The sequence below is a fragment of the Urocitellus parryii genome, chromosome 7, assembly GCF_045843805.1.
Source record: "Urocitellus parryii isolate mUroPar1 chromosome 7, mUroPar1.hap1, whole genome shotgun sequence".
Classification (NCBI taxonomy): Eukaryota; Metazoa; Chordata; class Mammalia; order Rodentia; family Sciuridae; genus Urocitellus; species Urocitellus parryii.
In genome coordinates, this window is record NC_135537.1 from 182,687,701 (window position 1) to 182,809,611 (window position 121,911).

The window sequence follows — 121,911 nt, forward strand, 5'->3', positions numbered from 1 at the left end:
GTGGCCTGGGCACGGTGCTCAGTTGGTGGACTCAGAGAGGCAGACACCAGGTGCAGGAGGAGACCCAGGGGGCACCCACAGCGGCTGTCTGGGCCCTTGGGTCTTGGTATTACATATGGCACCCAGGACTCTCTGGAGGCCGAAAAGACCCAGAATCAATCCATGGAAGAGGGGAGTCGCAAGGCCAGGCACGAGGGGCTGCCTGCCCTGGGGCCAGATCGAATGGAGAGCTCCTGAGGGTGGGGGGCATCCAGCTGCTTCCTGACCTAAGGAACCTGCCCAGAAGCCCACAATGGGAGGCAACCCACTGTGCCCAAGGTCCCGGGTCCCTAGGGGACAGTCCTGCCCAGCTGGCTTCCGGATGTGTGGCTCAGGAATGCTTCCGTCAGCTCCCACAGTAGCAGTCAGGCCTAGAGGACAAGGCCACTGAGGGGTCTTTCTCTGCTGCTTTTAAAGGCAGCCCGTGACAGTCATCTCCTGCCTGCCGTAGGCCAGGGCTGCTGGTCCCTGCTACCCAGGTTCATCTCATCTCTGGTCCCTCCAAAGGAAGGGGCTTTGGGCCTACCCCCCAGCCATGCCGTAACCATCCCCATCAAGCTCCAGAAGTACTTAAAAATGTAAATTTAACAAACTGCATTTCTAAAATCACAAGTAGGGGTCATTTTATATATTTTACTGTGTAACAGCCATTAATGAAGTTTGGTCCCTGCCGCCACAATGGCCCAGAGACTGAAGTTCGACTCCTGCCCTCCGTGCGGGCCTGGCATGACACAAGTATCGATAAATCCACCGGCAGGGTGAGGCCCAGCCAGCGGACCACTACAGGGCAGGGCAGGTCCTGAGGCTCCCAGGTGGAGCTGCTTCTGGTGCTAACGGGTCAGAGGATCCTGGGGACTCCTGGACACGAAGAGGCCCCTCCAGGCCTCCCGCTGGGGGGAGGAAAGGGAGTGGCCGAGACCTGCTGGCCTCCCCTTCCTGACCAAGCACCATGCAGGTAGGATAGAAATGTGGGCCTGAGCTCCCTGCAACCCCCAACACACTCACACTCACACACACACACACACACGTGCCCCGTCTGATACCCAGGAGGCCCAGGCCAGCTACACTGCCAGAGTGGCTGGCCAGCCTGGCTTCCCAGAGCACTTTCAGGGCACGATCACTTTTTTGGGCTCCTTGTCCCACTGGGGCAAGTTCCCGTGTGGCTGCTGGGCTGTGCTGAGAGCTGGCTGCAGAGCAGTCCCGTGGCTGGGGCTCACAGGCACTGGAGGAGGAGGCTGCCCACCCTGCCCGGCCAGGAGAAGGCCAAGAGAGCCAGTCCCTCCTTCCAAAAGATAGATGTGCTGGCATCCTCAGGGGGTGCACCAACCAGAAAGGGGAGCTCCTTAAGTCTGTGGTTAGCGCTAGGGCTGCTGACTTCCCTCCACTGAAGAGGGGCCAGTGGCTGTCCCCCACTCGAACCCACTGCCCAGCCCTCCAGTGGGGCAGGCAGCAGCACTGCTGAACTGGGGAGCTGTGTGCAGAGGCCAGCAGTGGCCCAGGGAGGGGTCCAGCAGAGAGGGAACAAAAGCCGGCCAGAGTCCTCTCAGGCCCCCTCCTCCACTTGCCCCATGCCAAGATGCTTAATCTCCAACTGCCTCTGGGCTAGTGCTGACCCCCAAGCAAACAGGGGCAGGCCTCCCCGGGAGGGGACCTCCCTTCCAAACACTGAGCAGGGGTGGAGTGCTGGGGAAGGGCCTTAAAGAGGGCCCTGGTGAAGGGTCACCTGGAGTGGGCTTGGGGCAGGGCACTCTGACCCCAGCCCCTGGTGATGCTGGAAGACACCACCAACTTCCCTCCATCTCCCGGGTTGGTTCAGAGTCGTGACCCAGAGTGACCAGGGCCAGGCTCCACGGGCAAAGTGGGCCTCGGAATCCCAAGGTGGGTTCTGAGGGCCAAGGAGGAGGCTGGGTCCAGCAGGGGAGGAGGGCCCACTGCAGCCCGAGGGCAGAGTCCCTGGAGAAAGCAGGGGAGAGGGCTTCCTCCTGAAATCCGCTGGGCTATTGTTACACTTTTCTGAGGCCAGGGAATGTTTCCAGGAGACGGTGACAACCAAAAAAATAATAATAACGCCCCTCCCCCAGCAGCAGGAATTCTGGAAAAAACAGCTGCTGCCGTTATCCGCCCGCGGAAAAAACAAGGTCAGGCGCTGCGAAGATTTAATTTAAGGCGCTCCCCCGCAGCCCGCGGGCCACGCACGGCCTGCTCGTGTCCTCCCTGCGCGGGACTCCGGGCTGTCCCTGCGGCTGTGGAGGGCCAGGGACACCAGGCCTGGCTCCCAGCGTCGTAGCAGGGGTCTCAGGCCTGGTCTGAGGGCTAGGGGCAGGGGTCAACTCCGCCCATGCTGCTTTCCACCCTCCGCTTCTGGGGGGACAAAATCAGTCCTCAATAAAGGACGCCAAAATGGGAGGGGGCGCGGCGGTCTGAGGAATAGGGCCGACCTTAATCAGAAGTGATGGCTGAGTGGGCCGTGGGCGCTGCGGGCCAGACCCGGGCGGGGCCACTCAGACCCTGGTCCTTGTCAGGCCGAGGCTTGAGAGGGCGGGCTCCGGGCGCTCAGAAACGGGGTGGCTGGGCCTGGGAAGTTCCTTGCGCCAACGCCCACTCCCCAAGGGCCGCGCAGGGCAGTCCTGACCGGCTCGGGCGCGGCACTGGGTGGGTGCTGGGAGTCCGGTAGTTGCTGCGGGCGGGGATGCAGCTATTTTGCACCACGCCGAGCCAGAGCCAGAGACGCCCGGTGAGAGCGCGCCTCCTTGTCCCTGTGCGCCGACGAGGGGAACCCCTGCGGTCGCCGGAGTGGACAGAGACCCGGGGCTAGCGCCAACGTTCCGGGCGATGCACAGTGCGGGCTCGGAAGCCGTTCCGCGTGCTCGAGGCCGGTCAGGCCTCCCAGCCCCCGCCCGCCTGGGCTCCAGTGTCCCTGGGAGCCGTGGACTAACACCAGTAGTTCTTGGCATTTCCCAAACTGGGGGATTGGGGGCTAGCAGGAAGGACGGAGACGGGAAGGAGACGGGGTCGAACCCGTTGTTTTTTATTTTAAAATTACATATTTTATGTCACAATCGCTTTTCGTTAAGACCACAAACATCCAATTTGGCTTGGCGTAATAAAATCAGCCGGGGCTCCCTTAAACCGAGCCATTGCGGAGAATTAAGTTGTGAAATCTAATCTATTATATCCATAAAGGAGAATGCTTTCATTGTAAATTCAGGTTATAAAGAAACTATACCTGGGCCGCCAGCCTCCCTTTCGGATTTGCTACTTGAAGGCTTATCAAATTACTTCAAAATGTTGGGCTACCCTCTCCATATCTCATGGCAACAAAAATTAAATGTGGCAACATTTCTTTTAATAGTAAGAAAGGTCAGAAACAACTGCCACAACAAGATATAATTAAAAAAAAAAGGCACCCCACCTCTAATCTACGGTGGGAAGAGCCCTACTGTTTTCCCAATTAATTCCAGTTTTAAAAAATCTGAACTTCGCAAGACTTCAAGCTCTCCCCGGCTGCACGCGGGGAGGTATCTGGGTGCAGTCGCGCGTGGATCGCACGTGGGCTGAGCAATCTCGGACACCTAGGCAGGGACCCGCACCGAGCTGCGGCAGAGCCCGGGGCGCCGCACACCTGCGGGGCCAGGCGCCTGGAAGTCCGCTCCCCGCCCTGGCGCGCCGCAGTGTCCAGGCCAGACAAAGGAGTCGCCAGCCAGGGGTTAATCTGCCCCTCACCCTTCTCCCAACTCCCCACCTCCTCACGTACTTTGAAACGGGAGAAACTGGCACCCTAATATTTATTTGGTTTTACAAACAGGGTGGAGACGTTTGCTGTCCTGCTTTGGATGGGGGTGGGCCCCTGGGCCACTTGCTGTCCAGGCCTCCCGCTCTCCTTCCCATACCTTCGTCCGTTTCTGAGAATTAAGTAACTCGGGGCTTGGGCCTGGGGGCGTCCCGGGCTGGCCAAAAGTCGGGGTCACCACGGGCTCTCCGCCCTCGCTCCGGAAGAGGGGTGTCTGGGGGCCGGCAGGAGGAGATCGATAAGTTTCTGAGTTCCCAGGGAACTGGAAGACTCGGCTTTGTCAGGCCTGCGAAAAAGATTTACGAGGCGGCAGCGGAGTGTCGGCCGGCTTCGCGCAGACCGCGGGCGCACCCCGTCTAATCTTTGATTTCCATCTAATTATTTTTTTCCTGCCACCTCCAACTCAGTATCCGGAGAGGCGAACAAAGGGAGGATGGGGGATGGGGCCTCCAGGCAGCGCCGAGGGGTCGGTCTGCGGACCCCGCAACGCCCAGGCGCGCGCCCCGTGCCGCCGGGGAGGGCGAGGTATGAGGGGTGACCGGACTGGGGCGGGAATCCTGGGGAAGCCCGTTCCGCCACTGGGTGAGCGCCACGACCCTTCAGTGGGGCTCGGAGCCCAAGCGGCCAGCAGCGCACGGGCAGGGCTTCCAGGGAGGGGTCCCGTAGGTGCCCTTGCGCGAGAGAAGGAAAAAAATCATTTCCCCGAACACTGCCATTGACCAGGCTGGGGCGGTGAGGGCGGCCAGGCCCCAGGCAGAGGGAGACCGTGTTTCTTTTCTTGCAGCGCGGAAACAGATCCGCCCAAGCGGGTAACAGAAGAAAACTTGCATTTTTCACTTTGGGGGAAAAAAATTCCAAAATGTAAAATTATTTTATTGGTCACCATCAATAAGTCAACTAAAAATAGGGATAATTAGAGTGTGGGGAAATCGGGAACCATAAATCTGAGGACCTTTCCACTGGAGCAGGGACCCTTTATAGCTTGTGGGGTTTTGAGAGAAATGAGGTCTAGGGCTTTGGTGGACGCGGGTCTGCGCCCCGAGTGCCACGCAGGGCCTGGAAGAGACACAGCGGTTTTCGCCTGTAGCCCTTGTCCTCGGAGGGTGGCCATAGAAACCATGTGCTATGCCCCGAAGAGGGGACTTTGCGAAGCCCGGGCCCTTCTCTCCTCAGCCCAGAAACCACTACTTGGAAGGAACGGGTGAAGGGTCCCTGCCGCTAGGGCCAAGCACAGGGCCCACCCCGACTCCGGGAGGAGGCATCACCTTCTTTTCCACCCACCTTGGAAAAGATATCAGGGTGTGCACGGGGACTCCAGAAAAAAGGGACTTTAATACCGTGCTCCATTCGCTGGGGGGCTTGGCAACCCACAGCCCATCCGGCCCCCTCCGCCCGGCCTTTTGTTCTAATCTATTGGGGGAGGGGAGGACACAACCACCCCCCTACACACAACCATCAAATCCCTTAATTTTCAATCTTCTGCAAAACAGCCAAAGACACATTTCACTGCATGGGGGTTTTTAATCCCACCAGTTGGAAGCCAATTTTCCAATTTCCCACATAGCTTCTGAAATAGCCTTCTAACAAAATCACTCCAAGAAAACATCATCTAAAGTCCAATTAATCAGGTAAGGAAATTGGGGAAGGTTCTCCCTCAGTTGAGTCTAATTTTTTGAGGGGGAGAAAGAGTAAGTGAATTCTTTTATTTTTAGTAGTGGGGATTGAACCCAGGGCCTCGGTGCTCCACCGCTCCACCACTGAGGTACATCCCCCACCTTTCTCTTTTTAAGACAGGGTTTCGCTGCGTTGTCGAGGCCGACATCGACTTTCCATCCTCCGTCCTCGGCCTCCCGAGTAGCTGGAATTTCAGACGTGCGCCACCAGGCCGGGCTGAATTCTCTTAATTAAGAAACCCGAAATAAAAGCGGCCCTTTTCCTTCAACGCTCCCCAATCTTCCCCTTTGTTGTAAAAACCCCGTTCCTAAGAACGTGGGCGGGGAGAAGTGCAGGTCCACATTCAGAAGAGTTCTACCCCTGAAACTACTCTCCAAGGGTTTCTTTTGTTTGAAGTGGGCATGGGGGAGGGGAAGGAGCCTGCTGCAGGCCGGCCACCCGCCGCCTGACCAAAAAAAAAAAAAAAAAAAAAAAGAACCCAAAGCCCAAGGACCTCGCCTAACTCTGAGAGTCGTGCAGGCCAGGAGAGGCTCCTTCCAGGACAAGGGGAGCTGCCCGCCCTATAGGAGCCAAGGTTGAGTCTCACCCATCTCGAGCTTCCCCCGTTCCCCACCCCCCAAATTCCCAGAGCGTCCCAGTTCTAGAATCCGGATTTCCAGGGGGTGGGGTATGGGACGACTGCGGAAACAAAGCCTGGTACTCCCCGCTCAGAGGCCGAGGCAGGACACATGGTGTCCTTGGCCAATTAAAAGGGATTGGGAAAAAGAGGACACGCATTCCCAAAGGGGCCCAGCTCCGAACCTCAGGTGAGGGTGGAGGCGCGCGGCGGTGGAAGCTCCAGGAAGGCGTCCCGCCGCCTTCTCTGCACCCAGCGAAAGACGCGTTTGCAGCGAAGGCTCTTACACATCAGCCGGGGTTTTATTCGTTCCCTCCCGGAGCGCGCTCTGGGCGCGCGAGAAACAAGGAAAGCGCACATACCTGGAGGCACTCCGAGGGCGGCCTCGCGGGCCCTCCGCTAGTGAGGGGGCCCCCAGAAGCCACTCCCCGCCAGGCTGGCCGCCCCATGGCCTGTCCCTCCCTCCCCGGCGACGCACTCCCGCCGAGCCAACTCTCCAGGAGCAAGGGGAGCCAGAGATCCGGCCAGCCGTGGCCGGCGCGGCACCCATTCCTAGAGCCCGGGAAGCCACCTCTTGTTCCGCGATCCGTGTAGGGGATCCCCGCGGCCCAGCGTGTCCGGAGGGCGCTCCGAGGCTCGGGAGCGGTGCTTCCAGGAGCGGGGCTGCGGTTCCGGCTGCAGGTCCGAGCTCGGGCGCGGCCTTGTGCGTCCGGGCTCCAGAGTTCCGGACGGTTAGGCTGCGGAGACCGACGCGAAGCCCTCGGGGAAGATGAGGCGGCGGCAGCGGCCGTGGCCCGGGCAGAAGCCCCGGGGCGGGAGGGGTGCAGGGCGGAGGGGCGGGCGCGCGGGCAGGATTCCCGCGCCCCGCGGCCGCCGCCCTCCGGGGGCGTCGGGCCCCACCCACGTGGGGGCCCCGCCCCTGCAACCCCGCCTCCGCGAGAGCAGCCCGCCCCCGCCCGAATCTCTCCGGCGCCCTCGCGCCGCAGTCTGCGCGGGCCCGCGCTCGGACCCCGCCCAATCACCTCCCTCCTCGGTCGCTCCCTTTGTCTGGGCCGCTGGCGCGGGCCAATAGGATCGTGCGGGAGCGCAGTCTGTGAGCAGTTTGGCCAATGGGAGGGATCGAAGGCGTGGCGATGGGCGGTGCTGCGGCTGCCACCCTCGGTCCCGCGAGCACTGCTGGACCCTGGTGCAGAAGCCCTGGTGGCTGTGCACCTCTGAGCGAGTGTGGGAATGTGGCCGCAGCGGGCTTCTGCGTTTCTGAATACCCCTTCACTATCAGAAGGCGCTCCAGAACCAGGAGGGACGTGGGAGGGGATGACGTCGCAGCTGCGGGAGCGGGACGGCGTCTTGAACAGGGTCAGACCAGAGGCTTAAGAGGGCTTGGTTTAGAACAGCCTACTGTGCCCGCGGCGCACCCTGCGGCGCCCATGGCTTTGAGGATGTGCAAAGGGAAATGCAGGAGATGCCACCTCCGCCTGGGAGGGAAGGAGGGTGCCCGGCGTTCTGATTACAGAGCACCCGGGAGTCTGGGGGCCGAGGGTTTTAGAGGTTCTCAGGTCCTGAGCCTTACAAGGGGCCCTGGAATTGGTGACTGCTACCTCAGGTTCTCCTGAGCAGCGACCCCAACCCTCTGAGCTTGGAAGGAAATGTCAGGAATCGGAGCCATTACCCAGGGACTCAGACCCAAGTGGACCACAGCCAGGCTGCGCGGCCTGCTGCTCTGTCCTCCCTGCAGCAGCACAGACCCTGGACAAGGGGATGAAGGTAGGGCCTCACCAGTACCCTCGCCCATCCCTGGGAGGCAGCGTGGGTGGAGATAAACCCCCAAGACTGAGTTGTGACTTCTCTAACAGAAACCTGCATAAGCAGTCTCTCCTGTTTCCAGACAGAGGGCTTTGGTCATTGCCTGTCCTGTGCATCTTCTGGAAAGTAGCAGACACACTTTTAGTTCCATGAGAAGGAGAATCCACAACCTGTGGGTGTCCAGTGGTCCCAGGCCTCAGGAAAGGTGTTTTTTCAATCTTTTTCCTTGGTTGCTAGCACTGATTATTCCAGCATCCTGCAAACTTTAGCCCCAACAAAGTCATAAACCAAGACAGAAATGGAAGCAGGGCCAGCTGGTTGGTTCAGATTGACACTACTGGGTGCAGACATTGTGAGGGGCCTCCCCTGTGGGGCCTGATGCCTGTGTCCTGGGTGAGCTGAATCCTGGAGACAGGCTGGTGACAAACATCCCAAGACCTGCAGCCCTGGACCTGAGAATTCTCAAGTCCCCTGCACTGTTGACATTAAAGTCACCAGTTCCCTGTCAAAGTCACTAGACAGTCCCTGGTGCCCCTCTAAGTCTCCACCTTAATGTTCCTCCATAAGGAGTTCCCAAGGTGAGCACCCAATCAGGCTCCAAAAGGCTGACAGCAGTCCAGAATGTAGCGAGTACCTGGCAGCAGCCACACCTGTCCCAGCCTGGTTGCAATCCACAGACCCCCATCAATATGGTCTTGAAGATGCAGCTCCGAGGGATTAAGCATACAAGGCCTGAGACTCGAATGCATTTAGAGACTGCAGAGGAACTGAATCAAGATAGTGTCTAGACAATTCTTAACAGTCTCCCCTCCCACCTTCAATCCCCGTAAATGACAGAAAAAATTTAAAATCCATTATAACTAGACAACAGAAGGGTGCCTGGGGAAATGGGTGGGGGCCTTGCTGTGGCCGGAGAGAGGAAACCACAGCCTTAGGACACAGGGAAGATTTCCAACAGGGATGGTAGCTGTGAGGGCACCCACAGCAGAGGGGCCCTGGGATGGCTGCTGGGTGATGGGCAGGGGTGTCTGAGGGGATTCAGCCTCACCCCTGGCTGTGCTCAGGAAGAGGCAGTGGACGGAGAAGAAACCTCACTGGCAAATACCTCCTGAAGAGCAGGGGTTCCCCTGTCCTCAAATACCGCACTGGTCACTCCAGCAGCCTACAGGGGCCGGCCACACACCTCAAGGCAACTGACCACTTGCTGATAGACACAGAGAACCTCATACAAAGAGGAGCACAAGCTAGAATCGCCGCCGGGGAGAAGCACCCAAACCTGCAGGCCAGACTGAGCTCCCAGCCTCCCACTGGCACCAGGTCCCTCCCTCCCCGGGGGGCTAGACCACACTTGCCAGATTACCTTGCAAAGACTGTGGCCATGTGGACAGTGCCCAACTGAGGAAACAGATCCGACTCTGTACTTGGCCCACACCCCTCCACAGCTGCTCCCTCCTAGGAGAGCCCAGGTGGCAACACCCAGGGCCACCCTGGAAGCCTCAGGAGGACAGCAAGACCACGATCAGCCAGCCCCGGGTGACCACAGCCACCAAGGCCAGATTGGAACCCAGCTACAGTTCTCAAAAGAAACCCATTTTCCTTCTGCTTAGGGTGTTATGCCAAGTTCTCTTACGTCTGGGCAATTAAACTTAGGTCCGCAGGGCACAGCAACGTCCTCTTCTCATCCCAATGACTCAGGAGGCTGAGTCAAGAGAATTTCAAGTTCTAGACCAGCCTCAGCAACTTAGCAAGACCCAACTCAAAAGGGCTGGGATGTTGTTGAGTGTTAGGGTGCTCCTGGGTTCAGTTCCCAGTACCAATAAGTGAATAAGTAAAATATCTGTCTTAGGTTAGATCTTTAGTCCCAGCTCTTTCTTTCTCTCTTTCACAGTCCTGGGCATTGAACCTAGGGGCACTCTAACACTGAGCTACACCCCAGAATCGTTCTCTTTTATTTTGAGACAGGGTCTTGCTAAGTTGCCCGGGCTGTCCTTGAACTTCAGATCCTCCTGCCTCAGCCTACCAAGTGGCTGGGATTACAGTTGTGCAACACTGTGCCTGACTCTTGCTCACAGTTCCTGAATTTTACGTCCACCTCCCTCCTGTGGCCTTTGGGAAGGCAGCGTTGGGCTTGGCAGAGTGGCTGGCTCTGGCCAGTGTGCTCCTACCCATTGTGAAGTGGGGGCAAAGGTTTGGAATTTGCTGTCCAATTTGGCCTTGTTCTCTTGAATGCCTGGAGTCCACCATGAGAAGACTGCACCCATGGAGGAATGGAGAACAGACCAGATGCTAATTAATAGGAAGCTATTTGTTATCAGTAAAAGAGTAGAGTCCAGAGCAGATCTTAGCCTACCCTGTGTCCAGTAGCCAGGGTCCACACTGGCTTGGCGAAGCTCGGCCAGCCCGTAGGCCTTTGGGTGTGAGAATCAGCTTTGTTGTTTTAAGCCACTTTGTGTAGTGCACTAAACAGCACTGTGGTGACAGCTGACTAAGATGCCAGCCCTGATACAGAAGTCGGCATGCAGGGCCCAGGGCCACCCTAGGCTATGTGCATTGACGTAGCCGTTGAGTTGAGGATGATGGAGCAAGCCAGGCGAGGGGTGGGAAAGAGCCAGAATGTGGGTGTGGTGGGCTGACCCTTGCAGCCTTGCCAGAGTGTCATGAGAAAGACAAGTACCCCAGGGGTGTGCACCCAGGTGGGAAGAGCCACTGTTTCTACCTCAAACAGAAAGAGAAGAGTTAGTTATTGCTTTGAGTCCTTTCACAATGGCAGCCCAGCCAAATAAGAGGGCTCAGCCTGTGGCAGGGCTCAGAGTAAGGATCAGCTTGCAGAGGAGGGGAGTAGATTGTTGGACACATCGTGGGCAGTCCTTTGGACCAGGGGACAGGCATCTGGACCCAAGGAGAGGCTTCACATGTCCTAGCAGTGCCAGGCTTTGGGCTGGGTTTTCTCCCTGTGAGACCCTTTTCGCATGGTGTAAGAAGCGTGGCCAGAGGGCAGACGGACAGACACCTAGCTGTCCACCCGGAGCTGCTGCCCCTTCTCATGGGGCCCTGGCTGCATTACATTCCCGGGGTCCTTTACGGTAAGTGTGGCGTAAGTGCTGGTTCCAGACACACTTGAGCTCCTGGGAGGCTTTGTGGCTCCCCCACCCCACGATGCCAGCAGGGACAATCACTCACAGAAGCCACACTGAGGGTGGCCACGCATCGACAGCTCTGGGACCCTGGGTGGCTGTGGGGAGCATCCTTCCTCCCACCCAGTGGGATGCTGCTGTTGCCCCTGAACTCCCACATTTCCAAACACACCACTGATATCTTAGGAGAAAAGAAGATTGTTCTGAAAAAATCAAGGACCTGGGACCAGAGGTGTAGTTCAGCTGTACAGTATGTGTTCAGCATGCATAAGGCCCTGGGTTCAACCCCAAGGCCCAAAGAGAAAAAATCGAAAATAAGAAGACAGAATAAAAGAATAAGGGGAAGTGAATGCCCACATGATTTTTTGTTTTCTTCCTTACGATTTTATGAGTCATTCAAAATTTTTTGAGAATACAATAGACATTTAAAAACACAGCAAAATCATGTTTGTGTGAGAAAATTGAAACAACTTAATAAGAAACTCTCCAGGGGCTGAGGTTGTGGCTCAGTGGCAGAACACTTGCCTCTCACATGTGAGGCCCTGGGTTCGATCCTCAGCACCACATGAAAATAAATACACAAAATAAAGATAATGTGTCCATGAAAAATGAAAAAAAAAAAAGAAACTTTCCAAAAGTCAGCTGGATCTCGCTTGCTCTTCTTTTTTCTGTGTGTGTGTGTGTGTGTGTGTGTGTGTGTGTGTGTGGCTGCAGATCATACGCAGAGCCTCATGCACGCTAGGCCAGGGAGAAAGACAAAAGTTCCCCGTGGGGGAAACAGGTACCTTCAGAGGAAGACAGGAAGAGCCCAGCCTGAGGGCTGCCACCTGGAATTCCAAAGCAGTGGAGGGGCCCCTTCAGGGCTCTGAGGGACACTTCCCGAAGCCTGTAATTCTGTGCCAGGCTCGTAGCCATTCAGTGATGAAGAAAAACAAACACTGTTCTTGGTTGTGCCAAGTATGCAGGGAGTTTATCTCCAACAAATACCAGCTCGAGTAATTGCTTGATCAGGTACTTCAGCAAAAAATAGATACATAAGTAAACCCAAGAGGGAGACAAGGGCCACGCGGGCTGGCGAGACGTTTTCATCAGAAGATACACGCTCAGCAGTCGGAGAGGTGGACCCAGATGGCCCCAGCATGGGCAGCCGTGGGGAGCAGGGAAATGAAGCTCCGAGGGTCCGTGTCTCATCCACGGGATTGCACAGGTCTGAATTACCTCTAGACAGGGGTACGAAGAGGTGAATTCAAGATGATGCTAAACAAATGTTTCTGAACTCAGAATTGAACTCAGAGACAACCAACCACTGAGCTACATCCCCAGCCCTATTTTGTATTTTATTTAGAGACAGGGTCTTGCTGGGTTGCTTAGGGCCTCACTAAGTTGCTGAGGTTGGCTTTGAACTCACTCACAATCCTCCTGCCTGCGCCTCCGTGCACCACCATGACTGGCGACACTAAAAATCTCAACTGTAAGGCCTGGGTGGGGCTCAGCAGTAGAGGGCTTGCTTAGCATGCATGAAGCCCTGGTTCCAGCCCCACGAAATTAATTAATTAATTAATTAACTCACCACTAGATAAATAGAGTGTGATGTAAGCCTTCAACCACAGGTAACAGGCCACCTGATGTATCTAATGAAAGCAGGGAACAGGGACAGCAAGAAAACATGCGATAGACCCCAGAGCTGGACTGCAGGGGATGTCTCAGGCACTGGTAATCACAATACGTGCTAATGGGTTAGTCCTGCCTTCAGAGACACACACTGGGCACGGGTGAGAAGTCAGCACTTTCTTTTTTTTAAAGAGAGAGAGAGAAGCTTTTTTGTAAATGGACACAACACCATGCCTTTATTTTTATGTGGTGCTGAGAATCGAACCCAGGTCCCGCGTGGGCTAGGCGAGGGCTCTACCGCTGAGCCACAATCCCAGCCCCGAAAAGTCAACATCTTGCTGGGTACAATTGCACACACCTGTAATCCCAGTGGCTCGGGAGGCTGAGGCAAGAGGATCACAAGTTCAAAGCCGGCCTCAGCAACTTATTGAGGCCCTGAGCAACATGGCAAGACCCTGTCTCTAAATAAAGTGTAAAAAGGGGTTGGGTGTGGCTCCTGGTTAAGTGTCTCTGGGTTCAATCTCTGGTACTTAAAAAAAATAAAAAATCAAAATCTGGAGATCTGCTGTTGATGACCGACTCCATCTGTTAGTTAACCTAACTCCAACTCCAGTTAGGTTAGTCCTAAACCCAAGTGCCTGCTCTAAGACCGGCACCCCTGACGTGGTCCCTGGAGAGACCCCCAGAGGTGCAGTTCATGGGCAGAGCTGGGCCAGGGGTTTCTGTGGACAGGGAGGGCCACATTGTTTTCACGGATCTCTCATTAAAAAACCGTCGTCTCCCTCTGGGATGGCTGAACAGGTGCTCATTTCCAAATCACCCTGCAATTGATGCAGGAACCTTGAGATACTCTGTCTGTCCATCAGCACTTCACATTTTTGGTAGTTATTCAGTGTGTGTCAATAAAGCACGTCACGTATCACTCAGCATTTTGTGATAGACTTAAACAGGTATGCAAAATACATACAAAAATCATACGGATTCTTTGGTGACTGTGTTTCAGTATGATGAGTTCCCCTTGTAATCCTGTATTTTATTCTATGTGTTTTTTAGAAGCTTTATTTTGTTTATTTAGATTTTATATGTGGTGCTAGGGATGGAACCCAGTGCCTCACACATTCTAGGCAAGCGCTCTGCCACTGAGCCACAACCCCAGCCCTTATTCTGTGTAATTAAAGACATTATTCTGAGAAGCTGTCCACAGACTCCACAAGGTGCCACCAGGGGTCCAGGCCAATCAGGGGTTGCTCTGCTCTGGCTGGCTGGCTGGACACGGATGCCAGGGACTGTGCTACCAGGCCCGGGGCAGGCTCCTCGTATCTGGGCCAGGATGGGGCACACTCCTCTTGCCCTGGATCCTTTGGGTCTGAGAGGGAAGCCTGCAGGGACCACCAGGTCCTCACCTGGCCCAAGGGCAGAGCTGATGCCCTTCTGTTCCCCAAAGCAAACCAAGAGGTGGAGGATCTGGAGCCTGGTGCCAACTCTGTCACGGCCCAGCACGGCCCACCCACCACTGCCATATTGCTGATGCCAGGTTGAGCAGTCTCTGCCACCCACATGCCCACCAGAAAGAAAGCACGCAGGAGCCCCAACACTGACAAGAGGTGGAGAGTGACCCCACACAGGTCCTGTTCCAGGGAAGAGACCCTGCCCAGCCTGTGGGAGCCCTGGGTTCCCGTCCCAGCCCAGGGGGCAGGACAGGAGAGAAAGAAAGACTAAAAGGCAGGGTAGGTACACTCTGATGTCCACAAGCCATGCTTCAGTAAAGAGCTGAACCAGCTGGGTGAGAGGCACCACCGTGATCCCAGCTGAGGTAGGAGGATGGCCAGAGAGAGGCCAGCCTTGACATTGGCAAGACCCTCTCCCCAAAATACAGTCGGGTGGGGAGCCCCTGGGTTAGGGTTGAACCAGAAGGAAGGAAGGAAGGGGTGGAGGGAGGGAAGGAGGGGTATAGTCCTAAGTCTCAAAATCTATGTCCTAGCCCAAAGGAAAGATTTGAAAATGTGGAATCTTAAGTAGGTTTATTGGAAAACAATAAATTAAAAAGAATACATTAAGCTCTTTTTGTGGGGGGCGGTACTGGAGATTGAACGCAGGGGCTTCTGCCACTGAGCTGCATCCCCGGTCATTTTCAGGGTCTCAGGGTCTCTGAGTTGCTGAGGAGCTCGAGGTCCTCCCGCCCAGCCTCCTGAGCCCTGATCGCAGGCGTGGCCCCTGAGCCTGGCTGGACGCGGAGCTGCCACCGGACAGAACCTGGCAGGTTGCTAGGGCTTCCGCGTCTGTCTTCATAAAGGGCCTGGGACACAGATTTCTTGTCCACTTTTGGTTTGTGGAAGAGCCCCACCCCCTCTGTTCTTTCAAGCAGTTTGTACAACATGGCACTACCCCTGAGAGTCTGCTAGACCCGCCCGACAACCAACTGGGCCCGGGGACATTTCCCGCTTCTTCTAGCGCCGATCTTAGTATCTATTCTCTAGGAAATCATCTGTATTTCCTTTCACTTCGTTCGTGATGTTTGGTCCGAGCTTCTTGTTATTTATCTACTATCCCCCCGTAGAGGGGACTGAACGCGGGGCTCTACCACTGAGCCACATCTCCAGACCATTCTTCATCTTTTACCCTGAGACAGGGTCTCACCAAGTGGCCCGGCTGGTCTGGAGCTTGCGATCCTCCCGCCCAGCCTCCTGGAACGTGGGGCTACAGCTTCTCCTGACTTACAGATGACCATCCTGCCTGTGCCTGCGTCGGCTCCTCGGCCAGCCTGGCCTGCTGTCACTGTCCCACCCCTCCTCCCCTGCTCAGGAGGGGACATCGCCCATCGGTGAGCTCTCTGCCGTACCCTCAACTGGCCCCACCCCATCTTGTAAGCAGAGTGTCCTCTGCTCCCGAGTAACTCCCACCTCCACCCCCAACAAGCGACCAAGGTGCTCCCTTGGCAGGGAGGCCCCTCCGGCTCCTCCGCGGTGACACATCTGGAAAGGTTCGGTTTTGTTCTGCCCCTAGTCCATTGCAGGCTCAGGCTCTTGTAGAATATAATAGAACGAATCACTAGAAAAGTGGAAGAAAACCCCGAAGACCTCCAAATGCAGGCCCTGGGTTTCCATCCTGAGATCAACAGGCGCTGCCGGAGACTCCTTCAGTCAGACGCTATGAAAACGGCAGTCTTCTTGACACTAAGGAGGTACCAGAAGTTCAGGGGGCTCTTGTGGGAGGCCAGAGGACACAGCTGGAGCTGCTCTGGATCTGTGGCCACCTGACTCTGCCACCCTCTCTTCTTGTTCTGCACTTGGGGCCTCCATCCCCTGGGTGACTCCTTGACTATTTCTGCTTTTTTTCTTTCTCTTTTCTTTTCCTTTTAGGTACCAGAGATGGAACTCAGGGGCACTCAACCACTGAGCCACATCCCCAGCCCTATTTTGTACTTTTTTTAGAGACAGAATTTCACTGAGTTGCTTAGTGCCTTGCTTTGGCTGAGGCTGGCTGTGAACACGTGATTCTCCTGCCTCAGCCTCCTGAGCCGCTGGGATGACAGGCGTGAGCCAGTGCACCCAGCTGCTTCTTTTCTTCACTGACTTGGCTCTCTCCTGTTCCCCTACCTTAGTCCCTCTTCTGTTGCTATAACAAAATACCCAAGGCTGAGTAATTTATAAAGAAAATGGTTTATTTTGCTCGAGGTTCTGGAGGCTGAGAAGTTCAAGAGCAGGCCATATTTTACCACATATTCATCACAGATTTTATGTCAAATATCTTTGCAAAGAAGTGGGGTGTGGACATTATGTGAAGCTTTTTGTTTGTTTTGTTTAACTGTGCTAGTAGTTATTTATTACTAAACTGTCTTTGATCCAAGATTAGGATGCCGGGGATACTCATAGATCTATCTATGTCAAGATCAAATAGTCCAAAGCCACGCACATCATTTCTTTGTGACAGTTCAGCAAACATTTTCCAGTCTGAAAAACAATAAGGTGAACACACTGGTTGCTGTCGATTGTGCATATAGTCAAAATACCGCTTGACAAAATTTACTACGGCTGCGTTACAAAGCACAGATTTTCAAATGCTAATCCTCCGCTGTGGGCTGCAGCCAAAGACTGCCCGGCTGTTTGGTTTCCTCATCCGAGGAGCAGTCCTCAGTGCCCTGCTGAGGTGTGCCCAAGGGCACCTTGGCCTCTGAACAGCCCTGCAGCACTGGGACGTGCAGGCTGGCCGCTGGCGGCTGGGCTCAGGCGCCTGCAGGAGTCCCAGGCAGGCCCAAGGCCTCTTTGCCTTTCCGGGCCTGAGGACCAGCACCGCACCCTGGAGGATGATGTGAGGAAAGATTTTAAAACAAATTTTGGATTCAAAAAACTGGGTGCACAGGGCTGGGGCCGGGGCTCAGCGGTCGCGCACTTGCCTGGCAGGTGTGCGGCGCTGGGTCGATTCTCAGCGCCGCCTGTGAATAAATTAAAAAAATAAAGGTCTATCAACAACTACAAAAATCCTGGGTGCAACGATTACGGGGAGAAGTACGGCCACATGGCCTCCAGGGCTTCCCGGCCGGTCGGAGGCTGCCTGTGGGGTGACTTTTCATGGAGCCACTGAGGCCTGGCCTCCCTCTGGAGTCGCCTCCTGGAGGCCCACCTCCATGGCTGGGGACCGAGTCCCAGCACGTGCACCTTCAGGGACATGCAGACCCCTCTCCCTCTCTCTTTGATGTCGGTAGTGGGTCCCCCAGGGGCCTCTGACAGGCCCTGCACCCCCTGCCCTCTCCACCTGTCTCTCTGGGTGACTGCCGTGGGGTGGGACCGCAGCCACGTCACTGGGCTGAGAACTTGCAGCCCCGTTGGCCCCTTCCTGGCCCTTTGGCCACCCCCACTTGGACATGCAGTGGTCCACAGGACTGCCAGGACTCCTGGAGTTAGCAGGGAAGCATCCGGTTTGGTTTGGGGGAGGGTCCAGCAGGAAGGAAGCAGGGTCACTCCTGGGATCGGGTGGCAGGAGCCCAAGGTCTGCAGGTGGCATCCTGGGAGGCAGTCCTTGCCCCACCACTAGTGCTGAGTCACTGAGCGGGTGGCTCAGCCGTCACTGTATTGTGCTGACACATTCTGTGGTCAGGAGCCTGGACGGGGCCCAGCAGGGACGTCTTTGCCCCATCTGCAGGAAGCCTCGGCCGCTGGCAAGGACTCGCGTGGCCTGGGGGCTGGCGTCTCCGGAAGCTCCTCCACCCACTTGTCTGACCCTGGTTATCAGCTTTTAGTTGGGACCCCAGCCACCAAAGCCAGCCCCGATGCGAGGGGAGGGGACACAGACCCACCCGTGGGAAGAGTGCCAGAGAATCTGTGAACACGTTTTATTTTCAAACTGCTGCTAGAGGGAAATGTCTTCCAAATTCCTTTCCCTTGGCCAGAATCCCAGGGGCGAGGGATTTCTGTCCCTGTGCAGGATTATCTCCAGGAAAACCCGTTTTAAACCCTGATTCCTGGCCAGGGCAAGCGGCCACTTCACGGGGGCCCAGGAGGCTCAGAGGGTATTTCCTTGAGTGAGTCACATGGGGTTCCTGGGGGACTGACTTTGAGCAACATCAGGAGAACCTTCCTTTTTCCCACCCCTGAGAGGGCCTCGGGGTGAGGTGGCCACGGCCCCCTCCACGCTGGGCCTCTGCTCACCTGCTTTGTTTCCAATACACAGAGCCTGCCTCATCCCGGGCGGGGTGGGCCCTGGCTGGCTGGGTGGGGCACAGGGCTCCCACTGGAGGAAAGACAGCCCTGGGGACTGAGGGAGATGCGCAGGGTGGCCATGGGTCCTCATCCCCTGGGCCTGGGGCCCTGGCCTCGATTCCTAGACCCACGAGCCTCATCTGGTCCCCTGCTGGCCTGTGGCAGCACAAGAGCCATGCCCAGCTTTGGCTTCTAGATTCCCCCAAGGCAGGGTGCAGGGTCAGGGTCATGCCCCAGGACCAGGGAGAAACGGCAAAGGCCAGGGCTGGAGGAGAGGCCTGCAGTTCTCCTGGGCCTCCATCTGCCAACCCACCTGGGGATTTGCTGAATGCAGTCCCGGTCCCGGACTTTCCAATTTAGAGACTCTTATCCTTTTACATTCACTTATAATTTTGAAGCGTGTGCCAATGCGTGCCATAAAGACAATGTGATTTAGCAATCACATGAAATCACACACACGGTGGATAGGTGCACAAGCTTGCCATGATTCTTTTTCTGTTAAGCTTTTTTATTTTAATTAATTAAGTATTATTATTATTTTGGTGCCAGAGATTGAACTCAGGGACACTCAACCCCTGAGCCACATTCCCCAGCCCTATTTTGTATTATTATTATTATTATTATTTTTTAGAGACAGGGTCTCACTGAGTTGCTTAGCGCTTTGCCATTGCTGAGGCTGGCTTTGAACACAGGATCCTCCTGCCTCAGCCTCCCCAGCCGCTGGGATCACAGGCGTGCACCACGCACCGGGCTCTGCTAAGCTTTTTGTTTTGAAGCGATCACACATTCACGTGCAGTCGTCAGAAGTGGGGTGGAGAGGCTCCACGTACCCTTCACCCGGCTTCCCCCAAAGGCGATCCTGAAATCTCTCAAGGCCATCCTCCCAGCAGTCGCTGATGTGGGCACAGCTGGGACGGGAGGTCCCCGCCACCTCAAGGACCCCTCTGTTGCCCCTCCCCCAGCCCTCCCCAGCCCCTGGTGACCCTTACTCTTTTCTCCGTATCTATGACTGTCGTCTGTGACCTTTGGGGACTGGCTTTTGGTCTTGGTGTCTTGAGATTCATCTAGATTCTCTCAGTTTCTCCTTCCTCCTCCCCCTCCTTTTTTTTTTTTTTTTAACTAAAGATTGATCCCAGGGACCCCAGGGGTGCTTGATGGCTTTATTGTTACATCCCCAGTCATTTTTATTTATTTATTTCTATTGAGACAAGATCTCACTGAGTTGCTGGGGCTCTCACCTCGTGGCTGAGGCTGGCCTCTAACTTGTGATCTTCCTCCTCAGCCTCCCGAGTTGCTGGGATGACAGGCATGTGCCACCACACCAGCTTCCTTCCTCTGGGCCACGCTGGCTCCTTCCTCTGGCCGAGCAGCCTCGAGCCGTGGAGGTCCCTCCACCGTCCACCCACAGAAGGCCGCCTGGGTCATTCCCCAGGTCCAGCTGTTGTGAAGCCGCCATGGACATTCTTGTTGGGGATTTTGTGTGAACTTCCCTTCTCTGGGATAAATTCCCAAGAATGTGATTGTGAGGTTGTTTGGTGGTTGTGCTTATTTTTGTAGGAAGCTGCTAAACTCTTTTCTGGAGAGATGGGATCAGGTTACCTACCTACCAGAAGTGCATGAATGGTCCGGTTTCTCCACATCCCCAAAGCAATGGGTTTTGCACCTATTTTTATGTTAGCCGTTCTGATCGGTGTGTGCTGACATGGTGCCGTGGTTTCCATTTCCACTTTTCTGACAACTGATGATGCTGAACATCCTCTCAAGTCTGATTTGCCATCTGTATAACCTCTCTAATGAAACGTTTGCTCGTGTCTTTGCTCATTTTCTAACCGAATTGCTTGCTTTTTTACCATGGAGGGGTTTTGGTCGTCGTAGATGGACACAATACCTTTATTTTATTCATTTATCTTTCTGTGGTGCTGAGGATGGAACCCAGGGCATCACACGTGTTAGACAAGCGCTCTACCGCTGAGCTACAGCCCAGCCCTATCCTGGAGCTTTAAGTTTTCCGTGTATCTCGGACCCTCGCCCCTGGTCTGGAGTGTGGTTCCTGGGTACCTTCTCCTAGTCTGTGGCTCATCTTTTCATGTTCTGATCCCGGTTTTGTTTTTAGCTTTACTCTTTTGTGTGACTTCCAACGTATGGGAAGTTTGCTGGAGCAGTGAAAGGAGCCTCTGCGCCCCACGTGCCACGCGGCACCACCTTGTCACCCTGTTTTCTGACCCACTTGAGAGCACGTTGCTGATAAGACGCCCATTGTGCCCTGAGACGGTGGGTTTCCTACAGCATGGACCAGATCCCACAGACTCGGCAGCAGGACCATCGACTCAGACCTTGCTGTCGTAGGACACCACCCTGTGCCACAGACCCGAGTTCTCCTGTGGGCCCAGAGCCCGGCCCGGCCCCTGTGTCCGTCTGTTTCCATGCTTCTCTCCCGTCCTATGACCTAGAATTCAAATCTTCGTTTGTGACTTTGTCCTTCAAATGTTTTGTTCCACACCGATTCCACAGTTGGGGTCAGTGGTTTGGAATCCAGGAGGAAGCCTGTTGAGCAGATGGGCAAACTGAGGTCAGCAGCGCCCAGCAAGCCCAGTTGGAATGCTTTTGCCACTTGGCTCAAGGTGACACCTGCCAGGTTCCTCCACGGTGCAGTTGATTAATTAGTATTTTCAACTTACTAATTACTAAGTAATAATTAGTGAGTGCTCTCAGAGCAGACTCTTGGAGGCCAAGTAAATAGCCTGTTTCCTCCGACCTTTCACCAGCAGTCGGAGCATCCGCTGTTGATTCCTCCCTGAATCAATTATTAATATGCCGGTTGCCAAATGGAAGTTTTCTGATCCCATTATTCCTTCCACATTTACGAGTCAGCTCTCCCCCATTCACGTATTCAATCATTTATCTTCATGGTGAATTATTTATGTCGTAAATAAAGATGGCCGTCCAGGATGGCACGGTGCTGCTCAGACCGTCCGTCCCAGGTCTGGCCAGAGGGAAGCCCTCTGTCTTCCTCCTTCCCGAAGACCCTGTCGTCTCTGTGGTTCTCGGGCACAACCAACGGGGCCAGGCTCTGAATGCAGGCGCTGCCCCAGCCCCGGGCTCGGGCTTTCCGGAAGGGCCCACGCTCCTGTGAGTGAAGGCTGGACCCAGGAGCCAGGACTGGGCTCTGGGCCGGCTGTGCGTCTCTGGACAGGAGCTGGACTCAAGGCCACATCCACTCTGAGGCTGTCACACCCACGCTGCAGCCTTCGCCCACGTAGTGGAGTTGACTCCAAACTCCTTTCCACCCTGGAGGCTCCTTTTCTAAAGGAGAAGCCTGCCCCCTCGTCCTGAGGTCACTTCCTGAGCGCTCAGCTCCAACACTTCCTGCCGACTGCCGCGACCCAAGAGCCCATGAGGCGGGTCCCTGGAGCAGGGAGGAGGTGGTATGACCTTCCTGGGGCCACTGTACCGATCGATGACCACAAACCTTGGGTTGAACCATGGACATGTATTTTTCCCGGCTCCGGAGACCAGGGCATGTGCAGGGTGGGCTGCTGGGGTCCAGGCTCTCTCCAGCTTCTGGGTGCTGGTGGTCCCTGTGGCCCTCAGCTGCAGACACAGGGCTCCATCTCTGCCTCCATCGTCCACAGCCCGTCTCTCCTCTGTGTGCAAACTGCTCTCCCCTGTCACTGACAGGGCAGGGGTTCTAACACTACCTGCGTGGCCCAGGTCAGTGGCCAGCATCACCACGGGCCAGCATCACCAGGCTGTCCTAGCCCACTCACACTCCAAACACCCTGTTTCCAAGTGAGGCCAAGTCGCAGCTGTGGGGCTGGCACTTCAATGCGTCTTGCAGGGGACATGTCTCACCCGGGCGGGTGGAGTCTGTGCGTAACAGGCCCCAGGCTTGCAGCTGTGGCTTCCTGGACACCAGGCTGGAGACTGAGTGCATAGGGAGGGAGGGGTCGGGACCCGGAGGGCAGAGCGGGCAGCCACAGGCAGAGGTGCTGGACGGAGTGCTGGCCACAGTGGCCCCAGAGGGCTCGGGGGATGAGCTCACCCCAGATGAGGCACTCAGCAGGACGGCAGGAGCCCTGCTCAGGGACATGTCTGCTCACTCCACAGTAGCCAGGGCCTCTCCAGAGTGTGCTGGCTGAGGGGTCAGCTGGGTGGGCCAGTCCAGGGCCGTCCTCAGTGTGAGAGCTCCGTGGCCTGAGCAGCAGCCGGGACCTCCCAGGCTCCTGCCCGTATGATGAGGAGCTGAACTGCAGCTCCAACCTCCACTGGTGCCCCACAGGCATCCCCTCCTGGGGACTGCTACTCAGGCTTCGCCAGGCATCAGGCCATTTAAAAACCCGTGCTGGAGCTGGCCTAGTGGCACATACCCTAGCTACTCAGTAGGCTGAGGAAGGAGGACCCAGTTCAAGCCAGCCTGGGCAACTGAGCGAGACCCTGTTTCAAAATAAAAATTGTAAGAGGCGCAGGGAGCTTGAGACGTGGTTCGGTGGTGGGATTCTTGTCCAGCACACTCAAGGGTCGGGTTCAACCCCCAGTGCTGCCAAAACAAGCCAGCAAAACCCACCTGTCCAGGGCGGAACGTGGAGGGGGCTCCTGGTCCCACACGCACAGGCCCTGTTTCAGACTCCCCAGGCTGCAGGTGGGCTTGCTAGGCACCGCCATTCCTGAAGAGCACGGGTTCCAGGACTCGCTCCCGCCAGGGGATGGCCGGCATCCTCATCAGGGTTTTGCAGCATCAGACTGAGCCCAGCATCTGGAATTCAAGAAGGTAATCAGATGATGCTGAGCTGCTCATGCAGACCGCTTCCCAGGAGCAACGTGGGGAAACAGAGACCCACAGAGACGTGGAGCCACGCACCAGGGTCTACACTGGACAGGCCTCAGCTTCTGCCCAGGTGTGGCTGCTGGGCCCTGGGGCTCAGGGAAAGGGCTGGAAAGGGCTAGTCCTCCCAGGCTGGAGCAGACATGCCACTCCCTGGCTCCCTCGTGGAGGCAGGAGCACAACTTCCCGCCCGCAGGTGCAGGAGCTTGGTGAATTTGTCAACACTTGAAAGGTCCTGGTTCCCGTGCTAACTTCCTGTTCCAGTTCAATTGCCAACATAACCACAGGCGGGTTAATTGCATGTCCATCAACATGCCCAGGGAGAGCACCGAGCCCACGCCCAACCCGGCCGAGCTCTCCGGCAGCTCCTCCAGGGCCAAGCTTGCCCCAGACTGCAGGAAGCCAGAAAGCAGAGGCCAAGCTGCGCTAGCCACACCCCTGGGGCCTGCCCGGTGCTCGGGGACCCCCATTCTCCTTCCTGTGAGCCGGCTTGCCTGCTGGGGAGTGTGGGAATGGGACCACCTTCTGGGAGGCATCCGGCAATATTCCTCCCCAAGTGAAGCGCTCCTAACCAGCACCCCAGCAGGTGCAGGGGTTTCTCACCAGGACGCCCAGATGCAGAGGAGGGGCACTCACAGGGACCACCTGTCCACCACACCTGCACTGGAATCTGTCCCTGCACCTGGAGCAGAGGAGCTGGACCAGGGAGAGATCGCTGAGCTCACGCAGCACCGCGAACTCAGGAGGAGTGAGGTGACAGTGCCCGAGTGGCATAAAGATCCTCAGGTCCCGAGTCAAAGGACAGGAGCCAGGCGCAGGCAGGCCGCGTGTGCTGCGCTGACCATGCCCAGCGCCCTCTCTGGCCTTCTGTGCTGATGTGTGTGTGCTTGGGGGCAGCAGGGTGCGGGAGCCAGTGCCGATGGCTTTTCACTTTAGAATCTGTCATATCTTTTGAATTCATCTTTCATTTGTTTGTTTTTGAGGTACTGGGGTGGAACCCAGGGAGGCTTTACCACAGAATTACACCCCCAACCCTTTGTATTTTGTTTTGAGACAGGGTGTATCTGCTTAGTTACTCGGCTGGCCTTGAATTTGGGGTCCTCCTGCCTCAGCCTCCTGAGCCACTGGGATTACAGGTGTGGGCGATGATGCTGGCACCTTTTAACTTTTTTTTTTTTAAGCTGTAGTTGGACACCATACTTTTATTTCTTTATAGGTGGTGCTGAGGATGGAACCCAGGGCCCCGCACATGCTAGGTGAGCACTTAACCACTGAGTCACAATCCCAGCCCCACTTTTTTAATATTTATTTTTTAATTATAGGAGGGCACAATGCCTTTATTTTATTTCTATGTGGTGCTGAGGATGGAACCCAGCACCTCGCACGTGCTAGGCAATGCTCTTTACTGAGCCCCAGCCCAGCCCACAACTTTGAGTATTGTATTACTTTCCCAGACCCCCCTATGACACGTGTCCACAAATTGGGTGACTTAAAACTATAAAAGTGTATTCTCTTATCATTCTGAAGCCCAGAAGTCCAGAATCGAGGTGCCACAGAACCCCCTTCCTCTGAGGCTCCTAGGGGCTCCTTCCTTGTCCTCCCAGCCTCCAGTGGCCCAAGCATTCCCCGGGGGTGGTGCATCTCTGGTCTCTGCCTACATCTTTTTTTTTTTTTTTTAGTTGTCAATGGACTTTATTTATTTATATGCAGTGCTGAGAATCGAACCCAGTGCCTCACACATGCCAGGCAAGTGCTCTGCCACGGAGCCCCAGCCCAGCCCTCTGCCTCCCCTTCAGGTAGTTTTCCTTTAGTGTGGGTGAGTCTCAAATAGCTTTTGTCTTTGTCTAATGAGGACGTTTGTCATTGGAGTTAGTGTCCGACCTAAATCCAGGATGACCTCACCTAGAAATGAGCCATAAATCAGACCCTGAGAGAGTCTGGGGATCTGCAGTCCAGCCCCCTGCTCTGCAACGGATCCCCGGACACCTGGGTGTCTGGACGCATGGACACCTGCCCTGACTCTCCAGGGCCCCTATCCTCAGGTCCAGGCCACTCTGGGGGACACACAGTGGGAGGGGGATGGAAATTACAAGAAGGAAGATTCCAGAAACCAGAATTAAAGCCCGGAGGTGTATATGACGCCTGACGACAGGTGCAGAGGGGGTGCGGCCTCTGCCAGGCTGAACCAGACTGGCACCCTGGGGCTCCCACCCACTTGAGCCACACTTTGCCAGATACATAGCTGCAGACCAGGGGGGCACAGTGCTGGAGGGCAGACTGCCCAGGGCTCTGCCCACAGCCATGGAGACTTGGAAGAGTGACCGCCGCTCCTTAGTGGCACAGTGCAGAGCTGGCCCAGGGCTGGTGAGAGGGCACAGCAGGACGGCCAGGGGGCTGCTTTTCAACAGATGCAGTTGGACCGATTTCATTCTGCACCTCAGCCTGGGAAGAAGCAGTGGGCCACCCTCCCAGCCCTCTGTGCTCCCGTCCCTGAGCCTGGAAGGCCAGGAGGACCAGCCGTGAACGCCCAGGCAGTGTGGAGACAGGTGGCGGGGGAGGGGGCCACACTGGAGAAGGGGTCAGGCCCACCGTCCATCAGGAGGCTGAGTGTGCTGGGCCAGCCTGCCTGGGGCTGAGGCTGGGATGGTGTGGGTGCAGGATGCTCAGGAGCCCACCAAGCTGCTGGTCCTTTCTGGGGCCATCTAGTGACACATTATGAATACATTCACTTGTTTAGCAGCACTGGGGGTTGCAGCCAGGGCCTCCCATGCGCTGGGTGAGCACCCTACCACTGAGTTGCAACCCTGGCCTGAGAAAACGCGTTTCTGAAAGTTGTATGACAAGCCAGCGGTTCTCGTTGGTCCACGGCAGTCAGAGAGCCCCCAACACACGCACCCAGGGGGAAAGTCCTGACTCAGAGGCCTAGGTAGACAGTCTCTCGTGGTTAGGTGAAGTGAAATGGACTGGAATTCAAATATGGCCCGTTATAATTTCTTGATTCGATTTCCCCATCTGACCATATAAAATTTTCAGAAAGAATATGGAAAAAATCAAAGGGAGACAGAGGGAGGAGTGAGACAGAGACCAAGGAACAGGAACAGGAGTGCTGGGAGGGGCAGGCCCGGAGGCCTGGCTGGACCTACTGGTCATCTAAGCTGGCCAGTCTGTGGTCATTTGCTGTGACAGCCGGGACACTGGCTGCACGGCTTGGCCGTGATTGCCAATGGAGGCTCATCATTGGGGAGAACGTGGGGGAAGATGTGTGCTCCTGGGACTGTATGGCCTGGCCGGGTCACAGGAATGAGACCTAGGACAAGGCCATCTCCTTCCAGTGCTAGAGGAGATCTCAGGGAGCTTGGATGGCCAGGAGGACCAGCCAGGAACACCTAGGCAATGGCCCATGGCAACGGGGCAGAGTCCGGCCAGCCTAGGTTAGGGCCTCCTGAGGGTCAGGAGGTTGGGCTAGCTGGCCTGGCAGGGAGTGGACCTTGGGGCTATAACCTGGTGCTCAGTGGCCACAGGCTGTGGTTGGAGAGGGGTCAGCCCTGTGCACTCAGAGTCACTCTGAAAGGGGGAGGGGTGGAGCAGACACCAGGGCCTGGGCAGGTCACCAGCATCCACCACAGCACCAGATCCGAGGGCCACTGGTGTGGCCTCCTCTGCTGGCCCTGGATGACTCTTCCTGGCAGAACCCTTCTTCTCCAGGCTTCCTGACACTACCCTGGCCCCCTGTTACAATTTCTTGGTTCGATTTCCCTATCTGGTATCCCCTCCTTGGCCCCTCCTGTCCGGTCCCCTCTAGACCCTTCAGTATGACCCCTCCCACACCACTGATTTCCATTCCCTTCTACGCCTCATCTCCCAAGGCCATGTCCAGGCAGGGAGGGCCTGCCTCACTCACTCCAGAACCAGCCAGCTGTCTGACAATCACCTCCTGCCGGCCAAGTCCAAGTCCCCCAGAAGCCTGCCTGGCACTCAACTTGGCGAAGAGCCCCGACCCTTGCAGGGGTGCAGGTCCCAGAGTGCAGGCAGTGTGGCTATGCTCCCTGTACCCCCACCCCCCCACGCACCCCTGCAGTCAGAACCCTATACCCACACCCCACCCCACACACCCCTGCAGTCAGAACCCTGTACCCCCGCCCCCCACACACACCCCTGCAGTCAGAACCCTGTACCCCCGCCCCGCCCCACGCACCCCTGCAGTCAGAACCCTGTACCCCCACCCCACACACCCCTGCAGTCAGAACCCTGTACCCACACCCCACCCCACACACCCCTGCAGTCAGAACCCTGTACCCACACCCCACGCCACACACCCCTGCAGTCAGAACCCTGTACCCACGCCCCACCCCACACACCCCTGCAGTCAGAACCCTGTACCCCCGCCCCGCCCCACACACCCCTGCAATCAGAACCCTGTACCCCCGCCCCGCCCCACGCACCCCTGCAGTCAGAACCCTGTACCCCGCCCCGCCCCACGCACCCCTGCAGTCAGAACCCTGTACCCCGCCCCGCCCCACGCACCCCTGCAGTCAGAACCCTGTACCCACACCCCACACACCCCTGCAGTCAGAACCCTGTACCCACACCCCACGCCACACACCCCTGCAGTCAGAACCCTGTACCCACGCCCCACCCCACGCACCCCTGCAGTCAGAACCCTGTACCCCCGCCCCACCCCACACACCCCTGCAGTCAGAACCCTGTACCCCCGCCCCGCCCCACACACCCCTGCAGTCAGAACCCTGTACCCCTGCCCCGCCCCACGCACCCCTGCAGTCAGAACCCTGTACCCTGCCCTGCCCCACGCACCCCTGCAGTCAGAACCCTGTACCCCCACCCCACACACCCCTGCAGTCAGAACCCTGTACCCACGCCCCGCCCCACGTACCCCTGCAGTCAGAACCCTGTACCCTCGCCCCGCCCCACGCACCCCTGCAGCCCTTGGAACCCTTACAATCCAACTCCAGCCCCTGCTCCCACTCTGCCCCCTCCCTGGCTGCAGCTCCATCTGCCTGCTGCTGGGCAGGACCCTCTGAGCTCTTCCAGTGCTGAGGCTCCTTCCTCTGGAGGCCTCCGATGGACCTCAGTGGACCTCAGTCGCAGAGCCTGAGCCCGCGGGACCTGCCCTGTAGCTTAGGGTCTGAAGGACCTGAAGGACCTCTGGCCCCACTGCTGGCCCTGCACTCTGAGACCTTCCCTGCTCCACCTCTCCCACCCCTGCAGGAGGCCCTGGCCACCTTCTGGCTGGAAGCCCTGGGCCCTGGCCCTGCAGGTTCCCCTGAAAGGAGCTACCTGCACGCCTGCTCCTCGTTCCCCTCTGCTCTGCTCAGTGTCACCCCGTTTCAAACAGCCCCACCCAGGTGGCCCTGGGCCATGCTGCCTAACTGACACCATCTGTCCCAGGCCCCACTAATGTGCAAGCTCAGTGTGGGGCTCCATGTGGTGTCCTTGCTCCACGCGCGCTCTCTGGGCCTGCAACGGCCCTGGGAGCCCATGTGGCAGCTGAGCCAGAGAGTCCTCAGTAAAGGGCTGCTGTGAGCTGGGGGCTGGCCAGATGTGTCCTTCCCTGAGAGCTGCCCCCGCCCTTATCCACAGCCCCTCAGGGTCTTTGAGGTGGGCCCTTGAAGCGCTGCAGTCAGGACAGGAAGCTGTACCCTGGGAGAGCAAGCAGTGGATACTGCCCAGGAGGGCCCCTGAAGCCCCACCTCAAGGGCCCCTCTGCTTAAACCCCTGGGTGGGCTTTGAGCGGCCAGCAAAGGCCCCAGTGACTGGCACAGGAACCGTCCAATAAGCCAAGGATGGGAGGGTGGGTTCGGAAAGCCAGCTGCCCCTCCCCCAACCCACTGATTTATAACAAAGGCCACAGCAGTGCAGCAGGAAGGGGGCAGGCCAGCTGGACCTGACAGGAAGGCTGACCCTTGATCCTGTCACAGTGTATACAAAAATTAATCAAAGTGCATCATACACCAAACGGTGAAAAATAAACCCCAGAGCTTCTAGAATAAAACAGGAGAATCTTCAAGACATTGTGGTCAGCAAAGATCTCTGATGTAGGATGCCAAGGTTACTAACCATAAAAGGAAAGACTCGACTTCATTAGGATCAAGAACTTGAAGCTGAGCGCAGTGGTGCACACCTATAATCCCAGCGACTCAGGGGGCTGAGGCAGGAGCTCACAAGTCCCAGGCCAGCCTGGGCGTCTCACAGGGCCCTGTCTCAAAAACGAGTGAGAGGGCTGGGGACAAGGCTCAGGGTGCAGCTCCTGCCTAGCATGCCTGAGGCCCTGGGTTCAGTCACCATCACTGCAAAACAATCCAACAGTGAAGATCAACAACTTGGAGCCAGGCCTCATGCTGCACACCTTGTGATCCCAGGGACAGGAGGCCAAGGCAGGGCTGCAATTTCCAGGCCAGGGGGGCAACTTAGGATGGGAGGCCTTGACTTAAGAATAAAAAGGGGGCGGGGCTATGGCTCAGCGGTAGAGCGCTGGCCTAGCACGTGTGAGGCCCTGGGTTTGAACCTCGGCACCACATAAACATAAATAAATAAAATACAGGTATTGTGTCCAACTACAGCTAAATATATATATATATATATGAAAAAAAAAAAAAGAAGAATAAAAAAGGCCACAGATGTAGCTCAGAGGCAGAACAATTCTGGGCTCAATTTCTAGGGAAAAAAGAAAGAAAGAAACGCCAACTTAGAGAAGCCTCCGAGTGAAATCTAAGCCCAAACAACGCGCCTCTCGACAGGGGTGTAGAGAGGTGACTAGCCAAGATCTGTGTCCGCAACGTGTCAAGAGCCCCAAAATCAACAAGAAAGACGCATCAACACAATTTTTAAAAGGGGTAACACATTTGGACAGGGACCTCCTGGACCCAAAGGGTGAAGAAATGACCCACAGTCAGATGAACACTGGTGGCCCCTAGCCATCGGGAACAAGCCTTAGGCCACAGGAGGCTTCCCACCCTCAGGAAGGCGGAGCTGAGGAAGACGGACAGTTCCAAGTGCCAGTGAGGAGCAGGGACCACGGGGCTCCCACACCCGCCGATGACCCAGCAGCTCCCCTTCCAGTGGAATGCACCCACAAGGGTTGATTTTGTGTCAACTTGACTGGGCCAGGGGATGCTGCGGTGTCTGCTCAAACCTAATTCTGGTGTTTTTGAGGGTGTTCTGGATGGGGTTAGGACCTGGCTGGTGACTGTGGACTGAGTGAAGCAGACACTCCTTCCCAACTGGGTGGGCCTCATCCAACCCATTGGAAAAAAGACCCAAATGGGAGGCAAATGCCGGTCTTCCTAAGAGTAGGAGGACTTCCTCCTCCTGACTGTTTGAACTGGAACACGCACTGCCCTCAGACTCAGACTGCACCATCAGCTTCGCGCCCAGGGCACGGCTTGGGACTTGACTGTGATCATGTGAACCAATTCCTTCTAAAGAATCTCTTGACATAGATGTAGATACAGGTGTGGGCCTATCCCTATTGGTTCTCTCTCTCTCTCTCTGCATGACCCTAAGACAATCTCCAAGACAAAGAAGGGCTTAAATTACCAAAAGGCATGAAAAAGAAGGAGAGTAACAGCTGTGTTTGTTATAGTCCCGCTTTGAGCTGAGGGACCACAGTGGGCACCATGCAGATGGATAGGCCTCACATCCCTGGGCCAGAGGACTTCCGGGTGGGAATGCAGAAAAGGCAGGAGTGGGGGGGTCAAGCCCCAAGAGCCTGCAGGAACCCCCTCTATACCTGATGGGTGGCTGCCCATGCTAGTGCCTAGCTCCTGGTGAGGACATCTTGGGTCCCTCACGTGCCCAGCGGTTGGTGTGCTTGTCCCACACAGCAGGGCACTGCCTCCTCTGTCCCACTGACCAGGTGTTGGCACTGCCCAGGGCAATGTGGGTTAGTGGGACCCACAGGTGGGAGCAGTGATCGAGGTGGTGGCATTGGGGGACACCACGGCTGAGCTCAGCCCAGGGCAGGCCCACAGCACTTGGCAGGCGTCAGACTCGGTGCTGGTCATCCTGAACCACCAACCACCGGGGGCCCTCTGAGGCATGCCCAAGCCCCATACTTCTTGGAGCTTATAGGCCTGGGGTTGGCTGGCCTGGTTCCTGTCCGTCAGCCCCTCTGCTTCATGCTGGGGAGTCCTTGCTGGGGATGGGGACTGCCATGGCTGATCCTGGCTCCCTCCTGTGTATGCTGGCCCCAGAGCTGTGCCTTCCCAAGTCATTTGCCAGGACACCTGTGCCTGCCATGCCTGGCTCTTCCTCTTGTCCATGGAGGGGTGCGGGGCTCCTGGGAGGGTGCCAGTGGCCCATGCCCCTGTTGGCTCCTTCTTCAATCATGTTGGGGAAACTTTCCTGCCCTCCCTGGGCCCTGAGGCTCCTAGGCTTGTACTGTCCACACTCTGGACTCCAGGCCCCCCACACCCAGTTATAGTGAGCTGGAGACCCCTGGAGCCCACCTCCTACCCACCTCTGCTAGAAGTCCTCCATGGCCCCAATCCTGGGGTAGTGACAGGGCAGACTCGGGGGTGGGTTTTCATCCCACTGCCCCTGATGTGGGGGGGCAGGAGTGCAACCTTGCCCTGAAGCTAGCAGAGACTGGTAGGCCTTAACTTACCCCCCACCGCAGACCAGCCACACCTCAGGGGCAGGGCTCTGAGTCTCTGGGGCATCCCTGTGAGCCTCTCCCAGCCTCTAGAGCGCTAGGGGAGCCCAGCCGCAGCCTGGGGGAACAGGCCCCGTAGGCCCTGCTCTTGCTGGTGCCCCGTGCCTTTGGCTTATCATGGCACATTCCTGAGTTGCTGGGCTGCCCTCCCCAGGGCCCATGGGCCTCTCCTGGGCAGCAATGCCAGCCCCTGGGGCACCTCCCTCTGGGTGTTCAGAAAACAGGAGGACTTCCAGGTGCCGCCTGCACTCCTGCATGCCCTGAGCTGGCGGCACCCATCTGGAGTCCCGCTGGCGATTCCCAGGGTGTGTGGGGAAAACTGAGGTACCCTTCTCAGCGATTGCTCGAGGGACCTCCAGGGCAGGAGTGGCCCTGGGGTTGGGTGACTGGACCTACTGTGCAGCAAGCCACTAAACTCTGCCCTGCAGACCTGTTCAGGGTGCTGCTCACGGTTGCTTTGTTTTTGATTACAAAATGAATACCATTCAAAAGGGAAATTTGAGAAATATATTTTATATATAGAATCACAAAGAAGAAGAGAAGACCCACCACTGTGCCACTGCCCGGGTGTACTTCTTGGACCGTGGGCTGAGGGGAGTGGGCAGGCCCAGAGGCTGCAGTCTGAGGAATGCCTTGGGCTCCCAGTGTCCTGGCCACCCCACTGCCACCCCCAACATCCACTTGGTACTGGGAAGACCCCACTGCCTCTGCAGACCCCACTGCTGCCAGCCAAGTCCTGGGGCCCACAGATGGCCCTTTCCTGTCCGCCCCTTCCTGCTCCCAGGGTCTGTGACCCACCCACACCCAACTGCTCTGGGGTTCCTGCAAGATCCTCCACTTAGTCTCACCTGCACCCAGCCCAGAGTCCCGGGTAGGTTGACAGATGGGGCCTCCTCCTCTGGAAGACCCCTGGGGAGTTGTCTCTGGACTTCTGTTGCCAGCAGCTAGGACTGGGTGGGAGCAGAACCTGTGTGGGAGGCCAGGTGCTGTCAGAATCACGCCTACCAGATCCTCTCACCCAGGCGTCCTCTCATTCCTCCAATGACTGCAGCCATTTTAATAGGGAAAAAGGGTTGAATGTATTTCAAACCTTGGGCCTGATGCCCCTCTGCATGCCCTCCGGCCACCGGCTTCCAGGTGCCAGGCACATGGCTGGGGAGAGTGAATCCAACACCCATTTAAGGGTTAACTTTGGCCAAATAGCCAAAAAACGCTTGCAGCTCTTGTTCTGAGGCCCGCTGATCCCCCAGTCCTGTCCCGTGGTCACCACGGGGTGTGGGTGCAGACAAAGCTGTGTTCATGGAAGCCCTGGGCCTGACAACAGTGGCACAAGGACCCCATTCTCTGCTGTCCCCAGCTGCGTCCCCTCCCCCAGTGGGCCTGACATCAGAGGCTCTGGGTCAGACATCCTGAGGAGGCCCACCCCACCCCACCCCCACCCCAGCCAGGCTCAGCTGCTGGGTGCCTAGACATTCACAAGGAGGCTGCCACGGGAGAGGGCAGGGCTGGGGGTGGGGGGACGGGGGGACGGGTCCTGCCTGAATGGGACCGGCAGCTGCCTCTGGTTCATCCTGCTTCATGGGAAGCTGCTGCAGTTTACAGCTGGTTTTTGAACCTAGAAGTGGAGGTTTGCATCCAGCCTGATGGAGGTGATTTCTTGGTCCCAGGGCAACCTGACCTTCCTGGCTCTCCCCACGAATCAGCAGTTCCTCGGAGCTGCAGAGTCAGACTGGCCTCACTGCACCTCATGGCAAGACTGAGAAACAGGCCAGCTGGCTGGGGCCTGCGGACCTGCTGCCCAGGAAGGACAGGGCCCAAACACCCCCTTCTGCAGGTGCTATAGGTGACCCACATTTCAAGGTGGAAGTCCCAACTCCAAAGGTTTGGGGAGCTGCTTGGACCCAAAGGCCAGTCAATCCGCATCTTGGTTTTTATAGAATAACTCAGGGCCCAAGTGTCTAGGCCCCAGGTGAGCAGACAAGCAAGCCATTCACCCCTCAGTGTGCTCATCTGTGAAATGGGCAACTCCACCAACCCAGGCTGCCTAGAGTCTGAGTGTCCGGGCAGAATCTGGCACACAGGCACCGCCAATGTCATATAGGCCAGAAAGGTGGAGGCAGGAGGGGCAGAAGCCTCACTCCAGGAGCCTCATCAGGCCCCAAGCTGGACTTTGTTCATGGCCTCTAGATGCCCTTGGGGCTCTGGGGATGACCTTTTCCCCAAGAGGTCCCCAGGGGCTCTCTCCATCCTCCCCTGAGAAGCACACCCTCCTGACCCCCACTTATCCAAGGCCCAGCGTTTAAGTGGGCTGTGTGCTCCAGCACAGTGTGTGTGACAAGACGTAACCCTGGGACATGGGGCAGGGGGGCGCAGAGACGGTTGGGTCAGGTTTTCCTGGAGCCCCGCGCCTGTGGTCCGGGATGCGCTATGCATGAGAGATACGCTTTGCGCCAGGCACCGCAGCTGCCCCTCACTCTCCGCCTCATGACCTTCCCAGAGGCGCGGACAAAGGCGGGCTGAGCAGGCGGCGCCTTTAAGGACGCAGCGCGGCAGGTTCGGTGCCAGGAGGCGCCGGGCGCGTCGCGGGGGAGCCGTGCAGCCGGCAGGCGGAGGGGACCGGGAGCTCGCAGCCACCCCAGGCACACCCGAGTCACTTGCCATCTTTTCCCACATGGGGGCTGGGCAGCCGGGGTCCTCCCCTCCCCACCCCCACCCCCCGCTTGGTGGGGGCGCTCCCGGAACTGGGGAGGGGAACAGGGGCTGCCGCGTGCCTGGGCCTGGGGTCCTGAGTCGGTGCATCGCCGCTACCAGGTCCCGAGATTCCTCTCGAAATGCGTTCGCGGAGGGGTGGGGGCCCCTCGACGAGGGTGGCGGCCACCACCCCACTGCGGGCCGGCCGGGAGCGCGGATCTGGGGGAAGGCGCTTCTGGCGCGGGTGCCAGACTCGCGCGGACCACTCTTCCTCCCCCCGGCCCTAGCCCCCTCCCCAAAAAGCGAGAAGAGGCGGCGCGGAGGGAAAGAGATTAGATTCCGCTCCCCTCTCATCAATTTTCTGTTTAATGTCACGGGGCCCCATTGTGGGAGAGGAAAGCACGTCACCCAGGCCATAAATTTGCCATTATGGCGCCTCCGGCCGCCTCCTGGTTCTCAGGGACAGGCGGAACGGAGCAGGTGGGGATGCAGAGCCCGCGGCATCGGCGGGTGCGTGCGCTTCTCCGGACGCGGGTCCGGGTACTTCCAGGGCGCTTTTGTGTCTGGCTTGGATGTAGGGGCTTTGATTTTATACCACCTGCTCCAGGAGACTTTCTGCACTGAAAAATCAGCCTAAAAAAAAAAAAAAGGCAAACAATTTCTTGGGGAAGCACATCCGCCTCCCGCATTTTGTTGCCCTGCACTGCTCAGCGAATCAGGCAGCGGCCGGTCTGGCTAGCGGTGGCATACTGTGATGGACCCTGGGGACGCACGGGGGCTCCGTAGCCCTTCGCTCGCTCAGTGGGATGTGCTTGAAAAGGCCTGCAGAAGTGGCAAGTGTCCCTCTTCTAACAGTCCCCGGGGGGCCCCCCACCCCCTGCTCGGACTGTTAGAAGAGGGAGTTTTCTGGGAGTCTTCCTTTGGAACACTTCTGAAAACCCTCCTGGATGGGGAAGTGCCGCCTGCAGAGGTGTCCACACCCCATGGATGGGGGTTGCATATGTATTTGTGCAGATCAGAAAAAAAGGTCCTATTGAGTTATTTTTAACTTAAGATATCAACGGTCCTGTTAACAAAAGAGGCAGTGGCCATGCTCCAGGGCAGGTGGGAGCCATGGGTCGGGTGGTTATGTGACCATGTCCCTACTGCCCCTCTGGTAACTGGAAGAGAGGGCTCTCCAGGCTCTGCCACAGGCCCTGGCTGCTCTGTGGGAACTTTGATAGGAATCACTTATTTGTGGTCTGTAAATGCAGAAGGTAACCAGGCCAAAGACTCAAATCCTCCCAGACATAAGGGGGAGGAAAAGGAGGCATCTGTCTTCCATCTTACCAGCCTGATTTCTTTCCATGGAGGGGACCTATGGCCCATCAGACTCTGGGGATACAAGTGGTGGGGGGTGCCCCAGGGTAGAAAGATTGTGGGCTGTCTCAAGGGCAGGAAGCTGGGCTGGATGGGAATGAGGAGTTCTGGAAACAGCAGGAGAGTAGTGTCCTGAGGTTTGGCCTGTGACCCTGTGGGACCAGTTCCCATGTGCAGCACCCAACACAATAGGGCCCTCTACTGGGGCAGCCAGCCGTACTGGGCGGGGGAGTCTGGCCCGGCTGGGGTTTTCCCAGTATGGAGCACTGAAGGAATCCAGGGGAGGCAGGCCTCCTGCCACTGTGGGTGGGGTGAGGAGGGCAGGGTGCTGTTCCACTGGCTGCCTGGGCTGTCAAGGAAGCCAGAGGAACTGGCGTGAAGTAAGGGAAGCGGGAGCTCTGTCTCCCTAGATCATGGGCTGCCTGGCCCTAGAGGTTCTGTTCCTGGCCCTGGTGAACAGCTGGGACCCTGCCTAAGCCAGCTGGGCTCCATCAGAGGAGGTCCTGCAAGACACAACCTGATAGTGACCCCAATAAGCACACCCAAGACCCGGCACCCTGCAACCAGTTCCCTGCACTCCTTCCCCAGCCAGGCCTGGTGTGGCTGGCTGCGGGGCAGGGGCTCTGGAAGGGAGGGCCTGAGGACCAGTTCTGCCTGGGGGCGTGCCTGGAAAGACCACAGACACCTGTATCAGGCCCTGTATCAGGCCCTGCCCAGGCATTTGTCGCAGCAGCAGGGTCGCTGCAGCCACCAGCTGTCCTCACCTGTTCCTGTATGTTGGGTCATGGGGCTTTCCCTCCTGGGTCTGGCTCCTGTCCTCAGGGGACTTTCCTCAATGCCAAGATTGAAGGGTGTTTAGGTCAGACTCCTGCCAGGAAAATCCGTCATTCCTTATTCAGGAAGTCCCCCAAGGCCATTCCCCCATTTTCGGAGAGCCTGCCCTCTCCCCTCCAGGCCACCTTCAGATTCAACAGAACCAACTGCCTGTGGGGACACAAGTCTCCTTGCACCAGTGCAGGGGCCACTTAGCTCTTCAGCCCTGGGGTCCGGGGCATCTCCCCACCTTCCTTGATCCCCTCTAGTAGTAATAACAACCATACTGCCGCTAATAAAAAGGCAGAGAGAAGCCTGGCGATGGTGCTTCTGCCCTTTATGAAACTCACTTTAATCTAACCCAGATGGGTCTCCTCGCTGATAACCTCGTACGACCAGCACCCTGAATTATACTTTCCGTGTGAACACACTGGGTTATATTTAGCCACAAATTACAACTCTGTTTAACAAGCACCTTCCCTGCAAGGGGAGGGGGCCAGGCAGCCTCCTGACCTGGTTGGACAAAATCAGCAACAGAAGCGAAGCCTCCCTCAGAGCAGGAGGCAGAGGCCGTGGGCAGCAGAGGTGGCCCTGGCTGGGGAAGCTGTTCATCTGACTTCAGGTCTCAACCTCGCTGCTCCCCTTGCTGTTTAAAACTTACAATGGGGTCCTGAGATCTGTCTTAGAGGTACAACCCGTGCTTCCCTGATGGTCCCAGGGTCTCAATGGGCACTGACTGAGGCTAGGCCCCTTGCTTAGTCTGGAGCTGGGACTGATCCTCAGGAGAGATGGGCTGTGTGACAGAGGACTTGCCCAGCCAGGCATGGCCCTGGGACAGTTCCCTCTCTGTGGCCTTGACTCAGCATCCTGCCGACAGCCCCTTCCCCTGACACCTGGCCTCTGGGCCCAGCTAAATAGCGGTGCTGGGACTGAAAGCTCTGTTCTTTTGGGAGGCAGCCCCTGCTCTTGGGGATCTAGGGCACCCTCACCCTCCTGTCCCACCCAAATTAGTCTGCCTACCAACTCAAGTTCCAAAGCAGACCTGGCAGGGGAAGGCTGCCCCCGCCCACAAGCCTCCAAGCAGCGCCTCCAAGATCCCACCTGAGAGGGCTTCAGGGAGTCTGCAGTGCAGGAGAGGGAGCTTCCCCCACACTGTGCAGCCAAAGGTCTTGATGAGGCCTCCCCCATGGTGGAGGGCCTCTGCCTTCAGGAGACAGGAAGGGGCCCAAGACATACTCCTCTAGCCAGGGCAGTTCCTCGAAACTGTAGTTGACATTTTTTTTTTTTAACCCCTCTTATTTGAAGAGAAAGGAGCAAATTCTTCATCCTGAGCTGTCCTTGGAACACTGACTCTGAGTAGGGTGGGGTACAGCTTTCCTCCCATGAGGGAGGGTCCAGGGTGCTGTGGGCCACCTCAGCTTCCACCCAGGCCTTAGCCCACCCTTCCTGCCCCAGCCTGGGTCCAACCTGCAGGTGTTCACAGGCTGAAGAAGTTCAGACCTAGGTCTCAGGGCCCCCAGTCTGCCCCTACCTGCCCCTCCATGTGCCAGCCTGCAGCATCCTGGCCCCAGTCTCAGGTCTGGTCTTTGGGCCAGTCCCCCTGCACCTCTGCTACGAAGAATTAAGAGTCAATTTTTTTTTTTTTTTGAGAGAGAGAGAGAGAGAGAGAGAGAGAGAGAGAGAGAGAGAGAATTTTTAATATTTATTTTTTAGTTCTCGGCGGACACAACATCTTTGCTGGTATGTGGTGCTGAGGATCGAACCCGGGCCGCATGCATGCCAGGCGAGCGCGCTACCGCTTGAGCCACATCCCCAGCCCTAAGAGTCAATTTTTGTCTTCAAGAAATTGTTTCTATATGAGGCATGGTGGCACACGCCTGTAATCCCAGTAGCTCTGGAGGCTGAGACAGGAGGATCATGAGTTCAAAGCCAACCTCGGCAAAACTGAGGTGCTAAGCAACTTAGGGAGACCCTGTCTCTAAATAAAATACGAAAAATATGGCTGATGTGGCTTAGTGGTCAAGTGGCCCTGAATTCAATCTCCAGTACCACCCCCCCTCCCAAAAAATAAGAAAGAAAGAAAGATATTGTTTCTAATTTGCCCTTTGACTAATGGCCCAGGGAACAATGGAGACACCCAACATACAGTTACCCGGCAGCACAGCCCTGCTGCTCTCTGGCCCCAGTAAGGCATTTATTTGGAGCAGTGGATAATTCATAATTTTATATTTTGCCTGACATCCCCAGCCCCTTATATTAAAAAATGATTATTTATTTGATGATTTCAGATCAGTTGGGACCTCGGTCATTTGGGAGCTGGGAAATCTAGATTTGCTGCTAGTGTCAGGGAGAGTCGGGGCAGGAGTGCCGCAGGGCCCACAGGACAGGCTTGGGGGTGACAGGCCGCAAGCTGTGGCTGTAACAGCAGGGCTCAGGACTGCTTCTGCTCCTGCGGTGTGCCCTGTGTTGGGATGTGATGTAGAAGTGTCTCTGCCTGCTCGTTTGTTTTGTTTCCTGACGCTGGGGATGGAACCAGGGCCTCAGGCGTGTTAGGCAAGCACTCCACCACTGAGCTACATCCCAGGCCTGCCTTGCCTTTGTGTTTTATACCCGTGTGCATGTGGGAGTGTCACACACTATGTGAGACCCACATGTGCCAGAGTGGGTTTGTGTACACACGGGGATGGGGTGATGTGTGAGCACTCATGAATGTGTGCATATCAAGGGAGCACACTCGCCAGGTGTGATGGTGCACACCTGTAATCCCAGAGGCTTGGGAGCTGAGGCAGGAGGACTGTGAGTTCAAGCCAGCCTCAGAAACTTAGCAAGGCCCTAAGCAACTCAGTGAGAACCTGTCTCTATAAATAAAATACAAAAAGGGCTGGGATGTGGCTCAGTGGTGCCCCTGAGTTCAGTCCCTGGTACCAAAAAACAAAAGGAGCATGCTCTCAAAACTGCATGAATGTTCATGTGTGCGCACCTGAGAACAGCATTCAGGTAGTGGCCATGCCCAGGTGTCAGGGCACAGCTGGCTATGCATGGCGTCCATTCATCTTCTCCCCAGGCCAGAGGAAACCCTGAATGGTGTCCACCAGGCTTTCAGAAATGGCTGGGGCTTCTGTTGGGAGGAATGGATCTGAGGGCTGAGGATGCTTCTAGGATTTCAGATGGGCCAGGGGCTGGGTGTCTTAGGGCCCAGGTCCACTAAGAACTCACTGGTTTAGACACTCCAGCATCAAGACTGGTATCAGGGTTGGGGTTGTAGTTCAGGGGTAGAGAACTTGCCTAGCATGTGTGAGGCATTAGGTTCAATCCTCAGCATCACATAATAATAAATTATTGTGTCCATCTATAACAACAACAACAACAACAACAACAAAAAACTGACTTGAGGCTTAATATCTTCTCTCTTTGCCCCTCCTGGCCCTCTTCCTGTAAAAGGCGGATCTGCAGATCCCAGTATGTTCGTCTAAAATTAAAAACATTTGTTAGCTATGGACAGCAGGAGAGTCAGAGGGCCACCAAGGAGGCATCCTCTATGCAGATAGCGAGCCCAGCCAAACATGCCTGGGCAGCTCGACTCCAAGCCTTGGGAGGGGAACACGGGAGCTTATTTTGTCCTGCAGAGCTGCCCAGGGCTGGGTGCCTGGGCTGGGCAGCTGCCAGCCCCTGGCCACATCCAGCAGAGGCCCAGGCCCGACTGCAGCTATTTGCTGTTACAACTGTTTTGAAACAGTATTGAGAGAGGAAGGGGGGGTGGGAAGCCCACTAAATTTGTTTTAAGTGAATGCTGCAGAATAGGGCTGCAGAGGTGGGGGGAAATACGCAGGGGGCTGCAAGGTCCGAAAGGCATCCAGGACCTCTCCAAGTGGGCAACCTCCTTCTGGGAGGAGACACAGGAGAGACAAGAGATAGCACTGGGGGATTCTGAAGCAGCCCCCACCCACTATTTAGGAATCCAGGGAAGCTGCCATGCACAAGGAACTAAACCCAAAACTTAGGGCAGAGAGGACCCACATCCGTGCTCTCCTGCGCTCATCCACCTCCTGGGCAGTAGGTATTTACTGCGGCTGGGGCTCAGAGCCTGCCTATCAGCCAGGTTCCAGGACCCTAAATCATATCCTGCCTGTGGGGGGTACGGTTTGGGGGTCCCAGAGGCCTTTACAGCTGGCTTCTCAACGCTCTCTGGAGGGGAGTAGAGCCTCAGAGAGCTGGGGGTCCACCCCTCCCTCACAGGGTGGTTGGAGGCGAAGCCCCTTTTCAGAGCCTGCAGAGCTGTGGCGGCGCGCTCGGAGCAATTTCAGGAACACCCCTGGTCGCCAAGGTGTCCTCTCTGTTGGATTCAATATTTTTCTCCTACATATTTTTTTTCTTAAACTAGGGTTTTGCGAATTAATTTTTAAGAAGAAAAGGTTCCTGGATTGGAAAACAAACTCCGTGGAGAAACTGGTGAAAAGCTCGGCTTTCAAAGGAGCGCAGGAAAGCGCAGTCTGAGACGGGCGCCCTGCAAGGACCCAGGATTCTGGGCGCCGCGCGCTTCCATCCCGCGCCCGTCCCTCCCGAGGGCTGGAAACGCGGGTCTCCGACCGCTCCCCCCCGGGAACAGTTTCTCCGGAGCCGGGCCGCCTCTCCTCGGTGTGCGTGGGAGGCGGGCAGCCTCCGTAGAGGCCTCCGGGCGGGACCCCGTACGACCGCGTCTCCCCCGGATACTCCCGTGCCGCTGCTGGCCGTCTGGTGCTCCCGAAGCCACCAGGAGCGTGGTGGTCCGCGCTCCCCCACCCGCGCCCGAGCCAGACGCCGTCTCCCCCAGCCCAGACCTGCGCCCGGAGACCTAATTCAATCGCCCCCGGCCTAATGAATAGACGCGCGCTAATCGGATCTCGGGCGCTCCACGGGATTGATGCCTTGCGCCTCTCCGCCCGCCCGCGCGCCCCGGCGGAGCGGCTGCGGAGCCGAGCTTCCGAGGGCGGCAGCCCGTGCTGGTCAGGGTCCCAGGCCGCGGAGGTCCTGCAACCGAACCGGGGTCCCAGGCCGGCTGCGCAGGCTCGCGAGCCTCGTTCTGCGCCCCCAGCCCGGCCCGCGGAGCCTGGGCTTACCTGGAGTTCCTCCAGGCCAAGTGCCCGAAGTGGGAGCCTGCAGAGGCCTGGTGCCCGGCGGGCGGGAAATCCCGGAGTCCCCGCCCGCGGCCCCCACCCCGGGCCAGCGCGGCCCGCGGGGGGCAAGGCCGGCTCGTCCGTCTGCCCGCTTTCCCCTTTCTCTGCGGATTCCTTTGATCCAAGGGCTCTCCGCCGCACCTCCGCTCCCGGGCTGCCGGGGTCGGCCCGCGGGGATCCTGGAAACAGTCCCCAGCTTATCTCCTTTCATCAAGCGGCCTGGGGCCGCCTTGAAACCGCGGAGCCAGTAATTGCTTTTTTCAGGAGGCCCAGTGCGTACTGGACAACAGCCAATCAGCGCCTTGTTTACACTCGGTGATTGACAGCCTGATGGCCAAGTGCCAACCAATCCCAGCAGTCCCGGGGGAGCGGGCGGGGGGGGCGGGGAAAGAAACCAGACAACCGGCCTCAGGTTTAACTCCTTCACCTCCCAGCCGGAATGAAACCGTGGAGAAATCCTCATGCGTGTGAATGAGTCGGCTGGCATCTCGTTTATATATCCTTTTTCATACGGAGAAAGAGGAGTAAAAATAATGCATTCATCGCCACTAAGGCATCACCTCGACTCCTCGAGAATAAATACCATTTGGATAGGAAATCAAATTCTAAATGAAATATTTGCTTGCAAAATATTTTAAAAAGTGGTTTGAATATGAATTCAATAAAGAGAATAGTTCGGTGGCTGCTTTCCATTGTGAGAATTTAACAGATGTGCAGGAGAGTGGCACAGAGAAATGCTATGCACGGTTTTCACACCGAGACCCCCCACCCCAAATTATCAGGTGAAAGGACCTTAAAACATAGAAGAATGAATAATCCTTGTCTTAGCAACAAATCCTCGATTTTCATTTTGATTGCTGCTCCGTTGCCAGGTGTGGCACAGGGAGATAAAAATTGAGTGCTTGCAAATAGGTGGTGGGAGAGGAAGAACTCATCTCCCCGAGTCTGAGGCCGGGAGAGGACAGGGTGGTGCCCGTGCAGCTCGAGCCGCGGGTGTGCACGCATTCCTGGGCTTTAGCTAGAGCCGCGGCAGTCTCAGAGAGGTGGAAGGTCTGGGAAACCCGAGAAGGCCTCTGGGCTTGGAGGTGGGGCCTACCTGCACCTAGGTCCTGCCACCTGCCAGACAGATCCCAAGTATTTTCGAAAAAGGGCATCTGCTTTAAGGGGCGTTGCTGTTTCTTCTCCTGGCATTTTGTACACAGAAACCAAGCGTTAGACCTGCGGATTTGAAAAAAAAAAAAAAAAAAAAGCCTCCCCCTGGGCCTGGACACGCGCTCTCACTCGTCCCCGCTCCCTCTCCCGCCCAGCGCCGCCACAGTCCCATTCAGCAGCAATGATCTGCGCAAAGGAGCTGCGCAGTCGCCGGGCTTGAATTAGGCGCCATCGGGCTCGGTAGTAGCCCTGCTGCTCCCTGATTGGCAGCTCCCTGGCCCTGCGCCAGCCTATTGGGAGGCCTGTTTACGCCGAATGAGTGGCACAAGCTCCCGGCCGTGGAGGGCCGCGCGTCCAATCAGCGCGCGGGCTGCTCCAGGCTGAGTGGCACGAGCTTATTAGTATGCAGGGCCCGTGGCTCGCCGCGCCGGGCTGCAGGTTTGAGAGCCGCTCTGGATGGGCTCGCTAGAGTCGTTGTTGTGGAAGCGGTGCATTTACAGTGCAACAGTCAGCACATTGAAAATACCAATAGGAATACAAAACAAAGTCACATTTACTGATTTAATTGTATTGCATTCAATTGTATCCAGGAAACAGCCTCCAGTAAGTAACTGAAATTGCTTTCATTTTTTTTTGTTTTTGTATTTTTATTATTTTATTTTTTTATTTTGGCTTTGGGGATTTACATTTTTGGCAAGATAAATTCAGGATTGTGATGTTAAGAAATATTATTATATTTTCCCTTTTTTAAAAAATCCGTTATAATGTTGAGAAGGCTTTTTTCCTAAAAGATGGACTTATATGAGTGCTCTTTTTTCCTCTGAAAAATCTTATCGATCGGTTTAAAATTCCCCCCGTGATGCGTCCTTGCTTTGCTCTGAGCGCTTGTTGTCTCGATCGACATCCAGCATTAAAAATAAATAATCGAGACAGGACAGGGACTGCCAGGTTGTGTCTGCCGAGTGCCCCGCGGGTGGCTGCGGGTAGACACTCAGCAAGCGCCCAGCTCTGGAGGAACCACGAGCAACCCCAATTATTTGCTCTTGCATCTTACTACACTTGCCCGAGTAGTCTATATGGGCTCCGCCCGGTTGCTCCGCGGCACAAGGAACTGGCCGGCTCGTGGCGGCCACCGTGGCTGTTCAGAGGGGCTTTCCCGGCTGCAGCAAGGGGCTGAGGAGGGGAGATTTTCGGGTTTCACTTTCAAAAGCCTAATTCATTTCAGAAAAAAAAAAAAAATTCCCGGGAGGAGTGGGGGTAGAGGATGGGCACTAGAACGCCGGACGTTTTCACTGCATGCGTTCCGGGCAGCTCGCGGGCTTGGACTACGAGTCGCGTGGCTGGGTCCACCGGCCGGTGCGTCCCCGGACGCGGGGATCCGACGCGACCCCAACTCTCACTCGTCTCCCGAGGGGGTGGGCGCGGCCGTTTCGCAGGGAGCGGGTTTTGTAGCACTGCCCGAACACGGTGCGCTCCTGGTGCCGGCCTGGCCTGCAGGCCCCAGGGCGCTCGCTGGCTCGAGGCAGATGGGTTCTGAGCTAGGCAGACCGGCCCAAGCCCTGATCCCCAGCAGGCGGCCAAAGCAAGAGCAGGTTTTTAGATGCACAGTTGAAAACAAAGCAAACCTGAAGAAACCCGGGATCCTGAAGCGCGGGAGACAAGCGTCAGGCCGCGGGAAGAGGGGAACCAAGGCTCCGGGGGTCACGCCCTGCCACCCTGGGGAGGTGTACCGAGGTTCAGTTCTTTCCGAAATGCCCTCGTCAGCGATTCTCTGGGAGGAGCGGGGGCCCTCGGCATACTACCGCTTTCACTGGGTTTTCTGCTTGATCCAACCCTACCTGGGGCTGCGGCGCAGTCTTCGCGGTCCTCTGCGGTGGCCTGTCCTGAGGTTGGGCGGGGGGTGGGTTTGGAGCTCCGGGACTCGGCGGGTGGCGGCGCCACAGTTACGGGGCCGCAGGACTCTGAGTCCTGGCCGCGATGGCTGCCATCCGCGTCCGGTTCCTGGCTGGCTCTGGTTCCCCAGGCTCCGCGAGCCAGTAGCTGGCAGACAAGGAGACGCGGTGCAGTCCCTCCCTGGGAGGAGGTTACACAAAGAAAAGTCTCCCCGAGTCCAGTAAGAATCGCAGCGGCACGTACCGGCGACCTAATCTGCCCCCTGTTTGCGTAAAATATCGAGCGGGTAGGTGAGAAAGGAACAATCGAGTCCGCGATCCGCCCGCAGGGGGTGGAAGAGTAAAATTACTGCTTTTAGAGGAGCCCGCGTCCCGAGAATCGCCAGCAGCTTGCGTTTTCTCCACAACTTTGAAATTTCATACTGGGGGGGGGGACACCCACAAAACAAAAGCTCAACACACACGACTCCCCAGAGGCCGGTGGAAAGCCTAGCACCTCCGCACGCACAGCCCCCGACCCCTCTCCGGCCCTTGTGCCTTTGAAGCCGCAGGTTCCTGACCTCTCTCCCCTTCCTTCTTTCCCTTTGTCCCTCCTGGCGCCCTCCGGGGCTCGAGAGGCGCCGACCAGGGCCAGAGCGCACAAGCCTCTTGCAGGGCCAGAACATACCCCTCTCTGACCCCGGAGCTAGCAGCCCCTCGGCCCTGCGCTTTCCGGGTCCTGGCGGCCTGGTGCTCGCTTGCGGGCCTGGGCGACAGAGAGCCAAGTTATTTGTTGGACCCGGGGAGAGTGAGGATCCCTAGAGGGAAGGGAGCCCCAAACCCCTTTGTATGCAGTTTCGAGACAAAGAGAACTCTTTGTGTAGTCCGTTTATTTACAATGCAAAAGCTCTCCGAATAAATATTAAAAAAGCTTATCAGCTGAGCAAATATGTATTCACTTAATACATTATGTTTTCGGTTATAGATTAAATCAGACACAAAATAGTCTGCAAATAAGACGTTGTAGAACTCGAAGCATAAAATACAGCAATTTAAAATGGTATTTACGAAATGGAAAACATCTTAATCGCTTTGTTGTCATGGTGGGACGGCTTATTAAAAAAAAAAAAAAACACCACGAGGTTTTCTGCAAAGTTCACAACTAAAGAGTATTGAGCTTGTCCATATCCCTTCTGTTGGAGGTGATACCAAACATTAAAACAATGTGTGTTTAGGAAATAAAAAGAAATATGAGGAATGGAGAAGGGGAGAACCTTTGGTAGCATGCCCTCGGTAGTGCACACTTAACATCGCTTGCTCCGTTGCTTTACTGCCTTGTCTGAAATTGTCCCCAATTTCGCCTGGAAGTAGATGCTTCTTGGTGGGTGGGAGTGGAAGAGAAGACAGGCGAGGGTCATTTATAGTCGGCCTTGCAGAGGGTGGGGGTGGGTGGACCATGGAGGTCCGGGGTCTGCGGGGACTTGAGCGTGGGTGAAGGCCGCTCTGGGCCGGGCCCATCCTCCCCAGCTGCTGGGCCGAATCCGGTGCCGTACATCCCGCATCCCTGGGCCGCCGGTCCACGCGGAGACCGACCTTAGCTGGGCGATCCTGGACAGGCAGACACTGAATGGAGAAATGTCGTGGCCGATTTGGGAGGCTGAAAGAAAACAATTTCCGACTCTCAAAGCATCCCCCCAAAGCCCCCAATCCGCAGAGGAAGATCCTGGGCGAATTTGATTGGGGGGCGGGGTGATTGTTCCAGCCTCGCCAGGAAGCTCCCGGCCGGGGACAGCAGGCCGGGCACTGCGGCGCGGCGGCCCAGGTGATGCGGGAGCCCGCGGCTCCGGGGAGCTGGCTTGGGATCCTGGAATGGTGTCGGGGGCTGGGGCCGTCCCGTTGGGTTAGGGGGGCGACAGATTCAAAAGAACGGACTGAAAGACGCATGGGGGGATGGGAGAGGGGAGAAAAGGAAGATTATAAAAAAAAACTCTTGAGTTACAATCAATAAAATTACTCGCTTAATTAGCATGGTTATTCGGTTAAGCGGAATGCAGTAAAAGCTGGACCTCGGAATGATGGGAGAGAGGAAAAATGAGAGCTTGGACCCCAGGCCTTTTCCTCCGAGACACCTTTGGGCAGCGGGGGAGGGGAGAGGGTGTGTGTGTGTGTGTGTGTGTGTGTGTGTGTGAGTGCGCGCGCGAGTGTGCGTGATGGCTTCGCAGATTTGGGTTTTTATCACCCAGTGGAGCCAGCAGCCTCTTCAACACGGCGCCCTAGCCGCAGGGAAGCGCGGGGACGCGAAGGGGAAGTGGCGCGCAGCGCGGCCGGGTTGCCCCCGGCTCCTCCAGGCCAAACGTGGTCGGGATGGTGCGTGTATGCGCGGGGACCCTGGCGCTGGGCGGCCCGGGTGGCCCGGCGCGCGCGCGTGTGCGGCAGAAGAGACGCGCTGAGCGCTCGGGTCCCCCGCCGCCGGGCCTGGCCACCGCTCCGGCCAGGGCGGGGGGGGGGAGGGAGACGGGTGGGGCGGGGACCCCCGGGCGAGCCGAGCCCCCGATTCACCAAGTCTCTCTGTTTGCCTTCACAGACCATGGACCTGCACGGCGGCCGCCACCTCGATGTGCGGCCGCCAGCCGAGAAGCCCAGTCCGCCCGCGTGCTGACGGGCCCCGCTGCCCCTGCTGCCGGTGACCCCAGACGCCTCCTCCGAGCCGCCCGCGCGCCACCCGCGCGCCGAGCCGCCCCCGGGCCCCGGCCGCGCTGCTCCCGGGAGGCAGCAGCGGGTCGGGGCCGGGGCCCGGGCCCGGCATGGATGGCCGCGACTTCGCGCCGCCGCCTCATCTGCTTTCAGAGCGCGGGAGCCTGGGCCACCGCAGCGCCGCCGCCGCCGCGCGTCTCGCTCCGGCCGGGCCCGCCACTCAGCCCCCCGCGCATTTCCAGCCCGGGAAGTACTTCCCATCGCCGCTGCCCATGGCTTCACACACAGGTCAGTGTCCCGTCTGGGCGGGTGCGGGACGGAAGGCTCAGAGGGAGTGGGATCGTTCGGAGTTCGAGAGTCGAATGGGTGTCCGCCCCTCCGCTCCTCCGAGCAGCTCGCGAAGCTTTGGTTTCATTTCCCTGCCCTCCGCCGAGAGGGCCACGAGTCCGGCTAGTCCAGGAGCCGGGTCCTCAGTTTACAGCGTCCTTTCCCGGGGTCTCCCCCGGGGTCTTCGAGAGAGGGCAGCCCGCTAGCCCGATAAAAATAAAGCCTTCCGCTTCTGGGCACCCTCCCCCACCCCTTCCTGCACAACTAAATTCCGCGGAAACCTCTTTTCTGCATTCTGCATTCACCTCCTTGGGACGCTCTGGGGCTGGGACAGCGAGGAGCTTTCTGCAGAACAAAACGGCTGTGTAGCTGGGGGAGGGGGCCTGGGCGCGCCTGGCCCGCGGATTAGGGCGGTGTGCGCGGGGCGAGCGCTAATGGGGACTGCTGGTGTAAGACGATCAAATCCTGTTTCTATATAAAGCCTTGAAGTGTCAGGGCGAGAATGGGTTTGCAGGGGATGCATTTGCTTTAACAAGTGCCTCTGGTATCCCGCTAAAGCCGGACAAAGCGTGGCCAGAGTGCGGCCAGCCCAGCAGCCCGCGCCCGTGGAGGGCAGCGCCGCACCGCGCCGCGCTACGCTGGGGATTTCGGTGCAGGCGAGTGCGCGCGGCGAGTTTGCGCCAAGAGGAGAGAACCTAGGGCGGCACTGGTGGAGCCGGGCGGGGCGTCCACGCTTCTGTCCCTTGCCAGAGCCCACAGGCCTTTGGAGACCCCGGGTCGCCGATATTAACGACCAGGGAGGACGCAGGGGAAGGGCGTTGGAACTCCGCGCCCCACTCCTCGGAGGTCACTGGCCCTCTCCTGCGGAGTTTGTGGAAGTGCTAGGGTCTGCTTGGGGGACACTCAGGGTCACCACACAGGGAGGCTTGCTTTTGTTTACAGTTTGTTCTAAACATCAGAAATGTTGTTTGCTGATTTAAAAAAAAATTGGCAGTAACAGTTATTATTGTAGCTTGATGAACTGTGAATACTAATAAAATTATATCTGCTTTAATGGGATTACAATTAGTGTGTGGATTAAAACGGATGGCAGAGATGGGGCTAGAAGGGAAACGTCGGAAGGGAGGGCAGTCAAAAAGCAAAACGTACATTTCCTTAAAAAAAAAAATCTCGAAATTGCTTAATTACTAACGGGCTTCCAGCATTAACAGCCAGAGGATATTCAAAGCTGTGGGCTCAGGGCTCCCTGCCGGGTCGGCCTGGCACTGGCCACTTGCTGTCCTGCTAGAGCCTTCCTCCAGGCTGCCCTTTTCTCTCCTTTCTCTTCTTTCTTTCTCTCCCTTTTCTTTCCTCTAGATTTATAACTGGAAAGAGAAAAAGGACTCGCCTGAGCAATTGGTGATTTAAAAACACCTTCCTGCTGTCCCTGTGGTTATTAAGTGTCCCTTCCTGCCCCTGTGCTGAGATACTGTCCACCCAGCTCAGACCCACTGGGGCAGCTAGAGGGGATTGTGGTGAAGGCAAGGACAGTTCCCCAGCTTTCCTACCAGCCCCTGCTTCTGGCTGCAGGCTGTGGCCCCTGCTGGGGGGTGGGGAGGCTGAACCTTGGGGATGGGGGATGGGAAGGGAGCATTTGCCCTCCCCCTCCAATATGCAGTGCTCTCTAGCCTAGCAGGTCACAGTACCAGAGAGGACAGGCCCCTGACACCAAGGCTTTCATAGCAGCGCCCAGGTCAGTCCGGGCCATGAAGCCTGGGGAGACCAGGCTACTCCCTGTTCCCCGTCACTTCAGGTCACTGCTGCTTCCTGACCTCATCTACCAACCCACAGCCTGGCCATCTCCTGGTCAGCCGCCATTTCCCCTTCCTGCCCTTATTTCCAGACCTAGGCAACACCCAGTCAGGTGGGAGTGTGGTGGGGTGGCCTGGACCTTTGTCTTGTTCATTCTAAGTTTAACCACGTGGTTCTTGGAGTGCAGGCTGCAGAGGGTTGTGAGAGATTGCACCCGGCCTGCTGGCCTGTGTCCTGCGTTGCCTGTTGCCGTGGCTTGACCCCAAATCGTTCCTGCGTCCCCCATGCACAGGAGGGTGGGGGGGCCCTAGAGGGCGCTGGAGGTCTCTCAGGGCTTCCTTTTTAGGGGCTAGAGGGCCACATGTCCGCTGTTCCTGGAGGCCCAGTTTCCACTCCTTTGGGGACTGGAGGGACCAATTGTGCTTGGAGATGTCCGACCTGTTTGTGGTGGGAAGCCTGGCTGTGCAGCGTGCAGCCAAACTCGCAGTCGCCGAGAGCCTGGATATGGTGCTGGTTTAAAAATTACAAATACTTGTATTTTTAGAAAAGGAGTTACACTCGGGATCGCTTTGCTTTACTCTTCATCTACATAGCATCTAGGAGGGGAAAAAAGTGTGTAATGAAGTTACACAATTTGTTTTTGCATCTCATGTGTGGATTTCCAAATGGCCAGTTTGGTGGACTTTCTTCCGCTTCCTTGGGTGGCCCCGTTCTGCAGGCCAGGGATGCAGCAGCCCAGCCCGCTCTCCCTGCACCAGCCGCACAGGAAGATGAAAAATGCTGGGGAAGTGTGCCCAGCTCCCCCTGGCAGAGAGTTCAGCCATCAGGGACGCAGGCCTTGCCTCCGCTGGTCTGCCTTCCCCCCTGCCTGGCCTGGCAGGGCCACGCAGGCTGGACTGAGGGTCTCCCGGCTGGCTACCTTCCTCCCTTCCCACTCAGCACTTTCACATTGTCAGCCTGCGGGACTCCAGGGGGATACTGGGCTGTTGGGCTCCTTCCCTTGTTTTTCCAAACATGAAAGTGCTGGTGGCTTTACCCTCAGGCTGTAGGGTTTTATGGTAAAGTGCTGTTCCAGTCACCTTGTCACCAAGAGTGCAATTAAAATGTTTGGAACCATTATTTTTAGTGCAGTGTTAGATTTTGTCTCTAATACAGATGGTCCGGAGGCAAAGCTGTGAAGTGGGGGGAGGGGGGCAAAACAAGGGTAGGGGAGTCAACAAAATCCAACCCAAGATTTCTCAACGGTTACTGCCTGCAGCAATTGGGGACCTCGCCTTTGCGCAGAGGGCAGCCCAGGCCCAGGGAGAAACCCAGAGAGCCCGATTTTGCCCTGTCCCTCCCCCTTAAAGCTGGGTAGGCTCCTGTCCTGTCCCCTTGGGCGGGGACTCTGGCATTGGGCTATTTCACATCTTGGTTTGAATAATCTTGGATTCCCCTCCTGCCCTTTCTCTTGTCTTTGGGGTGTGAATTGCCCAGGCCTGGACAGCCAGGTGCCCGGGGCTGGGGTTGCTCCCCGGGAGCTGCAACCCTCTTCCTGCTAAAAGTGCTTCAGGTGACCCGCCTGGAAATTAAATAAATAAAATCGAAACCACCAAAAACCCTGCCTCGCCCCGTAGAGAAAAAAATAATTTCCTAGTGTGAAAAGACCCCATCAAAGGTTCCCCTTCCTCATCACGTGGGGTGTGTGTGTTTTTTTTTTTTGGTAAAGAAAAAAAATACATTTTCGTAAATACCTCATTAACTCTATGACACGATGGAGTGTCTCTGCGGCAGTTACCAACATTAAGTAGGTGTGAAAAGAGCTACTTTCTGAAGCCTCTACCCACCCTGCTCCATCAGTGACAGAGCTAGACAGCTCCGGGAATCTGGCGGCTGAGGACAGGGCCGGCTGCGGTGGCCGCGCCCACCCCGCTGCAGCCGTTTTTGGAATGTGGGTTTTTTCTCCGTGGGGCTGTGCTGCCACCATGTCTGATTATTCCTATAAGGACACCAGGGTGTTCTATAGGAATATCCAGGTCATGTGAGCAATAGAGTGAGTTAGGGAGGGGGCCAGGGAGTAGCACTGGCACACAGCACCTCTCCCCGAACACATGCACCCCCAAACACTCCCCGGTTATTCTTAGAAATCCCCCTCTTCTCCCTGCGAGACAGGGTTCAGCAGCCCGCACAGACAGGACAAAACGCATCGGAGGTTGTTAGAATAACATGGATGAGGCTAAAAATACCCTTCAGAAACACACATAAAAAAGCCAAATCCAACAACAGAACGAGCTAAAAATATTCCAGGCTTTGGCAAAGAGCACAGAGTTAAATAAATTATACAAGAGCCATTCATGGGAGCAAGTTGACTTTCTCTCTTACGGGAACTTGGTTCAAGCTAATAAAAATAATAATTTACTAGCCACTGAGCTTTGCATGAGTTTAAATTTAATTGGTGGGGCTTCTGGCGTTTGTCACTTCTTGGCGATTAGTGGGCTTGCCCTGGCCCAGGGCAGGGTGGGGAGGGGGTGCCGAGGACAGGGTCCCCGGCTGCGGGCCATCCTCCCTTGAGGAACAGAGCCCAGTGCTAGGGCAAGATGCCCCGGAGGCCAGAGGAAGAGGAAGACTGCTAGGGGTTCATCGGAAGACAGAGAAGGAACAAGCAAGGTGCGGCTATTTTAATTTGATAAATGATGGTACACCTTTAAGAGTGTGTTTTAACAATCAAGATACACTCCAGCAAGTTGATAGGATGTTCGCTGTCAACTTACATATGTCATCAGAGCAGGCTGTGAGCGTAAATAATGGGCAAGCACTCAGGATGCGCCGCAGCCTCTCCTGGAGGCCCAGGCTAGCAGGTAGCACCCAGTCTGTGGGCACCCTCTCCTGTCATGCCCCCCACTCTCTCTCTCTGTGTCTACAGCCAAAGGAGAACAGGAATGAGGGACTCTGGATGCTTCTTTCACCTTGGGCAATTTGGTCAGGGTCCCTCCTCCCTGGGGAGTTCCCAGGTCTCACTATCAAAATAAGAGCTTCAGGACTTCTTGTTCAGAAAAACCGCTGTGGGTATTATCTGAGGCTAGAATCAGGCAGCAGATGTTTAAATGCAGCTTTTCCCAGGAATTTTAAACTTCCACTCTTTAAATTGGGGTCAGGGTAGTCCCCTTTGCTCTCTCCAGTTCCTGGGCTGTTCCCTAACTAAAGATTCTGGCACGCCTCTGCTGGCCCTCCTAACTCCCTAAGGACTACATTTCCCAGCATGCTTTGGTCTAACTCCAGGGTTCCAGGCTGGGACCTTCCAGGCCCTGGCTATGGGAATTCCCAAGCACAGATAGAATTCGGCCAGTGCCGCTGGGAATAAGTGCTTTCCCGGTGGGCAGGCAGGCGAAAGGGACCTTGGTTGTTATCCCTGGAGCCCCCTTGCCCTTTCCCCTCTGAGGCCTCTGGGCCCCACCTGGCTTCCTTCCTACCGTAAACATGGGAATATAGTCCCCCTGGACTGAGAGCTGCCCCCGACCCCCTGTCCTGGATGCTGGAGCAGCTGTTGCTTGCTTGTCTCTCACCCCTGAGCTCAGTCTGTGACGGGCTCACCCTGGGAACAGGGTGAGGGGACTGTCATGGAAGGGGTGCCGGGGCTCTACTTGGTGGCAGAGGGCCGTCCCCCGCCTGGCACGCGCCTCACACACCTAATATCTTCAAACAAAGTAACTCCCTGTTTTACTACCAGCATCCCCCCAATGAGGCGGAGATTTCCAAAGAAGCCGTCCCCAGGACAGGCAGCCTCAGGCCCCTCTGGAGGCTGGCCAGCTGGTCCTCACCTGTCAGAGGAGGTTCTGAAACCCGCAGCTCCTGGGCAGCCTCCTGCCCAGTGCACTCCTCGGAGGCCCGGAAGGTCTCTCTCCTTGCTTTGCAGACACACTGCGAAGGGCTTCCGTGTGCAACGCACGTGCCCTGTCTGAGGCCAGAGGATGGCTTGCTCTGCTGGGCGTCCCGCCCGCCGGCAGGGAGCAGCCCCCCTGGGTTCACTCTTCCCCATTAACCTCTGGGACCTCATTTCCCCCCACCACAGACACAGTGCAACAAGCAAAATGACAAAAATCACAACCAGTGTGCAGTGTCTGGGAAGTGGACCAGCAGCCGGGCTGCGCTGGGAAGGGCCCGGCTGGGGCCCCGGGCGTGGGGCGGTGCTCGGCTTTGGCTCCGTTGCTCTGCCTGCTGACGTTTTTATGGGATAATATACCGTTTAGACCACGCAGGCCTATTTGTCAGTGGGCTGCCCCTGTTTGTCGTAATATATAATATCACTGCCGCCCGTGGCCCTGCGAGCAGCTGCCACCGCAGGCTCTGGGGACAGGTGGGGGCCGGGTGGGATCAGGAGAGGTGGTGGTCCGCGTGGGGCAGGGGGCGCCAGGCCCTGTTACCAGGTCCGCACCGGGTCTGCGGTGGGCCTCGGCCTGGCAGGAAGGCGTGCAGCCCCCAACCTGGGAGCCGGTGGGCAGCATGGCAGGCTGTGGCTGCAGCTGTCCCTGTGATTAGGTTCCAGATCGGACCAGCCACCAGCCCTGGTCTTCATTCCGACCTAGGGGAGCAGACAGGTGGGCTGGGGCCTCCCCCAACAAAGCTTCCACTGTCTTTGCCAGAAGAGGCCCTGAGGCCCTCGGGGCATTGCGGCTTCCCCTGGGCCGGCTACAGGCTGGAGCAGCCCGCCCTCACTCAGTGCAGGGACTGGGTTTCCTAAGGGAAAATTCCAGAAATGAGGGAGGGCAGCAGACAGTGGCAGTGCCTCCCATGGAGGCCTCGGGCAGCTGCTGGGTCTGAGGCAGAGGGTGACCTGGGGAGCAGTGCTTTCGTGGGGTCCTCTGCCCTGCCAATCAAGAATCCTTAGCATATTCAAAAGGAAGCACACTGCCTGCCATCGTCCCCTGGAAAAGCCTGGTCCTGCTTGGACCCCCTTCCCACCTGTCCTTCCTTGGTGTCCAGGGCTGGCTTTCCCTGTCCCTTTGCCAGCGGGTCCAGGGAAGGAGCAGCATGGCCCCTCCACCCAGAGCCAGACAAGACTGAGCCCTTTGGTCTGCATGCTGGGAGCAGAGCTGGACGAGGTGGGGGGTGAGTGGGTTCAGGACCGAAGAGGGCAGGCCGAGGAGGACAGCTGGGGACAAGAAAACCAAGGAACAAGCTCTGGGTGGGGAACCATGACCGGGGTGGGGAAGGGGCCATGCTGCAGATGGCCACACTGCATCCCCTTGATGGAGCAAAGGCACACCTACAGACCTTGACTCCGACGTCCCAGCGTCCCTGGCCGTCACCAACCCTGTCACAGCCAGCAGTGAGCTGTGGGAGCTCACATGTGCTCACAGTGACAGAGGTGGCCGTCCATGGCTGCCCGCGCTCACATGCAGGCTCACCCTTGTGCTGGCTCCCATGGCCCAGGGGGACCCACGTTCCCCCAGCCCTGGCAGAGCCAGGCTGTCCAGAGCCAGGGAGGGGCCTGTTCCTCCAGGTCTTCCTCATCACCGCTCTGCCCTTGGCTCCCGGTGCCTGCACCCTCCCCAGGCCCTGCCACTGACGCAGAGTCCCCCCACCCCACCCAGCCCTCAGCTCTTCTTCCCTCCCCCTGCTCCTCAACCCTGGTCCCCTGCCCCAAACCTCAGCTATCGTGTCATGGCCCTTGCTCCTGGCCACTGTCTGCCACCCTGCCCTTCTCTTTCTGTTGTCCTTGAAAGATCCACACTCTTAGCCACCCTACTCCTTCTGTCACATGCCCAGCCACCTATGTTCCCATCTCATCTGTCCCCAGACACTTTCTCTGTCCCCTGGCCCAGCCTCTCCTGGGGCCACACCCCAGCACCCCGCCTGGGTGGCCCCTGAAGCCACAGTGCCTGGGCCCTGCCCAGAATTCTGATCCACAGTGGGTCCAGGGGTCTGGGGGCACATTGTTTTGAGCCCTCAGGTGATGCTGACGCAGCTGGAACACAACAGCTGGGCTGCGCTGGGAAGGGCCGGGCTGGGGCCCTGGGCATGGGGCCCAGGCCTCAGGCCTCCTGACCCTGAACACACACCCCCCCCCACCGTCCACATGGCCACCTCTCTACCCTCATGTCTGATGTCCACTGGAGCTTTCCTGGGAAGCACAACCTCCTGGGCCTGCCCTCCTCCTGCCTCCCTCCTGACCCCTGACCCCTACTGCCTCTACAGGACTGTCTCATGAGGTCTTGCAGGGGCCACTGACCTGTCAGCCTGACCAGGGTGCTTAGACCCATGCCCTTCCCCCACATTGGGCCAACTTTCCTGTGGAGTGGCTGGGTCCTGAGTCTGGACAGTCTGAGTCCTGTCTGAGTCCTGTCCTTTCATAGCTCCCAGGGCTGGGCCACACCATTGGCTGGGTTCCCTCTGCCCCAAGCCACCAAGGGCCACAGGCAGAGAACCTACAGGTGAGGCCTGTTTGGTTTTTCCCCTACTGAAAAAGAGGAAGATGAACGATCAGCCAGGGAACCTGAGTCAGAGGAGAAGGGGGGCCACCACCCGGCTCTGAATTGGAGCCTGATGCGGACCTTTCATTGAAGATGGAGGTGCCTGCCCCCACCATGGCGTGGGGAGCCCCACCCGGCGGCATCCTCTGCTGGTCTTCCCCAGGCAGGGGGCTGAGCCAGCACCCCCTCATCCTCAGAACCCTTCGGTTGTCTGCACAGGTCACATGCTACTTTAAGAGGTGTGGGAGCAGGTTGTGGGGTGCTGGAGACGGGGTGCAGCCAGCCCAGAGGCCCAAGCTGGAAAGCCGGAAGGGACTGTTCCTGGAGAGACACGGCCCCACCCCACTGCTGGACTGCCCCTGGTGGGGTGGCCAGGACCGGGTCTGTCCGTCTCATGCTGGGGCTCCAGTGGGAGCGGGCACCTAGGATCAGGGACAAAAGCCAGTGACTTCATCTGGGCCACAGGGTGCCGGCAGGTGAGGAGGGGCCCTGGGAGAGAGCAGTCCCTCCTGGAGTGGCCGTGGGGTGTCTGTAGGGAACAGGGCAGAGGTCTGGCCGACAAGGGGCCAAGTGTGCGTCTGCTGTGCTTGACCAACAGGGGACCGTGAGAACGCAGGACGAAGGGTCCAGGTCTGGGCACTCGCCCTCCCTGCCCTCTGACATCACCACATGCTGGCCACCGCCTCAAGCGCTCGCCAGCCTGAAGAGGGCGGTGCCAGCCGTGAGCCGCGGTGACATCAGATCCATGTCACCAGGCTGCAGTGCCACCACCTCAGGCCCTGCACACTGCATGGCCATGCTTTGTAGACCTGTGTCTGTCTCCTGCAGGCCGCGGCTCATGGCACAGCGCCTGGTGGTCAGTGTGGTGGCCTCTCCCCAGGACTTGGTCTTCCTCCTGCCAGAGGGCTTTGTGGGACCTCAGACACGGATCTAGCGGTGCCTGCCCCTTGTGGGCACTGCTGGCCTTCCCTGCCACGGGATCTGATCCAAGAGCCCACGTGAGCTGGCTGGGCCCACACAGGTAGCCTGGGCACCCCCTTGACCCTGTGTCACTCCGAGGAGCTAGAGGGGACCCTCTTTTTGGTGTCTGTCTCCAGGCGCTGAGGCTTCGGAACCTGCTGTGACCACAGAACTGGGAAACTTGAGTGCAGAGGTCAGGCCTCCTCACCACCCCCCTGTCCTCCTGAGCCATGCAATGGCAGAGGGGCCCTGGCCCTGCTCTGGGGTGGGGTGGCCTACACTCCTAGAGCCCCTGGCAGTGCAGTTGAAGGGGGCTGTCAGGGACACCAGCAGATGGCCTGGGGTAGGTCCCCAGGGCAGGAGGGCGGGGCTGCCTGTGTCCCCTGGGGAAGGGGAGACTGTGAGTCAGACCTGGCTCCTCTGCGTCCTGGGGCAGATGCGGCCCTGCACCTCCCTGCTGCAGGCTGAAGGTCTGGCTCATGGTGGGGGTGCCCCGTTGGGCCTGAGAGAGCAGCACCCAGACCCTGCCCCTCCAGGCAGCAGGGCTCAGAGCTGTGGTCAGTCCTGGCCATGGAGAGTGAGGCTTGGGGAGGACTAGTGGGCTCGAGGACCCTAGGAAGGACCTGGACTCTGGATGGGAGGGTCATGTCTGGGGCTGGCTCCTTCCTCAGCAGCTGAGGCAGAGGATCCTGAGCAAAGCAGGGAGCCAGGGTCTCTGAGGTCTGAGGGTGGGTCGGCTGCCCACCTTCCTTCCCTCTTCCTTCCTCTCCTCTGCCTGCACCATGGAGCCATGGTGCTGGTGGCCTGGGTGGTGGCTGGTAGGGGATAGGCCTCCAGCAGTGGCCTTCCAGTCAGCCCTGCTGGCTCTCAGCAGGTCCTGCCCGTCATCCCCAGAGCTTGGGCCGGTCCCAGCCCTGCATCTCCACCCCCAGATGCTCATCTCCGTGAGGTCCTTCCCACGAGCTCCTCACGGCCCTGCCCCTCCAGGAATGGGCCACTCTTCCCTTTTAGCTTTCCCTGTTCCTGTCCCTGTGCCCACGGCTGGCCCTGATCAAGAAAGCTTTGGCACTTAGCCTGCCGTGGCCTAGGTCACTTTGTCCCCCAGTCCAGCAGATCTGGGCAGGTAGGAGGTGGAGCTGGGCCCCAAGTGTGGGCACGGTGAGACTTAGGAGCAGAGAGAGCAGACCCCTCTGTCCCTGGCCGGTGAGCCAGCCCTGGGCGCCTGGCCGCCTGGCCGCCTGGCCCTGTGCGGGAAGGAGAAGCCAGACTCCACGGCCCCTCCATCCGCAGCTCTGCTCTGCTCTGTGCCACGGCCACCTCAGGCCAGCAGGGCACCCCATGGGCAGTTTGCCTGGAAGCCAGTCCCCTTTTTGAGACTTGTTGCGTCCCTTTGGGTATCCTAAAAATAAGCTTTTAATTGGCTTTAAATTAATATTAAAATTAAATCTAAATTGAATTGTAATGCATCTTCAGGCCAACCCGGAGAAATCCCCCCGTCCACGTGCATACAGCTGAAACCACAGAAAACCGGAAACCACACGGGCTCCACGGCCTCCGCCCAGGTGCAGAATCATGGGGAATGCTCAGCACAAGTCCAGGCTGCCAACTGGGCCCTGAGGTGGGCAGTGGACCAGGGAGCACTCCTGAGCGTTAGCTCCTTTGAGGTTAACTGTGGGGTACCCCCAGATACCTAGACAGGGAGGTGCCTGTGCCCTGGCAGGCGGGGGCCGCTTTTCCACACAGCACTCAGGACTCAGGGACACTTGGGACAGCGGAGCAGGACATGGGAGGCTTCCTGCCACAATCTGCATTTCTCACTTGTGCAGAGGCAGACCGTGTCCCCTGTGCCACCGTCCCCCGTCCCGCAGGGCCTCCCCTTGCCTTCCCGAGGCTCCCTCTGCTCAGAGCTCGTGGTGATGCTGTAAGCCACGGGTGTGTCTGGTCTCCTCTCCTCATGTTCGTTTGCTGTGGCCGTTTGTCAGATCTCCCCAGATTCAGCAGATGCTAACTTCACGGCTTCTGTGGGTCAAGAATCTGGGACCCGTGTTGGCCGGGGCTGCGGGCATCTTCAGGTTAACTGGGGGTCCCTGGCCGTCGTGGGCCTCAGGTCTGCCCACAGGGCCACTCCACAGCATGGCACGCCGGCCCAGCCTGACTGCCCTGCGGGTGGCCCCTCACTTTGCCAGTCTGTGAAGGAGTGCATCTGGGGTGAACCGGGGGCCACCTTGCTTCTCCGTGGCTGTAACTGCCCACCCTGCCTTCTGGCTACTGGCTGGACAGACACCTTTGGGAATCCTGTGGCCAGGCCAAGCCTGGAGCTCACTGGAAACCCCCTCACTCTCCACCTCTGTCCCTTCCAGTTCAGGCCCTGGGTGTGGCCAGGCTGCCCTGCAGATCCTGCCCCTCCATGTCCTCCCCTCTTCTCCTCCAAACTCTGCATCACTGCTGCCCCAGGCCTCCATTCTGGGTGTCCCCTCCATGTGGGGCCCCCTGACACGTGCAGGGCATCCCCTGGCCCCAGGGCATGGTGTCCACCCAAAGCCCAGCAGCATCTTACCCTCTGTGGGAGCGGGTTCCCAACTGTACCACTCGAGGGAGGGGGGAGCAAGTTGGCCCCCAAAGAGCTTGAGGATCCTTGTGACCACTGTGAGTGGAGGGCCAGGGCCACGGGTCAGAGCAGTGGGCCACCCATGGCTTCTTCCCATCCCAGGCTGGCCTAGGGCGAGGGGGGTGACCCTGGCACAGTGTGGGCATTCAGAGGCTCTCTAATGAAGGCGCTGGGACTGAATTTCACTCTCTGGACAATGCTCAGGGCTGGCTCTGTGGCTTGGATGACCAGGGGGTGTGCCCTCTGGTCTGGGCAGCACTTTCTCCAGCTGTTCCGTGCCAGCTGCTGCTCAAGTGGGGTCAGGGCCACCAGGGTGCTCCCCAGCCCACCTTGGGTCAGCCCAGGCTCTGGGGCAGACTAGCCCAGGCTCTGGTCCAGGAGTGCTGGACTCAGGCAGCCACTGCCTCAGTTTCCCTCTGGCCACCTGGCCCAGGGTGCCCCGCTCCCCGGGCCACAAGGCTAACCCTGACCCTAACTTGCACCTTTGTGTTTCCTTCCCAGCCCTTCCCCCTCTCCCCTGCTCATCCTGGACCCCCCTCAGGTTCCTGTTCTGCCCCTTGCGTGCACAGCTGGGTGCTGAGTGCAGGGTCCCTGGTGGTGGGGAGTTCCGGGGGAGCTCACTGGGAAGGGGGCCAGGCAGCACTTCTCAGGGGCGGCCGGGCTGGGTGTGAGCGAGGCATTGAGAAAGTCTGGAAGGGTGACGAGTCCCCTTGAGAGGGCGGCCCTGGAGTGTGAGTTGCCGGGTGACTGAGCCAACTGTTCCTGAAGCAGTTATCTGGGACACGAGGCCAGGACGCTGCTCCTGGCAGCATGACCTGGAGTGCCCCTTCACCCCACTGGTGCTGCTCCCACCCCTCAACCTGCCTATTCTGGGGGTCAGTCGTTGGTGCTGGTCCTGCTCCGGAGCTGGTGTCAGGCCTCCCAGTGGCCAGGGAGCTCTCCCAGCCCAGGGTGGCAGCTGACCCCCGGCTGGGAATGATGCCTACCATGAGCGCAGCAGACCCAAGCCAGAGTCTGTCCCGCGGGTGCCTGTGTGGCCAGGCTGGGTGACCACCAAGGAGGCCTGGGCCAGGGGGCTGCTCTGGGGTCACGGCCCAGGTGGGGTTGGTGGGGGAGGAGCTGCTTGTGTACCCGGGGTCTGGGGCAGTGACTGCCCTCAGAGCCATCACAAAGCCCAGCGCTGGCCGTGGTTGCAGTCCAGGTGCTAGGCCTTGTGACCAAGGGCTGCAGGCCCCACACCTTCAGGCAGGCCAGGCTGCATGGACCTGCAAGGAGGGCACTGAGGAGCGCAGGGAGCCCGCCCCCAGGTGGCCCCTGGCCTGCACCTGTCTCCACTTTCTTGACTCCTCAGGCTGCCCAGGCTCTGGTCCTCCACTGAGTGTGGCCAACATCCCCACAGTGGGCTGGGGGCGGGGGTCCGTGCGCTGTGGGTGGTCCGTCTGACAGATGGAAAGTCCTGCGCGTGCAGGAGAGCGTTGTGGGTGCCCACAGCTGCACCAGAGCCTCCAGCCGGTCTCTGAGGGGACCTGCACTGGGCGTGTGTGAGCCTACACTTGTGTATATGTGAGTCCGCGAGCCTGGGTGTGCCTGGTGGGGTGCCCGGTGTGTGCATGTGGGTGTGCACAGGTGTTCCTGAGGCAGGTGGGACCTGGCGTCTGGTTGGCATGGCCCACACCCAGCTGCTGGCCCCCTCTGGGCAGTGGGAAGGACAGTGTGTGCGGTGGCCGGTCGGGTGCCTGCCCAGGCTGTGGGGGTGGGTCCTGGGAAGGGGCTGACCCGCCCCCGCCACCTTCCCGTGCCCTGCCTGTGGGGGGGTCCCCACCTGCCTGCTCAGGGGAGGGAGCGAGGGACACAAGGACGGGATGACCAAGGAAGAGAAGACAGGCGGCCCCTGTGCCCCACCTACCTGCCCTGGGGACACTCTGAGTCACTCTGGAAGGTGGAGGGCGTCCAGGGCCGCCCCAGTGGGTAGCCTTGGCCCCCCTGCTCCCCTGCCCTCGCCAAAAGCTAAATTTACTCTTTTAATAAGAACCAGGCGTCGATGTGATTTTCCTTTTCTTTTATTAGTTCTGGGCAGAGGTGGTTGGCCTGTCCCCTGTCATGGTTGCCTCCGGTCATTTCCACGCTGGCTGGGCTGAGCGGCCCAGCAACCACAGGGCTTTCCTATTGTGGCTGAGAGGGGCTTCCTCTGGGCCAGGGGGAGTTTGGAGAGTGCTCCTGGACCAACGGAGGGGCTTCCCAGTGACGGCTGTGTCCTCCGCCCACCCGTGTCCCACGCCCACTGGTCCACATTCTTGGCCTCCCCACCCCACCCGCTGGTTCCAGGCCTTCCTGCCTCCCGCCTCCCTCCCTCTCCTGTTCCTCCCTCCCTGGGCTCTGCTCAGCCTCCCTCCTCCAGCCACCTGTAGGGAGCTGGGGATGGTGGCTGTGGTGGCAGCGGGGCTCAGTGCAGCCAGATGCGGATTGAGCACTGCTGCGTGGACTGACACCTGTGGCTGTGGCGTAGACTCAGGGTGGGACTGCCCAGAGATAGAGGGTTCACGGGTCCCACCAAGCCTGCCCCTATGGGGGCCTGAGAGGGCTTTCATTCTGGGGAAGGCCCATCCTGCTTTCCATGTGGGAGGGGAGATGCGCCAGGGGCCACACGGCCAGCCCTCCAGAATACACCAGACACCAGAGGCCACTTCCTGCCCAGAGAGGTGGCTGAGAGGCAGAGCTGGGGGCCTGGCCCTCAGGCAGGCAGAGCTGGGGTCTTGGGCTGCAAGCTGGGGTAGACTTGAGACAGGAGGCTGGAGTCCCTCTACCACCTGTGGGCCTGGACCTGCCCCCATTGCAGGTGGACAGGTGGGCAGACGGGCCAGGAGCCTTGCCAGTGCTTGCCCAGCCAGTAAGGGGATTATTCTGGTGGAGGCCTGACCCTTGGGCAGTAGCTTCTTCAAGAACCTGCCCAGCCCACGTGCCCTCATGCCCAAGAGTGGAGTCAGCTAAGGCTTGCACCCATGGCCTCAGGCCCTAGCTGTGTGTCCAGCCAGAGCCTGTTGCACACCCAGATGGTGCACACTTAGAGCCATGCACATACACCTAGTCACAGACACACCCAGAGACAAGCGTGCACTCTTGAGACACACTCCATGAGAGTCCACACACAGTTCCTGCCCAGGGATGGGAGTTTTTTAAATATTTATTTTTCAGTTTCGAGGGACCCAACATCTTTATTTTTTAATTTAGTGGTGCTGAGGACAACCCAGCGCCACACGCATGCCAGGCGAGCGCGTTACTGCTTGAGCCACATCCCCAGCCCCAGGGCCGGGATTTTTATTTGCTTTGTTTTATTTGGTGCTGGGGATTGAACCAGGGGCGCTCTACCACGGAACTACACCCTGTCCTTTTTATTTATTTATTTTTGTGACAGGGTTTCACTCAGTTGCCCAGGCTGGCTTCGAGCTTGCAATCCTCCTGCCTCAGCCTCCTGATTGGCTCAGACCAGCCCGTGCCACCCTGGCCCTGCCTACTCCTACAGCACACACTCCCCATGGGGTCTTGTGCTAGGGCTGCTAGTGGGCTCTGGTGGTATCGGGGTGTCCCTGGGCTGTCCCTGGGAGTCAAGGCCCGCGCACAGGCTCTCCTGGCCTGATATGTGTCGCGGCCTGCCCGGCCTCCCCCACAGCAGCCTCCAGTTTCCTGGTCCGAGGTGAGGGTCAGAGTGGCCCTTCCACCAGGGCCTGGCCTCATCTGTGGCCTCTCCTCCTCCTGGGCAGCCAGAGGGTCAGATGCTGCCCCCGGACTCCGAGCGGGCTGGACCTAGCCTTTCCCCCTACATTCAGTGTCCAGGAGGAGGCCCCACGTGGAAGTCCTCCCTCCATCCCCTGGAATGAGAGGAATGTGGGGCAGGGTGGGCCGAGGGGTGTCTGTCCTTCCTCCTCTCCCCCTCGGCTCCTTTCAGTGCCACTCATCCTGGCTGCCACACCTCCAGTCTCTTGTGGCTCCTGGCGTCCCCTGGGAGAACTAGGGACAGCTCCCCTGGGTCTGACCGAGCTGGGTGTCCCCAGGGCCTGAACAACCTTTCAGAGAGATGGGGAGGCTGGGGGGAGAGGGGAGCCTGCGCGGGTGTGAGAGGGAGGGAGGGCGGGCGGGCGCTGTGGGGAGAGGGGAGCCTGCGCGGGTGTGAGAGGGAGGGAGGGCGGGCGGGCGCTGTGGGGAGAGGGGAGCCTGCGCGGGTGTGAGAGGGAGGGTGGGAGCTGGCGCTGGTGGCGGGTGCAGCCGCCAGACACAGAGCCAGGAAGGCCCTTGCCAGCAGCCCGTCAGCTGGGCTTCCGGAAGCAACAGGAGCTCAGAGAGCCTGGGAAGGGACTTGCTTCTCGGGAGCTGCCGCCATCTCAGTGTGCGGAGTGTTGTTTTTTTTTTTTTTTTTTACAACCCATTTCACAGTTTCCAGAAAGGAGGGTGCTGTGTCAGTGGCTCACGTAACTCAGAGCCAAAGCTGGTCCTGGAGCTCGGCCCCACCCACCTGCCTGCCCTGGCTGGCGTCATCCTGCGGAGCCAGCAGCCTGGCAGAAGGGCCCCCGTGGACAGGCAAAGCCCCTGCCCTGCTTGGTGGCTGGGTCCCCACAGGCCCCTGGGCAGGGCTCTGGACAACCAGTCTGACCGAGGAGGCCCACCTGGGGGCTCTGGGCTGGCACCTGGCTCCCAGGCGGGAGCCCCACCTGCACCCTCCAGCCACCCAGCCTCTGTTGGCCACCTCGGCTGGGCCGGTGGGCTTGGCAAGCAGGTGGGCGGGGGGAAGGCCTGGCCCCCACCAGTCCTGCGGGGCCACATGGGGCGCCTCTGGCTCAGCTGCTGCTGCTGTGGCCACCTCCTGTGGGCAGCTGCTCCACACAGTGGGCCTCTGGTCTAGGACCTGGCGGAAGGGTCATGGAGATTCCCGGGCTGCCCAGGGACCCCAGCCCCGCTCTGCCCTGCGGTTCTCCTGTTGCTGGCAGTAGCCAGGGTCCAGGTGGGACCTGTCTCCCGTGCAGGTGGGCTGGCCTGGGGTCTGGGACAGCAGGGCACCAGGGATGGGGCCCAGGCCGGTCAGCCGGCCCTCCGGCTTGCTGGCTTCCGGAGCCGTTCTCTCAGCCAGTCTGGCGCCCGGGCCAGGCCTCCGGGCAGAGCCGAGGTGGCTGGAGCGGGCAGCAGAGCCTGCCTCGTAACCAGGGCTGCGAGCTGGGCAGTGGGGTCACTTGGTGGGGCTAATGTGTAGCTCCCTTCTGGGGAGAGCCCCCTGCGTGACCTCTGTGATGAGTGAGGGAGAACCCAAGGCAGTGGCCCTGGACAGACTCAGTGGGCCAGGACACCTCCTGGAGGACACAGGTCCACACCCGTGTCCTGCTCCCTTATCAGTCCTGTGGTGACGTGGGATCTGGGACCTGGTGGCCCTGAGTCTGTGAAACCCCTGGCAGAGGAGGTGTCCACACTGTGGGCGCCAGGTCCTGGGTCCTGGCCAGAGGGGCTCAGCCCCTCAGCCCTTTCCACTGCACAGGGCTCTGGCCGTCCCCTCCTGGACCGCACTCGGTCGGCAAGGATTCGGCTGACAGGAAGGAGCCTTCAGCCCAGTTCCCAGCCAGAGTTGGCCCACAGCTCTGGCCCTGGCCAGGCCCCCCGTGCACCAGGCTCCCAGGCAGCCCCTGCACCCTCTCTGTATGGGGTTGGCCACTGATCAGGAGGAGGGGGCTGGGGAGGTGGCAGCCCCTGGCTCTGCTGGTTGGGCATGCTGCCACCACCCAAGTTCTTAAAGCTAGAGTTGACAATACGGGTGCAGATGCCCTGTCCCAGGCTGCCCAGGGGCTGGGCAGTCTTATGGAGCCAGCAGTCCTTGTCCCCACCCTAAGGGGGCTTGCTGCCCACCAGGAGAGTGCCCATCTGGCGGGGCTGCAGAATCTGCTCGCAGGCCCAGGGCAGTGGAACATCACCCTGTCAGAGAGGGCCAGTTTGGGTGGAGGGGACTGGCAGGGCAGGGTGCTCCTGTCCAGGTGTCCTGAGGTGTGGGCCTGCTGGCTGGGCAATGAGAGCCCTTGGCAGTGGCCGCCCTCATGGGCCAGGTCTCCATGGGGACAGGCTCTGTGTGGGGACTTCTGAGGCTCTGACAGCAGACTCAGTGCCAAGGTTGCCTGGGCCTGGAATTGGGGCGCAGGGACACCTGCTGTGACTCTGGAGAGTGAGTCCCAGAAACCCTCAAGCGGAGGGCAGTGGGTCTCGGGTAGCTCCTTTCTTGTGCCTCATTCTTGAACCTGCTCTAGTGAAATGGAGCCCGCTGTGTGGTGGGGACAGGGGACCAGCCTTCCTCAGCAGGGAGAGGAGAAAGGAGTGTTGGACCCCACAGATGGCCCCGCCTGGCGCGGCCCCCCAGCCACCAGGTTCTGGGGCAGGGCTCCCTGCCTTAATGGGTTCACAGAAGCCAGTTGTAAAGAGACTCCCCTAGAGGGTCCCCAAGTTGGGAGACAGGCTGGTGTGGAGCACGGGGGCACCCAGTCTCCAGGGGCTCCCTGTGGGTCTCCTGCCATAGCAGGAAGTGACCTGCAGCCACCTGCAGCCTGTCCCTGGCATGTTCCCTCCCTCGTGGAGCCAGGGTGGAGGGCTGGTGGGCCTGCAGTGCTGTCCCCCAAGGTCCCCCAGCAGTGGGGCCCCCTCCTGGGTGGCACAGGAACAGAGGGTCAGCAAGAGCCCCTCCCAGGACCCAGATCCATCTCCTGGGTGCAGGCATGATGAGACCCCACTCCTGGACTCTGGCTTGGGGGCCCAGCCCTCCTGAGCAGGCCCACCCGGATGGCCCCTGGGGGCTGTGGGCAGTTGGTTTGTTTCCTGTGCCCCTCAGAGCCTGGGGAGAGCGCTGCTGTGCCTCAGTTTCCCTAGGTCGAAGCCCTGTGGGACTCTGTCCGCCCCCTGCCTGCCTGCAGTGTGGGATAGCTCAAGGTGCAGGGTTCCCAGGCCCAGGTCCTGGAGAGATTTTTTCTCCAGACCTGACTTTTGGACTTGGTGGCTTCCCACCATCCTGGGGAGGAAGGGGTGGGCGGGGCTTCCCTGGGAGGGCCGGGGGTGGGAAGGCCCGGGGGACTTGGGGCGGGCCTGGGAGGGGCCGAGCGCTTGCAGCTGGGCGGCCACACTCATCCAGCAGGCATGCCCCCCAGGGTCCCTGGAGCAGGGCAGGGAGGCCACACTTCCCTTCCCAGCCCTGAGTCCCCTCCCCTGGCTGGACACGCCTGTGGTCTGGCTGGGGCCCCTGGCCATCCCAGGCCTGTGGTCCGGGAAGTCCCTGGCTCCCAGGCACCTAGGGCCTGCTCTTCCTCTCCCCACTCAGAGGCCCTCTCCCCACCCACGTTCACAGACCCTTCCTCGGAGGCTGTGACTGGGAGAGGCCCCTCAGCTGCTGGGCTGCCCTGGGCCAGGAGCTGGAGAAGCACAGAGCCAGGGTCCCCAGGGGCACCCTCTCTCCTGGCCCGGCTGCCTCCCTGCTGAGTCACCCTGTGTCTGGGAAGCTCCCAAGACCAAGCCTGGCGGGATGAGGCATCACCAATTCACCAACTCCCCTGCCTCCTGAGCGGGAAGCAGCTGCCCTGACTCACCTTGGCAGGCCTGCCACCTCCCAGTGCCCAGAGTCCCTGCAACTCTGCCAGGGCCTGCCCTCCACCTCACGCCCCTCTCAATCCTGGGACAGCTCAAGCCAGGCTCACTGCCCAGGGACAGAGGTGGCAAGGTGCCAGGGTACCCTGCCCGGGTGGGGGCTGCAGCCCAGACCACCCACCGAGTGCTCCCGCTTGCAGAGCGCTCTCTGCCTGTGTGTTGTGTGTGTGCGGGAGCAGCAGCCGTGACGACCAGGGAGACTCAGCCTCATCCTGGCCGCCGGACTTGGACAGAGGGAGTAGGGTCACTGGTGACCAGGGGCAGGGATGCTGCAGGCTGGCAGGTGCACTCTGGAAGCTGGCCCAGGGCCAGCAGTGGTTCTCCATCTGCAGAGCTCCCAGCTTCCCAGGGCCATGCCAAGTGCTGGCCGGGCCCAGGAAGCCTCTGGCCACTTCCTAAGCCCAGACAAATGCTGTCTGATGCTCAGTGCCAGCCTGGGCAGGGCTTGACCCTGAGCAGCCCTAAGGGGACATTAAGAGCTGATCCATAGAGTTCTGTCCTCTCTTCCCTCCCCACCTCCGTCTTCCAGGTGTCACAGTTACTCCCCTTGCTCCCCTGGGACTGGGACACCCCTGTCTAACTAGTCAGTTAACTGGACTGGAGAAAGGCCCTGCTGCCCGTGAGAGGGTGGAGACCTCTGTGCCCCCAGGGCTGGCCTGAGGACTTTGCCTGGGCCCCTACTGAGCTTGTCCCAGTGCATTACCTGAGCCCTTCCACAGAGGAATGGACACAAGCCTTCTGCCAGGTGCACCCGCAGTGGAGATCCTTGGGATGCCCACTGCTGTGGCCTGGGAACATCTAGGAAGGCCTGCAGGGCAGCTTATTCCCCATAGGCCCTGAGTGCTCAGTGCACTCTACCCAGCACCTGGCCAGTGATGGTGGTGGTGGAGTGGTGGAGGGGGTGATTGAAGGTGGTGGTATGTGGTTATGCAAGTGGTGGTGGTGGAGGTGGTGTGGTTGGTGATGATGATGTTAGAGATGATGGTGGAGGAGGTGTGGTCGTTATGGGTGGTGGTGGAGGTGGTGTGGTTGTTGTTGGTGGTAGAGGTGGTGTGGTTGTTGGTGGTGGAGGTGGTGTGGTGGTTGTTGTTGGTGGAGGAGGTGTGGTTGTTGGTGGAGGTGGTGTGGTTGTTATGGGTGGTGGTGGAGGTGGTGTGGTCATTATTGGTGGTGGTGGAGGTGGTGTGATTGTTGGTAGAGGAGGTATGGTGGTTGTTGTTGGTGGAGGTGGTGTGGTTGTTATTGGTGGTGGTGGAGGTGGTGTGGTCATTATTGGTGGTGGTAGAGGTGGTGTGGTTGTTGGTAGAGGAGGTGTGGTTGTTGGTGGTGGAGGAGGTGGTATGGTTCTTGGAGGTGGTGTGGTTGTTGGTGGTGGAGGAAGTATGGTTGTTGGTGGTGACTGTGGTGGAGGAGGTGTGGTTGGTGGTGGTGGTGGAGGTGGTGTGGTCATTATTGGTGGTGGTGGAGGTGGTGTGGTTGGTGGTGGTGACAGTGGTGGAAGTAGTATGGTTAGTGGTGTGGTGGAGGTGGCGTGGTTGGTGGTGACGGTGGTGGAGGTGGCGTGGTTGGTGGTGACGGTGGTGGAGGTGGCGTGGTTGGTGGTGGTGGTGGAGGTGGTATGGGTGGTGGTGTGGAGGTAGAAGTGGTGGTGGTGGTTGGTGGTGCAGGGGTTCTTGTTGGTGACACTGGTGGAGGTAGTGTGGTTGTTTATGGTGGTGGAGGTGATGGTGGTGACACTGGTGGAGGTAGTGTGGTTGTTTATGGTGGTGGAGGTGATGGTGGTGACAGTGGTGGAGGTAGTGTGGTTGTTTATGGTGGTGGAGGTGATGGTGGTGACAGTGGTGGAGGTAGTGTGGTTGTTTATGGTGGTGGAGGTGGTGTTGTTGGTGGTGACAGTGGTGGTGACGGTTGTGGAGGTGGCATGGTTGGTGGTGGTGGTGGAGGTGGCATGGTTGGTGGTGGTGGTGGAGGTGGTATGGGTGGTGGTGTGGAGGTAGAAGTGGTGGAGGTGGTAGTGGTGACAGTGGTGGAGGTGGCGTGGTTGGTGGTGACTGTGGTGGAGGTGGCGTGGTTGGTGGTGACTGTGGTGGAGGTGGCGTGGTTGGTGGTGACTGTGGTGGAGGTGGCGTGGTTGGTGGTGGTGGTGGAGGTGGCGTGGTTGGTGGTGACGGTGGTGGAGGTAGCGTGGTTGGTGGTGGTGGTGGAGGTGGCGTGGTTGGTGGTAGTGGTGGAGGTGGTATGGGTGGTGGTGTGGAGGGAGAAGTGGTGGTAGTGGTTGGTGGTGCAGGTGTTCTTGTTGGTGACACTGGTGGAGGTGGTAGTGGTGACAGTGGTGGAGGTGGCGTGGTTGGTGGTGGTGGTGGAGGTGGTATGGGTGGTGGTGTGGAGGGAGAAGTGGTGGTAGTGGTTGGTAGTGCAGGGGTTCTTGTTGGTGACACTGGTGGTGCTGGGATCAGCAGCAAAGGCTTTCCAGTCCCAGGAGGGTGTCAGTCCTAGGGCCCCTGAGGACAGGGAGGCTGAGGCACCCAGGAGATATCGGGGCCCCTGAGAGGCGTTCCTCCTCTGACTTTGGATATAGAAGACAAGCCGGGGGTCTTGGGGCCTGAGGAGGCCTGTGGAGGAGGGGTCCTGGGTGGTGCTGCCCTGCCCTGCCCTGCCCAGAGCACACCTGGAACCACTGCCCAGACTCACTCTGCCTCTGTGTCCACAGCCAGCAGCCGTCTGATGGGGCATTCTCCGGCCTCCTCTTTCATGGGCAGCTTCCTCACCAGCAGCCTGGGCTCCGCAGCTGCCGCGCACCCTGGCGGCGCCCCCTCCGCCCCCTCCGAGCAGGCCTACCGAGGCTCCCACCCCGCCCCGGCCCAGGTCTGGTTCTCTCACTCCCATGAGGGTAAGTCCTGGGCCCCCAGCAGCACCGGGAGCCCGGCTGGTAGAGGCTGCCTCCCGCCAAGGAAGCCCCTTGGGGAGGTGGTAATTGGTTGGAAAGGGGGGTGGCCCTGCTAGGCACCGGTCCTGGCCAGATGTGTGTTCCAGATGGGCAGAGAGGGAGAGGTGGGGGCTGGCCAGGGAGGCTCCGGAGCTGAGGAAATGTGCACGGCAGCTGGGCGGCTGGACAGGGCTGTGCCCTCCGCCGCGGCTACACCCCACTCCTCAGACTTGCGGAGGTGTGGGCTCCAGATGTGCCAGCTGGGAGGGAGGGGCAGGGAGGAGAGAGTTGTCAGCAGGCACAGGCTGCCACCCGGGGCCCTGCTGAGGACAAAGAGCCCCTTCCAGGCCAGCAGCCTCCCGGCTCTGGGCCCGCGGTCGGTGCCTGGTGAGTACCTCTGGCTCTCAGACGCTCTGCTGGCGGGAGGGCCCCTGGAGGCCTGGGAGGACCCCGGGGCTCCCGAGGCCTTTCCCAGGGTGGGGTGTGCCTGACCTCGCTCCCCAGGGTCTGCCTCACACCTTGTTGTGCAGTGGCCCGGGCCCCACCGTCCCCCACCCAGGAGCACTTGGTGTCCACTCAGCCGTGCCTTCCGCCGCAGCATGGGAAGGGTTAAGCCCCCTGGCTGGCACGCGGGAGGTAATTGCAGTTGGCAGCGGGCACGCAGGGCTCTGGCTCCTGGCACGGGCACTGCCGTAACTCAATGACTGCTGCGCTCGGGCCTCGTGTTTACAGAGCGCTGCGGACCCACACATCGCGCCGCCGCCCGCCTGTGTTCCAGGCAGGGAGATTAGCGCCCGGCACTGCTGGAAGCCAGAGAGACCTCTCTTTGTGCGACAAGAAAGGGGCTGTTTTCCAAACAGGACAGGTGACGAGTGAGGGACAGTTGTTAAAATAATCTGGGCTTTAGGCGCCGCTCGGAGTGCACATGTTGGGCAGGCGATAAGGAGCAGCTCCCTTCTCGGGTGGAGGAGAGGCCAGAGGGGTCCTGAGGACCAAGTGGGCACAATCCTGTCCTGGGCCAAACCTCACCGGCACTCCTGCTTCCAGCCCTGGCTACCCACCAGACTCCCTGGCCAGGCGGAGGCCCAGGCTCTGCAGGCATCATTCATCCCAGCCCCCCACCCCACCCACCCCTCTCCTTCCAGGCTTTTCTGTCTGCTGGGCACCTCCTGGCCACAGCATCCGGCTCCCAGGATGTCTGTGGGAGGGAAAAGGGTGAGAGAGGGAGCAGGCAGGGACCCCTCCACAGAACCAGGGCCACTGAGGCACGTGGGCACTCCCTGTCCAGTGTTCCCCCTCCCCACACCAACAGCATCCCCTGGCCCAGGAGTGGGCAGCCCACCCAGGCCCTGCACTGGGGGCAGGTGCTCCGCCTCCTCTCCATCCCACCCCTGGGAACCCTACCAGCAGGGAGGCCGTTGGTGGGTAGCACCACCTGTCCTGAGCCCCCTTCTGTCCCTGGAGGTGCTCAGAGCGGGTGGGTACAGCCTTCAGATGGCGCCCACAACAGCCGCGCTCACTTCCCCTGTGCCCGCGGCTGAGGCTGGGGCTGCCGGGCAGACCCCCACACTCAGCAGCACACCAAGAGGGCTCTGTCTCAGGCCATCAGCCCCCCTCTGCCAGCGGAGGGGTCCCCCACGCTGCCTCTAAGGTTCCGTCTCCACCATCAGCACGGTCAGGGCAAGCTCGGGTGGGTTCACACCAGGAGAAGCAGGATGTGCCCCGAGCTGCCCCGCGCTCCTGGGCACCAGGCAGTGCTGCGGACTGGCGTGGGGTAGGCAGTGGTCCTGCGGGTTCTACTGGAGAACAGGACAGGCGAGAGTCCTGGTCACCCGGGGATCTTCCGTAGACCTTCCAGGCCGTGCCTTGGCCTGCCTTCTCCATGTCCCCCTTCTGCCTTCAGCCAAGCTCCCAGCCCCGGGATCCCCTCCCGGTGGGGGTTCCCCTGCCCTCTGCTCCCCCAGAGCCACGTGGTGCAGGCGGCTGTGAGCTGCTCTGGGAGGCCGAGGCCGGCGGGCGGGGCCGGCGAGGGGCAGTCTGGCTGGCTGCCCTGGCGGCACGCCTGGCTGCTAGTTTGACTGGGTGCCAGCTGGCTCCCGCGTGCCGGGGCCTGTTTCTCAGCCGTGTGTGTTCAGGAGGGCGGGGGGCAAGGCGGGCAGGGGGCACGCGACTCTGCCGAAGAGCCGGGCCTGGCCAGCGCAGTGGGCTGCCTGGGCGGTCTGCTCTGAGGCCTGACCTGGCCCCCACTTCCTTCCATGGCCCCCAGGACAGGCAGGGAGCAGGTACCAGCAAACAGTTCTCCCTGCCCTCTCTGGCCCTGGGGTCTCTGTCAAGGGCAGGAAGGCCAGGGAGGGCCAGGCAAGTGGGACCCTGGGGGTAGCCTCAGGTGCCCCCGACTCTGGGCCGGGGGCCCTCAGCCAGCCGGAAGACCCCCCCCACGCCATCTGCAGGGCAGCTGCTAGAGCGGGGGCCGGGGCTTCCTGTGTCCCTGGAACAGCTGGGGGTGCAGGGAGACACCCCGTGGTTGAAGGAGCCGCCCCAGAACATCTGGCCTGGGGCAGAGCCCGCCAGTTCAGCCCCCAGGCCTCCTGGCCCCACAGATCACCCAAGACCAGGGTTTTCACAGAGGTGGACGGCTCTGGGCACGGGGTGGGGTGGGTAGCGGAACTGGCCGGAGGCAGGGGCGAGCCCTGTCCACCGCCTGTGCTGGGCGGGTCAGAGCGGGTGTGGGTGCAGCACAGCTGGCCCTATTGTCAGTGAGTCCCTCCCGCCCTGCCCGCCGCCTGCCTGGGACCACCCACGGGCGATGAAAGGAGATTCTGTTCCTGGGGGTGCTGGGGGCAGGAACCAAGGAGCTCCACACCAGGCCACTCTCGGTCTCTCGTGCCACCTGGAGGGGGCCATGGGCACATGCCAGTGCTGGCTGTCTGCCTCTTGGTCAGAGCCACCCCTGCCCTAGTGGCCCCTTCTCCACAGGCGCCTGGCCAGCTTCCAGCGGGGGCAGGGGCCACAGGCAGAAGCCCACGAGCGTGCCCCGTTGTTCCGGATCCCACAGCCTCCTGCATCCTGCCAGCTGTCCCTCTGTCCCCTCTGTCCCCTCTGAGGCCTCAGGACTTGCCAGGACTTGGGGAGTGAGTGGGTTCCAGAGCATGTCTTTGAGAGAGGCAGAGGTCCACCCATGTCCTCCCACCTTGGTGGGCCAGAGTTTCCTGTGGCCCCTCGCCCGCCCCTGGACGGCACGCTGGTGGCTGCCCCTGCTCGGGCCCTTCTTCTCCGGGGCAGCCTTCCTCTCTGGCTGGCTTCCTCCATGTGAGAATGTCCCCTGGCCCCAGCCCCTCCTTGTCCCTCCAACCCCAGCCCATGCCCACAGGGAGGGCCTGGCCAGTGGGGGAAGGTGGCCACGGGGAGCCGCCTCCGGACCCCCGCCTTGGCTGCAGCCCCTCCTGGTGTCTGGTCCCAGAGCCCGAGTCTTGGCCCCGTCTCTGGTCTGGGTGGAGGTGGCTCTGGGCCCAGGAAGCCCACCCATGGCCCCTGCCCACACCTGGGCGTTCACACGGTCGGTCTCAGGGCCCCTTGCAGAGCAGGTGTTTAAGAGAGGGGTCTTCACAGCCCGGGGACACATTGGACTAAAGTCTCAGTCTCCCTCTGTGGACCCAGGGGTCGGAACAGCCATTCAGACGGCTGGACACGCAGCCGGGGCCCACGGCAGTGCCGTCCTTCCCTCTTGTGGTGGCTGCCGTTTGTGGGGTGTCTCCCTGGGTTGGTATCCTGGGGTCTGAGGGAGGGTCTCCCCAGCAGTGCCCCTGTACGGTGCGCGCTGGCCAGCGGGTCCCAGGTGTAAGGCGGAGTGGAAGGCGGGTGGTGGAGCTGCCTTCCGCGAAGCTGCTCAGAGTTTGGGGGCCCTCACCCGGGTTGCTCTTGGCTCCGATCTTTGAGGATTCTCAGTTCCCTCCCCAGCCTCAAGTGGTGGCCCCGGACCCCAGCCCGGCCAACCCAGCTGGCCTGCGCTGCTCTCGGGCCAGAGGTGCCCACCCATGCCAGCCTGGCTCCTTCCCCTGGCGCTGACCGTTCCTCTCAGCCCCAGCAGCCCAGGAGCAGGTGCTCCAACCCCAAGGGGTCTCAGGCGGCCCCCCAACACCAGAGGCTGGACTTTGACGTCTCCTGGGGGTCTGACCACTGGGCGAGGGGACCTGAGGAGGAGCTGCTCCAGGGCCATCTGCAGGCGCCAACAAGTGGATGGCCAGCAGCCTCGCCACCCTAGCCCACCTGCTGGTCAGCTGTGCTGCCTGTGAGGACAGCCTCACCCCCTCCTGACCCCATGCCGTCGTGCAACAGACTGCAGGGACGCGCACCGTGACCTGGAGTAGGTGGGAGGTCGCTGGGAGAGGGCCAGCACTGAGGTAGCGCGGGACACTGAAGCAGGTGGCAGAATCCTGAGTGACAGAAAGACCCTGCCAAGTCACAAGAGACAGGGGCCATCTCCCAGGCTCCCCCAGGCCCACCTGCCCCTTCCGGGTGGTCAGCAGGGGCCCCGACCCCAAGCCACCCCACCTGCCTTCCCCGGCTGCCCTCCTGCCCTCTGTCCTTCAGCCTCTTCTCCCCTGGGCCTCTGTATCCCGGCACTGGGCTCTGGCCTCACAGCAGTGCAGGCGCAGACAGGTCAGGATAGGTGACCTCGGGGACCCCTCCACTGCCCCTCCAGGCTCCTTCCCCAAGATGGCCAGGGACTCCAAGGTGGCGGGGGCGGCAGGCTTGCCACCATTCCTCTGGGGAGATGGCAGCGACTCCAGCCTCAAGGGAGGGTAGCTCGGGGAGGGAAGCCCTGGGCCTCGACCAGCAGCTCCGTCCCGGGCACGAGCACGGGCCTGAGTGTGTGGCCCTCTGCTCCTGGGCCACCCCACCGGGGGCACGGTCTCCCGAGTTGTCTCCCTGCCCGGCCACCCCAGCCTTCCGCCTGGTCTCTGGTCTCCGAGCAGCTGCTCTGATTCACAAAAACCGTTTTTTATTTTCTTCCTCAGTTCAGAGAATATACAGTGTTTTGGGGAAAAGAAAAGGGCTTTTCTCACGGGGCAGGACAGACCTCTTCTCCCTGTCCCTCCCGTCCCCTGCCCCCGGGCTCCCTGCCCAGCCCCAGCTTTTCTCCTTCCTGCCCTGCCACTCCTTCCTCCTCCCCTTTACCCCAGTTCCCATCTGGGTCCTCCGAGGTTGGGGCCTGAGGCAGGCTAGAGGTGGGGAGCTGGCCAGGCCCCTGCTCCCTGACCTGGACACCTCCAGCTGAGGCCCAGAGTGGAGGGGGCAGGGGGCCAGCCACCCTCACACTGCCCCCACAGGCCTGGGCAGGAAGGAGCCTGCTCCTGGCCAGCTGAGAGCTACTCCCCAAGAGCCCAGAGCAGCGGGCGGCCAGACCCCCCAGGGGGCACAGGGAGGTCCACGCCTGGGAAACTGTGTCTGGGAAGGAGGAATTTACAGACTTCTGTTTACCAGAACGAGGCCCGTAAAACATTTAACAGCAGCCAGTGACGAGGGGACAGCTGCACTGGCTTAACCAGCCCCCCGGGCCCTGGCCTGCTGCTCGTCCACTCCCACCCGTCCTGGGCTCTGTCGAGCCTTCCAGGGGCTGAGCTTCATCTGGGAGACATCTGCTGCAGATGTGTCCCCCACAGCAGGCCGGCAGGCCAGCCCTCAGCCTGAGCTTGTCCTCAGCAGTCCTGGTGGCTGCAGGGCCAGGCCAGGGGTGGGGCACGGTCCCCAGGTCCTGTGCTCCCAGGCCTCCCTCAGCAGCCTCCAAGACAGGGTTCACCTGGACCCACGGAGTCAGAGAACACCCAGGGCATCACCAGGGCTGGGTCCCACCGGCTACCGCCGAGTGCCCGGCGGGCACGGTGCCCGTGGGGGTGGGGGACCACAGACAGGGCAGCCTTGCCCCTGTGGGTCCTGGAGTGCCCCGTCCCACCTGAACAGGCCACAGCTCTGCCTCCAAGGCCCTGACCCTCCCTGTCCCGCCCAGAGCCCACCCACCTGGCTGGGCCACTCCTCGGCCTCAGCCTGCCCAGGGCTGCCTCTTGGCCTCTTCCTGATGCTCAGGTGGGCTTCCCGGCGGCCAGCCATTCAGAGATTCCCCAGTGTTGAGATGGAACGTCCAGGCCCTGCTGGCCTCCATCAGCCCCAACAGCCAGGTAGCTCAGCCTCTGGCAGGGCAGATGGCCCAGCCTTCTGAGGACATGGGGACAGACATGGGACTGGAGAGCCGACCTGAAGTTCTGACTTCCCACACAGTGTGTCTGAGTGTTCTGTGGAGCCTCGGCCCACGAGTTGTTAAAGGAGTCTGCTGAACAGCAGCGGGTGCCATGATAGAAGATCAGGAGCCAGGGGCCGTGGGTCACGCCTGCACCCACCGACCCGGGAGGCAGGAGGATCCCAAGTTCAAGGCCAATCTCAGCCACTGAGTGAGGCCCTGTCTCAAAAAGTTGAAGAAGCCATGGGGGTGTAGCTCCGTGGTAGAGAGCCCCTGGGTTCAATGCCCAGTACCAAAACAAAAATTTAAATAATTTTTTTTTTTTAATGAGCTGGGGGTGGCGCTGGGGATGTGGCTCAAGTGGTAGCGTGCTCCCCTAGCATGCATGAGGCACTGGGTTCAATTCTCGGAATAAAATAAAGATCGTGTGTCCACCAAAAACTGAAAAATAGATATTTTTTAAAAATGTTCTGGGGTAGTTCAGTGGTAGAGGGCCCTTGGGTTCCCAGTACCAGGAAAAAAAAAGACAGAAATAAAGTCAGGAAACACAGTAAAGCAAGGTCAAGCGAAGCCGCTGCTACAGGACTTGTCAGTAACTTCACACCCAGAGGGGGTCCTGGTGCCTGGGTCCCTAGGGCATGTGGCTCAGGGCACCCTTTTAACTAGTGGGTGGCAGAATCCTGAGTGACAGACTGGGTAGACCTAGAACAGGTGTCCAGACATTCACCTGGGAGGGGCCTGTCGGGCCAGCCCAGCCTCCTCTCCCTGCCCCTCCAGGGAAATCCCGGCCGCTCCTGCTCCTGCCACCTCTCAGAGCAGCCCGGGAAGCCAGGCAGTGCTAGGAAGCTCTTGAGAACCTGGGTCCTGCCCTCGTGGGGAGATGTGCAGTGTTGAGAGTGAGCAGAGCCCGCCCGCCCTCCCGGGCAGCTCTTCTGTCGCGTGGGAGGAGCCGCTGGCAGGGTGCGTGGGGCTGGCGCTCCAAGCCTCCAGCTCACACTCTGCCCAGGGCTCCCCTGGCCTCAGCCTGCAGGGCCACCTCCAAGAAGCCCAGGCTCACAGCAAGCTCCAGGGCCTCTGCCTGAGCCCCCTGGGAATGGCCTCATGGCCAGCCCTCTGACACTCCGCCCTGAGGACATCCAGTCCAGCACGGGAGACAGACCCAGCCTGGTCTGCTTCAGGAACCCCCACACGCCGTGTAACAAACAGCATCAGCGTCTGGTCAGGGGAAGCTGGACACCTGGCCCTGGGGCGTGAGCCAGGCTGGAGGAGACCTAGGCCCCAGTCCTGGAGGCTGCCCAGGTGACGGCAGTGGGCAGGGAGAGCTGGGCAGGGGCCTGGTGGGTATGAGTCTGATGAATGCCACCCAGCCCAGGTCCCCTGTGTCCCCTGCGGACCTGGAAGGACCAGCCATAAGCAGACATTCCTGATGATTGCTGGTGGCCCTGGGGAGGACACCCCAGGCCGGTGCTCAGTACCGTCTCTCCTGCAGGCCGGGACCTCACCTGTGTGGGAGGGTAGAGTCTGTGTCCCAGGTGAACAGAGCCGCCCGAGGCCCAAGGCCAGCAGGGTGGGACGGCTGCAGCTGTGGCTAGCTTCCTGTGCTTGGGCAGGGGCCATCCCTCAGAACGTCGGGTGTCCTAGTGGGCTGGACCCCTCAGGCCAGGGGTGACTCAAAGTCCCCAGGTAGGGCTGGGGTTCTTCTGGGGTCAGTGCTGTTGCTACTGGGACCAGCTCCCCTTGTAGATGGCAGGACATGAAGAGGTGGGCCGGGTGGACAGTTCCCTCCTGTGGAGACACCTGGGCACCACCCAGCGGTGTGGGTTGCCCAGAGGGCTCTGGCGCAGCAGAGCTGGGCCCCAGACTACCTGCTGGTCGGTCCTGTGGATGGTGCAGGCAGGTTGCCGGGACTGGCCCCGGCTCTCCCTTGGCCAGGAGCTCTGTAGGCATCTGGCCCCCTCCTGAGTGTGTTGCCCTGCCCGGAAGCTCCTGCAGCACCCAGTGCTCCTGGAAGAGAAGCAGAGGCGCCCTTCTCCAGCCTCCCCCTCCCCAGCCCATCAGCAATTCAGTTTGTGTGCGCGGGAGGGCGGGCGTGCGTGGAGTCAAAGCTAACAAGATGTATGGATGGGTGGGTTCCCACGGGCAGCTGTGTGCAGGGCTCTGCAGGGGTTTGCTCCTGGGTCGCCCACGGGCATCTCGCCTCTCTGAGGTCAGGGCGGTGTGGCCAGGGGTCCAGGTGCTGCCTCTCCAGCCAGGGCCTTTGCCTCTCTAGCTCCAGCATACCCCAGGTTTTCGGGGAGTCTGGCATCCACCTTCCTACCCGTGAGCCACTTGGATCACCATGGAAACAGCAATGTTCTCTACGGGCAGCATCGTTTCTATGGAACCCAAAAAGGCAAGTGGCACGGGGGGCCTAGCATGGGGTGCAGGGCATCCCAAGGGGTGGGGGGTGGCAAGCTTCCAGGCACACACCAGGGCAGCCAGCCCAGGGGTGCCCTCAGGAGGCATCCAGCCTAGCCGGGCCCCTGGAGGGTGTAAACCCTGGGTCTCGGACCACCACCAGGGGCAGGTGGGGTTCCCAGGCTGGGGCGCACGGGGAGTCAGCAGGCTCAGCTCAGCTCCCAGGAAGCGACTGGGGCCTGGCTGCCACCTCCTACCTACCTGTCTGTGCCCTGCACTCTCTGCCAGCTGTGGGGACCCAAGGTAGCTCAGAGGAGGATGTCCTCAGTGAGGGACAGGGGAGCCCATAGAAGCCCGCCTTGCCCCACTCACTTGCAGGGCCTAGGCTAGACCAGGGCTGCTGACAGTGGCCACTGGGTAAGGTCAGAGCAGAGCCCTGGCCTGTGGACAGAAGATGGGCTGCCTCCTGTGGCAGCAGATGCCACCAAAGAGGGCTGCTGAGTTTGGGTCTTTGCTGGCAAGACAGAGCCAGTGGGCCCTGGGTATGACAAAGGGCAGGCACAGCTCAGGCAAGGACCACAAATCAGGAGCCTGCAGCAGAGGGGGCAGGGCAGGTCCAGAGGCTTCACCCCCTGTCTCCAGGTTGAGGTTTCTGGAGGCCCATTTCCTTTACATTTAGGACCCCCCCCCAGCACCATGGGCACACCAGAGTGGTCCCTGGAGCCTGGGCAGGTGTTGGGTTAGTGGCCACCTTTAAAATGACCTACATGCGATAGGACTTGAGTGCAGATGTGGAGTCCCACAGGGCTGGAGTCGGTGACATCAGGAATGGGTTGGGTCAGGGAAGGGCAGAGGGTCTCAGATGACCCCAGTTCCTGGCCCAGGCTGATGTGGAGGCAGCCACTGGCCCTCGGGGCTTTCAAAATGTCGTGGTGGAGCCTCATCCAAAGGACGGTGTTTGGCTTTGGAACCTGAGCTGATCAGGTCTCTCCTGGGCTACCCTCTTCCCCTTGTCTCCGATGAGCAGGAAATTGGCAGGGCTCGAGTGACCGAGGCCTTGAGTGACTGAGGATGGGTTGGCGAGTTCCGACCCTTGTGCCTCAGCTCAGGGCTTCACCCTGCCGCCCACCCACCCAGCTGGGCCAGGGAAGGGGCAGCCCCCAGGGTCCCCCAGAGGCAGAGGTCTGGCCCAGGTTGCTGGGCACGGCCCCAGGGTTGGTCAAGAGAGGAGGGTTTGCCCCAGGCCCAGAGGCCCCAGCTGGGCCGCGAGTCCGTGGACCACAGAGGAGCCTGGCACTAGGGCCAGACTGGCTGGGCCCCGAGCTGGGGGTGGGTGGATGCGGGGACCACTTTCCCTCCTCCCAGTTATAACCTGCTCCAGCCCTCCTCACCCATGTCCACCAGCCCCAGGGATGCAGCGAGCTGTCCAGGGGCCAGGCGGCTCCCCCACCCAGCCCGTCCTGCCTTCTCACACCCTCAGCCTTGCTCCTCCCAGGACACACGGCACCTGGGGACACTTGGGGGCTGCAGGCAGGCTCGCACCCGGGGCCACCCACAGTACTAGACCCTGGGCTGCAAGGCCACCCTCTCACCAGGTGCCTGGCCAGCTGGCTCTGTGGTGGCTCACCTCACAGGTACACCTCTCCTGCCCCAAGCTCACCCTGCATTGGGCTCCCCCGGGGCCACTCACTGTCCTGGAGACTCACCCTCCTTCCACCCACCCCCACTCTGAAAGTCTCCAGGGCTCAGGGTCAGGCAGACAGGAGACCGGGGGGCCCTGCCGGGGCAGCTCTAGGGTGCTGGGCCTGAGTGGGCAGAGCCAGGAGTTGTGCTTCGTGGGGAGAGGGCTTCGGTTTGAGGAGAGACTGTGGAGGTGGCTGGTGGAGACGGCTGGGCAGCTCTGAATGTGCTTAGGCCACTGGACGGTGCACTTAGAAGGCGAATCTCATTATTTATTTTCACCCCAAGTTTTTAAAAAGTGGAGGCAGAAACCTTCCTGCAGGGTGACCTTGATGGGTGCCAGGGGGACCAAGGGACTCCTGCAGCCGGCGTCTTGGGGAGTCTGGGTCCCTACACCGCTGACCTCGGCTCCTTCTGCTTGCAGATAACTTCTACCTGCGCAACTTGCCCCCGCAGCCCACGCTCCTGCCCTCCAACCACAGCTTCCCCGTGGCCCGCGCTGCTCCTGCCCACCCCTGTAGCCGAGAGCGGGGCGAGGCCGGCCCCCCGTCGAAGGGCCCCAGGGAGTTTGACCGCTTCCTCACGTCGAAGGAGCTGGGCAAAGAGAAGGCCAGCAAGGCAGTGGAGGGCAGGGAGCGGCCAGTGGAGGAGGATGGCGGCAAAGAGCGGCACAAGCTGGTGCCACCCATGCCGGTGGATGGGCCCTGCAAGGAGGGCGGCCCCGGGCCCCGGGGCTCCTGTGAGGGCCGCCCCAAGCACCTCACCTCCTGCCTCCTCAACACCAAGGTGCTCAATGGTGACATGGGCAAGGCCGCGCTGGCCAGCTGTGCTGGGGGCATGTTAGGCCGGCCCGGTGCTGGGGTGACAGCTTCGGGACGGGCCAAGGAGGTGGTGGGCCCCCCAGAGCCCGGGCCGGCCTTCAGCGAGTGCCTGGAGCGGCGACAGATGCTGCACCATGCGGTGTCCTACACGGTGCCCTCAGGCCTACCTACCGGGCCCCCCCCACCCCTCAGCACAGCTGCTGGGTCCTTCCCCTGCCTGCAGCTGCACACGGGCCCCGACGGGCTCTGCCCGCTGCAGGACAAAGTCTCCCGGGATCTAAAGGCCAGCGGGCCCACCTTCGTGCCTTCTGTGGGACACCTGGCCGACAAGAGCCGCCCCTTCCAGGCGGCCGAGGCCTGTGCTGTGGCAGGTGAGGGCAAGGACCGGCACCTGGATGGGGCCCTGGTCCCCGACCACACTGCGCCCTACGGAGTCTCCTACACTCACCTGAAGGCCGAGGGCAAGGGCGAGCGGCGGCCTGGGGGCTTGGAGGCGGCCCTCAACCCCCGGCTGAAGGGCCTGGAGTACCTCAGCACCCGCCCCGAGGCCTCCTTCCCTGGACTCCCCAAGGGTGGTCTGGACAAGAGCGGCTACTTTGAGTTGCCCGCCCCCTCGCAGGACTGTGCCCGGCCCAGTAATCAGGACCTGCTGGGTGGGAAGGCCGCCCAGGCCTGCTGCACTTTAGACAAAGCTGCCCACAAGGAGGCCCCCGCAGCACCCCCGGGGGCCCAGAAGGTGGCCCGGATCCGGCATCAGCAGCACTTGGCCACCCCTGAGGTGGAGCAGGGAGCCGGCGGGGCTGAGGTCAAGCGCAAGTCCCTGGAACTGGCCTCTCTGGGCTACGGCGGTCCCCACCTGCCCCCATGGAGTGTCCAGGCCGGTCAGGGCACCACCATGCCCATCAGTGAAGAGCGCCAGGGCAGTGCCTACCTGGACCCCTTCGGCAGTGGCCTGCAGCAGGCGGCCCTCCTGTCCCAGGAGCTGCCTGCCCCGCCCGACGAGGTCTCGGCCATGAAGAACCTGCTCAAGTACAGCAGCCACGCGCTGGCTGTGGGCCAGAAGGCGCCCTTCGTGGGTCTGGGCGGCCTCAAGGCCAGCTGTGTCCAGCAGGAGACAAAGTTCCCCGCCTCCAAGGGCCCAGGCGCGGTGGACAGGCCCGACTGTGCCCGGAGCCGGGAACACGAGGCCGCGCAGGCAGACGGGGAGGTGCGGCAGCCGCCTGTGGGCATCGCGGTGGCCTTGTCCCGACAGAAGGACACAGTGAGTCGGCCGGAGACCACCTACAACACCAACAGCGGGCGGCAGGGCCGGGCCGCCCCCACCTTCAAAGGTATGGCCCTTCACAGGCCGGGAGGCCACCGGGCCAGCACCCAGGGTGTCCAAGACCAGCTGGCCCTGCCTCTGCCTGGGCGTCCGGTTGGCCCCCCACGCCCTCCCCTAGAAGGTCCTCCACAGCCCCCGGAGCCAGGGAGCCCTCCCTTGGCGCCTCAGCTCCCAGCTCAACACAGGGTGGGGCCTGCCTCTGCCAGCAGTGGTGCCCCGTCTCACCTTCTGCCCTCCTGACCCTGTGCAGCTGGTGGGGGCCCTCGAGCCACACACGCCCTGGACCTGGAGGGTGAGGAGGAGAGGACGCGGCTGTGTGATGACCGCCTGGGGCTGGCTGGCCGCGAGCTGCTGCTACAGTAAGAGTCGGGCTGTGGTCCTGGCCAGGGTGGGGTGCCCACTCAGAGCCCTCCAGGGAGAAGGGGCATGGTGGCCAGGACGTCGACAGTGGCCTTGTCCTGGGCAGGGTCCCACACCCACCAGAGCCTTTCCTGGAGGGCTCTGCTCACTCCCGCTGCCAACAGGGCCGCTGCTGGGAATGGAGGCCTCCGGCACCAGGCCCAGGACCGGGGGCCACCTGTCCCCTCCACCCTCCAGCTCCCTTCCAGGTTGATGGCCACAGGGTCGGGGAGCAGGGCAGGGTCAGCCAGGTGACAGGGCTGATTCTGGTGATCTTACAGGGACAACAAAGACCTCGTGGAATTTGCCCGGATTCACCCCTCAAGCGGCTGCCCTGGAGAACTGGCCCCCCACCTCGTGATGCAGGGTGGCCAGCTGGGTGGGGACCCAGCCCCCCATCCCCACCCCGCCCACCCCCCCTGGCTGCCCCGCACCCGCAGCCCCTCTTTATGGATGGGGGGACATTCCTATGGTCAGTGCTCTGAGGGCAGGTGGGGGCTGGCCTGGGGCTGGACCTCCAAAAGAGGGGTGTCTGAGAGTGACAGGGGCCCCCCCGCTCACCCCATGACCTCTGCTCCCCAGGCCTCGGGCACCCTGCCCTGCACCAGAACCTGCCCCCTGGCTTCCCCACCTCTGTGCCCGGCTCGGTGCCCTCCGTGTTCCCCCTCCCCCAGGATGCCCCCACACAGCTCCTCATCCTGCCCTCGGAGCCCACGCCCCACGCCACCCCTCACGCGCTTGGTAAGGGCCTCGGGGCCTGGCTGTTGGCACCTGGGGCTGTTGGCAGAGGGCCTGGTCGGGGACAGTCTCTGGGGAGCGGGAGAGGGTGAGGCAGGTGCCTGGCAAGACCCAGGTGGGATTTTGAGGTGGAGCATCTGGGGACTGGGTGGGCTGGGAGGACTGAGAGGGAGGGGAAGAGCGGGCGGGGTAGGCCCCCCGTGCCCGGCTGGGGCTGACTGCCCTCTGGCCCTGCCTACAGCTGACGTCATGGACCAGGCCTCACTGTGGCCCCCCATGTACGGGAGCCGGGGCCCCACCTCCCACATGCAGCACCCAGGCCAGCTCCCCGTGTACTCCCGTTCTCAGCTGCTGCGGCAGCAGGAGATTTATGCCCTGCAGCAGCAGCAGCAGCAGCAGCAGCAACAGCAGCAGCAGCAGCAGCAGCAGCAGCAGCAGCAGCGGGCTGCCCAGGCCCTGGAGCTGCAGCGGGCTGCCCATTTCCAGGTACCACAGCCAGTGGGGACCCAGGGCAATTTCCCCCTCCCTCTACCAGCTGGGCTGGCCCCAGGAGCCCCTCCACGCCTCCCGGCAACAGAGGATGCACAGGTGCAGAGTGGCCACCTGGCTGACCCTCTTCCCCAACTCAACAGCGGAAGCCTGAGGACCACCACCTGGAGCTAGAAGAGGCCACCCAGGAGAAGGCCCTGAAGTCCACCCACAAGCCAGTTGCCTTAACCCCCATGGCCAAGAGCGGCCCCTCACCTGCCGCTGCAGGCCCGGTCAAGCTGCCGCCCTGCTGCCACTCACCCACCCTGAAGCCCCCTACCAGCTGTCCCACACCACCACCTGGCCCCAGCGCCCCCTGCACTTTATCCGTCTGCCCTGCCCGCAGCCCAGGGCCCAGCTCCAAGGTGCCCAGCGCCGAAGACAAGAGTGGGGAGGGCCGGCGGGCCAGAGCCCACCTCACCACATTGGAACCAGGTGAGCTTGGGCAGCACCATCCTGGCCCCACCCTCCACCTGAGGCCACCCACTCCTGGACAGGCAGAGCTGATGACAGGGTCTGCCTGTCACCAACCCAAGCCCCCCTCGGGCGCAGGGGGATGCCACCTGCCCCTCCTTCCTCCTTCCTCTTCACCTGGCTCTGGACGGGTCCCCGCTGCCTGCCTCCCTGCCCTTGGCAGTGGGGGCTGGGGGAAGGTCAGGCCTGGTGGCCAGCTCTGGGAGCTGATAAGGTGGCAGGGCCCTTGGGGATTCCAGACCAGGACCTGTCCCCAGCCCTGAGCCTGGGCCTCAGCAGAGCTGGGCATCTCGGCCAACGGCGACCAGCAGCCCGGCTTGGGTCTGAGAAGGAGGGCCTGTGCCCACCACTCCCCAGCCGCCACGTGGTTCTCCGGATCAGGCTGAGAACCGAGCTCTGGAAACCCGTGTGGGACATAAAACCCCTCCCAGCCCCACAGTGAGGAGACTGAGCCCCCGAGGACTTGTGTTGTTCTTATGGAGTCAGTGGGCGCCATGCCTCCGCGCCTGCCGGCTCTCTGTCCGGGAAGAGCCCTGATTCAGGCATCATGCTTAAACCCCTTCCTGGCTGGCCACACTGTACCCTCCAGAGACGCCCTGGGGCTCTCCTCCTGCCGCCCCCCAGGCCGCTGTGCCCAGGCCCTGCCTCAGGCCCAGAGGGCTGGCGGGGACCCCCACCAGGGTCGCCCCGTCCTGTGGCAGAGCCTCACTCCTGCCCCTGCCTCTCCTGACCTGTTCCCTCTTTCGCAGACCTGCCTCCAGGATACCTGCGCCCCACGCCTGGCCTGGGCTTCTCTGCCTCCCTGCCCTCAGGAGGGCACTCATCTGACCTCCTGGACCCCGGAACTATGCAAACTGCCGCCCCAGGGGCTGAGCCTGAGCCTGTGAGGACGTTGCTGCCCAGGGAGCCCCCCCCCTGCAGCCCCAGGGGCCTGGAGGAGTCTGGGCTGCTCTCAGGGGCCGGGGAGGCCACCCAGGACCGTGCCGCCACACCCCACCCCGCTGAGCGGGGACCCCCAGGGAAGGCAGAGGACCCCAGCCCCCTTGAAGGGCTGCAAGAACTGCAATTGGGGGCCCTCCTCGAGGGAGGAGCCCCCGAGGCCACTGGCCAGGCTGATTCTACTCAGGGAAGGGCGCAAGAAGAGAGGACCAGAGAGGAGGGGGTGCAGGGACCCCCGCTGGGGGCCTCCCCTCAAGCCCTGCAGCAGCAAGCAGGGAGCCCTGGTGCCCTGGAGGAGGACGAGGAGGGCCTGGGGCTTGCCCCGGAAGAGGCCCAGCTGCAGGAGGGAGGTGTGGAGGACTCTGAGGAGGACTGGGCGGCTCCCAGCAGCAGCCACCCACCCAGAGCACTGCTGGGCCTAGATGCCTTGGTGGCCGCCACTGTGGACCTGGGGGACCTGCCCAGCCTGAGCCTGCTGGACCCTCTCCCCGCCGAGACCTCTGGGCCCCCCAGCACCGCCACCCTGCCCCATAGCTCAGGGATTCACGGAATCGCCCTGCTCAGCGAGCTGGCAGACCTGGAGGCCCAGCGACAGAGCAGCCAGCGGGCCACGCCAGGTGAGCTCTGCCTGCGGCCTCCCCCAGGGCCTCCGAGCCGGGCCCTGGGGACCAGGCCACCCTCCACGTGGTTTCCGAGGAGGAGGGCAGCACTCACGTGTGCTGTCTGCATTTCCCCTGGGACGTGGTCAGACCCAGGACACGAGGGCAGATGGAGGCCTGGTGACAGGAAAGGGACAGTCAGCCCAACCTCCCCCTCCGTGGGACCCCCACCACTCAGCTCCATGGCTCCTGGCCCCGGGCCTGGTGTGGCCAGTGTGGGAAACGTCTGCCTCTCCTCCCAGGCCCAGGGGACATAGCACCAAGGCAGGGGTCCGTTGGACCACCAGGTCTGAGCCTCCGGGCTGAGTCAGCAGGCATTCCTGCTCCAGGCAACCACAGGACAAGGAGCCCCTGGGCTCACCAGCCACCCAGGACCCCAGAGTGTGCAGGGCAGGGTGGTGGGCCAGCAGGGTGAGCTGGAGACTGAGGCCCACTGCCAGGCTGGGGCCTGACCACCTCAGATGCCCAAGGGCCAGCCTCGGCTTGGCAGGTCTCAGCTCTGCCCCCACCTTGTCAGGACCCCACATGGTCCCCTCCAGTAGTCCACTTCCTCTTCCTGCCAGAGCAGTGCCATCTTCCCCTTTGACCCCAGAGGAAGTCCCTCCTGGGGGGGGCACCCCAGCCAGGCACGGTGCTGCAGGATGTCTGTAGAAGGGCCTCACAAAGCCCTGGTTTTCCTGGAGCACAAGGCTCCCCACGCCCGTGTGCCTCTTGTGCTGTGTGGAGAGGAGTGAGTGTCCCTGTAAAGCCGATTTCCCCCAAGGCCTCTGTCCCTCTCGGTGTGTGGCTGCAGGGAGGCCTGGCCTGGCAACCACTCTGGCTGTGACCTGGGCAGGGGACACGCCTGCCCTGGAGGTGCACCCAGCGGCCCTTCCAGGGCCCTCTGCTCCTGCTGGAGTGGACTCCCAGCCGGACCCCCAGGGAGACCTTGCTGGGCCTCCTGGCCACATACAGCAGGGTCACCCAGGGTAAGCCAAGTGCCAGAGACTCCTGGGTGAGCATCCCGTAGCAGTTGAGGGGATGGCTTAAGGGGCACCAAGTGACTGTGGCGCACGTGTGCACTTGTGTGTGTACGTGTGTGTGTGCGCGCACGCTGTGGCTGCCAGCTGGACCAGGGCCCGTTCATTGAGTAAATACATGCAGAGCACGTGTTCTGCGTAGGAGGCCAAGTTTCGCAGGCCAGCGCAGGCGCGGACTGTCAGGCCAGGTCTCCTGCAGTCAGGGTAGTGGAGTGCCGGCTGCCCCAGCCACCCTGCAGCAGCCACACCCCCTCCGCCCATGCCTTCGATGGGCTCTTCCTGACCCATGTCCAGCGGTAACTGTTCCTTACAAGTACAGGGACCACTTTGGCTGAAATGAACCCGATAAGTTTCATTCTGCACCACAGAGCAGGATTCAGAGGGACCCGTGGGGCCCGGACCCCGGGGAGACCCCAGGGTAGTTGAGGCCCCCTGCCTTCCGAGGCCTGCAGATCCATCTGTGTGAGGCCAGTGAGGGCTACACACCTGTGGCCTCGAGGGCACCTGGAGAAAGCGCAGGGGAGGAGCAGAGAGGCTCTGGTGGCTCACAGTGACCCCCAGGGACAGGCGACCAGGGCTTGTGGCTGAAAGGGGCTGGTCGAGGGACCTCTGCTACTACCCACTGAGGGAAGTCCCCAGCCCTCCTCCCTGCCAGGCTCGGGACCTGGACGGTCTGAGGCTGAGGTGCCCTGTGGTGGAGACTGGCAGTGTCCTTGACTGTGTCTGGAGCTCTGGGTGTCTGGCAGCTGCCCCTCTGGGCAGCCCCTGCATCTTGGCCCCAGGTCTGGAGTAGACTCACCCTGTCTTCCGGGCTCTCTGCCTCCTCGCCCCACACGGGGCGTCCCTGACCCTGAAGACGAGAACCTGCCCGTCCCTTTGTGGTCGGGTTCCGGTGCCCTCCTGGGAGGTCCCCTCGGCTGTGTCTGCTCTGACCCGCAGGGTGGGCCCCCCACCTGCCCCTTGCCGTTCGGAGCTCTGGGTGGAGAGGCCCTGGGGACCCTGTGACAGCTCCTCGGCACGCACTCCTGTCTGCTCTGCTGACAGCAGCGTGGCTGGCAGGTTCTGTCTTTGCAGCCAACTCCAATCCATGATGGTCTCTCTTTATTCTGATGACCAGATGGCCCAGGTTTGGCCGGAGGAGCCCTTTGGCCAGTTCCTGTGTGCTGTCAATGTGTCCCTGTCATTGATACTCAATGATTTATTTGTTTTTGGTACCGAGATTGAACCCAGGGTTGCTGTACCACTGAGCCACATCCCCAGCCTTTTTATTTTCTATTTCGAGACAGGATCTTGCTAGGTTACTTAGCGTCTCTCTAAGTTGCTGAGGCTGGCCTTGAACTTGCAATCCTCATGCCTTAGCCTCCCGGGCCACTGGGATGACAGGCGTGTGCCACCACACCTGGCTGCTGTCATTGCTTTCTGAAGTACCAAACATCCACCAGCTCCAGCTCTGACTGCACACTGGACTGTCCCTCCCTGGCCCCGACTCCAGGGTTTCCCTGGTCCCGCTGTCACTGGTGAGGTAACCTGTGACACCCGGCTCGGCCCCCACTCTGGTCCCCAGGCGAACCTCTATGCCTTCTCCCTTACTGGGGTCAGCCATGCCCACTGCTGCCTACCCCGGGCCAGAGCTTGCAGTCTCCTCTGCCAGGTGGGCTGGGAGGAAGGGCCAGCCTGCCTCGGGGCCTGGAGAGGTGCAGGGAGCGCTGGGGGCAGGACTGGAGGACTGTGGGGGCCTCCAGGAAGAGAGACGGAGCAGGAAGCTGCACCCTGCCCGGGCCAGGGCCTGCTCTGTCCCCCGGAAGCCCCCCGCCAGGCCTGGCCACCCTGTTCACGAGGAATAGGGGAATTGCCATCCCCCCTCCCATGACTGCCACCACCCTGCAGCTGCTCCTGGGGTCTCCGTCAAGCTGGCAGGAGGGTGGACAGGCGCCTGGATGCAGGGGAGAGCAGTAGGTCCCTCCTGGAGGTGGTGAGCTAGTCCCTGGAGCCACGGTGACGAGCCCAGCTCAGCCGTGTGGGTCTGCGACGGGGAAGGGTCTGCCCCGGAGTGAACTTGGCTGTGGCAGTGCCGGTGCTGGCTCTGTGTCCTGAGAGACACCGCTGCTGGCCGCGCCACAGTGGGCTCTGGGCAGCAGTCGCTCTCCCCAGTGTGAGTCCTTCCCCCAGGGCAGGAGCCTCGGGCCCCAGCCCATCTGCCCTGCAGCCAGGGCCTTCTCCCCACCTGGAGCTGCTGGGGCCCCAGGCACCTTCCCTGTGGCCTGGCCCTGGTCCTTAGTCCTCACGTCAGGACTGGGCACTCCAGGGGCTGGGGCTGTGCTGCAGTGGGGGCTGACATCAGGAGTCTCTTTCAGGGCAGTGTGTGACCCTTACTGACCCTCCTGTCCCCCCAGCAGAAGAGGATGAGGACGTGCTAGCCTTCAACCTGCAGCACCTGGCCACACTGGCTACCGCCTGGTCCCTGGTAGAAGCCGCCAGCCCAGACAGCTCCTTCTCCTCAGCCCAGCCCCCTGCTGCGGACCCTGGTGGCCCCAGGCTCACCCCCCGCATGCAGATCCTACAGCGCAAGGACACCTGGACCCCCAAGACCAAGCCTGTGAGTGGCAGTTCGAGGGCACCCAGCCAGTGCCATGACAGGGCAGGCACTGTCCACCAGCCCTGCCCTAAGGCTCTGGCCAGGCTCTCAGGCCCCTGTGCCCCTGCACACAGGTCTGCCCCTTGAAGGCTGCCATCGACCAGCTGGACACACAGGAGGTGGAGATGCGCATGCAGCTGGCAGAGCTGCAACGGCGCTACAAGGAGAAGCAGCGAGAGCTAGCGCGCCTGCAGCGACGGCATGACCATGAGTACGTGGGGGCTGGAGCTGCGGTGCTCACCCCCAAGGGCCCCACACTGGGGCGGCACCTGGGGCGGTGCTGGGGCAGATGCAGATTCCAGCCAGGCCGTGCTGGCTGCCTTTGGGTAGGGGCCTCGCCAGGGTCTCCAGGAAGCTGGGGTCCCCAGGCTCCTCAGTGGTGGTGATAGCCCTGAGACCTGGGGGTGAGACTTCAGACAGAGCAGGCTGTGTCCCAGAGACCAGTCCACAGGGTGTCGAGGAGAGGGGACCAGTGCCAAGGCGGTCTGGCTGGGAGTGGGGCTCCAGGAGCAGAGGTTAGCCTGCAGGGCCCTGGGGGCCGGACAGCTGGAGCCCAGAGGCCGGGAGGGGCAAGGTTCTGCAGCCAGAGCTGCAGGGTGGGCTGCAGGGTGGGGGAGCCTCTGACAGCTCTCCTCTGGCCCCCAGGAGAGAGGAGAGTTCTCGGAGCCCTGCGCGGCGGGGGCCTGGCCGCCCCAGAAAGCGCAGACACTCCAGCTCGCTGTCTGCCCTGCGTCCCGGGGGCCAGCTGGCCAGGAGCGAGGGCAAGAAGGCCAAGTGAGTGTGGGTGTTGGGAACAGGGTGGGCAGGGCTGGGCTGGCGCTCATGGCCTGGACAGCAGGGCTGTCTGTCCCTGCTGCCTGGGCTGCGGCTGCCCTTCACACCTTGTCTGAAGGCCCAGCACGGCCCTTCCAGGACCCGAGGACAGGGTCCTGGGGACAGAGCCCCACTGGGGCGGGCACTGCTAGTGCAGACACCCGCTGCAGCCCCCATGTCCTTGCCACCCTCAGGAAGCCCCGGCCCCCATGTTCGGCCACGCCGGCCCCAGGACCTGGCCCCATGTGTGAGGCGGCGTGGCGTAAAAGGCTCTTTATCTGCACTGTATAAAGTCGTGGTCACGCTGCGCTGCTGCTCACGCCGCCGCGGAGGTTATTATCCATTACCCGCCCGGCGCTGTCGACGGCGCACTCCCGGGCCGGGCATAATTGTCCTTCTCGGCTACAAATTGCCTCTCCCGGCAGGCCCATTTACATAAATCCTCCGAGCTCCTCAGAACGCGATTGGCGCGCGCGCTTGTGCACCGCATCAATCCCGATGATTTGGTAATAATAGTTAAATCGGCACTAAATGGTTCCTTCAATTAAGACAGAGGCAAAAAATTAATCTCAGGGCTTTATGTCACAAAACATTAGCAAATGCAGAGAAGGTTACGGGGCGGGGAGTGTGCGTGGGCTGCAGGAGGGGGTCCACCATATGGCTGGGCATGGCCCGCCGGTCCCTCCCTGCCCAGGTGTCTCCCAGTGGGGGTCTCCCTTTGAGAACCAGCAGGCACCCTGGGGCTGCTGGGCAGGAAGGGCCACTGGAGGCCAGGCCCTGGCCAGGGTCTCTGTCTTGGAGCCCGTACAGAGGCATGGCAGGCCCGGCAGCTTCCCCCCGCCCTGCTTCACTGCAACCCCAGCCTGAAACCTTGACCTCAGGACAGCATTGCTGACCCAAGAAGCCGCAGCCTCAGGGCCGGGAAGGAAACCCGGCCCAGAGAGCAGGTCTCGGCCTCTCCCCCACCTCCGGCTTCTGTCCCCACTCTCCATCCACACGCTACAAGCCTCGAGGCTGCAGCCAGCAGTTGGGCCCAGGGGATGGGCCCTCTGCCCTGCCGGAAGTGGGAGGGCCAAGCAGGGTGGGCAGGAAGCTGGGGGCTAGGAGGATCTCACTGCAGGGCTTCCTGCCTGGCCTTCTCAGCCCACAGAGGCCCGGCCTCCTGGCTGGACAGGAAGGTGACGAGGGACGTCTGGCCCCACGAGGCCAGACTGGGTCAGCCTCTCAGTCCCCGTCCGCGACCCAGTGTCACGAGCAACCACACTCCCTTCTGCACCCCATGGGCAGGGCAGGGTTGACGGGCTGCAGAGCCCCCAGCCCCTGTCCAACTGCGGGCAGGCAAACAGCACCCCAGTTTCCCCAGGCACATGGGGTGGTGAGGAGCCTTGAGCCTGTCTCCTGTGGCACTGATCCTGGGTCAGCCCAGCCCGGCTCCCCGCCTGGAGGAGGCCACGCAGCTGCAGGCCCTGGGGAGGTGGACGGTGGGGTTCAGCTTCCTCCGCAAGACCCCCTGGGAGGGCTGAGCCTGTGGGGGCCCCAGGGGACTTGGAGGGAGAGTGTGTGTTTATGTGGCTGTTGCCCCCCCCCACCCCTTCTGAAATGGACCCTGACCTCAGGAAGCTGTCCCAGTGCCTTCTGTCCCAGCTCTGGTAGGGCCTGGCCTTGGACACTTGCCCAAGGCCAGGCCTGGACTCGTGTGATCCCCACCCCAACCTTGCAGTAACCATGTTACTGTCCCGACTTCCAGGTGGAAAGACTGAGTCCACTGCCCCAGTCACCAGGGGCCAGGTAGCTGCACAGCCCTGGCTCCTGGGGCTGGGCTTCCTCTTGGGGGCTGGGCCTCACCAGTGGTTAAGACTGGACGCCACTGAGAGCTTTCTCCCCAGCAGGGTAGAAGGATGGGGTGGGATAAAGAAGCACCCCACTTCCATCACAGCCCTGCAGGGAGCAGGTGCAGGCACTGAGGTGCCCCATCGCCAAGGGCCTGTGGTCAGGAGGCATATTAGTGGGGAGTCAAGTGTCCAGAAGAGCTCAGTACTGGCCCAGACTCTGACCCCCAGCAGAGACCCATCCTGGAAGGCGCAGGGGGCTGTCCTAGGCACACAGGGACGGTGGGAACAAGGCTTAGGCTCCTGGGCAGAGCTGCTGTGCCCATGCCTGTGCCCACCTTGCCCACCACTGCCTGTGCCCCCAGGGCAGTGAGGGCCAGCCTAAGCCTACTGTGTGCAGAGCTTCGAGGCCGTGAGGAGCCCAGGAAGAAGCGGAGCAAGCTGGAGGACAGCGTCTATGTGGGCCTGCCGCCGTCCTCCGGGGTGAGTCCCCAGCCTGTCCCCCAAGATGGACCTGAGCCATGTGACATGGGGACAGGGACACTGGAACGCCCACTGCTCCTGATGCCCTCCGTCCTCCAGCAGGGGTGGCCCCTGCGGACAGGAAGACAGCTCCCTTAGGCCGAGCACCCTCTGGGGAGGCTCTGAACGCAGTGTCCACCAGGTGCCTGCCTGGTGCTGGCCCTTCTGCTGAGCCCGATATCCTTCACCCAGCACACCCAGGGCCCCTGAATAGGATGCTGAGGAGGGGACACTCAGTGGGGAAGGAGGGCAGTGCCACTGGGGCGCTGCCTTCAGCCCCACGTTGGCAGAGGCAAGCCCAAAGGCCTGGAGGCTGTGGCCACGGTGGGCCAGGGTGTAGCCACGGCCTCCTCGTCCTCAGGAGAAGGTGCGGTGCAAGAAGAGCAACACTCAGGGTGAGCTGGGGTCCTCTGTGGCCCACCAGGTGGCCCAGCTGAAGCCGAAGGTCAAGAGCAAGGGTCTGCCCAGTGGCCTCGGCCCCTTCCAGAGAAAGGAGGCTGCCCCAGGTGGGCGCATCCGGAAGAAGCTGTCCCGAGCCAAGAGTGCCAAGGTGTCCAGGGCAGCCCGGCACTCACAGCCTGGCGGTGACGGCGGCAGGGAGATGCCAGTGGGGGCCACGGCACACGAAGCAGGCACGTTGCTGGTGGGCAAGGTCACAGCCAGGTCTCCAGGTCTGGAGGCAGGGGACAGGGGCGTGGGCACTGCCAGAGCCAGGTCAGGGCTCATGGAGCTGGCAGACCTGGGAGGGCCTCTCACTGGGACCGGCTGGGAAGGAGCCCTCATGGCCAGGGCAGAGCTCAGCGGCTCTCCCTGTGGAGGAAAGAGGCCCTTGGATACATCCTGGAAATGGGGGTTAAAAATAGCCTCTGCCCTCCCGGGCCTCCATTCCTGCAGCGTCCGGCCAGGGGTTATCTCCCCAGCAGCCGTGTGTCCAGGACCAGGAGCCTGGAAAAACAGACACTTCCTCCCTCCCAGCCCCTCCCCCAGGGTCAGGAGCTGCGGAGAACAAAGGGAAGCCCTGCTGGGGGGGGGGGGGCAGGAAGCTGGCCATCTGGGCCCCCAGGATGCAGAGAGGGGATAGAGGGGACAGAGGGGACGGCTGCCTGGGGAGGGGCCCAGCCAAGCAAATTGGGGCTGTAGAAAGAAAACCCCTTCCCCTCCCCCACCGAACACCCTCAGCTTGAGGGCTGGGTCCCCGAGTTCCACCCAGAGGGAGTTAGGACAGGCTGGACCTCCAGTCCCCACAGGCCCCCCTCCCACCCCCAGATGGCAAGGCTCAGCCCCCTTTGCTGTCCCCAGGCAGCGGCTATGACAGTGAGGACTGCCAGGCCCTCCTGGAGACGGCGGTGGCCCCCACGGAGCCCGGGCTGGTGCTGCACCCAGGGTCTGGGGCAGCGGTGCTGGGGCCCTCGCCCTCTTCCGTGGTCAAGATGGAAGCCAACCAGAAGGCCAAGAAGAAGAAGGAGCGGCAGGGCTTGCCAGGTAACAGGAGGCCAGGCCAGCGGGCAGTGGGCAGCGGGCAGCACCCACAGCCAGAACCAGGACGGCCTCCCTCCCTCCCTCCCTCCCTCCCACAGGGGCCTGCCGCCTGTCCAGCCCCGAGGGCGAAGTCAAGATCAAGCGGCGGACGGTGAAGGCCAAGGTGGGCGCCAAAATGGAGCGGGCCCCAGGCCGGCGACCCCCAGGTGCACCGGGCAAGAGGAAGTCCAAGGGTAAGGCCGACAACGGCCTGCGGGCAGAGCCAGGGGCCACTGCCACCAGGGACACCCTCTTCAGTCCCGCCCAGGCCTTCACCTGCCGCGAGGAAAGCAGCCAGCTGGCCAGCGAGCGTCTGCAGAGAGCCACGCGCAAGAGCACACTGCTGCAGCCCATGCTGCGGGTGAGGCCAGCCGGGAGGGGACTTCTGCAGCTCTCTGCTCCCTGACCCCAGGCGTCTGCACCAGCCAGCTGGGCATGGCCGCCCTTACCACTGCCCCTCTCTTCCGCCCCCCCTCCACAGAGGAAGAACGGGGCCCTGTCCATCGCCCTGTCTGCCCGCAACGCCAAGGCCATCCTAGGAAAGGGCAGGAAGCTGGGCAAGGTGAAGAGCAAGGCTGTCGGCACCCAGGTAACAGCCCGCCCAGCCCAGGAGCCGGGCCCCGCCTCTCCTGCCCTGCCTGACTCCTCTGGCCCCCAGGCTCAGGGCCGAGCGGTGAGCCGGCTGCTGGACACCTTCGCTGCGGAACACGACTTCGAGTTCGCCCGAGACAGCAGCTTCTCGGAGGAGGAGGAGGAGGAGGCCAGCAGCCCCCTGAGTGTGGAGCAGAGCACTGCCCTGGGTGAGTGGGCGGGACGGGCACCAGGCTGGGGGGGGGTGGGCTGGCGCTGACGCTCTCCCCCACAGCTCGATCCTGCACCATCCACAAGGAGGACCTGCAAGACGGGCTGCCCGTGCTCATCCCCAAGGAGGACAGCCTGCTGTATGCGGGCAGCGTCAGGACCCTGCAGCCCCCCGACATGTGAGGCCCGGTGTGGACGGGAGGGACAGGGCTACAGCTGCAAGTCCCCCACAGGCCCCTCACGCTCTCCCATACCCTCAGCTACAGCATCGTCATCGAGGGCGAGAGAGGCAATCGGCAGCGGATCTACTCGCTGGAACAACTCCTGCAGGAGGCGGTGAGCCAGGCGCCCGCCTGGGGGACAGCCCTGGGGGTTGCCCTGGGCCCAGAGAGAGCCCCTGTGGCCAGGCCCCGCCTGCTCACAGGCCACTCTCCTCTGCCCACCACCCCTCGCGGCAGGTTCTGGACGTCAGGCCACAATCCAGCCGGTACCTCCCGCCTGGCACCCGGGTGTGTGCCTACTGGAGCCAGAAGTCTCGCTGCCTGTACCCAGGCAACGTGGTCCGAGGTAAGCATGTCCAAGAAGCACCTGGGCCAGGCTCCCTCTGAGACCCTGTGGACCCGGGGACCCCACCCACACAGAACTTCATGCCGGGGAGGACGGAGAGGCACACCTGGGCCTCTGCTTAGAGCCACACGACAGGAGCAGCTCCCAGGGGCCATGAGAAGCCAGGAGGGCCTGGGCAGAGAGGTGCCCATCTCCAGCCAGGCAGAGGGCTGGGAGGACGGACTCAGAGCCCAGTGCTGGGTCCCCAGATCCATTGTGCACACACCAGCTCTCCCGAGGCAGACCTCTGGTGCCAGGGCAGGATGGCTGGAGGGTCCTCGGAGGAGTGGGCGGAGGCCTGCGGGACTCTCCTGGAAGGGGCCTTCTCCCAGGTGACTTGGCTAGAGGTGTGTGTGCACCTGCACAGGTGCATGCCCTGGGGTGGAGTGGCCTGACACCTGCCAGCCACGCCCCAGTGGCAAATCCGGGGCCTGCGGGGACTGGAGAGTAGCAACATCCCGCTCAGCCCCCCACTGTCCGACCCGCCACGTGCTCAGGCTGTGCCCCCTCGGCAGGTGCCTCCAGCGACGAGGAGGAAGACCTGGACTCCGTGGTCGTGGAGTTTGACGATGGGGACACAGGCCACATTGCTGTCTCCAACATCAGGTTGCTGCCTCCGGACTTCAAGATCCAGTGTGAGCACCCTGCATGCTCCCGCTCCCCGGCCAGCTCTACCTCAGCTCCCAGAGAGGAGGAAGGGAGGAGGGGGTGCCCCTCGGGCCCCACTGAGCCCTTCTGCCCGTTCTGCAGGCACAGAGCCCTCTCCAGCCTTGCTGGTGTCCAGCAGCTGCCGGAGGACCAAGAAGGCAGCCAACGAGGCCCCCCCTTCCAGTGAGGCCCCCACCCCCAGCCTCTCCCCTAAAGCACAGGATGGCCCTGAAGCCACAAAGACCCCTGGGAAGAAATCCATCGTCAAAGACAAAGCTGGTATTTGCAGGACTGCAAGAGCCCAGGGCAGGGAGGCCCTCGTGGGGGTGGGCAGCCCGGGAGGGGGAGCACCCACGGGGCAGCCTGGTCGGGCTGGGGAGGGGCAGGTGGAGGCCACCGGGGACCCAGCTGGTGCCGCTGACCCTACCTGGCTTCCCCCCCAGGCAAAGCAGACCTCCTAACCTCAGGTGCCAAGTCCCCCACGGGGGCCTCGGACCACTTCCTAGGCCACAGGGGCAGCCCCCTGCTGAGCTGGTCAGCGGTGGCGCAGACCAAGCGCAAGGCGGCGGCGGCGGCGGGCAGCAAAGGGCCAGGGGTGCTGCAGAACCTCTTCCAGCTCCACGGCGCCAAGAAGCTGCGGGCCCGCGAGGCCCTGTTCCCCGCACACACCGCGGCCGCCCCTGTGTTCGGCAACGGCTTCCGCGCCGACTCCTTCAGCAGCCTGGCCAGCTCCTACGCACCCTTTGTCAGCGGGTCTGGGTCAGGCCTGCCCGGGGGAGCCCACAAGTTGCTACGGGCCAAGAAGTCTGAGCGGGCGGAGGCCGAGAAGGGCGGGCGGCGGCGGGCAGGCAGCGAGTTCCTGGTCAAGCTGGACCACGAAGGCGTGACCTCCCCCAAGAACAAGAACTGCAAGGCGCTGCTCGTGGGTGACAAGGACTTCGGCCCCAAGCTGGGGCGCCCCCTGCCCAGCCCCAGCTATGCACACCCGGCCCTCATGGGCAAGGACAAGAAGGGGAGGGCACCTGCCCACCCGCTGCCCATGGGGCTGGCTCTGCGCAAGTACGCAGGGCAAGCCGAGTACCCACTGCCCTGCGACAGCGACTGCCCCAGCTCCTACTCGGACGAGGACGAGGACGGGCCGGGGCTGGCCGCCGGCATGCCCTCCCGCTTCCTCACCCGCCTGTCCATGTCCTCCTCCTCGTCCGGCTCGTCCACATCCTCCTCCTCAGGCTCCATGTCCACCTCCAGCCTCTGCTCCTCAGACAACGAGGACTCCTCCTACAGCTCTGACGGGGAGGACCCGGCCCTGCTGCTGCAGACCTGTCTCACCCACCCGGTGCCCGCCCTCCTGGCCCAGCCCGAGGCCCTGCGCTCCAAGGGGGGCAGCCCCCATGCCCACGCACAGCGCTGTTTCCTGTCCAGGGCCACGGTGGCCAGTGCAGGTGCGGGCACCGGCCCCAGTGGTGGCAAATCCAAGCTTAAGCGCAAGGAGGCCTTGAGCTTCTCCAAAGCCAAAGAGCTTTCCCGGGGGCAGCGGCTGCCCTCCGTGGAGAACCGGCCAAAGATCTCAGCCTTCCTGCCGGCCCGGCAGCTCTGGAAGTGGTCGGGGAACCCCACACAGGTAGGCGGGCTCCTCTCCCCAGGGCCCAGGGCCAGCAGAGGAGCTCCTGTCCCCAAAGAAACTGGGTTCCTGTTCCTTTTCCTGTCCACACCCGAGTGCGGCTCTGGGGTAGCCGGGCCTCCTTTGGACGGGGCAGCTGCCTTTGTCCTTGCCTATGCTGTCCTACCAACGACTCCGCGCCTCGGCCCAGCAGGTGCCTGCGCCCTGCTTCCCCTGGGCCATGTCTCTGGGTAGTTCTGGGGGCTTTTTCTGAGTAGTTGGTGGGGACTGGGGTCCAGCTTTGGGGGGCTGCAGAAGGTGGCACCACATGGACGTTCCTGGTACCTGAACTTGCTCGTGGGTGCCTGGGGCTGTCCATGGGGCCCTTTGCACTTGTGGACAGTGCTGTGCTGAACACAGGTGTTCCACTCTGCCCCGGTTCTGCCATCGGGATCACTGCGATCTTCCTGTCCCGACCCAGTGTGCAGGGCAAACCCGGGCGTGGTCCACTCCCAGGACCAGGGTCTGTGCCTGGCAGCACAGTGTGGGCATTTCTGCCCTCCCAGGAGCCCTGGGGCCACACCCAGAGGCCACACCGTTCCTCCTGCTCTCACTAGGCCTGTCCTCCTCTCCTGGGCATTCCTCACCTGCTGCCTCTGGCTGTCCCCCTGCAGAGACGTGGCATGAAGGGAAAGGCCCGGAAGCTGTTCTACAAGGCCATCGTCCGGGGCAAGGAGGTGCTGCGCATTGGGGACTGTGCCGTCTTCCTGTCGGCCGGGAGGCCCAACCTGCCCTACATCGGCCGCATTGAGAGCATGTGGGAATCTTGGGGCAGCAACATGGTGGTGAAGGTCAAGTGGTTCTACCACCCCGAGGAGACCAAGCTGGGGAAGCGGCAGAGTGACGGGAAGGTGAGGGTCTGGGGGGTGAAGCAGGCATGGTGGGGCCAGCGTCTCAGCAGCTAGGGCCAGCCGAGCGGCCTCTGGGGCGCCTGCCTGCTGGGAGCCCCGGGAGCCTTGCGGGGCACCTGCCTTGTCCCCTGGTGCACCCGGGTCCTGCCTCCCGAGGGCTCTGGCACCCCACAGCTCACTCTCAGGACTCCCGGCAGGGCCCTCCCAGCCCTCCGTCCCCCCTCCCGTGCCCCTGACCCACACCTGGACAAGAGTGGAGCTTCCAGGCGTGTGGAGGAGCCCCCTTGGGGGTCTCACAGCATGGGGTCCCCAGCGCAGGCTCCCGGCCTCTGTGAAAGCTCTTCTGTGACCCTTCCCGAGCACAGGGTCCCTCCGGGTGGTGGGGCGCGGGCTGAGGCCGGCCCCGACGCCATGCGCCCCGCCCGGCAGAACGCGCTGTACCAGTCCAGCCACGAGGACGAGAACGACGTGCAGACCATCTCCCACAAGTGCCAGGTGGTGGCCCGGGAGCAGTACGAGCAGATGGCCCGGAGCCGCAAGTGCCAGGACCGGCAGGACCTCTACTACCTGGCGGGCACCTACGACCCCACCACCGGGCGCCTGGTGACGGCGGAAGGCGTGCCCATCCTGTGCTGAGCTGCCCGCCGGGCCAAGCGAGGAGCCCCGAGGTCGGGCTGAGCCAATATGCAAACCCACCCAAGGCTTTTCCGTGATTTTCCCTGGAAAGAGCGCTCTTAGGCGTGGACCCCAGTCCCGTCCATCTGCTGTGGAGGGTCAGGCTGGCCCCAGGCCCCCGGCCACTCTGCTTTCCCGCATCGGCAGTTCTCGAGATTCGTATCCAAGCCATATTTCCTATACCTCCGACTGTCCCACCAGGGAAAGCAGAAATCAGGTGTGTCGTCTATTTATTTCTCTATGTAAATATTGTATTTCTGCGGAAAAAAGTGGAAAAGGATTTTCCCCCCACTGGCGTGACGAGGGTGTGTCTGTGTGTGCGTGTGTCCGTGTCTGTGTGTGTGTCCGCACGAGCGTGTGCAGGGATTTTGTTCTGGCGTTTTCTATGGAAATGCGCTGTTCTCCTCAGCCTAGCTGAGTCCCCGAGGGGGCGCTGGTGTCAACAGAGGTAGCTGGGACTGGGGGCAGAGATCCCGGGACAGGGACCCCGGGACAGATCGGGCGGGACCTGTTGCACCCTGTGATCTCTTAAGGGCCGACTGTAGACAGAAGTCACACTGGAGTTCATTTCCTTTCGAGACATCTCTTAGGTAAAGGAAGAATCGGGGTTGGGGGTGTCAATGAGGGTCCCCCTGGAAAGAAAGGATTCCGGGCCAGGAGACGAAAGCAGGCTCCGTAGCCCCCCACCCAGGAGGGCAGCGGCCAGGCGTACCTTACCTCTGCTTAAAACAAAACAAAAGCGAACAAGTGTTTTAAGATACGAAAAGAAAAGGCGCTGTCTTTATTTTATGCCCTAAATATTCCCCGTCGTTTCTGATTTCCGTTCACATGGCCAGTTTGTCACAGGGAGCAGGGCTTGGTCAGCCCCGACCCCTTCCCACCACCAGGCGGGGGGTGTGAAAGACACCCCTTCCCCTCCAGACGCCTCCCCTGGTGCCCACGACCACGGCCAACCTCACTGGCCGCTCAGGCACAGATGGTGGAGAGCCCTGGGGAGGCCCTGGGATGGGGGGAAGGACCCTCCCCTTCCCCTCTCTTCCCAGCTTCTGGCCCGCAGCCCCCTGCCTGCTCCGCCCCGTGGGGTTTCTGGGTCTTTCTGTGGCCACTTGGCAGGACAGACTTCCTGGCCTGGCAGGATCATGCTCCGAACGAGCATCTCCTCTGCCCACACCCTGCCCCCCCAGGCCCTGCCAGAGGCCCTCGTCCTCAGAACTGTGTTGGGGGACCCAGGCTCCCCAGGTCCCGTCACCAATTCTTCACCCCATTGGGAGCTGCAGGAAGGCTCCCAGAAGGAAGGGTGTGGGTGGACACCCGCATCCCAGTCAGGCCCTCTCCGCCCCTTCCTTCGCTCGGGCCGGCCAGGAGCCCAGCCCCAACACCGAGCCTTGTTTCCCCAGCTGCTGTCTGCCCCCCCCCCATGCTCTTGGTGGCTCCAGAATGGGGAGGGGGCTGTTGTATAGGGCCCCGGCACCCAGCTTCCCCGCTCCCCTCCCCCAGTGTCTCCACTCCTAGTGGTGGTTGGGGAAGTGCCCACAAGGTCCCGCGGGAGGCCAGGCAGTCCGATGTGTCCAGAGAAGGAAGGCGCACCAGCGGCTGGCTCTAGGGTCCAGGCTGCTCAGCCCCAGGGCGAGGAGTGGCAGCATCGGGGAGGGCCTCCCTCCTGCTCCTGAAGCTCCCTTCCGCCCCGTGGGGCTCTCCTGTGTCCACCTCTTTCTCTCTTTCCTTTCTTTCCGTGTGTGCGCGACTGGTGCGACCCCTCCCCACCGTGGCTAAACGTGGCTAAAGCACGATCCTTGTAAATGTGTAACTAAGAGGATGGTTGGATTTTTTTTTTCAATGTAAACACTAAAAATAAAACAAACAAAAAAGGTTTTATGAACAGCAAACCATGTAAAGGCATTTTAGTATTAAATTTTTTATTGATAACTTGCTTAAGAATAAATATATGAACTATTGTACAGGTTTTCTGTGGTCCGGATCATGACTGTGCTAGCCCGTGTGTGTGTGTGTGTGTGTGTGTGTGTGTGTGTGTGTGTGTGTGTGTGAGACACAGTGGTTTCCCAGAGACCCTGGCACTCCTGGAGGCTCAGCAGACACATCCAGGCCCGCGATGGGGAACCTGGGCAGGGTGGGCAGGGTGTCCCCGCCTGCCTCTGTGTTAGCCTGAGTGGAGCCCGCAGGGTGCTGAGCCCAGCCAGGAAGGGCACGTGTGACCAGCATGGACTGGAACCCGCCCACATGGCCAGAGTGGGCACCCCTGGGAGGGGAACAAGATGGGTGAGGGAGGTTCCCCAAAGCCCACTCAGCGCCCTGGACAACGGGAATGAGTACTGCAGACGGGACGGGGCACCGCCTGGGGGGGCCAGAAGCACGCACTCAGCATTCCAAGGCGGCGGTCCTGACTGTTCCACAGGACTGTGCAGCCCAGAGGCAGGCCCGAGATCGGGGTGCACTGGGAATGGGGTACAGCACACACCCCAGCTGGGGACAACCCCACCCAGGGGGCTACAGACCCAAGGAAGCCTAGCACTCACCAGGGCCAGGCCGCTGGGTGGGGGTCCCTGGGGGGCCAGGTCGCTGGGCAGTGGAGCTGTGCTGTGTGCACACAGGCCTGCCCTGGCTGAGGCCGCCCTTCCTCCACTCCTGCCCTGCTGGGACCCAGAGAAAGACCCTAAGTAGGCAGGTGGGGCACAGGCTGGGCCAGAGGCCTGGTGGGCTGAGGGCTGGAAACTGGGGGGAGGAGGCGGCCTGGCTGAAGGCCACCAAGGGGCCTCGGAATGTGAGCAGGGGGGGTGAGCCTCGGGCAGGTGACCACTGGGCAGCCCAACCAAGCAGGACCCATCTCGAGGGTTCGCCTTCTCTGAGGAGGTCTGCAGGAGTCTGGTGAACCCAGGAGGAGGACACACAGCCCAGCCCCATGGCCATCCCCACCCTGGCCTCCGCCCCCTCATCCCCAACATCTGTGCCCTCCCCTCCCACCCTCTGCTCCATCCCTGCCCTTTCCTCCTCCCTCCTCATCTCAGGCAGGGTGGTCCTGGCCTTCCAGAACCTCCTGCCCCAGAATGGGGCCCAGGGCCAAGGGCAGGGCGTCAGGGGAAGGACAGGGCTGCGGATCCCTGAGGGTTAAACATGCAAGACTACACTTTGATCAAGACAAACGAGGCATTATGCGAAATGCTGAAACAAGATAAATGATGGCCCTGGGTGAGCGGGATCAATAGACTGATGTTTCATCAGGTAGAAATGACAGCCCCGCCGATCGCAATTCGTTTTTAATACCACAGACCAATCGGGGACGAGGGGGCTTTAATTGCTGGTCCAGGCCAGGTTGCAGGGCTGGCGAGGCAGCGAGGCTCAGACCAGGCCAGATGTGGGGGAAGCTGGCACCAGCACCCAGCCAGCCAGAGAAGGCCACTCCCGGGCCTCTGTTGCGGGCTGCAAAAGTCAGAGGAAGTGGTGCTCCAGGAGAACCCCTCTCAGGCTCCCTGTCCCAACCTGCCAAGCCCTCTCCGTTCCATGAGGGTCAGAGACCTGGCCTCGGGCTTTCTGTGCCCTTCCCCGGCACCTGCACCCTCTGTACCCCACCAAAGGCCACCTGCTCCAACCTGCTTGGGACAGTGACAAGAGTCCAGCCTGAGTGGACAAGCTCCAGGTGGATGGTTAGGCTGTGGGTCATTCAAGGTCAAGTCCCCTACTCAGTGACACCCCCTCATGACTGCACCAGGGAAACCAAGAGGCCCCAGTAATGCCATCCTTAGCCTGCCAGGGGTCCAGGAAAGAGGTGGGCAGGGCACGCAGCTGACCTGGCATCTATCTGGCTTCCAGACCAGGCCCCCAGTGCCACCTAACTCTTCCCTGATGACCCTGGCCTCAGTGTCCTCACCTGTGAACTGGAGACCTCGACTCTCCATTGCTCACCGACCCTAAGACCAGGCAGCCTAAGGGACTTCTGAACCAATATGGGCAGGACCCACCCACTCCACTTCAGGCCAGGGCAGGGAGAGACGGGCCCCCAGTGCCTCCTCCTCCACTCTCCTAGGCCTCCAGGCCACGGGGATACAGCAAGGCCTGGGCCTAGGGGGGAGAGCCAGCCCCCACCCTGCTGTTAGGTCAGGGTCCTGGCTTGCTGCACAGCTCCTCAGGGACCAGGGAACTGTGGATTCCCCAGGCCGTGGCTTGGGGACGGAGGGCTTCACTGAGTGCCTGCTCCTGGGGTACATGGGGCCTGCATGCAACCAGCCCTGTGGAGAGACCCCTGAGAGTCAGGAGTGCGACCTGCCACGCTCACGTGAAGAAGCTGGAGACGAGCCCCAGCCTGCTGCAAACACCCTGGCATTGGCCAGCCAGCCCCAACAGACCCGCGACACCCCTGTCCCCTCAGAGCAGGGCACATCTGTTCTCAACCCCCAGCCAGGCGATCCCTCACAACATGGACACTCTTGTTTCTTTCTCAGCCATCCATCCCTCTGTCCTCCCCAGGCTGATCCAGCGGCCTCCCAGACCCACCCTGCCCCAAGGTTCGAGCAACCCTCCCCAGAGCCGTGGGATGGTCTGAAGGCCCCCTCACAGTACTTCGCTGAGAGGGGAAGTTAAAACCACCCTCGTTCCGTGGGAGCCTCTAACAGGTTTATGATCGTGCCCCTTGTCAGGAATCTGTTTTGGTTTATAAGAAACAGGCTTGGGATGCAGCTCCGGGGGGGTGCTGGCCTACCCTGAGAGGCCCTAGGTTCAGTCCCAGCACTGCAAACAAAACAACAGAGACCAGCTCTGGCCAGCAGGGCGGTGAGACGGCTGCACCGCAGGTGCCAGGCCTCAGTGCTCCCTCCACAGCCCCACAATGGCTCCCTTTTTCTGGAGCCTGCAGGGATGGTCTGGGCAAGCCCAGAGGGAAAGGCAATGTAGAGGGTGGGAGGAGGGTGAGAAGGGGGCACATGCCCACAGACAAGGGCAGGCCAGCCGCACAGTGCCCAGGCAGCCTGGGCCCCACTGGAGGGCGAGTGGCAAATCTGGAGGACCAGCAGGAAAACCGCTGCTCCTCCAGCCGAGCAGGGCTCCAAAGTGTCAAAGCCCTCAAAAGGCACCCAAGGCCACTGCTCCTGAGTCCCTCATGCTGCGGGGAAAGGCTTCTCTATGCTGGACCGACCAGCTGGGGGACCACTCTGCACCCGCGTGGCTCCGGCTCCTCGTGAACCGCCAGGCTGCTCCGGTCACATGAGCCCATCAGGCCCATCCAGGGATCTCCGCCCCTGCACCACAGTGATTGGCTTTGGGTGATCACATGACCCAGGATGAGCCAATGAGAATCTGTCCCTGGGATCCCACGGGCTAACCCGCTTTTTGGAGGGAGCCTGGTGAGGACGTTGCAAACCTGGGTGTTCAGTAGCTGTTTCCCGCGGTGATGGCTCTAGTCTCCGCTTGGTGCTGGCTCGGGCAGTGACCGAGGCGGAACTCCCAGGTGGCCTGGCTGAATAGGTTACGGGACTACCAGATTCCGTTTAATTTCACACAAATTTGTGGCACGTGTGTTCCATGGAATATTTAGAACATACTCATCCTAAAAAATGATTCCTTCTTGACCTGAAATTTAAACATAACCTGACATCTTGTATTTTATTTGCTAAATCTGGCAACCTTGAAACCCAGCTGCCCACAGCCCACCGGCAGTAAGCAGGTACACGAGCTGCCCATCACCCAGCAGAAACGGTGCACTCAAAAGAGGCCAGACAGATGCTGAAGACCCTGGAGGCCTCTGGAGCCCACTTCTGTCATGTTGACCCTCCCTCACCACAAATTCATGGCCCCTCAGAAGTCCTTTAGCCTGCTGACCAAGGAGGCAGCAGCCACATTTACAGATAGCTCTTTGTAGAATGTCAGCAATATCCCAAGTGCAAGGCTGAGCCATATAGCCCCCTTTATAGCACCACCCTCCCAGGATACGAACGTGGAGCAGCTGTCTTCATGTCCAAGGTGAAGGTCAGTGCAGAGCTCCAGTAGTGCCTGGCCATCTAGTCAGACACGAGGGACTAGGAAGGAGAACATGGCAGGCAAGAGTCAGGCAGGATTCAGTTGGAAAACATCTTGGGCTGCGCCCAGCTGGCAGGCCCATGTGAGTGTCACCAGAGGCCCAACTGCCAGTTAAGTTCTTACTAGTCAGGGCACATGACCCAGCTAGCCAGCCCGGAGCTTGCTCAGGGCTTGCAGGGGTCAGGCAGGACGATCATGCCCAGGACCCCGTGCCCATGGCTAACTCAGGTCCCCAGTGCAGATGTCCGGAGTGAGAACAGACCTTGAATTCCAGCTGTGGGGCTGCTGGCGGTTTTGGACTCCCTCCACTGTGGTGTGGGCAGAATGTCCTCACCTTGTCCTCACCAGGAGTCGTCTCAGTTCTGGATTTGAACAGGCCATGGGCCTGGACAAGCGAGGCCTGCCCAGGAAACCCCACCCCACCCCTGCCACTAAGGAGCTCATTTCCAAGTACAGGTCCAGCAAGGAGCTGAGCTGTGACCCTTCTCCATCCCACCCTGGCCTGGTGTCCAGCTCCAGGGCTGACCATTCTGAGGTGGGGCAAAGAGCTGGAACCAGAGGTAGAGCTGGAGGAATCAGAGTCTCCCACTGTCACACCAGGGTCCTGGACCCACCTCCCGTCCTGCATCAGACCTGTGCTGGTCTGCAGCGTCGCACCCACAGGAGGACAGCGTGCCAGTCCAGGACTGGGAGCCAAACCATCAAGCCATTGCAGGGAACGGGAGGAAGATCGCAAGCTGCCAGGCTGGCCCGTAGCTAGGCAGGGGCCATGGGCGGAGGTGGGGACCTCAGGAGCTTCCTCTCTGATGTACTAATGACCCTGGAAAGCCAGGAGCCACGGCTCCCTCGGAAATAAAGGTTGGGGTAACCCATCAGGGAAAGAAGCCCCATGCACAGCTTTGCCCAGATGAGCTGGCAGCATGGTGAAGCCAGTGCTGGCCCAGTCCTGAGGAGCTGTGAAGACCAAGTGTCTTCTGACCACTCAGAACTAAAGGAGGGCACCCCATGCATCATTTCTTGCCTGGGCCAGAGGTTTCTATTTCCTCTTTCCTCCCCCTGCCCACCGTGGGCTATCAAATGGGCTGCAGTGGGTAGTGCCCAGGAGTGCTCCACAGCTGCAGATATTGGCAAAGCCTCACCACAACTTAGAAGATGGGCATGCATGGACGGTGGGCACTGTCATGTCAAGTGGCCAGGGTCAACACCTGGGCCTGGGGGAGAGTAATGCTGACCTCTAGACAGCTGCACAGTGTCAGGCCAGGTGCCCAGGAATATAGGACAAAAGCTAAGGGTGAGCCTGTGGTCACATGGGGCGGCGGGGTCACTGCTGAAGCTGGTCTGCTCTGGAACCTCCTAGCCACTTCGTGTGTCTGTGGGGGGTTGCTGGGACTGAACCCAGGACCCTGCACCTGCTAGGCAAGTGTTCTGCCACTGAGCCACGCCCCCAACCCCCTTCTGTCTACCTCTAATGGTTACAGACCCCCTCCCCCAGGCAGGAATCTGCCTCACCCAATCCACAAGGTGCTGGTAGAGCTGCTTCCCAAACCAAATCCGGCAGCCACACAGCTGGCCTGTGGGAGAACCTCGTTCCTTTCAAGGCTGGGATGAGGCAGCCTGGCCCTGTCTGGGTCCCATCCCCTGCCGTGTAAGGAAAGAAGCCAACACAGAGTCAGAGACCCAGGGACAGCTGGACAGACAGACAGGACTTAGACAGCTAAGTCCTCAGAGGCCCAGAGGCCAGCGCTGACCCTAGTCATTTTGGGGGTGACTTTCTTTTGGGCTGAACGTGTTTTAGTCAGTATTCCATCAGGACCAAAGACTCTTGGGGTGCCAGCCCTGGTGCTGTGACTCCTCCGTCTCACAAACCACGACAGCCTGCTGTGGCCACTGGTGAGCCACACCCTGAGCACCTCTGGGCTTCCAAGTCCTGCAAAAACTCTGGGAGCCTGAAGGAGACCACACAGCCACACACAGGTACTTCCTGATGGCTGAGGTCCGGCCCCACGAGTGATGGCCCAGCTGCTCAGCACAGAGTCCGGGACCGGGGTACAGTGAGGCCCCTGCAGGGAAACGCCTGTGCACAAGGACTTCTGAGCATGGGGAACGCCCACGGGAGTGGGCAGGCCTGTCCTCTCTGCTGCTGGGGAGACGGTGGCTCTCGTGAGCCCAGGAGTGGGGGGCCAGCCGGGCAGGGTAGCAAGACCCTGCCTCCTGAAGGCAGAGGGCAGGGGGGTGGGCGGGGGCCGGGAAGCTGCTGTGTGAGGCCCACCCGGGTCCTGCAGGCACCCCATCAACAGGACAGGAGCAGGATTTCATAGTTTTTGTTTCTGTTGTTTTCTTTCCTTCTCTCTCTTTTTTGTTTGTGAGTTACCTTAGTTTTTGAGACAGGGTCTCCCTCTGATGCCCTCTGATGCTCAAGGTTGTGAGCTCCTTGACCCTCCCGCCTCAGCCTCCCAGCACCTGGGCAGGAGGTGCGCACGGCCAGGCCGGCTTCGCCTCTGCCTGCACCGTCCCCCTCCGAGTGTCTGGTTTTATTTTCATGGAATGTGCCCTTCTGTGAGTTCCAGCGCAGGTGTCACAGCAGGAAGGCAGAAAGAGCAGCTGCCACTGGGGAGGAGGCTGAGGCCGGGGAGAGACCATCTCTGTCTCTCTCTGCCAGCTGTTGCTGGGTGGCCGGAGGGCTGCCAGTGCTGGGCACTCGGATCTTCCAGAGTGTGGCCTTCCTGGCCATGGGCCCTGCCCTGCCCGCAGTGCACAGAGACGATGGGAAGACCTCTGTGGCCACACCTGCGCCCCACGTAAAGAGGTGGCATGGACAGCCGGCCGTGGAGGGGCCAGAAAGAAGGAGGGAGTGGGGAGGGAGGAGGGACTCCTGGGCCCCCAGGGCCGGAGCTCCGAGCTGCCCTAGTCCTGCCGCTGCTCTTGGGCTGCCTCCTGGCTGGGGGTCTCTGGGCCTGGTTTCCTATCTATGGTAGTGAAGAGAGAAGGGTGCAGGGTGAGGGTACGCCCCAGGGAGGGCACCTCCACCTGGACATCAGCCCTTCCTCTCCCGCGGAGGGCCGGTGCCTGCCCTGTCCTTTGTTCCCAGTAACAGACCCCAACTCCACGTGGGCACACGGCCATCCAGAATGCAAGTCACATTCCCCAGCTTCCCTTGCAGCTACAGGCAGTCACGTGACTGAGTTCTGGCTGAGAGACTGGATGCGATGCCACACACAGCAGAAGTGTCCTAATACATACGGACTGTGCCCTTTCTCCCCTCCAGCTGGTTGTATTGTCGGTGAAATAGCTGGAGCCTGAGCAGCCACCTTAGATCCTGAGAAGGAAACCACATGAGGAACAACAGAGCTACGAGACAGGTCCTGGTGACTATGGAGTGACCATATTTCTGTAGAGTCTCTGTGGTGCCTACATCTGATCATGGCTGATGCCTGGGGCGTAATTCAGCCTGGCCTCCCTCCACAGCTCTCCTTCTATCACTAGCCCTGCCTGTCCACACCCACCTCTCCCACGCCCTCTCCCTCTGTCCAGAGCCCCACTGTCATTCCGCTGGGGCTGCCTTAGCACTAGACTCAGGAGTCCCCAGGGCACTCTGGTCTCTGAGGCTGAAATCCCCAGTTGGATGTCAAGCCCAAGGCAGGTCCTCCCTCTCCTGGCACAAAGGGCCTGGCATAGCTGTGGTTATGCATCCAGCTGCTGCCCCCCAGGGCGACATTAACCTGAGGACGGGCCACAGTGTTCACCATGGTGTCCCCAGTATCCAGCTCCAGGACGGCATAGCAGGTGCCAGTGAGTGCTCCCAGGTGAGCCTCACAGCACCCCCACCTGGGCATCACCCCCCTGAGCCTCAGAGCACCCCCACCTGGGCATCCCCCCCCCGAGCCTCACAGCACCCCCACCTGGGCATCACCCCCTAAACCTCACAGCACCCCACCCTGGGCATCACCCCCCTGAGCCTCACATCACTCCCACCTGGACATCCCCCCCCTGAGCCTCAGAGCACCCCCACCTGGGCATCGCCTCCCGTAACCTCACAGCCCCCCAGCATCACACGGGCTCCAGCCCCCTCTGCTGCCCCTCCTGCCCCTGCCCAGCCGTGACCTCCAGCTGCAGCTCCGAGCCTCGAGGCCTTCCTGCAGCCCACACCTCCACATGGCGCCTTCTGAACTCCGGCTTCAGACTTGAGGGAAGAATCAAGACCAGAACTCCAGAAGCAGCCAGGGCTTGCAGCAGCTGGGCACCCCGTCCACAGGGGCCTTGGGAATCAAGGGCAGAGCATGTGGCCTGGCCCCCACATGGCCAACAGGAAGGGACAGACAGTCCCAAGTGCTGGCACGGGTGTGGGGACCTCAGAAGCCCCTCATGCTGCCAGGACAGCCTCCTGGAGAGAGGGCAGTCTGCACTCCAGCTGGACCCTCGCCTCCCTGGCCACCGACACCACACAGACCCAGAGGCAGCTGGAGCGTCCACAGCACTGTGTCTGTTAGCAGGGTGGATATGCTGAGCCACATCCCGGGGCGGAGATGCACAGCAGTGCAGGGCACACCCCAGACCTGCAGAGGCCCCAGGACCGCGTAGCGCAGCAAGAGAGGTGAGCCTCCAGGAGGCCAGGCAGGGCGCTTCCTTAGTGCGGTTGTGGCGGCCAGGCAAAACCGACCCACAGGTTAGGAGTGGGGGCATCCTGCCCCGGGGATGGGGGGGTCACAAGGGAGCCCCTGGGGGCTGGGGCTCGGATGATAATGGTATTCCCACGGGTGTAAAAGTCCATTCATCTCTAAATTTAGAATTGGTGCACTTCCCTCAAAATGAATTTTTAAAATGAGGAGAGAGGGCCAGGGGTGTAGCTCCGAGGCATCTGGCATGCACAAGGCCCGAGTCCCACCCTCAGCACAACTATGGAAAAAGTAAAAAAGAAAGAAATGGGGCTCAGTGTGGGATGCAGAGTATGGCCTCCACCCCCGTCCAGCCCTCCTCCCTCCAGTCCCTTTCCGCCTAGCGCAGGCCTGGTTTCTGCCTTGAGGTCAGCTTCCTTGAGGTGGCTATGCATTGCTGTCCCCTGGCTGAGCCCTCTGTTCCTGAGCTCTGGCCACTTCTTCTGGACCTCCCTGCCTGTCTGCAGCATGTGGGACTGTCCCAGCTGTGCAGAGCACCTGCACACCCTGAACCCCCAAGCCAGAGGCTGCTCTCTTTTTTTTTGGAGGGGGAGGGTACTGGGAATTGAACTCAGAGGCACTCTACCCCCGAGCCACACCCCCAGCCCTATGTTGTGTTGTATGTGGAGACAGGTCTCACTGAGTTGCTTAGCGCGCCTTGCTTTTGCTGAGGCTGGCTTTGAACTCACAGTCCTCCTGCCTCAGCCTCCCAAGTTGCTGGGATTATAGGCGTGCACCACCACACCTGGCTAAGAGGCTGCTCCTCTTAAGCACAGACTTCTGAAGCCTTCTTTGCCCCTTCTAGGTGCACTTTGCCCACCAGCAGGATGCATTTCCAACCAGGAAACAGGCTCAGAGAAGACTTAGACTTGGAGCCTCAGGGTCCAGAACCAGCACTTCTGATTCCAGGCCACCAGATCCCAAGCTCTGACAGGTCCATCCAGGGATGGCAAACAGGTCATCTATGTGCTGTTGCAGCAGGGACTGCCTGGAGAACGCACTGTGGATTCTGAGGCCACCTCTGGGTGCTGCAGGACAGGGTGGCTGACTGTCTAGTGATCTCTGCCGAATGATGTCCCTGAGGGCCATCCTCACTGGAACCCTACTGTCTGCACACAGGTCGTCTGCACCCACCTCCCTGCCCACAGCAGACACTGACGGCTCCCGTGTGCTTGTAGAGCCTGTGACCACCAAGCTCAAGGCACTGTGCCATGCACATGGCTGTGTGCCCTTTCAGCCTGCCCCAGAGGCCCGTTATCATCACCATGTGACAGGTGTGGAGGGTGAGGGTGGCTTGCCAGGGTCCCTGGCTCCCATGTGGCCAAGGACAGCTGTGCACACCACCAGACCCCACTGAGGCCACAAGGCTGGAGCCCCTGGTGTCACTTCCTCACCCCTGCCTTTCACACCTTTTCCACCACCCAACTCCTACCTGCCCTTCAAAGCCACCTCTAGTGCGCCCTCCTCCCCTTGTCCCCTTTTTGAAAGCCCTCCCCCTCCTGACCACTCAGGGCTCCAGACGCTGCAGCCTGGACATGTGTGTGGCTGCACTGCTAGACCACTGCACTCTCCCACCCTGGACTGCACACATCCTTTCCTCCTTGGGATTGAGCCCAGCCTGGTGCAGAAAGACCTCTCCGAAAAGCCTTGCTGAGGTAATAAATGTCCCCTGCCTTGGAGGGAAGCCCTCACGTCAGCCTTCGTGCAAGCAAACTCATGGCGCTTCCTCCTTATGTGCTGAAAAGGCAGGCCCTGTGGAGGAACAACAGTGAGCAGTATCCACCCTTGCCCTGGGACTTCTGGTCCCATAGTGCCTGGTGACACAAGCTGAACGTCTAATGAACAGGGAACATCCAAGAGGGCCACCTGGAGGAGGAGCAGCCTGGACAGCCTCATCCAGGGCACTGACAGGCCGGAGGTCCTCCTCATCCACTGCTCTGGCTCCTGTTGTGACTCCTCACTGACGGGGATGAGGAACCCTCCAGAGAAGACCCCCTTGGTCCAGGGAGGCTCCAGAGGCTCTGCACCAGGGAGGGACTCAGCCTAGCCCCAACCAGCCCATCTCCAGGCCCTGGCAGAGGACACACATCTCTCTTCCCACTTGCGTGGCAAGTTGTCACCCACAAAAGAAAACTAAACAGCAACGGGTCCTAGGAGGCTTTTATTCACACTTCAGTGCTGGTCACCCTCCCACTGCCCTGCCCCAGCCACCTGCCCTGGGCCCCAGAGGCTGACTGCAGGCACCATACCAGTGGGCCTTGCTTTTCCTTCCTAGATCCAGCCAATGGGGAGCCCCAGCAGACAGGAGGAAAGTGAGGTCCATATAGGAAAACAGGCTCCTTCCTGCCAGGTCACAGCGTCCCCTCTCCAAGGTCACAGCTCCCAGAGAGGGGCTTCTTCTGCTGCAGCTGTCCTTCAGGTCTGGGGGATAACAGCTCCCCTTTGTCGCTGGCCCTGGGTATTGCAGGCCTCTCCTTAAGCCCATGTATTTTCCATTTATTCGCCCCGTCTGAGGGTGCCATAAAAATGTAAGACCGTGTCAATTGCCCATATCAAAAACATTCTTGCATGTTCCACTTGGAGTAGTTTGGAGGGGAGACTAATGGAAACGGGGGGGGGGGGGAGGCTAGCCCCCAAGCCTCCGCGGGGGCCACTGCTATTTGTGTCCCCAGGGCATCAGAGGAGGAGGTGTCAATAACCAACTCCATCAATGAATGAACTGATCCCTCCACGGCGAACAGCAGGGCAGCGTGTTCCCTCCTTCCAAGCCACCCGCTTCGGCCTCCAGGCCAAGCCCAGACGGCGCTCCGCTTCCTTCCCGTCGTTCCGCGGTCCCTGGGCGCCCGTCTCCCGAGCGTGCAGGGGACGACCACCACGGCCACCACGCCGGCCGCGCTTGTGAGCAGGAGGCTCAGCGCTCCACCGGCGCTCTGGAAGCCGCAGCACCGCCCGCGGGCCCCGAGGCGGCGGGTACGCTGGAGGCGGCCCGAGTCGGCCCGAGCCTCCGAGCGCGCTGCGCGCGGCCGATCCACGCGCGCCGCAACCCGTATCCGCGCGCACCGCCCCACGTGGGGCCGCACGGGCTCGCAGCCTGGGTGCATGATTGGCTGACGCTCAGCCAATCATCGAGCTTTGGCTGCCGCGGCCGCGTCGATTGGCCGGACCTGGCCGGGCCCGGCCGGCGGGACGGGGGCGGAGCGCTCTTTTGTTCTCTGCGCCCGCGCCGACGCCCTCCGGGCTGGGGTCTGCCTGCGCGCGTCTCCCGCACCCCGGCTAGCCCGCACTCGCCAGCGAGAACCAGCTTCCTGAAACGCGAGCGGCGCGGGCCCTGACCTTGGACAAGCCCTTGCATTCTCTGTCCCTGGTTTCCTTACCCTGGTTTTATCCCTGTCTTCTGGGAATTGTGGCGAAGAACTGCCCCTACCACATGAGCTTCGGATCTTTCTAAAATCTAACCTTAATGATAGAAGGCTCTGGGTTTTTCCAGAGAGAGGGCACATAGGAGATTGTCTAGCAGGAGAGACGCGGTTTCCAAGTTTTTCCAACCTGAGCCTGTCTTCAGGGTGAGCGTTTCTTCTAACCAGGAGTGGGGAGGCTACTTCTCCCAGATGGGCTGGATGGGAATGGGGCAGAACCCCTGCTTCACCCTGGCCAGCTGTGCAAACTCTCCCTAAATCATCCCCTCTGCCATCATCCTTTCCATCAATCAATGGCAGTGGCCTCCCTCTGGGGTGGAAAGTGGTGGCCCCAGGGGCCAGGGGCCCTCACAGGGAGAAAGGGCTCTAGGCTGGGCTGGAGGGTCAAGGGTTCAGGTCTGGATCTGCTGACCTCAGAGTCCACCACCTTCCCTTGGAAACTGCCTGAAGCATTTCCCAGCGAAGCTGTAGATGGCAGTGCTGCCAGCTGGACATAGGCTCCCAATCTCCCCATGGGGTGTGCAGCCAAGGAGATCAGGGACTGGGAATCCTCAGTCCCCCTGCCAACACTGATTTACCTGGAAAAGCCTCCAAGTCCGGGGGGCTTTGGTGGAGAAGAGTGAGCCCTGATGATGGCCCAGGGCCTGAGATCGCAGCTTGGCCAAAATCAGGGTCAGCTCCAAGGTCACCTTTCCAGACCTGGGAGCCTGTAAAAGCACCCAGTTCCATGAGAATGATGTTTGAATGCAGTCAGCATTCGGGATACCTGTGGGTGGAGCATGCCCCCAGCCACAGGGTTATCCTCAGCTCTGGGGCACTGGGCCACCTACTGCAGCTCCCAGCAAGCAGCACAGGGACCAGGGCCTCCTCAGCAGCATGGGCTAGTGGCCCCTGGAAGGACTCCCAGCCCTCGGGCCTTGGCAGGTGTCTGCAGCTCCCCGGGGATGGGGTGCTGGGAGGCTGACATCTGTGGAGTGTTTTTACTGCTGAACAAATTGAATCAATTAAACAGGCCCCATCAGGGTGGCTAGGAGCTGGGTGAGTGGGAAGGAAGAGGGGGGCAGAGTCAGGGCAGCATGGCTGGGTCTGTGAGGGGTGTCCTCCCCGCTCTGAGGTTCAGACATACTCCCTTTCCCCTGCTGTTTGTGGGCAGGGGACCCTCTGTGAGACAAAAGGGAGGGCACATTACCAGAGGTGGTTGGTGTAGGAGGAGACTGGGTGGGGACTGGTGCCCTTCCATCCAGGGGGCACGCAGTGCGAGGCCTCTAAGCTGCCTACCTCCTTAAACCTTTCAGGGCACCAGGCTCCTTCCACAGGATCACATGGAGGCCTCCGGAAGCTGGGAGGGAGGCAGCAGAGGAAAAAGGCGGCCGATCACAGGAGTGATAGCCAGGGCCAGGGTCACCCACCTGGTGCAGAAGCTGAGAATGATGTAGGTGCCTGCTGCTGGGACCCCACTGACCAGGGACAGCCACTGCCTGGGAGCCTGGCATCTGCTGCAGCATCCCTCCCACTCAAGTGGCTCCTAGGCCCGGACTCAATGCAAAGGCAGCAAAGCAACCTCCTCAGATGCTTTTCCCCAAAACTCAGGGCCAAGGGCATCTCTTCACACTGCTTGCTGCTAGGGTGGGACAGGGGAGCAGGCCAAGCTCCCCATCATGGCCACCACTGGCCACCATTTAGCCAAACAGCTATCCTTATTCTGTTACCCTGGACAGCGAGACCAGGTCTGTCCCTTGATGTCAAGTAGCCATTACTAGGTCACCTGGGACTCTCCTCGGCAAGCTCCCAGGGCAGATAGAATGGTCAGAGGGGGCCTTCATCTGCAGCTCAGGAACCCCAGGCTGGGAGACTGAGAGGGGCATTGGCCAGCATGAGGTCAGGGGCTGGCTGAGGGTCCAGAAAATATCTGGGGACCAGGACTAGAAAGTGCCACTGTCTGCCACTGGGAGAAGTGCTGTACAGCCTCTGCAGGTGTCCTGTCTGTGGCCAGGAGACCCATGTGGGTGCTGATCTCTTTCCTGGCTACCAGGTTCAGCTGCTGCAGGGGGACATACTGCAGGGGGGATGAGTGCGGAGAGGCAGGAGTGGTGGGGAGAGGGGCAGTGGTGCTGTAAGTTCTTGTTTGGAAGTCACCAGTGAGGAGCACACCTCTGCCTTTGAGTAGGTGTTTAGGTGTGCAGGGTTGGGGTGAGCCAAATGGGGAGAAAGGATGCTTGAGCCACTGGGCAAGCACCCTGAAGCACTCACTCACTCATGCATGTCGGACATAACTCCAGCTGCCCATGGAGGGGTGGACACCAAAGCAGTCCACAAGTAAGTGCTGGGAGAAATGAACAGTGTATGCTTAGTTTACGGCACTGTTTCTCTGTTTTCTCCCCGATCTGATCTGGTAACTTGGTGAGCTTTCCTGCAGTCTAGGACTTACCGTGGCCACCAGGTGAGTCCAGCTTGGGTCTGAATTCAACTCTGTAGCCTCCCGCTCTGGCTCTTCGATTACAATTCTGGCGTGAACCAGGAGATCAACTTCCAGCGCCCTACTCAGAGGTCCTCCCGCGGGAGCCAACCGGCCGGCTGGTAGGCGCAGTGCGGGGGCGCCCTCCAGCGGTCTCATTCGGTATAGCGAGCTGGTGAAGAGCAGGCGGACTGGCCTCCGGACCGGACGTCTACGAGTGAGGCCGAGTTCCTGATTGGGGCGTGGGCTACTTAGGAACTCGGGAGCGAGCAGGCGCTGGGGGCGGGAGAAGCAAGAGGTCTCCGGAGCGACCTCACTAGGGTCCCGAAGAGGCGGGGCCAGGAAAGGTCTCCTGGCCGAAAAGCGAGCCGCACAAGTTAGAAGCTGGGAGACGGGTGGGAGGGTCACGTTAGGTGATGGCAGGAGCTGGGAGCGCCGGGCCGCGAGCTGGGGAGCAGCAGGCCAGGAGCTCGGCCTGGTTTTATCCCCATCGCCTGGAGCTTTGTGACCTGAGGAAGTCCAGGCCTTCGGCAGCCTTGTCCTCCCTCTGTAATGGACCCCGCCCGGGCCCACAGCTCAGTCTTAGCGGTGGAGCTCACACCCAATAGCTGCTACCCATTCTCTTGAAAGGAAGCAACTCCCTGGCTCACCCCGAAGTGATCACCCCTTCCGGGAACGAAACCCTGCCACACCCAGAGCCTGCTTGGAGCAGAGACTTGAAGCACACACTGCTCCCAATGTGACGGCTGTAAAGCCTGTAGCCATGTACAGTTCCGTGTCCTGGGTATATGACATCATTCATTTTCAAATTGTGTGTACGTGTGTGTGTGTGTGTGTGCGCGCGCGCGCACTGTGTGTTGCGTGCCTTTACGTGTACAATTCAAGGGCATTAAGTACATTCACGGTGTTTGTTGTACACCCCATTACTATCCATCGGCACAACTTTTCATCATCTCAGAAACTTTGTGCTCCTTACCCAAGAACTTCCCACCCCCACGCCCCAGCCCTTGCAACCTCTAATCTACTTTCTATGACTTTTCCTATTCTAGATGTCAGTTCAGTAGTGTCCTTCATAAGGCTTTCCGAGTCATCTAGTGGCAGTGCGCGTCGGCATTTCCTCCCTTGTTAAGGCCACTTCGTTGTGTGTATACTCCACATTTGTTTATATCCATTCCTCGGTGGGCAGACTTGCGGGTCAGTTCCACCTTTTCCTGTTATGAATATCTGCAGTGCACATAGGGAAGACCAGTATCCAGGACTCCAACGGAGTCCCTTGAGAGTGTACCCAGGAATGGAATTGCTGTGTCACACAGCCATTCTACGCTTAGCTCTTTGTGAACAGCCAAACTGTTTCTCACGGTGTGCACCAGCGTTGCACGAGGGTTTCAGTTTGTCCACATCCTCATCAACACTTGCTTTCCGGATTTACAGCTGTTATAATAAAGCACTAACATTTTCATTACGAACAACACATCCGTTGAAATAATTTACAAATTAGACAAATATCTGAGCGATGGCCATTGCTGATTTTTGGTGACACTTTTTCCACAAGCGCTGGCAGGATGCAAGCTGGGAGAGAGTGCAGGAGGCAGGGCACCACCGTGAGCCCGACGAAGCGGAGCGGTCTGGCCACGGGGCAGGGCTCCGCTACTCGCACACCGCGCTTGGGTGCACGGGTGTACCGCCGGGGGCCGCCAGGATCGCAACCAGAGCCTCACCACCCTACCCACGCCGCTCCCAAGCGGCTAGCGCAGCTCTCCACGCGGTCAGATCCTCCCAACGACAACAGCCGCGCACCCATTGGCCGAGAGCGCGGCCGCCAGAGCCAATCACGGGGCAGCGGACGAATGCCCAATGGGAGCGCGGCGGAAGATGAGCGCGTGCGCACTGGGACCTGCGCGGTCCGCCCTCCGCCTGTGGTCTGCATAGTCTGCCCCCTCCTAGGCGTGTCTCGGCGCCTGCGTTCGAAGCCCGGGCGGCGTCTTGCCCCGGGGGGTCCTGCTGTCCCCCCACCCCTGACCCGCACCCGGAGCAGGGAGCATTTTGATTTGCCGCGGAACTGGCGTTACTGTGAAAATGACCGTCTCCGTACAAAAGCGAGGCGCAGAATCCACGAGGCACGGCCTCGGAGTCCGCGACCTGCGGCGGCGGCCTTCGGCGAGCGCGGCTTCATCGCAGGACAAAAGCGCCAGGCCGCCGCGCAGTCCCTGCGGCCCGAGACGCTAGTCGGCCTCGCCCCGGGGAGGGCCGGAGGTCGAGTTGACTCAGCCCGGACTGTGGCCTTGAGACTGGGTGGGGCCTCCCTGAGAAGCCAGGGTTAACTGAAGCCTGGGGAAGGGCCACCTGCTGTTGTCGCGACTCTGCACCGAGGGAGAAGATGGAGGCTGAGCCTTACGGAGCCCAGCTGAATGCGGGTACTTTGCCCCCCAGTGCAGTAAAGGGGGCTGCACTTCTGGAGCACGCACGAGAGACAGCAGGGACCCAGCACCAGCAGGCCCACTACCTCCTACCAGCGCAAAGTGAAGACCCCCACCACACACTCATCACCACACCGTCCTTCCCTCCCCTCCCTGTTGCTGTGGGCCATAAGGGACCTTATTAAACCTCACTGGTCTGGACACGCAGGTCGGGAACCCCAAGTGTTGTGGAGTGCTGGCAGGGGCAGGCAGACCCATGGACCAGAGCTGGGCTGTAGGTAAGCTTGTAGATGCCTGGGCATCAGGTGGGGAATCCTGCTCACCTGCCTGCCTTGCCCTGCTGAAAGATGTCAACCAATCCACCCAGCACCCACAGAGACCTGGGAAACCAGGCCCACCTGCCTGCCTCCCTGTGCTGTCTCTGGTCTCCAGGCCTCCAGGAGTAAGCCCGCTGTGCTCACCTCAGGATGTTTGCCCTGCCACTCCGGGTTTATCTTCTCCCTACACTCAGGACCCCCTTGGAGGATATGGAAAATAACTATACCCAGGGAGTAAAGGGGAACAGGCCCCAGGGAACTTCCCTTATCTACAATTCCCCTACCTGCCCTTCTGCCCCACCCTAAATGAGCCAGCCACCAGCTGCCAACAGCATTCCTCCTGTGACCTGGCCCTGCCAAACCCTAGGAAACTCAGACCCTTTTTGTAGCCATCCCTATCTTCCCTTGAAAATGTGCCCCTCCGTTGTTTAATAAAGCTTCCCTGACCTTGAGGTCTGCCTCCCCTCTTTCTTTTTGTATTCTCTTTAATTTGCTTTCACCCATCCCCTCTTTTTTTTTTAATTTATTTTTTAGTTATTGGCGGACACAACATCGTTGTTTTGTATGTGGTGCTGAGGATCGAACCCGGGCCGCCCGCACGCACGCCAGCGCGCTACCGCTTGAGCCACATCCCCAGCCCAACACCCATCCCCTCTTAATCTTTGCTCCAGTGTCCTCTTCTCCAGGGCCTTCCCACCGCCATGTATACCTTCAATCACCACAGTCCTGCTGTCCTCTCCGGGGACCTCTGTTGAGAGCCACAGCCAAAGGGGCCCCAGAAAACTTCCAGCTGCCAGCAAACTCCCAGCTGCCGGCTGATGATTGGCTCACAGTGGCCCCAGCAACATCTAGCTGATTGGCTCCTCTGCGGCGATGTTCATTGGGCTGTTTCCCTGCCCTTCAAGCTGCCAGCTGATGATTGGCTCACAGTGACCCCAGCAACATCTAGCTGATTGGCTCCTCTGCAGTCATGTTCATTGGGCTGTTTCCCTGCCCTTCAGACTACGGAACTGCTCATTGGGGGACTTCTTTGGCTCCGCCCACGCGACCCAGCCAATCGGCCTCAAGAGCAGGAGGATTGGGGGAGGTGGGGTGGTTTGTGTGGGGAGAGGCTTCTGGAAGCCAGTGGTGGCAGTTGGGCTCTGAGGGTTTTTCCTGAGGAGCTGTTTTGTTTGGCGTTTGTAGTTTTAAAAATAAAGTTTGTTTCTTTTGACAAGTGGCTCCTGAATTGTGCCCAGTCAGACTGTGGCAGACCTCCCTCTGGTTCTCCTGCAGGTGTCACCTTGCCTGGTGCCCAGGTGGCTTGTCTCTCACTGTCCTTCCCTCAGCCAGGCTCCAGGTTCTTTGGGCCCTTTTCCTTTCCTGCTGTATCATGCCTTGCCCCAGGGAAGCTCCAGAGAAGTATTTGTGGAGCAGTGGTTATAAATCCACTGCAACATGCCACCTGAGCGTGGGGTCACCTTCCAACCCCATAGCAGGGCCACTGCTGCAGCAGCAAACTGGGCCATTGTGTCAGGTTTCCATTCCCAAAATACCAGAGGGTCCAGTCAGCAGGGAAAGCAGATGGGGGCACTTCCATAGAAAATAGACAAAGACATTCCACAGTGGCCCCCAAAGAAGGAAAAGAGGGCTGAGATGGGAGGATTGGGAGTTCAAAGCCAGCCTCATCAACTTAGCAAGGCACTTGCAACTCAGTGAGATCCTGTCTCTACATAAAATATATAAAAAAGGGCTGGGGAAGTGGCACAGTGGTTAAGCACCCCTGAGTTCAATTCCCAGTACAAAAAAAAAAAAAAAGAAGAAGAAGAAGAAGAAGAAGAAGCCTCCAAAGCCAAAGAAATGCAAATTCAAACAGTCCCAGCCCAGAGACTTAAGAGACTGAGGCAGGAGGATCGCAAGTTCAAGACCAGTCTGGGCAACTTTGTGCGACTCTGTCTCACAATTAAAATAGAAAGAGCTGAGGGTGTAGTTCAGTGGCAAACCAGTCTCTCCAGGCCCCGGGTTCATCCCCTGTACTGCCAAAAAACAAAACCAAAAAATCCTGCAGGTGTAATGGCAAGTGCTCATGGCAATGCTGGGAGTCATCCTAGGAGAGAGGGCACAGTCTCAGTAGCACAGTCTGGCTGCACAGGGCTGTGCCAAGTGTCTGCTAAGGAAGGGAGAGCAGCAGACCTCAGGCGTGGCTCAGCCTTGCTATGACGCCAGGTCACTAGAGCTCAGGAACTCTGGCAAAGGGTGGGACCCTGAGATGCTCCCAGGCCAGGACAGCCCACCACCTCCCTGCCTGCTGTGCTTCTTCCCAGTCTCTTTCCCCAGTGCAGTATTTGACATTCCTGAGGAATCAACTGGGAGGAGCCTGGCTCTGAGACTGACCAGGGGCACCAAGTGAGTTTGGGCAGCTGGACTCACTACCTCCATGGAGGGGCCCGCAGGCACCATGTGGTCAGCCAGAGGAAGCCAGAGCAGCCCAGGAACAGCTCCATCTGTTCCTCTCCGCCCCTCCCTCTGTGTTGATGCCTGAGTCAGGGATAGGACCCAGGGCTTTGCACATGT

At 60.5% G+C, this 121,911-nt stretch overlaps 1 protein-coding gene and 1 long non-coding RNA gene across 4 annotated transcripts; one reads left to right on the forward strand and one right to left on the reverse strand.

Moving 5' to 3' along the window:
- Positions 1–34,900: 34,900 nt before the first annotated feature.
- Positions 34,901–42,107, reverse strand: LOC113198174 (uncharacterized). 3 transcript variants are annotated; one of them, XR_003302809.2, is made up of 5 exons: positions 41,816–42,107; positions 40,108–40,188; positions 38,251–38,327; positions 36,671–36,774; positions 34,901–35,180 (listed from the first exon to the last, which is right to left on the reverse strand). It is a non-coding gene; the product is annotated as an uncharacterized LOC113198174 (long non-coding RNA). The 3 variants fall into 3 exon arrangements; XR_003302810.2 differs by lacking the exon at positions 40,108–40,188; XR_003302811.2 differs by lacking the exon at positions 40,108–40,188 and having other exon boundaries at positions 38,251–38,330.
- A 5,592-nt stretch (positions 42,108–47,699) lies between these two features.
- On the forward strand, positions 47,700–102,001 carry Bahcc1 (BAH domain and coiled-coil containing 1). Its single transcript, XM_077800641.1, has 27 exons — positions 47,700–47,877; positions 70,091–70,270; positions 78,811–78,933; positions 81,043–82,770; positions 83,014–83,122; positions 83,444–83,634; positions 83,745–83,903; positions 84,142–84,386; positions 84,533–84,863; positions 85,652–86,458; positions 89,916–90,115; positions 90,229–90,365; positions 90,800–90,928; positions 93,162–93,279; positions 93,680–93,954; positions 94,622–94,800; positions 94,896–95,197; positions 95,318–95,425; positions 95,495–95,636; positions 95,702–95,816; positions 95,898–95,973; positions 96,096–96,204; positions 96,759–96,878; positions 96,994–97,170; positions 97,335–98,512; positions 99,166–99,402; positions 99,832–102,001. Exons 1-27 carry the CDS (start codon positions 47,700–47,702, stop codon positions 100,036–100,038), a joined length of 7,860 nt encoding a protein of 2,619 aa, XP_077656767.1. The 3' UTR covers positions 100,039–102,001.
- The last annotated feature ends 19,910 nt before the right edge of the window (positions 102,002–121,911 follow it).

Coding starts and splice junctions, on each gene's coding strand:
- Bahcc1 (XM_077800641.1), top strand. CDS start 47,700: ATGGATGGCCGCGACTTCGCGCCGCCGCCTCATCTGCTTTCAGAGCGC. Junction 84,387..84,532: donor AGCGGGCTGCCCATTTCCAG/GTACCACAGCCA, acceptor CCAACTCAACAG/CGGAAGCCTGAGGACCACCA. Junction 86,459..89,915: donor CAGCCAGCGGGCCACGCCAG/GTGAGCTCTGCC, acceptor TCCCCCCAGCAG/AAGAGGATGAGGACGTGCTA.